The sequence below is a fragment of the Lucilia sericata genome, unplaced genomic scaffold, assembly GCF_015586225.1.
Source record: "Lucilia sericata isolate MDLA Ls3-8-SP2 unplaced genomic scaffold, ASM1558622v1 Contig001147F_arrow, whole genome shotgun sequence".
Taxonomy (NCBI): domain Eukaryota; kingdom Metazoa; phylum Arthropoda; class Insecta; order Diptera; family Calliphoridae; genus Lucilia; species Lucilia sericata.
Genome location: NW_023995118.1, coordinates 1 through 144,179, shown reverse-complemented (window position 1 = coordinate 144,179; position 144,179 = coordinate 1). Strand labels below are relative to the sequence as shown.

Here is a 144,179-nt window from a genome sequence, read left to right as displayed (position 1 = left end):
TTTAGTACTTTATATAGTTATAATACTTTATTCCTGCCAAAACAACAACAATTAACTAATATCAAATAAAAAACATAAATTTTAGGTACTTTACCTTATTCCAACTACAATATCGTCTATATTTATTAAGATATTAGTATATATCCATACATCAAATGAAAGCTTGAAATCTCTTCTGCAATTTTTCCAATATATATCAGTAACGTTAAATCGATGGATTTACGAAATAACGGAATTTTTGTCAAAAAACTCTATATAAAAAATACTTTTTGTGGAATTGGTCCGGATGGGTTCTTAAATAGAGAAGATATTGATAATATATATATTTAACTTCGAAGGTCTATAACTCCATAACTATACATTTGTTGACCAAAAGACATATATCATAAGTCATAGAATTAAAAGGCCTATAAGTGGTAAAATTTTTGTCAAAATTGGAGAGTTATACCCACCGTATATTAGTTCCGCCTACCCTTCCTCCTATATCAGTTCATCTATGTTATTCGATATACCGGGTGGAAAATGAGAGAAAATCATCGACCATAGATTCTGGTTGGACATGCGTTTTGGATAGGAATTTTTTTATCTTCGATACGTCATTTACGCTGTCTACCTGTTCACAGAAAATTTTCCAGGAGTCTCGTTTGGCTTTACGAACAATTTTCTTATATTCACCAAGTTTACTACGATACTCATCCCAGTGTACTGCGGTCTTTTTACGCCGTGCCCGGTTAAATAGTTTGCGAAGAGTTTTCCCAAGGTTCCGGATCTCCCCAGTTACCCAGGATTTTTCCTGGGCAGATCTCCGCTCTAGCAGAGGGCAGCTGTCCTCAAACGATTCAACCAGGGCACTTGTGAACGTTTCCACTTTGGCATCTATATCCTCTTTATTTCGACATTGAAAAGTGTCTTGACCTAAACGGTTCTTTAGTAAGGTCCCGAACATTGTCCAATTAGTTTTAGACTTATTCCGAAACTTTATCGGCTTCTGTGGTGGCCTTAGTATTTTGAATCTTATGTACCGATGATCAGAAAAGGAGTGCTCGTCCGAAACTCTCCAATCCTGAATTTCGTTTATAAGCTCTTCTGAACATATAGTTATATCTAATACTTCTTCTCTGATACTATTGACGAAGGTATCTTTATTACCTAAGTTCAATGTTATCAAGTCTTTAGTATTAAGGAAATCCATGAGGGCTTGTCCCCTGCGATTGGTGTTTGTACTACCCCAAGCTACATGGTGCGAGTTGGCATCACAACCTATTACAATTTTCTTATTTTTTCTTTGTGCCTCTTCAACCAGTTTCATCAGCTCCGACGTTGGTAGTAGTGTCGGAGAATCGAAAGGCAGGTAAACAGATGCAAGGAATATGTTGCCACGACCTTGCTTCAGCACCGTTGCATCCGATGTTGTTAATCCTGTTGAGAGGAGAAAACATAAGTTCTTGTGACATAAGATACATGTTCTCGGCGAGACCCTGTATCAGCGTAGAAAAGTTGGAAATTTACGTGATTTAATCCAGAAACCTTGTTGCGAATCGTCCAAGGTTCCTGGATTAAAGCTATATGTATTTTACCTGTGTTAATTTTAGCCATCAGAGCGTTGGTAGCTGTCTCGCTCCGATGGAGGTTTATTTGGATAACCTCAATCATGGTCATCCATTAAACTGTCTTCCAGCGAGTTGGTGGTCACCTCCTCGCTATTTGGATTTGACTCCTCCGGATAGCCTGAAGTGGCTATTAATGCAGTGGGTACTGTTGATGGCTCTGCGGTGTCCTTATCAGGCATAGGAATAGCAGTATTTTTAATAGACACATTCCCAATTCTGGAGAGCACTACTGTTCTGTCTTCTGGCGAGTGAGTGATTTCCTCCTCGCTTTTAGGATTTGACTCCTCAACATTGCCAGTACTTGCTAATGATGCTTTGGGTACTGTCTTAGGTGTTTTAGTGTCCTTGTCGGGGCCGGTTTTGACAGCCCTTTCAATCGGCGCCTTCCCAATTTTGGAAAGGGCAACTACACTTTCTTTCGGCGAGTTAATAGTAAATTCCTCGATTTTAGGATTTGACACCCCAACGTTATCAGTAGTGGATACTGATGCTGTGGTCTTAGGTTTTTTAGTGTTCTTTTCGAGGCTTGTTGTAACAGCCCTTCCAATCGGCACCTTCCCAATTTTGAATATGACAGCTTTAGAAGCGAAGTAAGCCCTACCTATTCTTGGCAAGACTAGCCATGGATTTCTGGTCGATACCTATTACAAATAAAGTTCCCTCAGGTTCTTCTTTCCTATAAAAGACATCCCATTTTTCCACGGCCAGCTCAGCATTTTGACCTCCAAGAATTTTTAGTATACGATCATTAGCCAGTTTACTGCCCCATCCTTTTATGTAGACAGTGGACTTTAAGAGCACCGGAAGCTCGCTCTTCTTTGTCAGTCCCAGCTTAGCGCCGTCCCAGGGAGGATGGATACTTTCCACCAAGTTCTTTAGGGTGCTAACACATTGGTGAGATGCCAATTTCATCAACATCACGCCCATTCTGAACTCGCAGCTCTCGCTCTCTATTGGTTGTTTGCCCTTTGAAGCGATTGCATGGTCCACTATCTTATTGTTGACCAGGTCTTCTATTTTACTCTCTTGGTCTATTGGAATTTTGCCTGTCGGTTTACCGGCATCGTAAACTGCATAGCAGATGTCGTCCCGGTGCCTACTTCTGGCAACTTTGGCGTAAGATGGCGGCTCTTTTCCTTTTCCTCCGTCTAGCTTCTCCTTCCTCGTTTTTTGGGGCTTCTTTTGAGATTCCCTTACCTTCGAGGTTGATTTCGCCGATGTCGAGTCTGATTTTTCCTTTGGAGTGTCGTGGGATTGACTAACTATGATTTCCTGAAGCATCTTTTTCAACTTCCTCCTCTGTGCTCCAGAAAGTCTTTTCTTAGTAATTGGTAGTTTAGCTATGCTATCACTCACCTCTTTCACCATTTGCTCTACTTCATCCTTTTTGGGATTTGCTATAATGGTATTATTATTATCATCTGAGGATTCAGAGTCGGAACCCTCACCTATATTTAAAGGCTGAGGTAGCTTAGAGCTCTCTCCGAGTACATCCTTCTCTTTCACCCCTATATTTTTGCCAGCGGCATGCCGTACACTTGACGCATTGTCCGCCACGGAGGCCAAGGTATCCACCTCCGTAGTAGTATTTTGCTCACGATTGCAGGATGACGACGACACGTGGCTCGCGAGTAGATCAACACTTGCCGCCGGTACTGGGTTATTTAGGCCCTGCACCGTAACTTTTATCTTTTTATTTTTATTTTCCATATTCCAGAAAGTTGCTCAAATAGCCAAATATTTCACAAAATCTTTCGTTTTACTGAAGAGTTGATTTTCTTGAAATAGTTTTTTACATTCAGTTACAAATTTAAAAAAAAATCAAAGATTTCACAAAATCTCATATTTCTAAAAAATCAACTTACTAGTAAAATATTTCACAAAATCTGATAATTTGATATTTTTTTAGAAAGTCAACCAAATAGTGAAATATTTCACAAAATCTTACAATGTACCGAAAAGGTTCAAAAAATCGTCTAATTTTGTCAACGATTTATTTTAAAAAGTCACACAAATAGTGAAATGTTTCTCAAAATACTGCAATTTACTGAATAGTTGATATTCTGGAAACAGTCGTTCATTCAGTTACAAATTTAAACAAATGCAATGATTTCTAAAATCTATAAAAATTTGAATTATCTTGCAAATTTTTAAAAAGTCAACTGAATAGTGAAATATTTCACAAAATCTTCTAATTTTGTCAACGATTTCTTTTAGAAAGTGACACATATAGTGAAATATTTCACAAAATTTTGCAATTTACTGAATAGCTGATATTCTAGAAACAGTCTTACATTCAGTTACAAATTTAAACAAATGCATTGATTTCCCAAAATATCTATAAAAAGAAAAAATATTTTGCAAATTTCTAAAAACTCAACTGAATAGTAAAATATTTCATAAAATCTTATAATTTTATAATGTTTTTTAGAAAGTCATTCAAAGTGTGAAATATTTCACAAAATCAACAAATGTAGAAATATCTTGCAAATTTCTAAAAATTGAAGTGAATAATGATATATATATTTCAAAAAATCATCGAATTTTGTTTTAGAAAGTCACACAAATAGTTTTCACAAAATCTTACAGCTGAACAGTTGATTTTCTAGAAACAGTCTTAGATTTAGTTACAAATTTAAAAAATGCAAACATTTCACAAAATCTATATAAAAAGTATCTTGCAAATTTTAAAAAGGTCAACTGAATAGTTAAATACTTCACAAATATAAAAATCTCTTTCATATTTTTAAAAATTCAACTGAATAATGGAATATTTCACAAAATCTTCTAATTTTGTCAACGATTTTTTCACGAAAGTCACTCAAAAGGTAAAATATTTCACAAAATCTTACAATTTACTGAAGAGTTGATTTTCTTGAAATAGTCTTTTACATTCAGTTACAAATTTGAAAAAAGCAAAGATTTCACAAAATCTCTATAAAAAGTAAAAATATTCTACAAATTTCTAAAAACTCAACTGAATATTCATATATCTCCCAAATCTTTTTACAAAATCTTCGAATTTTGTCAGCGATTTTTGTAGAAAGTTAACCAAATTGTGAAATATTTCACAAAATCTTGCAATGTACTGAACAGTTGATTTTTTGGAACAAAAGTACAAATATCCCGCAAATTTATAAAAAGTTAACTGAATAGTAAAATATTTTGCAAAATCTTCGAATTTTGTCAACGATTTGTTTTAGAAAGTCACCCAAATAGTGATATATTTCACAAAATTTTGCATTTTACTGAGATTTCGCAAAATCTCTATAAAAAGTTGAAATAATTGGCAAATTTCTAATAAGTCAACTAAATCGTAAAATATTTCACAAAAGTAGAAATATCTTGCAAATTTATTAATTGGATAGTGAAATGTTTCACAAAAGCAGAAATATCTTGCAAATTTATGAAAAGTCAACTGGATAGTGAAATATTTCACAAAAGTAGAAATATCTTGCAAATTTCTAAAAAGTCAACATTTCACAATTTTCATAGAAAAGCCACTATACATTTAGTATATAATCTATTGTACAGGATTATACAAAATGCGATCTATCTCGCTAATGTTGTGCCGTTGTAACATGCCAAAACATTGCAAATTCCTTTGCAAAAAATTGTATACCAACATGTCAAAACATTGCAAATTCTATACAAAAATGTAGAGCCGCTGCAACATGTTGAATCATTGTAAATTCCTTCGCAGTTGCACCATTCATTAAAGTTAAAATATATTTGCTTACAAAGTAGAAATATCTTGCAAATTTATGAAAAGTCAACTGGATAGTAAAATATTGCACAAAATCTTGCAATGTACTGAACAGTTGATTTTCTAGAAACAAAAGTAGAAATATCTTGCAAATTTCTAAAAAGCCAAATGAATGGTGAATTATTTCACACAAGTAGAAATATCTTGCAAATCTCTAAAAAGCCAAATGAATAGTATAGTCGGGCATGGCCGACCATATAATACCCTACACCATGAGTATATTTTAAAAATTTATATTTTTCATAACGAAACTTTTATGTTGAATTTTATCTTAATTGCAAATTATGTAAGCAATTTTTTGATAAAAAACTAATTATCTAAATGAGGCCTCATATAGAGTATAGGTCAAACATGGGCCGATCCTCATTAAATATGGGAAAAGGATATATTTCTAAATAACAGTTAGTTTTGTTGAGTTGCATTGCGATACAAATGGTTACAAGTCAATTTTAGACGTTTAAGACATTTTTTGAAGGGGGGTTTGTATGGGGGCTAGGTTCAAATAAGAGCCGATCATTACGAAAATCTACAGTGTCATTTATACTTATATAAAACTTATTTGTGCCAATTTTTAGAGAGATAGTAGTATATTTCACGTAATTATGGCAAAAAGTCCAAATCGGGAGGTACGGTTGTATGGGGGCTAGATGAAATAATAATAATCAACCAATTTCAATCCCTGTGCCAAAAAACATGCTTGGTCCAAATTTCATCAAATTATCTTGAAAATTGCGGCCTGTACCTTGCGCACAAAGTTTACATGGACAGCCAGCCAGCCGGACAGACGGACAGACGGACGGACATGCCTTAATCGACTCAAAAAATCTGAATCGATTGGTATACTTTAAGGTGGGTGTAGGACCAATATTTTTCTGTGTTACAAACATCAGCAAACAAACGTATAATACCCTCCCCACTATAGTGATGCAGGGTATAAAAACAAAGATTTCACAAAAGCTCTATAAAAAGTAAAAATATCTTGCAAATTTCTACAAACTCAACTGAATAGTAAAATATTTCACAAAATCTTATAATTTTGTCAACGATTTTTTCAAGAAAGTCACTCAAATGGTGAAATATTTCACAAAATCTTATAAGTTTGTCAACGATTTTTTCTATAAAGTCAACCAAATAGTGAAATATATCACAAAATCTTGCGATGTACTGAACCGTTGCACAGTGGTATAGGAAAAAAAAGAGGGAAATAATTCGGTAACTTCTAAAGTGTTAATCCGATTTTAATGAATTTTGGTATGCACAAAGAGGAGGTGTTGTCGAGTTTAGGTTTTGAATTTGTACCTTATAGGCCAACCAGGGGTCCGGCGGGGGGTCCTCAAATTAGGACACCTCTGCTATGTTAAATTTTTAAAACGATCCTATTTCTTCATTTGAGTTCCGATTTAAAGCAGTAAATTATCTCTTATAGTTTAGGAGATATTTGCAGTTGAAAATTAAAATTTTTAAATTTTTACCGTCCTTACTTTAGTTTTTTGATAATAGCGGGTCCAAATATTCCCGATTTTCGCCATTTTTTTTATTCGCTTAACAACAAGTTTATATATCAAGCAGTGAAAGAATTATGTAAAAATCATGGCATTTTAATTTAAAAAATTAAAAAAAGGCGATTTTTTGTCATTTTTTTGGGAAAAAAGTATCTTTTTCTTTTTAAGTTATCTAAAAAGTTTCTAAGAAGATGTATATAGAATTTATACTTTTTTGGAAAGCTGACTTTACATAAAATACGATAAATGAAACATAACCTAAAAATTTTTGATACCGAGGGGACCAGGTCCATCCAAAAAAACCCTATTTTTTATGGAAAATTCAATTTTGAGCAAAAATTCTCAAATCGCATAGTCGATATCAAGTTATAGTGACCTGTTTTATACGACCCAATATGTTCTTAATCACTTTGTAACGGGTTTCGATAACCCCGCCCCTGGTATGGATATAATAGGCAAAAAACCAAAAAATCCCATTTTTGGGATTTTTTAAAACTTTTTTGGGAATTCCGGGATTTCTAATAAGAAAATTGGAAATTTTTATTTAATTTTGGATTTTGAGTAAAAAAATCTACCTAACTGTAAAACTTCATCAAAAAATATTCATAAATAAAATTTTTATTGCAATTTGAAAAATTTGTATCTTCGCAAAAACTGAATAAAAACATTTTTTAATTTTTTTTTTAAAAATTTTTAATTTTCAAAAATTATATACAGTTTTGAAAAATAGACAAAATTACCTTTCCATTGATATATAACATGCCTACCTAATGTTTTTTAAGTGACAAATTAATTAGGGAAAACTCAACATCTTTTAGAGAATTTACCTAGTACTATTATTTTCAACATACTTTTTTAATATATGTAACAAATTTAAGAGTTAACCTTATGGATGAAAATAATAGTACTAGGTAAATTCTCTAAAAGATGTTGAGTTTTCCTTAATTAATTTGTCACTTAAAAAACATTATATTATAAATAAAAATTTCGAATTTTCTTATTAGAAATCCCGGAATTCCCAAAAAAAGTTTTAAAAAATCACAAAAATGGGATTTTTTGGTTTTTTGCCTATTATATCCATACCAGGGGCGGGGTTATCGAAACCCGTTACAAAATGATTAAGAACATATTGGGTCATATAAAACAGGTCACTATAATTTGATATCGACTATGCGATTTGAGAATTTTTGCATTTTGGATGGACCTGGTCTCCTCGGTATCAAAAATTTTTAGGTTATGTTTCATTTATCGTATTTTATGTAAAGTCAGCTTTCCAAAAAGTATAAATTCTATATACATCTTCTTAGAAACTTTTTAGATAACTTAAAAAAAAAAAGATACTTTTTTCCCAAAAAATGGCAAAAAATCGCCTTTTTTTAATTTTTTAAATTAAAATGCCTATAACTTTGGACTCAGTCATGATTTTTACATAATTCTTTCACTGCTTGATATATAAACTTGTTGTTAAGCGAATAAAAAAAAATAAAAATGGCGAAAATCGGGAATATTTGGACCCGCTATTATCAAAAAACTAAAGTAAGGACGGTAAAAATTTTAAAATTTTAATTTTCAAATGCGAATATCTCCTAAACTATAAGAGATAATTTACAGCTACGACGACATTTTTTATAGTGCTCGATGAGGAGATTCTATATACGAAATTTTTTAAATCGGAACTCAAATGAAGAAATAGGATCGTTTTAAAAATTTAACATAGCCGAGGTGTCCTAATTTGAGGACCACCCGCCGGGCCCCTGGTTCGCCTATAAGGTCCAAATTCAAAATCTAAGCTCGACAACACCTCCTCTTTGTGCATACCAAATTTCATTAAAATCGGATTAACCATTTAGAAGTTACCGAATTATTTCCCTCTTTTTTTTCCTATACCACTGTGCGTTGATTTTCTAAAAACAAAAGTAGAAACATCTTGCAAATTTCTAAAAAGTCAACTGAATAGTGAAATATTTCACAAAAGTAGAAATATCTTGCAAATTTCTAAAAAGTCAACTGAATAGTGAAATATTTCACAAAATCTTGCAGCTGAACTGTTGATTTTGTAGAAACAAAAGTAGAAATATCTTGCAAATTTCTAAAAAGTCAACTGAATAGAGACATATTTTATAAAATCTTCGAATTTTGTCAACGATTTGTTTTAGAAAGTCACCCAAGTAGTGAAATATTTCACAAAATCTTCTATTTTTGTCAACTATTTTTTCTAGAAAGTTACACAAATAGTGAAATATTTCACAAAATCTTATAAGTTTGTCAACGATTTTTTCTATAAAGTCATCCAAATAGTGAAATATATCACAAAATCTTGCGATGTACTGAACAGTTGATTTTCTAAAAACAAAAGTAGAAATATATTGTAAATTTCTTAAAAGGCAACTGAATAGTGAAATATTTCACAAAAGTAGAAAAATTTTGTAAATTTCTATAAAGTCAACTAAATAGTGAAATATTTCACAAAATCTTGCAGCTGAACTGTTGATTTTGTAGAAATATCTTGCAAATTTCTAAAATGTCAATTGAATAGACATATTTTATAAAATCTTCGAATTTTGTCAACGATTTGTTTTAGAAAGTCACCCAAATAGTGAAATATTTCACAAAATCTTCTATTTTTGTCAACGATTTTTTCTAGAAAGTCACACAAATAGTGAAACATTTCACAAAATCTTGCAGCTGAACTGTTGATTTTCTAGAAACAATCTAACAGTAACTTACAAATTTTTAAAAATGCAAAGATTTCACAAAATATCTATAAAAAGTATCTTCCAAATTTCTAGAGGGTTAACTGAATAGTGAAATATTTCACAAATATACAAATATCTTCCATATTTCTAAAAATTCAACTGAATAGTGAAATATTTCACAAAATCTGCTAAATTTGTCAACGATTTTTTCTAGAAATTCACTCAAATGGTGAAATATTTCACAAAATCTTACAATTTACTGAAGAGTTGACTTTCTTGAAATAGTCTTACATTCAGTTACAAATTTAAAAATAAGCAAAGATTTCATAAAATCTCTATAAAAAGTAAAAATATCTTGCAAAATTTCTAAAAACTCAACTAAATAGTAAAATAATTTACAAAATCTTATAATTTTATAATTTTTTTCTAGAAAGTCAATCAAATAATGAAATATTTCGCAAAATCTTGAAATGTACTGAACAGTTGATTTTCTAGTAACAAAAGTAGAAAATATCTTGCGAATTTCTAAAAAGTCAACTGAATAGCGACTTATTACACAAAATCTTCGAATTTTGTCAACGATTTGTTTTAGAAAGTCACCCAAATAGTCATATATTTCACAAGATCTTGCAATTTACTGAATAGTTTTTATTCTAGAAACAGTCTTACATTCAGTTACAAATTTTCAAAAATACAAAGATTTTTCCAAATCTGTATAAAAAGTTGAAATATCTTGCACATTTCTAATAAGTCAACTAAATAGTAAAATATTTCACAAAAGTAGAAATATCTTGCAAATTTATGAAAAGTCAACTGGATAGTGAAATATTTCACAAAATCTTGCAATGTACTGAAGAGTTGATTTTCTAGAAACAAACTTCTAAAAAGCAAAATGAATAGTGAAACATCTCAGAAAAGTAAAAATACCTTGCAGATTTCTAAACAGTCAACTGAATAGTGAAATATGTTACAAAATCTTGAAAATTACTGAGCATTTGATTTTAGGACATTTTTCTAAAAAGTTAACTGAATAGTAAAATATTTCACAAAATCTGCTAAATTTGTCAACGATTTTTTCCAGAAAGTTACTCAAATAGCGAAATATTTCACAAAATCTTTCGTTTTACTGAAGAGTTGATTTTCTTGAAATAGTTTTACATTCAGTTACAAATTTAAACAAGTTAGAGTGCTATATTCGGCTGAGCCGAATCTTAAATACCTTCCACCAGCTACTTTTATATTAATACTTTTCTAATTGATCAAATATTTGTAGAAATAAGTTTTCTCATGTCTTAAATAGAAAAATCCCAAGATTAAACAACTTAAATCTATTACAATTCCAAGATTTATTGAACATTACAAACGCCATTTTCTTTTATATTTTTATAGCGCTTAGAAATATTTAGTAATTTGCATGTATGCATGTATGCATGTGAATGATTTAGGGATTTTCAAAATACATATATATAATTTTGTTCTACACAAATTGATAATGCAACTAGTTAAACACGGTTAAAGCGCTTTTAGGGGCAGGACCTACTATGTGAGATATGACCAAATATAGACCGTTCGTAAACAATTCTTTAAGCTAAATTTCTGTACATAAAAGCTATATTTCAGTCAAATTTTGTATCTATATCGTAATTTAGTAATAAGTAATGTGTGTTTAAGTGATTTTCTGAAGGGAACATTGTATGGGACCGACCGCACCCATGTTATGAACCGATCGTGAAAAAATCTTGAAATAGAATTTTTGTATACAAAACTAATATTTGTGCCAAATTTTGCATCAATAGCTTTTTTCGGTAATGAGTAATGTGCGTTTAAGAGATTTTCGTAAAAGGACCTTGTATGGGAGCTATGACCAATTATGTATATAAAGACAAAATTTTAAAATTTATTTAAAATCATTATTTGGTAATAAATAGAGGACCTAGTATGAGAGCTATGACCAAATATGGACCGATCGTAAAACAATTTTATAGTGTAATTTATGTATATAAGGGCAATGATTTTGCTAAATGTATGGATATCAATATTTGGTAATGAGTTATGTGCGTTTAAGTGATTTTCGGAAGTGAACCTTGTATGGAACTATGACCAAGGATGGACCGATCGTTAAAAAATTTTGAAATAACATTTATGTGTACAAAAATAGTATTTATGTATAAAAATAGTATTTATTTATATCACTATTTGGTAATGAGTTATGTGTCTTTAAGTGTTTCTCTGAAAGGGACCTTGTATAGCAGCTGTGATCAATTATGGACCAATAGGAAAACAATTTCACAGTAATATTTCTCTGTATATGAGCAATACTTCTGCCAAACTTTATATGGATATCTTAATTTAGTAATGAGTTATACGCGTTTAAGTGATTTTCGGGAGGGGACCTTGTATGGGAGCTATGACCAATTATGGACCGATCGGAAAAAACTTTCACAGTAATATTTCTATGCATATGGGCAATACTTGTAGCAAATTTTATATGGATATCTTAATTTTGTAATGAGTTATGTGCGTTTAAGTGATTTTCGGGAGGGGACCTTGTGTGGGAGCTATGACCAATTATGGACCGATGGGAAAAAACTTTCACATTAATATTTCTATGTATATGAGTAATACTTGTACCAAATTTTATATGGATATCTTAATTTAGTAATGAGTTATGAGCGTTTAAGTGATTTTCGGGAGAGGACCTTGTATGGGAGCTATGACCAATTATGGACTGATGGGAAAAAACTTTCACAGTAATATTTCTATGCATATGAGTAATACTTGTACCAAATTTTATATGGATATCTTAATTTAGTAATGAGTTATGCGCATTTTTTAGTGATTTTCGGGTGGGGACCTTGTATGGGAGCTATGACCAATTTTGAACCGATCGGAAAAAACTTTCACAGCAACATTTCTAGGCATACGGGCAATACTTTTACCAAATTTTATATGGATATCTTTATTTAGTAATGAGTTATGCGCGTTTAAGTGATTTTCGGGAGGGGACCTTGTATGGGAGCTGTGACCAATTATGAACCGATCCAGAAAATTTTTTCTCTGAATGAATTCTATTGACATAACTTTTTAATCTGTAAAATTTTGTGAAGATATCTTCATTGTTACGGAACATTTTGGGTGAATTTGGTTAAACTCCATTGCTTCGTTTTATCGTGAGCGTATTTTACACAGACAGACGGACATAGCTAAATCGACTCAGAATTTGATAAGGACCCAGAATATATATACTTTGTTGGGTCTCAGATGAATATTTCTTGGTGTTACACACGGAATGACAAAGTTATATATACCCTCTATCACCACTGATGGTGGTGGAAGGTATAAAAAAGCAAAAGATTTCACAAAATCTCTATAAAGAGTAATAATATCATTCAAATTTCTGAAAAATCAACTTAATAGTAAAATATTTCACAAAATCTGATATTTTAATTTTTTTAGTGAAATATTTCACAAAATCTTACAATGTACCGAAAAGGTTCAAAAAATCGTCTAATTTTGTCAACGATTTATTTTAAAAAGTCACACAAATAGTGAAATGCTTCACAAAATCCTGCAATTTACTGAATAGTAAATTGCAGGATTTCTAGAATTCAGGTTTCTAGAATGAATTCTAGAAACAGTCTTTCATTCAGTTAAAAATTTAAACAAATGCATTGATTTCTAAAATTCTCTATAAAAATTTGAATTATCTTACAAATTTTTAAAAAGTCAACTAAATAGTGAAATATTTCACAAAATCTTCTAAATTTGTCAACGATTTCTTTTAGAAAGTGACACATATAGTGAAATATTTCACAAAATTTTGCAATTTACTGAATAGTTGATATTCTAGAAACACTCTTACATCTTATAAATTTAAAAAATACAAAGATTTCCCAAAATCTCTATAAAAAGAAAAAATATTTTGCAAATTTCTAAAAACTCAACTGAATAGTAAAATATTTCACAAAATCTTATAATTTTATAATGTTTTCTAGAAAGTAATTGAAAGTGTGAAATATTTCACAAAATCTTGCAATGCACTTAACAGTTGATTTTGTAGAAACAAATGTAGAAATATCTTGCAAATATCTAAAAATTCAACTGAATAGAGATATAACTCAAAAAATCTTTGAATTTTGTTTTAGCAAGTCACACAATTGATTTTCTAGAAACAGTCTTAGATTTAGTTACAAATTTAAAAAATGCAAAGATTTCACAAAATCTATATAAAAAGTATCTTGCAAATTTCTAAAAGGCCAACTGAATAGTGAAATACTTCACAAATATAAAAACTTTCATATATTTAAAAATTCAACTGAATAATGAAATATTTCACAAAATCTTCTAATTTTGTCAACGATTTTTTCATGAAAGTCATTAAATGGTGAAATATTTCACAAAATCTTACAATTTATTGAAGAGTTGATTTTCTTGAAATAGTCTTACATTCAGTTACAAATTTAAAAAAAAAGCAAAGATTTCACAAAATCTCTATAAAAAGTAAAAATATCCTACAACTTTCTAAAAACTCAACTCAATAGTGAAATATTTCACAAAATGTTATAAATTTTTCTAGAAAGTCAAAAAATAGTGTACAAATTTCTAAAAAGTCAACTGAATATTGAAATATTTCACAAAAGTAGAAACATCTTGCAAATTTATAAAAAGTCAGCTGAATAGTGAAATATCTCACAAAATCTTTGTTTGAATGTCAACGATTTTATCTAGAAAGTCAACCAATTAGTGAAATATTTCACAAAATCTTACAATTTATTGAACAGTTGATTTTCTAGAAACAAATTTCAGAAAGGTCAACTGAATAGTAAAATATTTTACAAAATCTTCGAATTTTGTCAACGATTTGTTTTAGAAAGTCACCCAAATAGTGATATATTTCACATGATCTTGCAATATATTTATTTATTTATTTAGATATTATTACAATTAAAATTATAATAAATCTTAAAGTTAAAGCCCTAGCAACATAGGCTATCGGCTGACTTGCAATATACTAAATAGTTTATATTCTAGAAACAATCTTACATTCAGTTACAAATTTAAGACAAGTAAGAAAGTATAGTCGGGCTTGGCCGAATATATGATACCCTACACCAGTTATGAATATTTAATGTGATTTATTTTTATAGCCACCATCCAAAAAGGGGTATATTGTTTTTGTCATTTCGTTTGTAACACATCTGGATCCTTATTAAATTCTAAGACGATCTAGCTATGTCCGTCCGTCTGTCTGTTGAAAACACGATAGAGTCCAAATGGAAGTAGCTAGCGGGCTGACATTTTGCACAGACATTTTATATTGATGCAGTTTGTTTGAATACGCCTAGCCCCCATATAAGCTCCTCTTCAGAAAACGACTTTAATGCTAATAACTGCATTAAAGAAGCATCTATAGCGATGAAATTCGACACGAACATATTTTATAGAAACTTAATATCATTGTACAATTGTATAAGGATCGGTCCATAATTGACCCTATCCCCCATATAAGGTCCCCTTCAGAAAATTACTTTAACGCTTATAACTGTCCAAAAGAAGCATCTATAGCGATTTAATTCGACGTGAACATTTCTTACAGGAACCTAAATCGCTTTGTATAATTTTATAATGATCGGTTTATAATTGACCCTATCCCCCATATAAGGTCCCCTTCAGAAAATGACTTTAACGCTCATAACTGCTTTAAAGAAGCATCTATAGCGATGAAATTCGACACGAACATATTTTATAGAAACTTAATATCATTGTACAATTGTATAAGGATCGGTCCACAATTGACCCTATCCCCCATATAAGGTCCCCTTCAGAAAATTACTTTAACGCTTATAACTGTCCGACGTGAACATATTTTACAGAAACCTAAATCGCTTTGTAAAATTTTATAAGGATCGGTTCATAATTGATCCTACCCCCCATATAAGGTCCCATTCAGAAAATGGCTTTGACGCTCATTACTGCCTAAACTAAAATCGTTCTAGAAAATTTGACGAGGATCGGTCCATAATTGACCAAAAAAAAAAAAGCAATTTATTGGCGAAAAACTTATTTTCTAAAAGAGGCTTTATATGGGGGATAGGAGCAAATGTGGACCGATCCCGATAAAATGGGCTGGATAGATTTGTATTTATATAATATTTATATAATATATATAATATTTGTCTGTGCTAAATTTCATTGCAATAACAGTGTTAATAAATGAATTGCGGGTATTCAAGTCACTTTCTGAAGGGGCTTTTGTGTGGGGGCTAGGGTCAAATGAAGTCCGATCATTTCGAAATTCGGCAAGGTTTGTATAAAACTTAGTTGAGCGAACTTTCAACGAGATACATTTATATTATACATAATTATGAGCTCAAAAGCCCTTTTCGGGGGGTTCAGTTGTATGGGGGCTAGGTGAAATAATGGACCGATCTTAACCATTTTCGTCCTTGAGTCAAAACAAACATGTATTCCAAATTTTATCAAATTATCTTGAAAATTGCGACCTGTACATTGATAACAACGTTTTCATAGACACACGGACAGTCGGACGGACGGACATCGTTAAATCGACTCAGAAAGGGTATAGTACTAATATTTTAATGCGTTACAAACATCAGCACAAACGCATAATACCCTTCCCACTATAGTAGGTTATAAAAAGCAAGGATTTCCAAAATCTCTATAAAATGTAAAAGTATCATGCAAATTTTCAAAAAGTCAACTGAATAGATACATATTTCACAAAATCTTCAAATTTTGTCAACGATTTATCTTAGAAAGTCACTCAAGTAGAGAAGTATTTCACAAAATCTTGTGATTTATTGAATAGTTGTTGTTCTAGAAACAGTCTTACATAAAGTTACAAATTTAAAAAATACAAAGATTTCTCAAAATCTCTATAAAAAGTTGAAATATCTTGCAAACTTTTAAAAGATCCACTGAATGAAATATTTCGCAAAATCTTGTAATTTTGTCAACGATTTCTTTTAGAAAGTGACATAAATAGTGAAATGTTTCACAAAATCCTGCAATTTACTGAATAGTTGATATTCTAGAAACGGTCCTTAACAAATTTAAAAAAAATTCAAAGATTTCTCAAATTCGCTATAAAAATTTGAAATATTTGCAAAATTCAAAAAAGCCAACTGATAGCGAAAAATTTCACGAAACTGAATAGCAATTTATTTCACAAAATCTTGAAAATTACTGAGCAGTTGATTTTTAGGACATTTTTCTAAAAAGTCAAATGAATAGTGAAATATTTCACAAAATCTTACAGCTTAACAGTTGATTTTCTAGAGACAGTCTAACATTCAGTTACAAATTTAAAAAAATGCAAAAATTTCACAAAATTTCTATTAAATGTATAGTGAAATGTTTCACAAATGAAGAAATATCTTTCATATTTCTAAATATTCAACTGAATAGTGAAATATTTCACAAAATCTTCTAATTTTGTCAACGATTTTTTCTAGAAAGTCCTGCAAATGGTGAAATATTTCACAAAATCATACAATTTACTGAACAATTGATTTTCTTACATTCAGTTACAAATTAAAAAAGCAAAGATTTCCAAAATCTCTATAAAATGTAAAAGTATCTTGCAAATTTCTAAAAAGTCAACTGAATAGATACATATTTCACAAAATCTTCGAATTTTGTCAACGATTTATTTTAGAAAGTCACTCAAGTAGTGAAATATTTCACAAAATCTTGTGATGTATTGAATAGTTGTTGTTCTAGAAACAGTCTTACATTCAGTTACGAATTTAAAAAAATACAAAGATTTCTCAAAATCTCTATAAAAAGTTGAAATATCTTGCAAACTTTTAAAAGATCCACTGAGTGGTGAAATATTTCGGAAAATCTTCTAATTTTGTCAACGATTTCTTTTAGAAAGTAACATAAATAGTGAAATGTTTCACAAAATCCTGCAATTTACTAAATAGTTGATATTTTAGAAACAACCCTTAACAAATTTTAAAAAAAATTCACCAAATAGTGAAATATTTCACAAAATCTTACAGTTTAACAGTTGATTTTCTAGAGACAGTCTTACATTCAGTTATAAATTTAAACAAGTAAGAAAGTATAGTCGGGCGTGGCCGACCATATGATACCCTACACCAGTTTTGAATATTAAATGTGATTTATTTTTCATAATAAAGCATTTATGTTCAATATTCCCTTGTTCCGATACATTTAAGCAATTTATGGATGAAAAACTAATTTTCTGAAAGAGGATTTATATGGGGGCTAGGGGCAAATATGGACCAAGCCCGATAAAATTTTGTGAATATATTTATATTTACATAATGTTTTATTGTGCTGAATTTCATCGCGATTTTTGTGTTTATAAGTTAATTTGGGACATTCAAGTAATTTTCTGAAGGGGACTTTGTATGGGAGCTAGGGTCAAATGGGGCCCGATCCTTATGAAATTTGGTAGAGTCATCAGGACTTCTATAAAACTTAGTTGTGTCGTATTTTATCGATATATCTATATTTAACATAATTATGAGCTCAGAAGCCCTTTTCGGGGGGTTCTGTTCTATGGGGGCTAGGTGAAATAATGGACCGATTTTAACCATTTTCAATAGACTTCGTCCTTGGGTCAAATAAAACGTGCGTGCCAAATTTCATCCAATTATCTTGAAAATTGCGACCTGTACCTTGCGCACAAAGTTTACATGGACGGACGGACGGACATAGCTTAATCGACTCAGAAAACGATTCTAAGCCGATTGGCATACTTTAAGTTGGGTCTAGGACGAATATTTTTGTATGTTACAAACATCAGCACAAATCCAATATACCCTCCTCACTAAAGTGGTGTAGGGTATAATAAGCAAAGATTTCATAAAATCTCTATAAAAAGTAAAAATATCTTACAAATTTCTAAAAACTCAACTAAATAGTAAAATAATTTACAAAATCTTATAATTTTATAATTTTTTCTAGAAAGTCAATCAAATAGTGAAATATTTTGCAAAATCTTGCAATGTACTGAACAGTTGATTTTCTAGAAACAAAAGTAGAAAATATCTTCCGTATTTCTAAAAAGTCAACTGAATAGCGACTTATTACACAAAATTTTTGAATTTTGTCAACGATTTGATTTGAAACAGTCTTACATTCAGTTACAAATTTTCAAAAATACAAAGATTTTTCAAAATCTGTATAAAAAGTTTAAATATCTTGCAAATTTCTAATAAGTCAACTAAATAGTAAAATATTTCACAAAAGTAGAAATATCTTGCAAATTTATGAAAAGTCAACTGGATAGTGAAATATTTCACAAAATCTTGCAATGTACTGAAGAGTTGATTTTCTAGAAACAAACTTCTAAAAAGCAAAATGAATAGTGAAACATCTCAGAAAAGTAAAAATACCTTGCAGATTTCTAAACAGTCAACTGAATAGTGAAATATGTTACAAAATCTTGAAAATTACTGAGCATTTGATTTTAGGACATTTTTCTAAAAAGTTAACTGAATAGTGAAATATTTCACAAAATCTGCTAAATTTGTCAACGATTTTTTCCAGAAAGTTACTCAAATAGCGAAATATTTCACAAAATCTTTCGTTTTACTGAAGAGTTGATTTTCTTGAAATAGTTTTACATTCAGTTACAAATTTAAAAATAGCAAAAGATTTCGCAAAATCTCTATAAAGAGTAATAATATCATTCAAATTTCTAAAAAATCAACTTAATAGTAAAATATTTCACAAAATCTGATAATTTTATATTTTTTAGTGAAATATTTCACAAAATCTTACAATGTACCGAAAAGGTTCAAAAAATCGTCTAATATTGTCAACGACTTATTTTAAAAAGTCACACAAATAGTGAAATGTTTCACAAAATCCTGCAATTTACTGAATAGTTGATATTCTAGAAACAATCTTACATTTAGTTACAAATTTAAAAAATGCAAAGATTTCACAAAATCTCTATAAAAAGTATCTTGCAAATTTCTAAAAGGTCAACTGAATAGTGAAATATTTCACAAATATACAAATATCGTTCATATTTCTAAAAATTTAACTGAATTTTGAAATATTTCACAAATTCTTACAATTTACTGAAGAATTGATTTTCTTGAAATAGTCTCACATTCAGTTACAAATTTAAAAAAAAAAAAGATTTCACAAAAGCTTGTGAGAACTAAAGTCGCAAGGCTCGTTTTAGTCTCACCTTGATGTGAATTTTTTTATTTCTTATTTTATTTTTATTTAAATCTATCAACATATTTGACAGTATTCAATTCTTTAATTAACTATTGCATCTTTATAATGTCCGTTTAATTAAATTATTAATAACGCCATCTATTGGACAGTATTAAATGTCAATTATAAAACTCAGCACTGCTTGTACAACTCTGTCAATACAACAGCTGCTTTTAAAACAGAGATGCCAAAATACAGATCGCAGTAGTATGTGTGTATACATGTGATCTCACGCAGGTATAAAAGGCAGACAGAAATCAAACATAACTTGAGTTTTGCGGAGGCAAGATTAAAGGTAAGAACCGAATGGGTTCAAAAAAACAAATAAATTAATATGCGTGGGTATATCAATAATTATATTTGATTGTGTAAATCCTCTAATCCAAATAGTTAAGTGTTCGTGTATCGTTAAATATTGTATTCGCGCTTAATTAAATGTAATAAATGTTTGTGACGGATCCTGGACTCGATTGAGCATACCCAAGCTTAGAGTAGGAATACGTCGTTACAATGGCGCCCGATCAGGGACATGATTAATTAATGCCGTGATAAAAGGACTTTGTGTACAAAAAAAATTTGTGTGAAAAACCCGACTACCTGAACTACAGGCTACACATGATACATCCTCCTCTGGAAGTTTCTGCCCTCCAGTTTCCCCAGCTAAGGGTCCAAAAATAATGATTAACAGTGAATCAAGTCCATTAAAAATGGAACAGCGAATAAAATCCCCTCCCAAGATGATGAAAGATGTCCAACGTTTAGATGTCATCGAAACTATCCGAAAATGGAATCTACGATACGATGGCGGAAGAGACCCTTTATCATTCATTGAACTCCTGGAAGAGAAGGCGGAGATGTACAACATAAATAAAAATTATTTACCTTGCGCTATGCCAGAAATCTTGACTGAACGAGCGTTAATGTGGTTCCGTAACAACAATAAACATTGGAACATATAGAATACATTTAAAAGTGACTTTTTCCGATTCTTTCTCCCAGCACGTTATTTTGAAAAACTGGAGGATGAAATAAAAAGACGATGCCAACGACCACGAGAACTTTTTAAGGATTACGTTCTGGCGCTACAAAATTTAATGAGGCATTCTGAGATGAATGAAATCAGAAAAAATATTTAGGAACGCACATCCGGACTACTTATATTACATTCATCGAAAAGATTTTAAAAATTTATCGGAACTATTAATTTTGGCAGATGACTTCGAAGGCATCCCCAAAAACATGAACTTACCCAACAGAAACGAACCCCACCGAATGATGACCAACCCCTCATCGGAGATATTGGACGACAGCAATCATCAAAATAATTTTATTAATTTGAGCTACAGTTATGAGGAAAATATAAGAAATAAAATTCCTGCAGATTCCTCCAAGGATTGAAATCTAAAATACCCGATATTTGAGTTTACAAATTTATGGTGCGATGACTACAGACTAAGCTCAAAAATGAAAATTGGAGACAAATTTGTGACAGAAACTATCGATACCGGAGCTACAAGCAACTACGTTAGTGAAGAAGTAAGCAGTACCATATTAGCAGATTTCCCCAAAATCCCTCAAGAAAATGAAGTAACTCTTGCCGACGGATCCAGAACCCATGTACGTGACGGAATTGAGTGTGAAGTAAAAATAGGCCGGATAATACCATCAGCAACAGAAGACATAATTATGGGATTAAATTTACTACGACTACTACAAACAACCATAACATTTGGTAATATATCACTCCATTTAGACAGCACAGCACCGAGTATTAACCACACTCCTACCAAATGCATGGTAACCCAGGAATTCAATACAAGTACGGAAGTAAGAAAGGTTTCCAACAAAAACGTGAGTACACTCAATTAATTTAATAATACAAAGACTATCAATTTCGACCGTGAGGAACAATCTAAGATTTGTAGATTTCTTGAGATGGAATTATCGAAATTCAAGGAAATACGCGAACCAATGAACGTCACCGAACACAAATTCGTAATGAAGGATGACCGACCCATAAAGATTCGATATACAACACGAAACCCTGCGATGCAGAAGATAATAGATACGGAAATAAAAAAATTATTGGAAAAAGGCTGCATCGAACCATCGACAAGTCCATATAGTTTTCCAATTACGTTAGCTAATAAGAAAAACGGAACCTGGCATCTTTGTATGGACTTTCGACAGTTAAATAACATATCTATCCTTGATGCATATCCACTACCACGAATTAATGATATTTTGGATAGATTAAGAGAAGCCAAATATACAAGCTGTCTGGATCTAGAAAGTGATATTGGCAGATACCTATGAAATCAAATAGTAAACCGCTAACTACATTTAATGTACCTGGACGAGGTTTATATCAAGCTGTCTGGATCTAGAAAGTGATATTGGCAGATACCTATGAAATCAAATAGTAAACCGCTAACTACATTTAATGTACCTGGACGAGGTTTATATCAATGGAAAGTTATGCCATTTGGGCTACACTCGGCCCCTGCTACTTTTCAACGTGCCCTCAATCAAATAATCGGCCCAGTAATGGAACCCCATGCGTTCGCGTACTTAGATGACATCATAATTACAAGTAAAACAGTAGATGAACATTTGGCTCACCTCAAAGAAGTTTTTCATCGGTAACGTCAAGCAAAATTGAAAATCAACCCCGACAAGTGCGAGTTTTTCAAGAAGGAGTTAAAATATCTGGGACATGTTATATGCAGCGAAGGGATAAAAACAGATCCTGAAAAAGTGATTGCCATAAATAATATGAAAATACCACAAAATATACGAGAAGTCAGACGTTTTTTGGGCATTGCCTCATGGTTTGTACCCGATTTTTCGAAGTTATCAGTTCCATTAACATCCCTACTAAAAAAAGGAAAACATTTTAAGTGGGGTGAAGAACAAAAACACGCCTTCGAAAATCTAAAACGTAAACTCACGGAATCACCTGTGTTAGCCTGCCGAGACTTTTACAGACGGATGCCAGTGACTATGGTCTTGGAGTAGTATTGACTCAAGAAAAATACGGAGAAGAAAAAATGATAGCCTACGCGAGTCGACATTTAAACAATGCGGAAAAAAATTACACTACGACGGAAAAAGAGTGTTTAGCAATTGTTTGGGGCATTCGAAAATGCGAATATATTTGGAAGGCTATCATTTCATCGTTATAACGGATCACCTGTCACTCAAATGGTTAAACTCAATCGAAACTCCAACAGGTCTCCTAGTTCGATGGGCGTTAGAGCTTCAATAATACCAATTTGAGTTGAAATACAGAAAAGGCACACAAAATGTAGTGGCTGACGCACCTTTAAGACATCCCGTAGAATCATGTAAACGTGTCATGTATGGGAAGGATGACATCAAATGTTCCTGGCTGAAAAGCAAGATAAAGGACGTTATGGAAAATCCTGAACATTATCCAGATTTCTCAATCGCCAACAACCAACACAATGATGAAGATTGTTATCCGTGGAAATTATGTGTTGGAAAAGATCAGAGAGAAAGAGTTCTACGCGAGAATCATGATGACCCCACTGCCGGACATTTAGGAATAAGGAAGACGACCCACCGTATTTGCAACCGATACTATTGGCCAGGGCTGTTTAGAGATGTAAGTCGCTATGTACGTTCCTGTCAATCGTGCCAACAGTATAAAATAAGCCAACGACAACCGCCAGGAGAAATGTTAACCCGAACACCAGAGGAGCCGTGGGCGACTGTATGTATGGACTTTGTTGGCCCCCTACCTCATTCAAAATACGGAAATAAGATGTTATTAGTAATCGTCGACCGTTTTTGCAAATGGACTGAATTAATCCCGCTTCGAAAAGCAACTACGGACAGTTTAATAAAAGCATTTAGAGAACGAATACTAGCTAGGTTCGGTGTACCGAAGGTTATAACCACCGACAATGGATCCCAATTTTGCAGCAAAAAGTTTAAAAATTATTTGGAAGACCTAGAAGTGAAACAACAATTAACAGCACCATATAACCCAACTAAAACCATTTTACTCAAATAATTAAATCTATATTTTATAAATTTATAACTAGTGTATCATAGTCACTAATAAAAATTTTATTGTTTATATCATCCATAGAATAAATTTTACTCTATAATTCCAAAAAGTATGGCTGACGAAAAATTCGAACGCACCCGAGATCAATTGCGACAGAGAATTTTACAAGATCGGGAGGAAATTAGAAGAACTATCCTCCTAGATGACATGACAAGCTGAACCACTGAATAGATGTGTTGTCAGACCACTGACTTTCAATATAGAAAATGCTGACAACAGAAACAGTGTTAGACGTCCTGTCGCAATTTGGTTTAATAATGATGTCGCTACCCCACCACAACGTTTTACACCACTACCACCTCGACACGCTTTTACATTCGACTTAAGCTTCGAACAAATCCAGCAAACAACTGCCGCAATCAACAATCAAATTACTGCTGACAACAGACCCACATCAAACAGTTCGAGTTCGATAACTTCTTATGACCCACGAGATGATATACCTACGCCACCAAGGAATGAAGTCCTACCCAATATTTCTCACGAAAGATACCGACCTTTAGTTGAAGATATTTCGGAAGAATCAGAAGAAAATTTCCGAATACACCGCGATCAACTGGATGAAATTAAATTATTAATAACGCCATCTATTGGACAGTAGTAAATGTCAATTATAAAACTCAGCACTGCTTGTACAACTCTTTCAATACAACAGCTGCTTTTAAAACGGAGATGCCAAAATACAGATCGCAGTAGTATGTGTGTATACATGTGATCTCACGCGGGTATAAAAGGCAGACAGAAATCAAACATAAGTTGAGTTTTGCGGAGGCAAGATTAGAGGTAAGAACCGAATGGGTTCCAAACAACAAATAAATTAAAATGCGTGGGCATATCAATAATTATATTTGATTGTATAAATCCTCTAATCCAAATAGTTAAGTGTTCGTGTATTGTTAAATATTGTATTCACGGTTAATTAAATGTAATAAATAAAGACAATTTATAACGTTTAGGAAAATATTAATTGTGTCCTCTTTTATTTATAAATGTTTGTGATGGATCCTAGACTCGATTTAGCATACCCTAGCTAAGAGTAGCAATACGTCGTTACAAGCTCTATAAAAAGTAAAAATATCTTGCAAATTTCTAAAAACTCAACAGAATAGTAAAATATTTCACAAAATCTTACAACTTTGTCAACGATTTTTTCAAGAAAGTCACTCAAATGGTGAAATATTTCACAAAATCTTCTAATCTTCTTCAACGATTTTTTCTATAAAGTCAACCAAGTAGCGAAATATATCACAAAATCTTGCGATGTACTGAACAGTTGATTTTCTAAAAACAAAAGTAGAAATATCTTGCAAATTTCTAAAAAGCCAACTGAATAGTGAAATATTTCACAAAAGTAGAAATATCTTGCAAATTTCTAAAAAACAACTGAATAGTGAAATATTTCACAAAAGTAGAAATATCTTGCAAATTTCTGAAAAGTCATCTGAATAGAGACATATTTCACAAAATCTTCGAATTTTGTCAATGATTTTTTTAGAAAGACACCCAAATTGTGATATATTTCACAAAATCTTCTATTTCTATCAACGATTTTTTCTAGAAAGTCACACAAATAGTGAGATATTTCACAAACTCTTGCAGCTGAACAGTTGATTTTCTAGAAACAGTCTTAGATTTACTTACAAATTTAAAAAATGCAAAGATTTCACAAAAAATGTCTTACATTTACTTACAAATTTTTAAAAATGCAAAGATTTCACAAAATATCTATAAAAAGTATCTTCCATATTTCTAAAAGGTCAACTGAGTAGTGAAATATTTCACAAATATACAAATATCTTTCATATTTCTAAAAATTCAACTTAATAGTGAAATATTTCACAAAATCTTCTAATTTTGTCAACGATTTTTTCAAGATGGGCACCCAAATGTTGAAATATTTCACAAAATCTTCTAAGTTTGTCAACGATTTTTCTATAAAGTCAACCAAATTGTGAAATATTTCACAAAATCTTGCAGCTGAATAGTTGATTTTCTAGAAACAGTTTTACATTTACTTACGAATTTTTAAAAATACCAAGATTTCACAAAATATCTATAAAAAGTATATTCCAAATTTCTAAAAGGTCAACTGAATAGTGAAATATTGCACAAATATCTCGGGGGAGTTTTCCCGTTTTTCCTACCGAGCGCGTCCCCGGGTGGCGGATAGGGGGTGGTGATAGACCATCTGTCCTCCCAAAGTTTTAGTTTGACTCAAGCCAAGGGAGGGCAGATTGTCCACCACCTGGGAATATTATATTCCCCGCGGACCAAAAAACTGGACAAAAACTTATGTTTTCTCCTCTCAACAAGATTATCCACATCGGATGCAACGGTGCTGAAGCAAGGTCGTGGCAACATATACTTGCATCTATTTACCTGCCTTTCGATTCTCCTATACTACCACCAACGTCGTAGCTGACGAAACTGGTCGAAGAGGCACAAGGGAAAAATAAGAAAATTGTAATAGGTTGTGATGCCAACTCCCACCATGTAGCTTGGGGTAGTACAAACACCAACCGCAGGGGACAAGCCCTTATGGATTTCCTTAATACTAAAGACTTGAGCACATCGAACTTAGGTAATAAAGCTACCTTCATCAATAGAATCAGAGAAGAAGTATTAATTATAATTATATGTTGAGAAGAGCTTATAAACGAAATTCATGTTTGGAGAGTTTCGGACGAGCACTCCTTTTCTGACCATCGGTACATAAGATTCAAAATACTACGGCCGCCACCAAAGCCGATAAAGTTTCGGAATAAGTCTAAAACTAATTGAACAATGTTCGGTTCCTTACTAAAGAACCGTTTATGTCAGAACACTTTTCAATGCCGAAATAAAGAGGACATAGACGCCAAAGTAGAAATGCTCACAAGTTCCTTGGTTGAATCGTTCGAGGACAGCTGCCCTCTGCGAGAGCGGAGATCTGCTCAGGAGAAACCCTGCGTAACCGGGGAGATCCGGTACCTTGGTAGGACTCTTCGCAAATTATTTAACCGGGCACGGTGTAAAAAGACCGCAGTATACTGGGATGAGTTTTCTGTGAACAGGTAGACAGCGTAAATGACGTATCGAAGATAAAAAATTCCTATCCAAAACTCATGTCCAACCGGAATCTATGGTCGATGATACGGGCAGGAGGCTGGAGGATATGGAGGAGACAATGAAACTCCTAATGGACTCTCATTTCCCACCCGGTATATCGAATAACATAGATGAACCGATATTGGAAGAAGGGGAGGGTAACACGGAAATTGTAATTACATCTGATATGGTTAAAGGGGCAATCAAGAGCTTCGCTCCCTATAAAGCTGCAGGGCCGGATGGTATTTTCCCGGCACTCTTACAGATGGATGCGGGACTGGTTTCCGTACATCTGTCTCAGATATTTACTGCATGCTTGAAATTCACATATACCCCCATTAAATGGCAGGATGCAAGGGTAATATTTATACCTAAACCAGGGAAACCTAGCTATTCGACACCTAAGTCTTATCGACAGATAAGTCTTACGTCATTCCTACTTAAAACCTTGGAACGGATAGTCGATAATATGATTAAAAGCAATATACCCGACAAAGACCTAAAATTTAAGCAGCATGTTTATGTAAAGGGACGATCGGTGGAAACCGCTTTAAACGAAGTTGTCCACTACATAGGGGCATCCTTTGATAGCAAACTGTATACACTGGCGGTATGTATTGACATCGAAGGCGCCTTCAATAACGTGCACACTGATACTCTTATCCAATCCCTAGACCAGTTTTATGTTGACCGGGTGCTCCGTAACTGGATCAACCACATGCTAAGGAACAGATGGATAAGCTGCGAGATGTGCGATATAACTATCAGGAAAAAGGTATTTCGCGGTATACCACAGGGTGGCATTTTGTCACCTTTACTCTGTGTTACCACTATTAATAGCCTCCTAAGGACCCTAACCGAGAAAGGACTTAGATCTGTCTGCTATACAGACGATGTCGTAATACTTTTAAAGGGAAAGGATCCAAATTACTTGTGTAGAAAAGCTGAGGAGGCTCTGAATACGGCCTTGAGCTGGGCTCAACCGAGAGGCCTCAATGTTAACCCGGCAAAAACGGAAATCTGTCTTTTCACAAGAAAGACAAAAATTTCTACGTATACTGAACCTTGCTTCCTGGGCAAGGAGATTCCGGTGACAGGCAAAGTTAAGTACTTAGGTGTAATCCTCGACCGGAAATTAAAATGGAGACACCACGTAGAGGATAGCATCAACAAGGCACATCGGTGATGGGCGATATGTAGGAGAACTATAAGCATGAAATGGGGTCTTAGTCCTACTATGACAAATTGGCTTTATAAAAGTGTAATTAGACCAATTCTGGCTTATACTTCAATAATCTGGTGGACTGCTTTACACAAAAAGTGCAATATCAAACTACTACAGGGAGTTCAGCGTACATGCTGCTTGGGTATAAGTCGTGCCATGTGTACTACTTCAACCAAGGCTCTGGAAACGTTGCTAGATATTCGACTCATTGAAACATATTTAAGATATGAGGCGGCGCTTACAGCCGAACGGCTCTTTACTTTAGACGAACTGGGCAAAAGCGGTTATAGGACACGTCATCAATGTATACTGGACACATTCGAAGGTTATACACAATCTTCGGACGTACCTGATCGTATACCAGGCACAGAATATGTCGGAAACTTTGAAACGCTGATCCCAGATAGAATGTCTCGGTCAAGCGGAACATTGGAGCAAATACCAGTAGGAATCCGTTGTTACACGGATGGCTCTAAATTGGGGGATAAAGTGGGGCTGGGGTTCTATATTGAAGACCCAGAAACAGAAATATACCACCGTTTACCAAATCATAACACAAGCTTCCAGGCAGAAATTGGATTTGAATAAATACGGCGCCCACAGCGCTTAATATATTTACCGATAGCCAGAAGGCAATTAGGGCGTTATCAGGCCCTAGAACTAAATCTAAGACCGTATTGAATTGTAAGAAAGCTTTAACTGAATACTCTCCCAGAGGTAAGGTTCACAACATATGGGTACCAGCCCACTCGGGAGTAGTCGGTAACGAAAGGACGAATGTAATAGCTTTAAAAGTAGGGAGCTCGAGGCAGTTAACCTGACAAACGCGAAACCATTCGACGCAACAAAAACTGAACTAAAAATATGGGTAAGAGAATCCCATAAGCCCTCTTGGAATAATGAAACAGTGGGTAGAACCACGAAGATCCTATGGGGTAACCCTGATGAGAGCAAGACGAAAAATCTCTCCAAAATGAGCAAGTCTGAAGTTAGTATGATGGTACGTATTCTGAGTGGACACACAGGATTACGAGCACATCTATGCAAAATTGGACGTGCGGATTCAGATGAATGTGGAGCATGTGGAGAGGACAGTTAATCTCTGGAGCACTTTCTTTGCCACTGCCAGGCATTCGTCGAAGTTAGATCCAAGTATCTTGGAAGTGATGTTATTCCGGAAATAACATTCTTGACTAACACTGATTGGAAGATTCTTAGGAATTACGTTCAGGAAACTGAGTTTATGAACACTGAAAAATAATTCATTCAGTTCCTTTTTTTCATGATAGGGAGCGCACAACAGCCCGATAGTGGCCTAGGCGAATTTCTTCGGATTTGGTGTAATATACATCCTCCTATCAACCTACCTACCTACCTGCCTACCTACCTCGCACAATTATACAAATATCTTCCATATTTCTAAAAATTCAACTGAATAGTGAAATATTTCACAAAATCTTCTAGTTGTGTCAACGATTTTTTCTAGAAAGTCACTCAAATGGTGAAATATTTCACAAAATCTTACAATTTCCAGAAGAGTTGATTTTCTTGAAATAGTCATACATTCAGTTACCAATTTAACAAAGCAGAGATTTCACAAAATCTCTATAAAAGTAAAAATATCTTGCAAATTTCTAAAAACTCAACTGAATAGTAAAAATATTTCACAAAATCTTATAATTTTATATTTTTTTCTAGCATAGATGGGCACTTTGCAGTACCAGTAAAATTGCAGTAGAAATAAGTTTTTACTGTTTACTGAAAAAATTTTCAGTATTCAGTAAAGTTTTACTGATTACTGAAAAATAATCAGTATTCAGTAAGTTTTTACTGGTTGCTGATAAAATTTTCAGTATTCAGTAAATTTTACTTATTACTGCAAAAAATTGCAATAAATTTACTGGTTATTGCAAAAAAATGCAGTATTTTACTGATAACTGAAAGTGTGCTAACACTATTCCGTACAATCTAATAATTTACTGAAAATCCTATTTCAACATATTTTTGAATATAATACATATTTATCATCACAAGTAGCTATAGTGCGATAAATTTTACTTTTTGGGATTGCAAATCTTTTCAGAAGACAATAACTTAGCTATGTACAAATTTATATAAGAGGCTAAATCGTATATAATTTTTTCGGCCAATAAAAAGTTGTTGGAAGCATTTATTATATTTTATAATATTAGATTATTAATAGAAAAGAGAGCAAAAGAGATCAATATGATAATAGTTGTATGAAAATTTTAGTTAAATATAATATTTTTTTACTAATAATGCATTTTGGTTGAAAATTTTACTGATTACTGAAAAAAATTTCAATATTCTTACTGAATTTGCATTACCAGTATTTTTTACTGTTTACTGAAATTTTTTCAGTAAAATTTTACTGAATACTGCAATTTTTTTCAGTAATCAGTAAAAATTTACTGAATACTGAAAATTTTTTCAGTAACCAGTAAAGATAAAATGAATACTGAAATTTTTTTCAGTAACCAGTAAAGATTTACTGATTACTGAGATGTGTAATGCAGTAAAATTATACTGCAGTGTGCCCATGTATGTTTTCTAGAAAGTCAACAGAATAGTGAAATATTTCACAAAATCTTCCTATGTACTGAACAGTTGATTTTCTAGAAACAGTAGAGATAGAAATATCTTGCAAATTTCTAAAAAGTCAACTTAATAGTGAAATATTTCACAAAAGTAGAAATATCTTGCAAATTTATAAAAAGTCAACTGAATAGTAAAATATTTCACAAAATCTTCGAACTTTGTCAACGATTTGTTTTAGAAAGTCACCCAAATAGTGATATATTTCAATTTACTGAAGAGTTGATTTTCTTGAAATAGTCTTACATTCAGTTACAAATTTAAAAAGCAAAAATTTCACAAAATCTCTATAAAAAGTAAGAATATCTTGCAAATTTCTAATAAGTCAACTAAATAGTGAACTATTTCACAAAATCTTGCATTTTACTGAATAGTTAATATTCTAGAAACGGTCCTTCATTCATACAAATTTAAAAAAATACAAAGATTTCTCAAAATCTCTATAAAAAGTTGAAATATCTTGCAAATTTCTAAAAAGTCAACTGAATAGTGAAATATTTCACAAAATTTTCTAAGTTTGTCAACGATTTTTTCTAGAAAGTTAACCAAATTGTGAAATATTTCACAAAATCTTGCAGCTTAACAGTTGATTTTCTAGAGACAGTCTTACATTCAGTTATAAATTTAAAAAAATGCAAAGATATCACAAAATCTCTATAAAAAGTATATTGCAAATTTCGAAAAGGTCAACTGAATAGTGAAATATTTCACAATTGTAGAAATATCATGCAAATTTCTATAAAGCCAACTGAATAGAGATATATTTCACAAAATCTTTTTAAATCTTTCTGTTTAAAAAAAGACATACGTTTGTCAACGATTTTTTCTAGAAAGTCAACCAGATAGTGAAATATTTCACAAAATCTTGCAATGTACTGAACAGTTGTTTTCTAGAAACAAAAGTAGAAATATCCTGCAAATTTATAAAAAGTCAACTGAATAGTAAAATATTTTACAAAATCTTCGAATTTTTTATATTTCACAAGATCTTGCAATTACTGAATAGTTTATACGTTTCACAAAAGCAGAAATATTTTGCAAATTTATGAAAAGTCAACTGTATAGTGAAATATTTCACAAAATCTTGCGATGTATAGAATGTACAGTTGATTTTCTAGATACAAAATTTCTAAAATGCCAAATGAATAGTGAAATATTTCAAAAAAGTAGAAATATCTTGCAAATTTCTAAAAGGTCAACTGAATAGTGAAATATTTCACAAATATACAAATATCTTTCATATTTCTAAAAATTTAACTGAATAGTGAAATATTTCACAAAATCTGCTAAATTTGTCAACGATTTTTCCTAGAAAGTCAATCAAATATTGAAATATTTCACAAAATCTTCCAAGTTTTTCGACGATTTTTTCTATAAAGTCAACCAAATAGTAAAATATATCACAAAATCTTGCGATGTACTAAACAGTTGATTTTCTAAAAGCAAAAGTAGAAATATCTTGAAAATTTCGAAAAAGCCAACTGAATAGTGAAATATTTCATAAAAGTAGAAATATCTTGCAAATTTGTAAAAAGTCAACTGAATAGTGGAATATTTCACAAAATCTTGAAATGTACTGAACAGTCGATTTTGTAGAAACAAAAGTAGAAATATCTTGCAAATTTCTAAGAAGTCAACTGAATAGAGACATATTTCATATTGTTTAGAAACTCACCCAAATAATGAAATATTTCACAAAATCTTCAATTTTTGTCAACCAATTTTTCTAGAAAGTCACACAAATAGTGAGATATTTCACAAAATCTTGCAGCTGAACAGTTGATTTTCTAGAAATCGTCTTACATTTACATACAAATTTAAAAAATGCAAAGATTTCACAAAATCTCTATAAAAAGTATCTTCCAATACTATATATAATAGTGAAATATTTCACAAAATCTTGAAATGTACTGTAAGTTGATTTTGAAGAAACAAAAGTAGAAATATCTTGCAAATTTCTAAAAAGTCAACTGAATAGAGACATATTTCATAAAATCTGCGAATTTTATCGAAGATTTGTTTTAGAAAGTCACCCAAATAGTTAAATATTTAACAAAATCTTCTATTTTTGTCAACGATTTTTTCTAGAAAGTCACACAAATAGTGAAATATTTCACAAAATCTTGCAGCTGAACAGTTGATTTTCTAAAAACAGTCTTACATTTACTTACAAATTTTTAAAAATGCAAAGATTTCACAAAATATCTATAAAAAGTATCTTTCAAATTTCTAAAAGGTCAACTGAATAGTGAAATATTTCACAAATATACTAATATCTTTCATATTTCTAAAAATTCAACTTAATAGTGAAATATTTCACAAAATCTAATTTTGTCAACGATTTTTTCTAAAAAGTCACTCAAATGGTGAAATATTTCACAAAATCTTACAATTTACTGAAGAGTTGATTTTCTTGAAATAGTCTTACATTCAGTTACAAATTTAAAAAACGATTTGTTTACAAATTCACCCACATAGTCAAATATCTCCCAAAATCTTCTAAGTTTGTCAACGATTTTTTCTAGAAAGTTAACCAAATAGTGAAATATTTCACAAATGTACTGAACCGTTGATTTTCTAGAAACAAAAGTAGAAATATCTTGCAAATTTATTAAAAGTCACTGAATAGTGAAATATTTCACAAAATCTTTGTTTGTTTGTCAACGATTTTTTCTAGAAAGCCAACCAATTAGTGAAATGTTTCACAGAACAGTTGATTTTCTAGAAACAGAAGTAGATATATCTTGTAAATTTCTAAAAAGTGAACTGAATATTAAAATATTTTATAAAATGTTCGAATTTGGTCCACGATTTGCTTTAGAAAGTCACCCAAATAGTGATATATTTCACAAGATCTGTGAAGGTGTCTACTTTTCATTAGTTTTATTCAAAATAATATTTTATTAACTTCTACTAAATTTTGCTTTGACTGTAAAAATATTCAAATTTTTGTTAGAATTTTATTTTTATGTTTTGTTTCATTGATAGCCTTGATTTTTGTTTTATGAATTATCAGAAAATATAAAATTTTTCGTCATTTGGAAAATAATTTTTAAAGGTGTTAGTTCAAAAAGTCAGAGAAAATTTAAATTATTTTCAAACTTTTGGATTGGAAAACTTTAAATATTTCTGTTCATTTTGTTCGCTAAGGTAAGGACATTGTTAAAGGATTTATTTAATGTTTAGGTGTTAAAGGCAATATGCATTTATTTTAGGATTTATCTTTCCTGAGGTATTGTTGGTAGACTGCCACCGTTTCCTAAGGAATTTACTATTTTTTTGAACCTGTTCCTCCTAATTGGTCAATTATTCATTTGGTCAATATTCTGTAGATAACAACATTCAAGATTTTGGTTCCTGGATACAATCCATATTATCTTTTTTCTGTGGTTGCCGTTGAAATCTGACTTCCCTGCAAGGGAAGTTTCAGACACATAAGTTTATACAAATAAGGTGGCCAGTTTTTTTATATAAAAGTGAAAAGATAAAGGGAAATTCGACTATCGTTTGATACGATACCCTCATTTAATTGAAGGAACTTGTTTTTGCTCCCGATTCAATAAACCGAGATATTTTTTTTAAATTTGACATCAAAAATAATTACACATAAATTTAGACAACATTTTTGTTAATTTCGATTTTATTTTTTTTAAATTTTTAAATTCTAAAATCGTAAAATTTCTTTAAACTTGTTTTTTTATCATTTATCAAATATCGTATTCATTGTTTGTAATTTTAAATTGAAATTGTTTAAATTCCTTATGGTCACCTCGGATAAATAGTGTTTTATATTTGACATCCTAAAAGTATACTATATAAAATTTTGGAACTTAATATTTAGCTTATAATTATATAAGACAAAACAATTTCACTATAATGTGGATTCTGAATTAGATAAAAATTTATAATTTCATTTAAAACATAATCAACATTCCACATTCAATACACATACATAAATCTACTAAACAAAAATTGAATATTAAGTAATCATTAAAGTCTACACTTAAGCTCATGTTATATTCCAAAATGTGGATTGTATCTTTAATGGATATAAAAGTTCTTTATAAATAAATATACAATCCACACACATACATACAGTACAAACTCTGTTTAGGTACATATTTAAAAGTTTTTAAGTTCAACACTCAACCATCTTCTGTCATCCGGCGCCGCTGACATCGTGGGACAATCTAATGTAAGTAATGTTGTATTTTTTTACCTATGTATCTAAATATAATCCACAATTTAAAAACAATCAATTAAGAATACATTAATATTTGATATGAACAATTTTTATCTGTTACTCTAATTTAAATTGCAACAAGTGTTGCCATAGTTTTTATTTGTTTTCTTTGATACCTTCATAATATAATATTAATTGTTCATAATACCTTTTTGTTGGACACCCTACATTAACATACAATTTTAATATAATTTTGATATCAAAACATATCGTTTTAAAATTTTATAATTGTTTTCCTTTAATTTTATATATAATTCATAACTTAACTTCTGGTGACCTATTCTTAATATTTCACATTTTTAACCATTTAATTTCAAACACATTAATAAATTTAAAATAATATATATTATAAAAAATTGAAATATAAAATTTTGAATCTTTTAATCATGAAAGGTGAAGTTGAGAGTATGGGGTATGTAGGATAAGGTTTTGTGTTGTTATAATTTTTTTTTTGGACTAACAACAAACTTTAATTCCGTCAGCATGGAGGGTGGGCTCAGGAAAAGTGTAGCGAACAACATCAAAAGCTACACTCTAACATTTTACCACTTCTAGTCTTCTAGTATACCTTATAGATTATATTTGTGTATGGCTACCTAATTTAAAGTCTAGGTAACGCATTCTATAAACCATTTTATTATTTTTTTTATGGGAACAAACTCACCCCACCGACGAGCACGCCCTACACCAAACCTTTAGAATCGTTACAGAGATTTTTGGCGCCCAACGTGGGGCCTCAGTTATCGCAATATTTAAGAATTTTTGTGCATTTTCATCTAGATACTGAGGACTCCGAATCTTTTGTGGGTTATAATTTATGAGGTATTCTTTTGTTATAATTTTTTTTATTTTTCTGTTTTCATTATTTGTCGCTGTGGATCTAATTGTTAATTGTACTTATGATATACAATTCCCGGTCTGTCATTTAATGGGTCTGAATTTTAATGGGTATTTGTTGGTCCGTTTACATTGGTTTTGTTTATATTACTTTTATTTTGATTTTCTTAGTTACTTTTATTTTTACCTGTATACCCCTACTTAATAACTTCACCGAGTAGTGATAATTTTTATCGTTGTTTTATACATTTTTATTGAACATAGTTGCTTTTATTGTAACTCTTTGTGGTTTATACATAGTTTTTCTTAAACCCATTTAGTTTTCTGAATTTGACCTTAAGATTTTCTCGATTCTACTTAATATTTACGTGACGTTCATTAATCTGTCAAAGACAACAGATTTTATTTTCATATTTTTATTATTGTCATTATAATATTGAAAAATGCCTCTGGTACGTAGTTCCGGAAATATACCAGCTGAGGTTGATAGAGATGCTGATAACATTTCAGTAGATCAGGGAGCTTGTGGTGACGCACAGACACCTGCTAATCCAATCAGAAGACCGGTAACTCGTATGCAAACACGTAGGGAAGCAAACCAACAAAAAACTGTCAACGAAAATATTCGTCGTATATAATTCATTACAAGAATTTAGGACTGAAATTTCGAACATGATTGCAGACAGTTTTAGAAATTTTACGCTAGCTAATCAAGGACCATTAGAACAAGACAGATTAAGTCGGACTACAGAGCGCAATGAACGCGAAAATCGAGATGATCGTAGCGGCATCTCTAGAAACCATCGGAACAACGAAAATAGGCACATGGACAGACATTTTGATCGGAACTCTGAAAGGGTTTTGAATATAATCCGAAATTGGAGAGTGCGTTTCACTGGTAATCCTTCAGAGATTACAGTGAATGAATTCATCTATAGGATTAATACACTCACTAATGCCAATCTTAGGGGGGATTTCGACCTATTGTGTGAACACGCTCATATTCTTTTCGAAGATAAGGCTTTGAAGTGGTTTTGGCGTTTCCATCGGAGTTGTGTGGACATAGACTGGGACGAATTGTGTGGTGCAATGAAACGCCAGTATAAAGACGATAAAACTGACTTTGACATTAGGGACGACATACTTCGACGAAAACAAAGACACAACGAGACTTTTGACGAATTTTATGATGCGATCATGGTTCTGTGTGATAAACTTCGAACACCATTATCAGAACATGAATTATGTGAGACGATACAACGCAATTTGAAACCGGAAGTTAGACACGAAATTCTACATTTGGAAATCACTCGTGTTGCTCATTTAAGACGTGCTGTGCGTAGGCAGGGGAAATTTATTAAAGACATGTCATTGACAAATTTGAATTGACGTGAACGTGGATTCCCAAAGACTCAGGTTTCAGAGGTCTTGGTGGATGAAAGTATTCCTGATGACAATATTTTAGAAGACGACATTGGCGAAATATGTTTGGTGAAAGGGAATAATAAATGTTGGAATTGTGACAACATTGGTCACAGTTTCATAGGCTGCCTAGAACCTAGGACTATATTTTGTTACGGTTGTGGGGAGAAGAATATTTTTAAACCGAACTGTCCCAATTGTCAAAAGCGGGGAAACGCTTTGAAGGATGTTCGTTCCAAAAAGGACGGACATCCGAAAACGAGTTATTAGATTCTATACCAATGAGTACTTTACCAGAAGGAGACAACCCACCGGCTATATCAAACATACCTAACGTGACAAACGAATTTGGAAAAGACAACATATTACCAACTATGGGGAATGATTCCAAATCTTTGATTCATCCCTTACAACGACCATATCACATACGTTTGGAGGAATACAATCGTATTAGAGCCAGAATTTTTGATGAACCTTGTACTGAACGAAAACCTAGTAGATCATCGAAAAGGATAAGGGAATTATATAAACGGAAAAATTTGCTTGGAAAACATATCATTTCTTCACTGGTAAATAAGGAAAATGATAATAGACCGTATGTTAGTTTGAAGATTCGGGATAAAAATTATTTTGCTTTGCTTGAAATAGTTGAAAGTGGCAATTACAATCGTTTTATGGGCAGTGTTAGGACTGCGGACGGTCAACGGCAGCGTAGTTTAGGAACTGTAGTTCTTGATATTGGTTATAATGGCCAAGGAAAATCAGTTGAGTTTTTATTGATTCCATCACTTACTCAAAAAGTTATTTGTGGAATGAATTTTTGGAAAACATTTGGAATCCAGATTGTCACCATGAATTCCGTGAATTAGATTGTTTCTGACGACGACCCGGACAAAATCCCATTGACTTTGTTGCAAAAACAACAATTACAGAAAATAATTGATTATTTTCCTAACTCTGACCGAGATGGTCTAGGGTGTACCACACTGTTGGAACATAATATAGATTCCGGTGACCCGATATCACCAGCGAGGGAAAAATTGTTATGTGGCGAGATAGATCGTATGTTGAAGTTAGGCGTTATCGAAGAATGTCCATCATCTCCTGGGGTTTTAATTGTTAAACCAGGAAAAGTACGTTTTTGCTTGGACAGTCAAAAGTTAAATTCCGTTACCAAAAAGGACGCATATCCCATTCCCAACATAGACGGACTAATTTCGAGACTTCCTCCAATTTATTATATTTCCAAAGTGGATCTGAAAGATGCATTTTGGCAAATTAAATTGGACGAAACCTCAAGACAAAAGACAGGTTTTACAATCCCTAATCGGCCATTGTATCATTTTACAAGAAATGGATTGTGCAATGCACCACAGACAATGTGTAGATTAATGGACCAAGTCATCCCGTATAACTTAAAGACGAACGTTTTCGTTTACCTGTACGACTTACTGATAATATCAAAAGACTTTGACGAACACTTGGGACATTTAAAGGAGGTGGCGACACAACTTTGGAAGGCTAACTTGACAATTAACGTCAAGAAAAGTAGTTTCTGTCTTCGCCAAGTTCAGTACCTTGGTTATATTGTTGGAGAAGGTTCATTGAAGGTTGATCCAGGAAAGGTAAATGCTATTTCTCAATTTCCGGTGCCTAAAAGTGTCTGACAACCCCGCCAGTTTCTCGGTATGGCGGGTTGGTATCGTCGATTTATCGATGACTATGCCACGATAACGTTTCCTATGACGGAATTCTTGTCGAAAAGGAAAATATTTGCATGGTCGTTTGATGCTCAAAAGTCCTTCGAGACCATTAAGGAGAAGTTGACTACTGCACCCATTTTGGTACATGCAAACTTTGACAAACCATTCATCATCCAATGTGATGCCAGCTCTGTTGGTGTAGGAGCAGTTTTAGCCCAAATTGACGACAAGGGAAACGAAAAGCCAATAACTTTCATGTCTCAAAAGCTTAACAAAGCTCAGAGAAATTATTCCATCACGGAACTGGAATGTTTGGCGGTATCGGGACGATTAGCCAGATGGGCACTAAAATTACAAGGGTTCGACTTTACCATAGAGCATCGATAGGGTAAAGATAACGTTGTTCCGGATGCCTTGTCACGTGCCTTTGACGATATAACTGTAGCTGAATTAGAGTTACAAACATTGCCTGCCATTGATTTAAACTCCAATGCATTTGACTCTCCTGAATACACACGGTTGAGAAACGAATTTTCGGAATCAGAATTACCCGATTTCAAAATTATCGGGAAATTTATATACAAAAGGACTCATTTTACAACAGGTAACCTTGATGAATCGGATAGTTGGAAACCTTATGTACCGGACGAACTACGTAAAGATGTTATTTTTGCATCGCATGACGTTCCGATCGCATCTCATGGTGGTATTGCTAAGACTGTTCATCGAATACGACAATTTTTCTACTGGCCTAAATTAGTGGCCGATGTTAAGGAATATGTTTTGAATTGTACATTATGTAAAACCTTTAAAGCCTCAACAACTACACTCAAACCACCTATGGGTCCATTGGTGGAAACTGTAAGGCCTCTCCATCGTTTATATATAGATCTGATAGGACCTTTCCCACGCACGAAAAATGGCAACATTGGAATCTTGATTATTTTAGATCATTTCAGTAAATTTACATTTTTAAAGCCATTGAGAAAATTTGTAACTAAGCCCATTATCGCGTACCTTAAGAACGAAATATTCACTTGCTTTGGTGTCCCAGAGATAATTATATCTGACAATGGAAGTCAATTTAGATCTTCTGAATTTAAAAGGCTCTTGGACCAATTTGGTATGGAACATCAGTTCACAACTATTCATTGTCCCTAATCGAACGCGAGCGAAACGGTCAATCGATCCATAAACGAGGCCTTGAGATCATATATTCGCAACGATCAACGCCAATGGCATACTTATTTACCAAGTGTTAATTGTGCCATCCGTAGTAGCATCCATCAGACAACAGGTCGGACTCCTTACGAACTTTTATTTGGACAGACAATGATAACTCATGGACAGGACTACAAAATTTTACGGAAATTAAAACTTTTAGAGGAAACGGACAATAAACTTGAAAGACAGGACAACTTTACATTGTTACGTGACTCAATTCGGACAAAGATTAAGGAGGCTTATGACAGAAACGTGAAGTCATATAATTTAAGATCGCGGAAACGGGAGTTTAATATCGGTCAAACGGAAATAAGCCGCAATTTTGTTCAAAGCTTATTGGCTAACAACTTTAATTCCAAATTAGCACCTACTGGTGTAAGGCGATTGTAAGAAAGCGAATTGGCAATGTGCATTATGAGCTTGAGGATGTAAATGGCGGTTATACTGCAGTTTACCATATCAAGGATATATGGATATGATTTCTTCTAAATTGTCAAATTTCAATAGTACTCGTGCCACCTTTTTCAGATGAAATTGCTTTTCATCTGCTTTGTGAGGGTGTCTACTTTTCATTAGTTTTATTTAAAATAATATTTTATTAACTTCTACTAAATTTTGTTTTGATTGTAAAAATATTCAAATTTTTATTAGAATTTTATTTTTATGTTTTGTTTCATAGATAGCCTTGATTTTTGTTTTATAAATTATCAGAAAATATAAAATTTTTCGTCATTTGGAAAATAATTTTTAAAGGTGTTAGTTCAAAAAGTCAGAGAAAATTTAAATTATTTTCATATTTTCAAACTTTTGGATTGGAAAACTTTAAATATTGGAGAATTTCTGTTCATTTTGTTCGCTAAGGTAAGGACATTGTTAAAGGATTTGGTTAATGTTTAGGTATTAAAGGCAATATGCATTTATTTTAGGATTTATCTTTCCTGAGGTATGGTTGGTAGACTGCCACCGTTTCCTAAGGAATTTACGATTTTTTTTGAACCTGTTCATCCTAATTGGTCAATTATTCATTTAGTCAATATTCTGTGGATAACAACATTCAAGATTTTGGTTCCTGGATACGATACCCTCATTTAATTGAAGGAACTTGTTTTTGCTCCCGTTTCAATAAACCGAGATATTTTTTTAAATTTGACATCAAAACATAATTACACATAAATTTAGACAACATTTTTGTTAATTTCGATTTTATTTTTTTTTAAATTTTTAAATTCTAAAATCGTAAAATTTCTTTGGATTTTATCATTAATCAAATATCGTATTCATTGTTTGAAATTTTAAATTGAAATTGTTTAAATTCCTTATGGTCACCTAGGATAAATAGTGTTTTATATTTGACATCCTAAAAGTATACTATATAAAATTTTGGAACTTAATATTTAGCTTATAATTATATAAGACAAAACAATTTCACTATAATGTGGAATCTGAATTAGATAAAAATTTATAATTTCATTTAAAACATAATCCACATTCCACATTCAATACACATACATAAATCTACTAAACAAAAATTGAATATTAAATAATAATTAAAGTCTACACTTAGGCTCATGTTATATTCCATTATGTGGATCGTATCTTGAATGGATATAAAAGTTCTTTATAATTAAATATACAATCCACACACATATATACAGTACAAACTCTGTTTAGGTATATATTTAAAAGTTTTTAAGTTCAACACGCAACCATCTTCTGTCATCCGGCGCCGCTGACATCGTGGGACAATAATCTAATGTAGTGGTGTTGTATTTTTATCTAAATATAATCCACAATTTAAAAACAATCAATTAAGAATACATTAACATTTGATATGAACAACTTTTAAATGTTACTCTAATTTAAATTGCAACAAGTGTTGTTTTCTTTGATACCTTCATCTATCTATGTATCTATGTGTCTGTGTACTATCTATATATCTATCTATCTATCTATCTACTATCTATCTTCTATCTATCTATCTATCTATCTATCTATCTATATCTATCTATCTATCTATCTATCTATCTATCTATCTATCTATCTATCTATCTATCTATCTATCTATCTATCTATCTATCTATCTATCTATCTATCTATCTATCTATCTATCTATCTATCTATCTATCTATCTATCTATCTATCTATCTATCTATCTATCTATCTATCTATCTATCTATCTATCTATCTATCTATCTATCTATCTATCTATCTATCTATCTATCTATCTATCTATCTATCTATCTATCTATCTATCTATCTATCTATCTATCTATCTATCTATCTATCTATCTATCTATCTATCTATCTATCTATCTATCTATCTATCTATCTATCTATCTATCTATCTATCTATCTATCTATCTATCTATCTATCTATCTATCTATCTATCTATCTATCTATCTATCTATCTATCTATCTATCTATCTATCTATCTATCTATCTATCTATCTATCTATCTATCTATCTATCTATCTATCTATCTATCTATCTGAACCGAATTTCTTCAAATTTTCGCAGCGTATTCCTGTATGTCTGGAATAGGTAATAGGCTACTTTTTATTTTGAAATTCCAGGTGGGCGAGTAGCCACGCCCATATTATGAAAATATTAAATCCGTATATTTGAGATCATATAACCGTTAGAGTCCTCAAATTTTGTCGGAGCAACTTTAGTGTCAATATGATTATTTAGGACAAAATGTAGGCGGAATAGCATTAGGGGGCGTGGCACCTCCCATAAAAATTAAATACAAAAATTCGTTTATCTTGGAAACTATTACAGTTAGAATCTTCTAATTTTGCACGAATAACTTTAACATCCATTTCAACATTTTGGTTAATAAATTGACGGACTACCCATGAGGGGAACTTGGCACCTCCCACATGAATTAAATATAAAATTTTGTTTATCTGAGAAACCAATAGAACTTAATTCTTAAAATTTTGCACAAATTACTTTTATATTCATCTGAAAATTTTGGAGGAAAAAGCGCGGACTTTCATCTGGAGAGCTTGAAGGCCCCACATGAATCAAATAGAAAAATTCTCGTATATCTTTAAATTTTACATGAAGAACTTTGACATTCATGTGAATATTTAGAGCATAACGGGCGGACTTTCAATGGGTGGCTTGGCACAATATACATGAATTAAATACAAAATTTCGTTTACCTTGGAAACTCTTATATTATTCAAATTTTTCGTAGATAGATAGAAATTGGTGATAGATAGAAACTGGCGAACTTGCAATAATTTGGTTGACATCTCTCATATGTAACATATTATAAATCTGGAAAACTATTGTAGTTAGAATCTTAAAAATCAGAGGGTTTTTTTATTTATACATATTGCTTTTAGGGTAGCAAAGCACACTGGGTATAGCTAGTAATATAATATTAATTGTTCATAATACCTTTTTGTTGGACACCCTACATTATACATACAACTTTAATATAATTTTGATATCAAAACATATCGTTTTAAAATTTTATAATTTTTTTCCTTTAATATTCGTTAATATTTTAAATATAATTCATAACTTAACTTATGGTGACCTATTCTTAATATTTCACATTTTTAACCATTTAATTTCAAACACATTAATAAATTTAAAATAATATATATTATAATGAATTGAAATTTTTAATCTTTTAATCATGAAAGGTGAAGTTGAGAGTATGGGGTATGTAGGATAATGTTTTGTATTGTTATAAATTTTAATTCCGTCTAAATCCACCAGCGTCTGTTCCCACATTGGGCGGCTTGGTGGTCTGCAAGCACATCATATGCAGAATCATATACTTGGCAGCAAGTATAAAATGCACACCGTTTTAATGTCCAATGTCCGACAAGAAACCGTGCCCCGCGTATCCGGTAAGGGGCTAATAATCTCCGGAGACCCTACCTCCACGGCGAAGGCGACAGGCTGTGGAGAGTCGAGTGCTACTGCCACCCAGGTTAGTCCGGCGGAGACACCTGGTCGGGCTAGTCTGAATGCTACCGGCGCCAAACCCAAAACAAAAGCGTCTGCGGATTTAGGGAAGCCTGGATCCTGCAGTCGCAAAACAATAACAACATCTGGCTCCAAAGCTGGATGCAGCAAAATAAGCAGCGAGGCACCTCTGGACGTCACACCAAGTACCTCAAAAGCAGCTCAGGTCCGTATTGGCAAAATGCCGATAAAACCCCCTGTTTCGGGGACTACTAAGGCCACCAAAGCCAAGGTAGCAACCCCAGTGCCGGTTATGCACGAGGGAACTGCGAACAAGATTTCGGGTTCTCAAACGGCATCTCCCAATGCCACCACGGCGAATAGTAAGACCCCCAGGCACGTAACACCAGCAAGAAGGGCCTTCCTACAACGGCGCTCCGCCGCCAAAATTCTAGCGCGCTTAGCTGGCAAGCCAGTTGAGTCGCTAAGTAAAGAGGACAAGTCCTCTCTAGAATGGGCTAAGGGAAAATTGGCCGTTCTGGAGAAGAGTCTCCCCCTCACGTCTAAGGACGCGCCTAAACGGCAACGTTCTGAGGAGGAGACTAATCTTCAGGGCCAGCAGCCCGGGACAAAATGTCCGAAACCGTTGCCCCCCAAGCCGCATGACAGGACCTCCGGTGAAGTGGTTGAGAACCAATTCACGCGTGCTGTCATCGACAGGGGTGACATAGATGGCGCTATGTCTCCATCCAGATGGGACATAGTGCGAAAAAAGCTGATGGGGGTGTTCTGGGAAGTTCTTAAACAGAACCCTGGTCCCCCCCCACAGTGTGAGGACGGCGGTTGGTTTCACAACAGAGTGAAGCTAATGGCCTGTTCTAACGAGCTCTCAGCTTTGCTCCTGAAGCAGGCTGTGTCGCTGATAAAGGATCAGTGGGAAGGTGCTAAGCTGGAAGTGGTCTCTGTGGACGAGATCCCACGAAGGCCTAGATCCACCGCCATAATTCCTGCGGAACCACATAAAAAGGCAGCGATACTGAAGCTTCTACAGGTTGGCAATCCGGATCTTCCAACTCAAGATTGGAAGGTCGTCAGGGTTTCTCAACCTGTAGGAAGCTCCAGAAGGATTGTTGTGATCCTGAACCAGGAGTCTTTGGCGCCGCTTCGCGAGAAACAAGCTTCGAGTCGATCTTCCTTCGTGTCTACCGAGGCGATGACAAGGGACTATTGGAACAGGATGATCCCGATCCTGACCAATCCGCTGCGGATATGTCTTGCGACGAGACTGACCTTTCGCTGAGTCAATCAACTTCTAAGTTGGTTAAGGCGGGGGAAGAGTCAGTTGACGAGGACGATCTCTTTGCCTCTGACAAGGAGGACGCCAACGTCACAGTGTTGCGTAAAGACAAAAAAGGAGATGGTGAGAGTAACCCAAATTAATCTCCACCACTCCAAAGCAGCCTCGGCTGCACTGCTCCTCCGAATGGGTGTAAGTGGGGAGGAGCTCGCCCTAGTCCAGGAACCCTGGATTCACCAAGAAAGGGTGAGTGGACTAGGCATGAAAAGCTTTAAGCTATTGTACGCAAAAGGATCTGGTAAGATTCGATCCTGTATAGTAGCCAAAAGCAGTCTCAACATCTTCATTCATTCTGATTTCAGTGATGAAGACACCGTAGCAGCCATTTGGAGACCAGTGTAGGTGCTATATTGGTTATCTCGGCGTACATGGCTCACGACCACAGCGACCAGCCACCGAACAACCTGGTCTGCAGATCCATAGAGATGGCAAACTCGAAAAGCATGCCGATCATCATGGGGGCTGATGCCAATGCCCATCACACTGTCTGGGGAAGCTCGGACATAAACGCTAGAGGTGAGTCAATCTTTAACTTCATTCTAAGCAATAATCTTGATATTTTAAATTCAGGATCCGAACCGACCTTTATTGTTTCAAACAGAAGGGAAGTTCTTGACATTACGCTGGTTAGTTCTATGCATCATGATAGGATAAGGGGATGGAGAGTCTCAAGTGACTGCTCTTTCTCTGACCATCAGTACATCGATTTTGAAATCGTAGTTGATAAAGTGGCCCCAAAGCCCTTTATAAACAGGAGACGAACAGATTGGGAAATGCAAATGAGGCTAATCTCACGTTCACTCTAGGATGTACCGATCATCGAAAACCGATCGGACATAGAAAACGCGGTTGAAACCATAAATCGAGCTTTCAAACACGCGACTTCACTGTCTTGAAAACAGAATATGCACAAAGGCAGATGCAGGCCCCCATGGTGGTCTGCGGACATTGCGAAATCTCGAAAAGAGACGCGCAGACTGTTTAACGAGGCAAAGAAAACAGGAAACTGGATTTCTTACAAGACCTCGGTTAATCGTTTCAAGAACCTGGTAAGAAATGCAAAGCGCAAATATTGGAAAACCTTCTGTAGCGGCGTGGAAGGTTCTTCTGAGACCAGTCGTCTGCGCAAAATCTTATCATCTACTCCTCCTGTCCCAAGTTTCATTCAGAAACCTTGTGGCAGTTGGACGACCAGCAGCCAAGAAACCTTAGAAGTTTTAATGACCACTCACTTTCCAGGCTGTCAATCTCCGGAAAACGGGACTGACATGCAGTTTACAGATCTCCCAGCTGATACAGGAATATCCATAAATGAAGATAAGATCAACTGGGCGATAAACAGCTTCGACCCCTACAAATCACCGGGTCCTGACGGTATAATACCTGCAGATTTGCAATACAATGCTGTCCATCTTATGCCTTGGCTAACGCGGATATATGATGCCTGTTTAAAATGGTCTTATATACCCGAACCCTGGACCAAGTGCACAGTGGTCTTCATTCCGAAAGGAGGAAAGACCTCTCACACGAAGCCAAAGGATTTTAGACCAATTAGTCTATCCTCCTTTCTTCTCAAAACTTTGGAAAGGATAATTGATCTGCATCTCAGAATACATATCAAACCTGACCATCTATCAGCATCTCAACATGCCTACATGAAGGGAAAATCTGTTGAGGCTGCATTACACTCGCTAGTTTGTCACATTGAAAAGACAATAGCGCAAGGGGAATATACACTTGTTGCCTTCTTGGACATCGAGGGGGCTTTCAACAATGTTCACCCTGGGTCGATAACAACGGCCGTAACTGGCCTGGGTATAAACCAACCAATAACAGCTTTCATCAAGAGATTACTGACTCAACGAATCATTATCTCCGAAATGGGAGCAGCAAATGTCACAAAAGTGGCAAATCGCGGTACCCCACAAGGTGGAGTTCTATCTCCACTTCTGTGGAACCTAGCGTTGAACCCACTTCTTATGGATCTTAGATCTATGGGATTTAAGGTAATAGCATATGCAGACGATGTGTCTGTAGTAGTATCTGGCAAATATCTGGATACTTTATCGCAAAGGATGGAGATTGCACTCAAGACACTCAGTACGTGGAGCAACGTCAGTGGCCTTGGTGTAAATCCATCGAAAACGGAACTTGTTCTCTTCACTAAGAAGTACAAGATACCCACCTTCACTCTCCCACGACTGAATGGGATAGAATTGAAGTTATCGGATAGTGCTAAATATCTGGGAGTAATCCTAGATTCAAAACTATCATGGCGTTTGAACACTCAATCTAGAGTATCAAAAGCGGCTGCGGCCTTATACTCGTGTAAGAGAGCAATTGGCAAATAATGGGGCATAAACCCCAAGAATACCAAATGGCTCTTCGACATGGTAGTCAAGTCCATACTATTGTACGGTGCACTTGTATGGTGGAAGTCTGTACAAAAGGACTCACACCGCAAACGTTTTGAGGGAATCCTTCGTACATCAGCTCTGTTGATAACGGGGGCTCTCCGCACCACCCCATCAAAGGCTCTCTTTGTCATGATGGGATGGCTACCTATTGATCTAATGGCCCAAGAGGTTGCCCTCAACGCGGCTATTAGACTCAATACAATTGGTAGGTGGCATATGATTCAGTCAGGTCACTCCACCATTCTCAATTGTCTAGGAGAGATTCCTGACAATATCGACTATTGCATCGCCAAACCGTCTTTTGATAGAAGCTTTTCGGTGAATATCCGACACGATCCAAATGTGATGGAAACAATCCTCCATGACGGATCGTATAAGGTTTTCACTGATGGCTCAAAATCAAACCATGGTGTAGGCGGTGGTTTTTACATAGCACATTCGGGAACGGAAGTATCATTCAAGCTTCCTGACCAATGTAGCGTCCTTCAGGCTGAACTATCAGCCATTAAACGGGCTGCAAACTGGCTCAGGTTTTATCGAATATACGGTGCTAATATTCGAATTTATACCGACAGCCAGGCAGCCCTTAAGGTTCTAAGTGGTGTCTACACGACGTCAAACTTAGTCCTAGAATGCCGGGCATCCCTTAACGAGATGGCGAAACATTCCACAATAGGACTGTATTGGATTCCAGGACATCAGCAAATTCCTGGTAATACCATCGCGGACTCTCTTGCCAAGTTAGGCTCCTCGCTTGCAAGAGAGCATACCGACCCTTTTGTCGGTATACAGCTTTCAACCTGCAAACGCTCGATACGTGAAAAACTATATGAGCTTGCGCAATGCAGATGGTCGACTGAAGCCACCTGTAGACAGGCAAGGATCATGTGGCCATCTTACGACCCACAAAGATCCCAAGCCCTTTTCTACATTCCGAGAGTTAATCTACGGAACTTAACGGCAGTGGTAACTGGCCACTGGCCTTTCGGACTCCATGCAAGAAGACTGAACTTACCCAGTAACGACTTCTGCAGGAGCTGCCAGGATGAAGAGGAAGAAGAGAGTATAACTCACTTCCTCTGTCATTGTCCTGCCCTAGCTGATCACAGAATGGGTCTGCTAGGTAGCTATTTTCTGCATGAATTAGCGGATCTATCGGAGGTCAATATCCGAAAGATAGATTCCTATATTCGTGCGACAAACTGGTTCGGTGGAAACCAGAGTGATTAGGTTGAAGTGTACTAATACGCCGACCGTTTTCTCTCGTTTCAGGTATCACAAAGGGATCAAAATACTGGACCCAAGTGTGTCCCCAGTGATGACATCGCGAGGACGACCTGCCTACCTAAACCTAATTCCGTCAGCATGGAGGGTGGGCTCAGGAAAAGTGTAGCGAACAACATCAAAAGCTACACTCTAACATTTTACCACTTCTAGTCTTCTAGTATACCTTATAGATTATATTTGTGTATGGCTACCTAATTTAAAGTCTAGGTAACGCATTCTATAAACCATTTTATTATTTTTTTATGGGAACAAACTCACCCCACCGACGAGCACGGCCGTATTACAGGTAGCACCTTTCCCATACCAACTACACCAAACCTTTAGAATCGTCACAGATCTTTGCAATTTACTGAATAGTTTATATTCTAGAAACAATCTTACATTCAGTTACAAATTAAAAAAAACAAAGATTTCTCAAAATCTCTATAAAAAGTTGAAATATCTTACAAATTTCTAATAAGTCAATTGAATAGTAAAATGTTTCACAAAAGTAGAAATATCTTGCAAATTTCTAAAATGCCAAATGAATAGTGAAATATTTCACAAACGTAGAAATATCTTGCAAAGTTCTAAAAAGTCAACTGAATAAAAATATATTTCACAAAATCTTCGAATTTTGTCAACTAGTCCTACATTTAGTTACAAATTTAAAAAAATGCAAAGATTTCACAAAATCTCTATAAAAAGTATCTTGCAAATTTCTAAAAGGTCAACTGAATAGTGAAATATTTCACAAATATGAAAATATCTTTCATATTTCTAAAAAATTAACTGAATAAAGAAATATTTCACAAAACCTGCTAAATATGTCAACGATTTTTTCTAGAAAGTCAATCAAATACTGAAGAGTTGATTTTCTTCAAATAGTCTTACATTCACTTACAAATTAAAAAAAAACAAAGATAAAATTTTTTAAGTTTGTCAATGATTTTTTCTATAAAGTCAACGAAATAGTGAAATATTTCACAAAATCTTGCAGCTGAATAGTTGATTTTCTAGAAACAGTCTTACATTTACTTACAAATTTTTAAAAATACCAAAATTTCACAAAATATCTATAAAAAGTATCTTCTAAATTTCTAAAAAGTCAACTGAATAGTGAAATATTGCACAAATAAACATATTTCTTCCATATTTCTAAAAATTCAACTGAATACTGAAATATTTCCTAAAATCTGCTAAATTTGTCAACGATTTTTTCTAGAAAGTCACACAAATAGTGAAATATTTCACAAAATCTTACAATTTACTGAAGAGTTGATTTTCTTGAAATAGTCTTACCTTCAGTTACAAATTTAAAAAAGTAAAGATTTTACAAAATCTCTATAAAAAGTAAAAATATCTTGCAAATTTCTAAAAACTCAACTGAATAGTAAAATATTTGACAAAATCTTATAATTTTATATTTTTTTCTAGAAAGTCAACGGAATAGTGAAATATTTCACAAAATCTTGCTATGTACTGAACAGTTGATTTTCTAGAATCAAAAGTAGAAATGTCTTGTAAATTTCTAAAAAGTCAGCTTAATATTGAAATATTTCACAAAAGTAGAAATATCTTGCAAATTTATAAAAAGTCAACTGAATGGTAAAATATTTCACAAAATCTTCGAACTTTGTCAACGATTTGTTTTAGTCAATTGGATAGTGAAATGTTTCACAAAACCAGAAATATCTTGCAAATTTATGAAAAGTCAACTGGATAGTGAAATATTTCACAAAATCTTGCTATGTACTGAACAGTTGATTTTCTAGAAACAAATTTCTTAAATGCAAAATGAATAGTAAAATATTTCACAAAGGTAGAAATATCTTGCAAATACAGTTGATTTCCTAGAGGCAGTCTTACATTCAGTTACAAATTTAAAAAAAAAATTCAAATATATCACAAAATCTCTATAAAAAATATATTGCAAATTTCTAAAAGGTAACTGAATAGTCAAATATTTCACAAATGTAGAAAAATCATTCAAATTTCTAAAAAGCCGACTGAATAGAGATATATTTCACAAAATCTTTTTATACCCTCCACCACCATCAGTGGTGATAGAGGGTATATATAACTTTGTCATTCCGTGTGTAACACTAAGAAATATTCATCTGAGACCCAACAAAGTATATATATTCTTGGACCTTATGAAATTCTGAGTCGATTTAGCTATGTCCGTCCGTCCGTCTGTCTGTATAAAACATTCTCACGTTAACACGAAGCAACAAAAATTAACGCAATTCACCCAAAATATTTATTATTGTCCTAGGCAGTTTGGTATTGAAAATGAGCAAAATCGGTTCACACCGGGAAAAGTTATGAATCAAAATTTGAAACAACCTCGAAAAAAATAAGCATTTTTTACACATTCTGATGTAATTTTCTCGAAAACTATGAAATATAATTCCATGAAAATCAGACTCCTGCTGAAAATTCCCAGAATCGGTCCACAATTTCATATACCTCTCATACAAAAGTACATATTCCCGGAAAATGGGTTTTTTGTTAATAACTTCCGTCAAAATGTCGAAATCTTTACAAAATTTTACAAATTAAAATCTTATGTCAAGAGAATTCATTCAGAGAAAAAATTTTCTGGATCGGTCCATAATTGGACATAGCTCCCATACAAGGTCCCCTGCCGAAAATAACTTAAACTCAAATAATTCATTTCTAAATCAAGTTATCTATATAAAATTTGGTACAAGTATTGCCCTCACATACAGAAGTATTACTGTGAAATTTTTTTTCCATCGGTCCATAATTGGTCATAGCTCTCATACAAGGTCCCCTCACTTAAACGCACATAACTCATTACTAAATTAAGATATCCACATAAAATTTGGTACAGGTATTGCTCACATATACAGAAATATTACTGTGAAATTTCCGATCGGTCCATAATTGGTCATAGCTCCCATACAAGGTCCCATCCAGAAAATCACTTAAACGCGCAGAACTCATTACTAAATTAAGATATCCATATAAAATTTGGTACAAGTATTGCTCATATGCACAGAAATATTACTGTAAAATTTTTTTCCATCGGTCCATCCTTGGTCATAGCTCCCATGCAAGGTTCCCTCCCGAAAATCACATAAACGCACATAACTCATTACAAAATATTGATATCCATACATTTAGCACAAATATTGCTCTTATATACATAAATTACACTATAAAATTGTTTTACGATCGGTCCACACTTGGTCATAGCTCTCATACTAGGCCCCCTCCAGAAAATTACTTAAATGTACAATATTTATTACCAAATAATGATATAGATACAGAATTTTGAAATTTTGTTTATATATACACAATTGGGCATAGCTCCCATACAAGGTCCTCTTTCGAAAATCTCTTAAATGCACGTTACTCATTACCTAATAAAGCTATTGATACAAAAAATCTATTTCAAGATTTTTGCACGATCGGTTCATAACACACATTACTTATTACTAAATTACGATATAGATACAAAATTTTACTGAAATATAGCTTTCATGTCCAGAAGTTTTGCTTAAAGAATTTTTTACGATCGGTCTATAATTGGTCATATCTCCCATACTAGGTTGTGTAGAACAAAATTATATATATGTATTTTGAAAATCCTTAAATCTTCCACACACATCCATACATGCAAATTAATAAAAATCGCCAAGCGTTGGTAATGTTCAATAAATCTTGGAATTGTAATAGATTTGAGCTGTTTGAATCTAGGGATTTTTCTATTTAAGATATGAGAAAACTTATTTCCACAAATATTTGATCAATTAGAAAAGTATTAATATAAAAGTAGCTGGTGGAGGGTACTTAAGATTCGGCTCAGCCGAATATAGCACTCTAACTTGGTAAATCTTAGCTTTTTAAAAAAAACATACGTTTGTCAACGATTTTTTCTAGAAAGTCAACCAAACAGAGAAATATTTCACAAAATCTTGCTATGTACTGAACAGTTGATTTTCTAGAAACAAAAATAGAAATATCTTATATTTCACAAAATCTTCTAATTTTGTCCACGATTTCTGTTAGAAAGTCTCACAAATAGTGAAATATTTTGCAAAATATTGCAGCTGAACTGTTGATTTTATTGAAACAGTATTACAGTCAACTAGTCCTACATTTAGTTACAAATTTAAAAAAATGCAAAGATTTCACAAAATCTCTATAAAAAGTATCTTGCAAATTTCTAAAAGGTCAACTGAATAGTGAAATATTTCACAAATATGAAAATATCTTTCATATTTCTAAAAAATTAACTGAATAAAGAAATATTTCACAAAACCTGCTAAATATGTCAACGATTTTTTCTAGAAAGTCAATCAAATACTGAAGAGTTGATTTTCTTCAAATAGTCTTACATTCACTTACAAATTAAAAAAAAACAAAGATAAAATTTTTTAAGTTTGTCAATGATTTTTTCTATAAAGTCAACGAAATAGTGAAATATTTCACAAAATCTTGCAGCTGAATAGTTGATTTTCTAGAAACAGTCTTACATTTACTTACAAATTTTTAAAAATACCAAAATTTCACAAAATATCTATAAAAAGTATCTTCTAAATTTCTAAAAAGTCAACTGAATAGTGAAATATTGCACAAATAAACATATTTCTTCCATATTTCTAAAAATTCAACTGAATACTGAAATATTTCCTAAAATCTGCTAAATTTGTCAACGATTTTTTCTAGAAAGTCACACAAATAGTGAAATATTTCACAAAATCTTACAATTTACTGAAGAGTTGATTTTCTTGAAATAGTCTTACCTTCAGTTACAAATTTAAAAAAGTAAAGATTTTACAAAATCTCTATAAAAAGTAAAAATATCTTGCAAATTTCTAAAAACTCAACTGAATAGTAAAATATTTGACAAAATCTTATAATTTTATATTTTTTTCTAGAAAGTCAACGGAATAGTGAAATATTTCACAAAATCTTGCTATGTACTGAACAGTTGATTTTCTAGAATCAAAAGTAGAAATGTCTTGTAAATTTCTAAAAAGTCAGCTTAATATTGAAATATTTCACAAAAGTAGAAATATCTTGCAAATTTATAAAAAGTCAACTGAATGGTAAAATATTTCACAAAATCTTCGAACTTTGTCAACGATTTGTTTTAGTCAATTGGATAGTGAAATGTTTCACAAAACCAGAAATATCTTGCAAATTTATGAAAAGTCAACTGGATAGTGAAATATTTCACAAAATCTTGCTATGTACTGAACAGTTGATTTTCTAGAAACAAATTTCTTAAATGCAAAATGAATAGTAAAATATTTCACAAAGGTAGAAATATCTTGCAAATACAGTTGATTTCCTAGAGGCAGTCTTACATTCAGTTACAAATTTAAAAAAAAAATTCAAATATATCACAAAATCTCTATAAAAAATATATTGCAAATTTCTAAAAGGTAACTGAATAGTCAAATATTTCACAAATGTAGAAAAATCATTCAAATTTCTAAAAAGCCGACTGAATAGAGATATATTTCACAAAATCTTTTTATACCCTCCACCACCATCAGTGGTGATAGAGGGTATATATAACTTTGTCATTCCGTGTGTAACACTAAGAAATATTCATCTGAGACCCAACAAAGTATATATATTCTTGGACCTTATGAAATTCTGAGTCGATTTAGCTATGTCCGTCCGTCCGTCTGTCTGTATAAAACATTCTCACGTTAACACGAAGCAACAAAAATTAACGCAATTCACCCAAAATATTTATTATTGTCCTAGGCAGTTTGGTATTGAAAATGAGCAAAATCGGTTCACACCGGGAAAAGTTATGAATCAAAATTTGAAACAACCTCGAAAAAAATAAGCATTTTTTACACATTCTGATGTAATTTTCTCGAAAACTATGAAATATAATTCCATGAAAATCAGACTCCTGCTGAAAATTCCCAGAATCGGTCCACAATTTCATATACCTCTCATACAAAAGTACATATTCCCGGAAAATGGGTTTTTTGTTAATAACTTCCGTCAAAATGTCGAAATCTTTACAAAATTTTACAAATTAAAATCTTATGTCAAGAGAATTCATTCAGAGAAAAAATTTTCTGGATCGGTCCATAATTGGACATAGCTCCCATACAAGGTCCCCTGCCGAAAATAACTTAAACTCAAATAATTCATTTCTAAATCAAGTTATCTATATAAAATTTGGTACAAGTATTGCCCTCACATACAGAAGTATTACTGTGAAATTTTTTTTCCATCGGTCCATAATTGGTCATAGCTCTCATACAAGGTCCCCTCACTTAAACGCACATAACTCATTACTAAATTAAGATATCCACATAAAATTTGGTACAGGTATTGCTCACATATACAGAAATATTACTGTGAAATTTCCGATCGGTCCATAATTGGTCATAGCTCCCATACAAGGTCCCATCCAGAAAATCACTTAAACGCGCAGAACTCATTACTAAATTAAGATATCCATATAAAATTTGGTACAAGTATTGCTCATATGCACAGAAATATTACTGTAAAATTTTTTTCCATCGGTCCATCCTTGGTCATAGCTCCCATGCAAGGTTCCCTCCCGAAAATCACATAAACGCACATAACTCATTACAAAATATTGATATCCATACATTTAGCACAAATATTGCTCTTATATACATAAATTACACTATAAAATTGTTTTACGATCGGTCCACACTTGGTCATAGCTCTCATACTAGGCCCCCTCCAGAAAATTACTTAAATGTACAATATTTATTACCAAATAATGATATAGATACAGAATTTTGAAATTTTGTTTATATATACACAATTGGGCATAGCTCCCATACAAGGTCCTCTTTCGAAAATCTCTTAAATGCACGTTACTCATTACCTAATAAAGCTATTGATACAAAAAATCTATTTCAAGATTTTTGCACGATCGGTTCATAACACACATTACTTATTACTAAATTACGATATAGATACAAAATTTTACTGAAATATAGCTTTCATGTCCAGAAGTTTTGCTTAAAGAATTTTTTACGATCGGTCTATAATTGGTCATATCTCCCATACTAGGTTGTGTAGAACAAAATTATATATATGTATTTTGAAAATCCTTAAATCTTCCACACACATCCATACATGCAAATTAATAAAAATCGCCAAGCGTTGGTAATGTTCAATAAATCTTGGAATTGTAATAGATTTGAGCTGTTTGAATCTAGGGATTTTTCTATTTAAGATATGAGAAAACTTATTTCCACAAATATTTGATCAATTAGAAAAGTATTAATATAAAAGTAGCTGGTGGAGGGTACTTAAGATTCGGCTCAGCCGAATATAGCACTCTAACTTGGTAAATCTTAGCTTTTTAAAAAAAACATACGTTTGTCAACGATTTTTTCTAGAAAGTCAACCAAACAGAGAAATATTTCACAAAATCTTGCTATGTACTGAACAGTTGATTTTCTAGAAACAAAAATAGAAATATCTTATATTTCACAAAATCTTCTAATTTTGTCCACGATTTCTGTTAGAAAGTCTCACAAATAGTGAAATATTTTGCAAAATATTGCAGCTGAACTGTTGATTTTATTGAAACAGTATTACATTCAGTTAAAAATTAAAAAAATGTAAAAATTTCACAATATCTATATAAAATGTATAGTGAAATATTTCACAAATGAAGAAATATCTTCCATTTTTCTAAAAATTCAACTGAATAGTGAAATATTTCACAAAATCTTCTAATTTTGTCAAAGATTTTTTCCAGAAAGTCACTCAAATGGTGATATATTTCACAAAATCTTACAAGTTACTTAATAGTTGATATTCTAGAAACAGTCTTTCATTCAGTTACAAATTTAACAAGTTAGAGTGCTATATTCGGCTGAGCCGAATCTTAAATACCCTCCACCAGCAACTTTTGTATTAATACATTTCTAATTAATAAAATATTTGTAGAAATAAGTTTTCTCATGTCTTAAATAGAAAAATCCCAAGATTTAAACAGCTTAAATCTACTACAATTCCAAGATTTATTGAACATTAGAAACGCCACTTTCATTTAAATTTTTATAGCGCCCTAAGATATGCTTTAGCGATATCTCGTATTTGCATGTATGCATGTGTGTGAAAGATTTAAGGATTTTAAAAATACATACATATATATAATTTTGTTCTACACAAATTGATAATGCAAATAGTTAAATACGGTTAAAGCAGGACCTAGTATGAGAGATATGACCAAATATAGACCGATCGTGAAAAATTTTTGAAATAACATTAAGTGCTTTTTTCATTACAAAATAGTATTTATGAACAAAAATAGTATTTATTTATATCATTATTTGGTAATGAGTTATGTGCCTTTAAGTGTTTTTCTGAAAGGGACCTTGTATGGGAGCCATGATCAATTATAGATCGATAGGAAAACAATTTCACAGTAATATTTCTCTGTATATGAGCAATATGTCTGCCAAACTTTATATGAATATCTTAATTTAGTAATGAGTTATGTGCGTTTAAGTGATTTTCGGGAGGGGACCTTGTATGGGAGATATGACCAGTTATGGACCGATCGGAAAAAAATTATCTGTAATATTTTTGTGCATATGAGTAATATTTGTACCATATGGGTATCTTAATTAAGTAATGAGTTATGCGCGTTTAAGTGATTTTCGGGAGGGGACCTTGTATGGGAGCTATGACCAATTATGGACCGATAGGAAAAAACTTTCACAGTAATATTTCTATGCATATGGGCAATACTTGTATAAAATTTTATATGGATATCTTAATTTAGTAATGAGTTATGCGCGTTTAAGTGATTTTCGGGAGGGGACCTTGTATGGGAGCTATGTCCAATTATGGACTGATCCATAAAATTTTTCCTCTGAAAGAATTCTATTGACATAAGATTTTAATTTGTTAAATTTTGTAAAGATATCGACATTGTGGCAGAAGTTATTAACAAAGAACCCATTTTCCGGGAATATGTACTTTTGTATGGGAGGTATATGAAATTGTGGACCGATTCTGGCAATTTTCAGCAGGATCAAGATCTTGTGCAATGTATGGTGATTTCCATGGAATTATCTTGCATAGTTTTCGAGAAAATTACATCAGAATGTGTAAAAAATGCTTATTTTTTTCCGAGGTTGTTTTAAATTTTGATTCATAACATTTGCAATACCAAACAACTTAGGAAAATGAAGAACATTTTGGGTGAATTTGGTTAAGCTCTATTGCTTCGTTTTATTGTGAGCGTGTTTTACACAGACAGACGGACATAGCTAAATCGACTCAGAATTTGATAAGGACCCAGAATATATATACTTTGTTGGGTCTCAGATGAATATTTTTTGGTGTTACACACAAAATGACAAAGTTATATATACCCTCTATCACCACTGAATATTTTCACAAAATCTTATCAAATGTACAGTGAAATATTTCACAAATGTAGAAATATCTTCCATTTTTCTAAAAATTCAACTGAATAGTAAAATATTTCACAAAATCTTCTAATTTTGTCAACGATTTATTTTAGAAGTCAACTAAATAGTGAATTATTTCACAAAATCTTGCAGCTGGACAGTTGATTTTCTAGAGGCAGTCTTACATTCAGTTACAAATTCAAAAAAAAAAAAATTCATATGTATATATCACAAAGTCTCTATAAAAAGTATATTGCAAATTTCTAAAAGGTCAACTGAATAGTGAAATATTCCACAAATGTAGAAATATCATTCAAATTTCTAAAAAGCCAACTGAATAGAGATTTATTTCGCAAAATCTTTTTAAATCATTGCTTTTTAAAAAAGGACATACGTTTGTCAACGATTTTTTCTAGAAAGTCAACCAAATGGAGAAATATTTCACAAAATCTTGCTATGTACTGAACAGTTGATTTTCTAGAAACAAAAGTAGAAATATCTTATATTTCACAAAATCTTCTAATTTTGTCAACGATTTCTGTTAGAAAGTCTCACAAATAGTGAAAAATTTTGCAAAATATTGCAGCTGAACAGTTGATTTTCTAGAAACAGTATAACATTCAGTTAAAAATTTAAAAAAATTTCAAAAAATCTATATAAAATGTATAGTGAAATATTTCACAAATGTAGAAATGGTAGACATGGGAGATCATGTTTCTAAAACTTCAACTTAATAGTGAAATATTTCAAAAAATCTAATTTTGTCAACGATTTTTCTAAAAAGTCACTCAAATGGTGAAATATTTCACAAAATTTTTCATGTTACTGAATAGTTGATATTCTAGAAACAGTCTTTCATTCAGTTACAAATTTAAACAAAAAATTCACAGATTTCTCACATTCTCTATAAAAATTTGAAATATCTTGCAAATTTCTAAAAAGTCAACTGAATAGTGAAATATTTCACAAAATCTTGAAAATTACTGAGCAGTTAATTTTTAGGACATTTTTCTAAAAAGTCAAATGAAAAGTGAAATATTCCACAAAATATTCTAAATAGTGAAATATTTCACAAAATCTTTTAATTTTGTCAACGATTTTTCCTAGAAAATCACTCAAATGGTGAAATATTTCACAAAATCATACAATTTACTGAAGAGTTGATTTTCTTGAAATAGTCTTATATACAGTTAAAAATTTAAAAAAAGCAAAGATTTCCAAAATCTCTGTAAAATGTAAAAGTATATTGGAAATTTCTAAAAAGTCAACTGAATAGAGACATATTTCACAAAATCTTCGAATTTTGTCAACAATAGTGAAATATTTCACAAAATCTTGCGATTTACTGAACAGTTGTTACTCTAAGACCAGTGTTACATTCAGTTACGAATTTAAAGAAATACAAAGATTACTCAAAATCTCTATAAAAAGTTGAAATATCTTGGAAACTTCTAAAAGTCAACTCAATAGAGAACTATTTCTCAAAATCTTGAACATTACTGAGCAGTCGGTTTTAGGACATTTTCTACGATTTTTTCCAGAAAGTGACTCAATAGTGTTATATATCAAAAAATCTTACAATTTACTGAAGAGTTGATTTTCTAGAAATATTCTTACATTCAGTTACACATTTAAAAAAACAAAGATTTCACAAAATCTCTATAAAAAGTAAAAATATCTTGCAAATTTCTAAAAGCTCAACTGAATAGTAAAATATTTCACAAAATCTTATAATTTTACATTTTTTCTAGAAATTCAACCGAATAGTGAAATATTTCACAAAATCTTGCTATGTACTGAACAGTTGATTTTCTAGAAACAAAAGTAGAAATATCCTGCAAATTTCTAAAAAGTCAACTGAATAGTGAAATATTTTAAAAAATCTTCGAATTTTGTCAACGATTTGTTTTAGAAAGTCACCCAAATAGTGACATATTTCACAAAATCTTGCAATTTACTGAATAGTTGTATTCTAGAAACACTCTTACATTCAGTTACAAATTTAAAAAAATTTCAAAGATTTCTCAAAATCTCCATAAAACGTTGAAATATCTTGCAAGTTATCTTGCAAAAGTCAACTGAATAGTGAAATATTTCACAAAATCTTGAACATTTGACATTAATCTACGATTTTTCTAGAAAGTCACACAAATACTGAACTATTTCACAAAATATTGCAATGTACTGAAAAGATTCACAAAATCGTCTAATTTTTCCACGATTTATTTTACATAAATAGTGAAATGTTTCGATTAATTTTACATAAATAGTGAAATGATTCACAAAATCCTGCAATTTACTGAAAAGCTGATATTCTAGAAACAGTCTTTCATTCAGTTGTAGATTTGAGCAAATGCAAAGAATTCTCAAATTCTTTATAAAAATTTAAAATATCTTGCAAATTTATAAAAACTCAACTGAAGTAAAAATTTCACAAAATCTTATAATTTAATAATATTTTCTAGAAAGTCAATCAAATAGTAGAAATATCTTGTAAATTTCTAAAAAGCCTATTGAAATTTCACAAAATTTTCTAATTTTGTCTTTTAGAAAGTCACATAAATAGTGAAATATTTCACAAAATCCTGCAATTTACTGAATAGTTGATATTCTAGAAACGGTCCTTCGTTAAGTTACAAATTTAAAAAAGCAAAGATTTCTCAAATTCTTTATAAAAATTTGATATATCTTGCAAATTTCTAAAAAGTTAACTGAATAGAGAAATATTTCACAAAATCTTGCAGCTGAACAGTTGATTTTCTAGAGGCAGTCTTACATTCAGTTACAAATTTAAAAAATTCAAATATATCACAAAACCTCTATAAAAAGTATATTGCAAATTTCTAAAATAGACATATTTCACAAAATCTTCTAATTTCGTCAACGATTTCTGTTTGAAAGTTTCACAAATAGTGAAATATTTCACAATATCTTGCAGCTGAACAGTTGATTTTCTAGAAACAGTATTACATTCAGTTAAAAATGTAAAAAAATGCAAAAATTTCACAAAATCTATATGAAATGTATAGTGAAATATTTCACAAATGTAGAAATATCTTCCATGTTTCTAAAAATTCAACTGAATAGTGAAATATTCCACAAAATCTTCTAATTTTGTTAACGGTTTTTTCTAGAAAGTCACTCAAATGCTGACATATTTCACAAAATCTTACAAGTTACTGAATAGTTGATATTCTAGAAACAGTATTTCATTCAGTTACAAATTTAAACAACAAATTCAAAGATTTCTCACATTTTCTATAAAAATTTGAAACATCTTGCAAATTTCTAAAAAGTCAACTGAATAGTGAAATATTTCACAAAATCTTGAAAATTACTGAGCAGTTCATTTTTAGGACATTTTTCTAAAAAGTCAAATAAAATGTGAAATATTGCACAAAATCTTCTAAATAGTGATATATTTCACAAAATCTTCTAATTTTGTCAACGAGTTTTTCTAGAAAGTCTCTCAAATGGTGAAATATTTCACAAAATCATACAATTTACTGAAGACAGCAAATTTCTAAAAAGTCAACTGAAAAGAGACATATTTCACAAAATCTTCGAATTTTGTCAACGATTTATTTTAGAATGTCAACCAAGTAGTGAAATATTTCACAAAATCTTGCGATTTACTGAATAGTTGTTATTCTAGAAACAGTGTTACACACAGTTACGAATTTAAAAAATACAAAGATTTCTCAAAATCTCTATAAAATATTGAAATATCTTGCAAACTTCTAAAAAGTCAACTGCATAGTGCACTATTTCGCAAAATCTTGAACATTACTGAGCAGTCGGTTTTAGGACATTTTCTACGATTTTTTCTAGAAAGTGACTCAATAGTGTTATATTTTACAAAAGCTTACAATTTACTGAAGAGTTGATTTTATAGAAATAAAGGATTTCACAAAATTTTTATAAAATGTAGAAATATCTTTTAAATTTCTAAAAACTCAACTGAATAGTAAAATATTTCACAAATAGTGAAATATTTTACAAAATCCTTCAATTTACTAAAAATTTGATATTCTAGAAACAGATTTTGCAAAATTTAAAAAAAAGCAACGTTTTCTCAAATTCTCTATAAAATTTTGAATATCTTGCAAATTTGTAAAAAGTCAACTGAATAGTAAAATATTTCACAAAATCTTGAAAATTACTGAGCAGTTGATTTTAGACCATTTTCTAAAAAGTCAAATGAATAGTGAAATATTTCACAAAATCTTCTAATTTGTCAAAGATTTTTCCTAGAAAATCAACCAAATAGTGAAATATTTCACAAAATCTTGCAGCTGAACAGTTGATTTTCTTCAGTTACAAATTTAAACAAATGTAAAGATATCACAAACTCGCTATAAAAAGTATACTGCAAATTTCTAAAAGGTCAACTGAATTCACAAAATCTTCTAATTTTGTAAACGATTTCTGTTATAAAGTCACACAAATAGTGAAATAGTTCACAAAATCATGCAATTTACTGAATAGTTGTTATTCTAGAAACAGTCTTACATTCAGTTACAAATTTAAAAATATAAAAAGATTTCTCAAAATCTCTATGAAATATCTTGCAAACTTCTAAAAACCATACTGAGTAGTGAAATATTTCCCAAAATCTTGAACATTATCGACTGCTCGATTTTTAGGAGATTTTCTACGATTTTTTTCTAGAAAGTGACTTAAATGGTGAAATATTTCACAAAATCTTACAATTTACGGAAGAGTTGATTTTCTAGAAATAGTCTTACATTCAGTTACAAATTTAAAAAAATTCAATGATTTCACAAAAATTTCTAAAAACTTAACTGAATAGTGAAAATTTCACAAAATTAGAAATATCTCAGAATTTATGAAAAGTCAACTGGATAGTGAAATCTTTTACAAAATCTTCTCAGTTTGTAAACTTTTTTTCTAGAAGGTCAACCAAATAGTGAAATATTTCACAAAATGTTGCAATATACTGAACAGTTGATTATATACAATTAAAGGTAGAAATAACTTGTAAATTTCTAAAAAGCCAACTTAATAGAGACATACTTCACAAAATCCTCTAACTTTGTCAACGATTTCTTTTATAAAGTAACATAAATAGTGAAATATTTCCTGCAATGTATTGAATAGTTGCTCTTCTAGAAACAGTCTTTAAGAAATTTAAAAATTGCAAAGATTTCTCAAATTCGTTATAAAAATTTGAAATATTTGCAAAATTCTAAAAAGCCAAGCGAAATCTTGAAAATTACTGAGCGGTTGATTTTTAGGACATTTTTCTAAAAAGTCAAATGAAGTGAAATATTTCACAAAATCTTCTAATTTTTCAAAGTTTTTTCCTAGAATACCACCAAATAGTGAAATATTTCACAAAATCTTGCAGCTTAACAGTTGATTTTCTAGAGACAGTCTTACATTCAGTTACAAATTTAAAAAAAGTAGTGAAATATTTCACAAAATCTTGTGATTTACTGAAAAGTTGTTATTCTAGAAACAGTCTTACATTCAGTTATGAATTTAAAACAAGTAAGAGTGTTATATTCGGCTGTGCCGAATCTCATATACCCACCATCAAACCGTATGCCGTAAAAGGGTGATATTTGGAATATGGCTTAAGTCAATTATGGGCCGAGCTCTTTTGAACTATTATGAACCGATACTCATAAAATTTTGTACATAGATTATGTATAGAACTTTTTTATACAAAATTTCAGCGCTATACTCGTATTTTAAATAAGGAACACTCGTATTTTATTAACCAAAACTCTTTCCTGAAGGGAACCTTTTGTGAATTACCGACACATTCCGCATGAAATTCGGAGCGAATTTCATAACCGTATTTCATAACTCATATTTTTAAGCCAGAAATGATCGTTTAAGTAATTTTCTGAAGGGGACCTTATATGGGCGGTAGGGTAAATTATGGACCGATCCTCTCTAAATTTGGTGGAGAGATTTTGGCACGCATTAAACTTATATGCGTCAATTTTCGTCACATTCATATTTTTAAGCCAGTAATGAGCATTGTAGCTATTTGCAGAGGGGGACCTTATATGGGGGAAGAGTCATTTATGGGCCGATCCAAAGGAATTGGTACGGAGGTTTTGGCTCGTAAGAAACTTACGTGTGTAGCATTTTATCGCTTTACTCGTATTTTTAAGACAGTAATGAGCGTTTAAGCTATTTCCTGAAGTGGACCCAATAGGGGGAGTAGGGCCAATTATGGACCTATCCACATAAAAGTTATTAAAAAGATTTTGGCTCGCGTGGAACTTAATTGTGTAAAATTTTATTGCTATATTCGTATTTTTTAGCCAGTAATGAGCGTTAAAGTCGTTTTCAGAAGGGATCTTATATGGGGGATAGGGTCATTTATGGGCCGAAATTTAAAAAAAATCGTAGACCGTAAGAAAATCGAATCGTACTTATACCGAATATCATCGCTATACTCGCATTTTTGGACCAGTAATGAGTGTTAAAGTAATTTTCTAAAGGGGACCTTATATGGGGGTAGGGTCAATTATGGACCGATCCTCAAAAAATTTTGTAGAAAGATTTTGGCTCACATGAAACTTATTTATGTCGAATTTCCTCGCTATACTTGCATTTTGGGGCCAGTTATGAGTGTTAAAGTCATTTTCAGAAGGGTGCCTTATATGGGGGTAGGGTCATTTATGGGCCGATCCTAAAAAATTGGTTAAAAGGTTTTGGTTCGTAAGAAACTTACTTATAATGAATTTCATCGCTATAGTCGAATTTTAGGCCAGTAATGAGTGTTAAAGTCATTTTCTGAAGGGGACCTTATGTGGGGGGGTAGGGTCATTTATGGGCCGATCCTAAAAAAAATTGGTAGAGAGATTTTGGTTCGTAAGAAACATACTTATACCGAATTTCATCGCTATACTTGCATTTTGGGACCAGTAATGAGTGTTAAAGTAATTTTCAGAAGGGGACCTTATATGGGGGGTAGGGTAATTTATGGGCCGATCCTCAAAAAATTTGGTAGAAAGATTTTGGCTCATATGAAACTTATTTATGTCGAATTTCATCACTATACTTGTACTTCTAAATCAGTTATGCCCGTTAAAGCTGTTTTTTGGAGGTCCACTTGTATGGTGGCTATCCGAAAAAGTGGACCGATATTACCCATTTTCAATACCAAACAAACCTTAACAATAGAGAATATTTATGCGAAATTTCAACTGTCTAGCTCCTCTCGTGTGGTCCCTATCGTGATTTCAACAGACAGACGGATAGACGGACGGACATGACTAGATCATCTTAGAATTTAATTAGGACCCGGAATATATATACTTTTATGGGTCTATGCCCAATATTTCGATGTGTTACAAACGGAATGACAAAATCAATATACCCCCCATCCTTTTTGACGGTGGGTATAAAAATACAAAGATTTCTCAACATCTCTATAAAAATATTTTGCAAACTTCTAAAAAAGCCACTGATTAGTGAAATATTTCGCAAAATCTTGAACATTACTGGGCAGTCGATTTTTAGGACATTTTCTACGATTTTTTCTAGAAAGTGACTCAATAGTATTATTAGTTGTTATGAAATATCTTGCAAACTTCTAAAAAGTATACTGAGTAGTGAAATATTTCGCAAAATCTTGCTCGATTTTTAGGACATTTTCTACGATTATTTTTTTGAAAGTGACTTAAATGGTGAAATATTTCACAAAATCTTACAATTTACTGAAGAGTTGATTTTCTAGAAATAGTCTTACATTTAGTTACAAATTTAAAATATCTTCCATGTTTCTGAAAATTCAACTGAATAGAGACATATTTCATAAAATCTTCGAATTTTGTCAACGATTTATTTTAGAAAGTCACCCAAGTAGTGAAATATTTCACAAAATCTTGCGATTTACTGAATAGTTCTTATTCTAGAAACTGTGTTACATTCAGTTACGAATTTAAAAGAATACAAATATTTCTCAAAATCTCTATAAAATGTTGAAATATCTTGCAAACTTCTAAAAAGTCAACTGAATAGTGCACTATTTCGCATAATCTTGAACATTACTGAGCAGTCGGTTTTAGGACATTTTTTACGATTTTTTCTAGAAAGTGACTCAATAGTGTTATATTTCACAAAATCTTACAATTTACTGAAGAGTTGATTTTCTAGAAATAGAAGATTTCACAAAATTTTTATAAAAAGTAGAAATATCTTTCAAATTTCTAAAAACTCAACTGAATCCTGATTTTTACTGAATATTTGATATTCTAGAAACAGACTTCATTCAGTTGCAAAATTTAAAAAGATGTAACTTTTTATCAAGTTCTCTATAAAAATTTGAATATCTTGCAAATTTGTAAAAAGTCAACTGAATAGTAAAATATTTCACAAAACCTTGAAAATTACTGAGCAGTTGATTTTAGATAATTTTCTAAAAAGTCAAATGAATAGTGAAATATTTCACAAAATCTTCTAATTTGTCAAAGATTTTTCCTAGAAAATCAACCAAATAGTGAAATATTTCACAAAATCTTGCAGCTAAACAGTTGATTTTCTAGAAACAATCTTACATTCAGTTACAAATTTTAAAAAATGCAAAAATTTCACAAAGTCTATATGAATTGTATGGTGAAATATTTCACAAATGTAGAAATATCTTTCATATTTCTAAAAATTCAACTGAATAGTTAAATATTTCACAAAATCTTCTAAGTTTGTCAACGATTTTTTCTAGAAAGTCACTCAAATGGTGACATATTCACAAAATCTTGCGATTTACTGAATAGTTGTTATTCTAGAAACAGTCTTACATTCAGTTACGAATTAAAAAAATACAAGGATTTCTCAAAATCTCTATAAAAAGTTGAAATGTCTCGCAAGCTCCTAAAAAGTAAGTTAAATATTTCGCAAAATCTTGTACATTACTGAGCAGTTGATTTTAGGACATTTTCTACAATTTTTTCTAGAAAGTGACTCAATATATTTCACAAAATCTTACAATTTACTGAAGAGTTGATTTTCTAGAAATATTCTTATACCCCATTTACATGTAAATGTAAATATGTGCAGATACACGAAATCTAGTACTTATGAGATTTCGAGCCAAATCTAGTTGTTTTTAACTAGATTTCCCATACAAAACAAAATCTACTTCGTGACTAGATTTCGTTAAAATCTACTCAAAATCTAATAGTTTTTAGTGATGCAACTCTGTTTTTTCCTAAATAATACTAAAAAATACGACGCTTCACAAGAAAAACGAGAAAAACAAAACAAACCAAAAAAATTAAATGTCAACAAAATTTTAATAAATTGAAAAACATGATTGAGAAGTTTATTTAAAATAGAAGGTAATATTATTTTTAAATATCTAATTTTTTATTATAAATAAAATGTTAATAAATATCCCAATTTTTCTTATTATTTTCAATATCAGACACAATTTCAAATGCCAAAAATGGTAAGTGTGAACGGTCTAGATTTTTTAAAAGATTTTAAATGAAATCTACTAGATTTCACAATAATATTTCACAAATAGTAAAACATTTCACAAAAACTTGCTATGCACTGCACAGTTGATTTTCTAGAAACAAAAGTAGAAATATCTTCTAAATTTCTAAAATGCCAACTGAAATTTCACAAAATCTTCTAATTTTGACAACGATTTCTTTTAGAAAGTCATATAAATAGTGAAATATTTCACAAAGTCCTGCAATTTACTGAATTGTTGATATTCTAGAAACAGTCCTTCATTCAGATACAAATTTATAAAATGCAAAGATTTCTCAAATTCTTTATAAAAATTTGATATATTTTGCAAATTTCTAAAAAGTCAACTGAATAGTGAAATATTTCACAAAATCTTGCAGCTGAACAGTTGATTTTCTACAAACAGTATTACATTCAGTTAAAAATTTAAAAAAAAAAGACAAAATTTTCACAAAATCTATATAAAATGTATAGTAAAATATTTCACAAATGGAAATATATTTCAACTGAATAGTAAAATATTTCACAAAATCTTCTAACTTTGTCATCGATTTTTTCTAGAAAGTCACTCAAATGGTGAAATATTTCACAAAATCATACAATTTACTGAAGAGTTGATGTTTATGAAATAGTCTTACATTCAGTTACAAATTAAAAAAGCAAAGATTTCCAAAATCTCTATAAAATGTAAAAGTATCTTTCAAATTTCTAAAAAGTCAACTGAATAGATACATATTTGATAGAATCTTCGAATTTTGTCAACGATTTATTTTAGAAAGTCACTCACGTAGTGAAATATTCCACAAAATCTTCTAAATAGTGAAATATTTCACAAAATCTTGCAGCTAAACAGTTGATTTTCTAGATACAGTCTTACATTCAGTTACAAATTCAAAAAAATGCAAAAATTTCACAAAATTTATATAAATGTATAGTGAAATATTTCACAAATGTAGAAATAGGGAGTAGTGTAATATTTCATCAAAATTTATGAGAGTCAACTGGATAGTGAAATCTTTTACAAAATCTTCTAAGTTTCACAAAATCTTCTATTTTGTCAAAGATTTTTCCTAGAATATCACCAAATAGTGAAATATTTCACAAAATCTAGCAGTTTAACATTTGATTTTCTTACATTCAGTTACAAATTTAAAAAATGCAAAGATATCACAAAATCGCTATAAAAAGTATATTGCAAATTTCTAAAAAGTCAACTGAATAGAGACATATTTCACAAAATCTTCTAATTTCGTCAACGATTTATGTTATAAAGTCACACAAATAGTGAAATATTTCACAAACTCCTGCAATTTACTGAATAATTTATATTCTAGAAACAGTCCCAGCAAAAACTGGGTAATGGCTTTCAATTGTAACTACTTACCTAACAATATACTTTTCAAATGACTACTACATATCGTCTGGATTACATAGAAGTAGTCTAATAAGGTCTTACTAATAATGTATTATATAAATACTTTCTAAATCATTAGTCATCTTGCCAGTGAAGATATAGAAGCTGTATACGGTTTTTCAGGCGATTTTCAATGACTACTTTTTCAAATTACTTGTAATCGTTTGTGGTAAGTACTTGTCTCCAATGACATCACCGTGTTAAAATAATGACTTAAAATGTTATTGTGTAAGTAAATTTTGGCATTTTAACCGCTTACATGGTAATGAAAGTTTTTACGTATTTCATTCAGTTACAAATTTAAAAAAATTCAAAGATTTCTCAAATTCTTTTTTTTCTAGAAAGTCAACCAAATAGTGAAATATTTCTAAAAATCTTGCAGCTGAACAATTGATTTTCTAGAAACAGTATTACATGCCGTTACAAATTTAAAAAATGCAAAATGTTCACAAAATCTCTATAAAATATATAGTGAAATATTTCACAAATGTAGAAATATCTTTCATATTTATAAAAATTCAACTGAATAGTATAATATTTCCCAAAATCTTCTAATTTTGTCAACAATTTTTTCTAGAAAGTCACTCAAATGGTCAAGATCACAATTTACTACAATGTACTGAAGAGTTGATATTCTTGAAATAGTCTTACATTCAGTTACAAATTTAAAAAAGGTAAAGATTTCACAAAATCTCTATAAAATGTAAAAATATCTTGCAAATTTCTAAAAAGTCAACTTAATAGAGACATATTTCACAAAATCTTCTAATTTTGTCAACGACTTATTTTAGAAAGTCACCCAAATAGTGAAATATTTCCCAAAATCTTGCAATTTACTGAAATTTCACAAAATTTCTAAAAGTTCAACTGAGTAGTAAAATATTTCACAAAAGTGGAAATATCTTGCAAATTTATGAAAAGTCAAATGAATTGTCAAATATTTCACAATTTCTTGCCATGCACTGAACAGTTGATTTTCCAGAAACAGAAGTAGAAATATCTTGTAAATTTCTAAAAAGCTAACTGAATAGAAATATATTTCACAAAATCTTCTAATTCTGTCAACGGTTTCTTTTAGAAAGTCACATAAATAGTGAAATATTTCACAAAATCCTGCAATTTACTGAACAGTTGATTTTCTAGAAATAGTCTTACATTCAGTTACAAATTTAAACAAGTTAGAGTGCTATATTCGGCTATGCCGAATCTTAAATACCCTCCACCAGCAAGCTTCTTTTTATTGAAACCCACCTAACTATCTAATTTTTAGATAACTTGCCAAAATTTTTGTCGAACTAATTTTGATTAGGTCCAGAAAAATGTATATTAATACGCCAGTTCGAAAACATTTTAATAGAATGATTTATCTATACACAGAACATACTCATGTCGAATTTTATCCGGATATAATAATTTAATAACGAATTAAGTATTATTAAGTGATTTTCAGAAGTTAACCTTATATGGGAGCTAAGACAACTTATGAACCGGTCCGCAAAAAATTCCATATAATGATTTATATACATATATAGAAAATACACATTTATGTCAAATTTTATATCTATGTATAAAATGTGCGTTTAAGTGATTCATATGTGCACAAATCATATTTTATCAAGATATCTTTATTTGATTTATTTTTTGATGTGGTCCTATTACCAAATATGGACCGATACAAAAAAAAATTGGTAGAACGTTTTATATGCCTATCCAGAATAAATTTCGTAGAGTGATTTATATAAAGACATAACATATTTGTGACGAAGTTTTTCAAGATAACTTTATTTGACAATGAAATTTGTGTGTTGAATTTTGTCAAGATAGCTTTACTTGACATTGAAATATGTGCTTTTAAGTGATTTTCGGAAGTTAGCCTTATATGGGAGCTATGACCAATAAGGGACCGATCGGTAAGAAAAATAGTGCAATGATTTGAATGCACACAAAACATATTTCTGCCGAATTTTATCCCGATAGCTTTAGAATTCAATGAAATATATGCGTTTAAGTGATTTTCGGAAGTGGACCTTATATGGGAGCTATGACCAATTATGGGCCTATCCGGAAATAAATTCGTAAAGTGATTCATGATTAGGTAAAACATACTTGTTTCGAATTTTATCAATATAGCTTTACTTGACATTGAAATATGTGCTTTTAAGTGATTTTCGGAAGTGGGCCTTATATGGGATCTATGACCAATTATGGACCGATCCGTAAAAAATTTTGTAGAATGATTTGTATGTATACAAAACAGATTTGTGTCGAATTTTATCCCGATAGCTTTATAATTCAATGAAATATATGCGTTTAAGTGATTTTCGGAAGTCGACCTTATATGGGAGCTATGACCAATTATGGGCCTATCCGGAAAAAATTTTGTAGAATGATTTGTATGTATACAAAACATATCCTACTCGTATTTGATCACAATAGCTTTATTCATCAATGAAATATGTGCGTTTAGGTGATTTTCGGAAGTGGACCTTATATGGGAGCTATGACCAATTGTGGACCGACTGAGGTCTACGTTGACAGTATGATTTCTGTTCATATTATTTTTACATGTACAAAATTTTGTGTTGATACCAATATATTTGAGGGAGTTATTAACGATAAACTAATTTCCGGGAATATATACCTTTGTATGGGGCTATGGGAAATATTGGATCGAGTGTAAAGATTTTCAACATAATTGATCACTGCCCTAAAAAAATAATGTGTGACAAAATTCATCGAAATATCTTTGGTAGTTTCTGAAAAAACTTCAAAAGAATTATGAAAAAAACGTAATTTTTTCGAGGTAGTCTGAAATTTTTACTCATTACTTTTTATGTTGTGAACCGATTTTGCTGATTGTCAATACCAAACTGCTTAGGATAATAATAAATATTTTGGGTGAATTTGGTTGAATTCCTTTGCTTAATTTACACAGACAGACAGACGGACATAGCTAAATCGACTCAGAATTTGATAAGGACCCAGAATATATATACTTTGTTGGGTCTTAGATGAATATTTCTTGGTGTTACACACGGAACGACAAACTTATATATACCCACTATCACCACTGATGGTGGTGGAGGGTATAAAAATGCAAAGATTTCTCAAATTCTTTATAAAAATTTGATATATCTTGCAAAATTCTAAGTCAAACAAATGGTGAAATATTTCACAAAATCTTGCAGCTGAACAGTTGATTTTCTAGAAACACTCTTACTATCAGCTACAAATTTAAGAAAATGCAAAGAAATCACAAAATCTCTATAAAAAGTATACTGCAATTGCAAAGATATCATAAAATTTCTATAAAAAGTATATTGAAAATTTCTAAAAGGTCAACTGAATAGTGAAATATTTCACAAGGTAAAAATATCTTCCAAATTTCTAAAAAGCCAACTGAATAGAGACATATTCCTCAAAATCTTCTAATTTTTTCAACGATTTTTGTTAGTAAGTCACGCAGATAGTGAAATATTTTACAAAATCTTGCAGGTGAACAGTTGATTTTTTAGAAACAGTATTACATTCAGTTCCAAATTTAAAAAAAATGTATAATTGTATAAAGAGATTTTAAAAGGCCGGACGTTTTTATTTTTTACTCCGTGTTTTTGTCTTTTTAAACTAAATAAAAATTCGTTTTACACGTCATACGTAGTATCATATTAAACTACAAAAAAATCTCTACAAAATAGTATAATTATCTCCGTAAATCAAGAACGTTTTTTTTAAACAATTTAATAGAATATATTGTAGAATTACTTGTTACAAATAAGTTCAAAAGGAATAGTTAAAAAGAAAAAAAACTCAAAACTCAAATAATAATAAATAAACAAGTGAAAACAAACAAAAAGCGCAAACACACAATCTATACACTAAGCTTAATAAGTGGATAAGAAAAGAAAATAAACAAAACAAAAACAATGGAAAGTAATGCAAATAAAAGAGAAAACTCATCTCCTCTTGATAATGATGCAAAATGTTCACGCCTTTGCCTCTCTCCTACTCGTCTTATGCATTTACTCGATAAACGTTTTGACAAACAATATCAACAGATAACTACCAAACTAGAATCCTCAATTAAAGATGCAGAAAATAGAATCATATCTCAAGTGAATGAGAAATTAAGAGAAATTGAAAACAAAATTAATAACACTGAAAATAGACTCTTAAATGAGATAGATAATCGTATTGTCGATATAATGAGTGAAATGCATATTGTAAATGAGAGAGTTACTGAACTCGAAACAGTGTATTCAGAAATTAAATTGCTTAAAACTGAAATAAATACACTTAAATCTCAAATGCAAAAACAAGAAAATTTAACAGTTTCCTGTGATCTTCGCATTAATGGTATACCATTCAGAAATGATGAGAATCTTAATGGCATCTTTGATAACATATGTTATGCCTTGAATATATCTACTCCAGCCTATAAATCAATCTTCCGTCTGCAAAATAAAAATAATAAGGAACAAAACTCACCAGATGCGGTTATACTCGTTAAATTATTTTCACCCTTATTGTTTTCCTTATATATCAATGATCTGCCGTTGCAACTGTTACACTGCTGCATTCACATGTATGCGGATGATGTTCAATTATATCTAAGCTGCCAAAAGAACCTTATAAGTGAATGCATTTCAAAACTTAATCAGGATTTAGAAATTATATCTAAATGGGCATCTGCTAATTCACTACAACTTAATCCAAAAAAATCTAAGTGTATCATTATGTCAAAAAAATCACAAAGCACACATATTGATGCGATCCTTAATGATAATTCGATCACCTTAGGAAGTAAACAAATTGGTATAGTTCAATCAGCTAAGAACTTGGGCATAACCTTTAACAAGGAACTAAAATGGAACTCACATATAAATGTAGTCACTGGTTGCGTGTTTACAATGCTGAGAACATTATATCCCACTCAACACTTAACCCCAACACATATTCGTGAACTTCTTGCTAAAAGCTATGTAATACCAAAATTCTTATACGGTTGTGAAATTTTTGCGTATAGCGATACTGTAAGCGCTAGTAGGATAAATGTTGCGTATAATGCTGTTCTCCGTTATGTGTACTGCCTAAAAAGATATGAAGGTACGTCTACTTACTCTAAATCACTATACGGTGTTAATATAAGTGACCTGATGAATATCAGATCTCTGAGTCTATTGCATAAAGTCATTTACACTAAGGAACCAATCTATCTGTTCAATCGTCTTAGATTTGCAAGATCGAACCGAGGACTGAAACTGATCTTACCAAGGCATCGTTCTTTAATCTCAGATTGGCAGTTCTTAATAAGCTCTACTCGTCTTTGGAACTCTCTACCCTCTAATATCCAAGCCATTCGCAATGCAATGCTATTTAAACGTAAATTGATAGAGTTTTTTAGTTAAACTTTTTTCTTCATTCATACTAACTATTATTACACTTTATATTTATGCCTCTTGTACCTAACCTAATAATACTAATAATTTTATTTTATTTTTGTTGTCTTAAATAATTATTTACCTTATATATGTTTTGTATTATTAATATTATTATTGTAAACATTTACACCATATGGTCATTAACTTTGTAATATCACATACTGTAATTTATAAGATTCTATATCTTGTTGTATGTGACATCGAAAATAAATAAATAAATAAATAAATAATGAAATATTTCACAAATGTAGAAATATCTTTCATATTTCTAAAAATTCAACTGAATACTTCACAATATCTTCTAATTTTGTCAACGATTCTTTGTAGAAAGTCACTCAAATTGTGACATATTTCACAAAATCTTACAATTTACTGAATAGTTGATTTTCTAGTTACAAATTTAAAAACAGAATCAAAGATTTCTCACATTCTCTATAAAAATTTGAAATATCTTGCAAATTTCTAAAAAGTCAACGGAATAGTGAAATATTTCACAAAATCTTGCAAATTACTGAGCAGTTGATTTTTAGGACATTTTTCTAAAATGTCAAATGAATAGTGAAATATTCCACAAAATCTTCTAAATAGTGAAATATTTCACAAAATCTTGCAGCTTAACAGTTGATTTTCTAGAAACAGTCTTACATTCAGTTACAAATGTAAAAAAATGCAAATACTTCACAAAATTTCTATTAAATGTAAAGTGAAATATTTCACAAATGTAGAAATATCTTTCATATTTGTAAAAATTCAACTGATAGTAAAATATTTCACAAAATCTTCTAATTTCGTCAACGATTTTTTCTATAAAGTCACTCAAATGGTGAAATATTTCACAAAATCATACAATTTACTGAAGAGTTGATGTTCTTGAAATAGTCTTACATTTAGTTACAAATTAAAAAAAGCAAAGATTTCCAAAATCTCTATAAAATGTAAAAGTATCTTTCAAATTTCTAAAAAGTCAACTGAATAGATACATATTTGACAAAATCTTCGAATTTTGTCAACGATTTATTTTAGAAAGTAACATAAATAGTGAAATATTTCACAAAATCTTGGGATTTACTGAATAGTAATTATTCTAGAAATAGTCACAAAATAAGTACTGAACAGTTGAATCTCTAGAAACAAAAGTAGAAATATCTTCGAAATTTCTAATAAGCCATATTTCACAAAAACCCTCTAATTTTGTCAGCGATTCATTTTAGAAAGTCACACAAATAGTGAAATATTTTACAAAATCCTGCAATTTACAGAATATTCGATTTTCTAGAAACGGTCAGTTACAAATTTAAAAAAATGCAAACATTTCACAAAATTTTTATTAAATGTATAGTGAAATATTTCACAAATGTAGAAATAACTTTCATATTTCTAAAAATTCAACTGAATAGTGAAATATTTCACAAAATCGTCTAATTTTGTCAACGATTTTTTCTAGAAAGTCACTCAAATGGTGAAATATTTCACAAAATCATACAATTTACTGAAATGGTGAAACATTTCTCAAAATCATACAATTTACTGAAGAGTTGATATTCCTGAAATAGTCTTACATTCAGTTACAAATTAAAAAAAACGCAAAGATTTCCAAAATCTTTATAAAATGTAAAAGTATCTTGCAAATTTCTAAAAAGTCAACTAAATAGAGATATATTTCACAAAATTTTCTAATCTTGTCAACGATTTCTTTTAGAAAGTAACATAAATAGTGAAATGTTGCACAAAATCCTGCAAATTACTGAATAGCTGATATTCTGGAAACAGTCCTTAACAAATTAAAAAAAAATGCAAAGATTTCTCAAATTCGCTATAAAAATTTGAAATATTTGCAAAATTCTAAAAAGCCGACTGATAGCGAAATATTTCACAAAGTCTTGAAAATTACTGAGCAGTTGATTTTTAGGACATTTTTCTAGAAAGTCAATTAAATAGCGAAATATTTCACAAAATCGTGAAAATTACTGAGCAGTTGATTTTTAGGATATTTTTCTAAAATATCAAACAAGTTAGAGTGCTATATTCGGCTATGCCGAATCTTAAATACCCTCCACCAGCAAACTACTTTTTATTAAAACCCATCTAACTATCTAATTTTTAGATAACTTGCCAAAATTTTTGTCGAACTAATTTTGATTAGGTCCAGAAAAATGTATATTAATACGCCAGTTCGAAAACATTTTAATAGAATGACATATCTATACACAGAATATGGGAGTTGTGACCAATTATGGACTGATCAGGAAACAATTTCGTATAATGATTTATATGCAGAAAAAGATCAGGTCTAATTTTACTCCAATAGCTTTATTAATCAATGAAATATGTGCGTTTAGGTGACTTTAGGAAGTGGACTTTATATGCAATTAAGGGCCTATCCGGAAAAATTTCGCAGAGTGATTCATATGTGCACAAATCATATTTTATCAAGATATCTTTATTTGATAATTAAATATGTGCGTTTAAGGGATTTTTTTAAGTGGACCTATTACCGAATATGGACCGATCCAGAAAAAATTTGGTACAATGTTTTCGTAGAGTGATTTATGTTAAGACAAAACCTATTTGTGTCGAATTTTCTTAAATTAACTTTATTTGACAATGAAATATGCGTGTTTAAGTGACTCTCAGAAGTGGACCTTATATAGAAGCTATGACCAATAATGGACCGATCCGAGAAAAAAGTGGTAGAATGATTCATGTGTACACAAAACTTATTCAAATCGAATTTTACCCCTATAGCTTTAGAATTCAATGAAATATATGCGTGTAAGTGATTTTCGGAAGTGGACCTTATATGGGAACTATGACCAATTATGGGCCTATTCGGGAAACATTTCGCAGAGTGATTCATATTTGGACAAAACATGTTTGTGTCGAATTTTATCAAGATAGCTTTATTTGATAATGAAATATGTGCTTTTAAGTGATTTTCGTAAGTGGACCTTATATGGGAGTTATGACCAATAATGGACCGACAGGTAAAAAATTTATAAAATGATTTGTACGTACACAAAACATATTCAAGTCGAATATTATCCCAATAGCTTTAGAATTCAATGAAATATATGCGTTTAAGTGATTTTCGGAAGTGGGCTTTATATGGGAGCTATGACCAATAATGGACCGATCCGTAAAAAATTTGGTAGAATGATTTGTATGTACACAAAACATATTCAACTCGAATTTTATCACAATAGCTTTATTCATCAATGAAATATGTACGTTTAGGTGATTTTCGGAATAGGACCTTATATGGGAGCTATGAGCAATTGTGGACCGACTAAGATCTACGTTGACAGTATGATTTCTGTTCATATTATGTTTACATGTACAAAATTTCGTGTTGATACCGATATATTTGTGGGAGTTATTAACGATAAACTAATTTCCGGGAATATATACCTCTGTATGGGGGCTATAGGAAATATTGGATCGATTGTAAAGATTTTGAATATAATTGATCACTACTCTGAAAAAATAATGTATGACAAAATTCATCGAAATATCTTTGGTAGTTTCTGAGAAAACTTCAAAAGAATTATGAAAAAAACGTAATTTTTTTCGAGGTAGTCTGAAATTTTTACTCATAACTTTTCACGTTGTGAACCGATTTCGCTGATTTTCAATACCAAACTGCTTAGGATAATAATAAATATTTTGGGTGAATTTGATTTATTTCCTTTGCTTAGTTTTAACGTGAGCGTGTTTTACACAGACAGACGGACAGACGGACATAGCTAAATCGACTCAGAATTTGATAAGGACCCAGAATATATATACTTTGTTGGGCCTTAGATGAATATTTCTTGGTGTTACACACGGAACGACAAACTTATATATACCCTCTATCACCACTGATGGTGGTGGAGGGTATAAAAAGACTTTTCAAAATCTCTGTGAAACATCTTGCAAAGTTCTAAAAAGTCAACTAATAGTGAAATATTTCGCAACATCTTGAACATTATAGACTGCTCGATCTTTAGGACATCTTCTATGTTTTTTTTTCTAGAAAGTGACTTAAATAGTGAAATATTTCACAAAATCTTACAATTTACTGAAGAGTTGATTTTCTAGAAATAGTCTTACATACAGTTACAAATTTAAAAAAAAAATGCAAAGATTTCAAAAAATTTCCTAATACAGAACTGAATAGTGAAATATTTCACAAAATTATAAATATCTTGAAAATTTATGAAAAGTCAACCGAATACTAGTGAAACCTTTTACAAGATCTTCTAAGTTTCTAAACGTTTTTTCTAGAAAGTTAACCAAATAGTGAAATATTTCACAAAATCTTGCAATGTACTGAACAGTTCATTTGCTACAAACAAAAGTAGAAATAATTTGTAAATTTCTAAAACGCCAACTGAATAGAGACATATTTCACAAAATCTTCTAATTTTGTCAACGATTTATTTTAGAAAGTAACATAAATAGTGAAATGCTTCACAAAATCTTACAATTTACTGAATAGTTGATATTCTAGAAACAGTCCTTAACAAATTTAAAAAAATTCAAAGATTTCTCAAATTCGCTAAAAAATTTGAAATATTTGCAAAATTCTAAAATGCCAACTGAATAGTGAAATATTTGACAAAATCTTCTAATTTGTTAAAGTTTTTTCCTAGAATATCACCAAATAGTGAAATATTTCACAAAATCTTGCAGCTTAACAGTTGATTTTCTAGAGACAGACTTACATTCAGTTACAAATATAAAAAATGCAAAGATATCACAAAATCTCTATAAAAAGTATATTGCAAATTTCTAAAAGGACAACTGAATAGTGAAATATTTCACAAATGTAGAAATATCATGCAAATTTCTAAAAAGCCAACTGAATAGAGATATATTTCACAAAATCTTTTTAAATCTTTGCTTTTAAAAAAAGACATACGTTTGTCAACGATTTTTTCTAGAAAGTTAGCCAAATAGTGAAATATTTCACAAAATCTTGATTTTCTAGAAAAAAAAGTAGAAATATCTTCCAAATTTCCCAAAAGCCAACTGAATAGAGACATATTTCACAAAATCTTCTAATTTTGTCAACGATTTCTATTAGAAAGTCTCACAAATAGTGAAATATTTCACAAAATCTATATAAAATGTATAGTGAACATTTCACAAATGTAGAAATAACTTTCATGTTTCTAAAAATTCATCTGAAAAGTGAAATGATTCACAAAATCTTCTAATTTTGTCAACGATTTTTTCTAGAAAGTCACTCAAATAGTGAAATGTTTCACAAAATCCTGCAATTTACTGAATAGTTGATATTCTAGAAACAGACTTTCATTCAGCTACAAATTTAAAAAAAAAATCAGAGATTTCTCACATTCTCTATAAAAATTTGAAATATCTTGCAAATTTCTAAAACTTGAAACAGTCTTTTATTCAGTTACAAATTTAAAAAATGCTAAATTTTCACAAAATCTGTATAAAATGTATAGTGAAATATTTCACAAATGTAGAAATATCATTCATATTTCTAAAAATTCAACTGAAAAGTGAAATGATTCACAAAATCTTCTAATGTTGTCAACGATTTATTATAGAAAGTCACCCAAATAGTGAAATATTTCACAAAATCTTGCAATTTACTGAATAGTTGTTATTCTAGAAACAGTCTTAAATTAAGTTACAAATTTCGCAAAATCTTGAACACTATAGACTGCTCGATTTTTAGGACATTTTCTACGATTTTTTTCTAGAAAGCGACTTAAATAGTGAAATATTTCACAAAATCTTACAATTTACTGAAGAGTTGATTTTCTAGAAAAAGTCTTACATTCAGTTACAAATTAAAAAAAAAATGCAAAGATTTCACAAAATTTCAAAAAATTAGAAATATCTTCAAAATTTATGAAAAGTCAACTGGATAGTGAAATCTTTTACAAAATCTTCTAAGTTTGTAAACTTTTTTTCTAGAAAGTCAACCAAATAGTGAAATATTTCACAAAATGTTGCAATGTACTGAACAGTTGATTTTCTACAAACAAAGGTAGAAATAACTTGTAAATTTCTAAAAAGCCAAATGAGTAGAGACATATTTCACAAAATCTTCTAATTTTGTCAACGATTCCTTTTAGAAAGTAACATAAATAGTGAAATATTTCACAAAATGTTGCAATGTACTGATGAACAGTTGATTTTCTACAAACAAAATAACTTGTAAATTTCTAAAAAGGCAACTGAATAGAGACATATATCACAAAATGTTCTAATTTTGTCAACGATTTCTTTTAGAAAGTAACATAAATAGTGAAATATTTCACAAAATCCTGCAACTTACTGAATAGTTGATCTTCTAGAAACAGTCATTAACAAATTTAAAAATTGCAACGATTTCTCAAATTCGCTATAAAAATTTGAAATATTTGCAAAATTCTAAAAAGCCAACTGAATAGCGAAATATTTCACAAAATCTTGAAAATTACTGAGCAGTTGATTTTAGGACATTTTTTTAAAAAGTCAAATGAATAGTGAAATATTTCACAAATGTAGAAATATCATGCAAATTTCTAAAAAGCCAACTGAATAGAGATATATTTCACAAAATCTTTTTAAATCTTTGCTTTTTAAAAAAAGACAATGATTTTTTCTAGAAAGTCAACCAAATTGTTTTTGGAGTAACGGAAACATGGCTTAAGCCATATATTTCCATGAAGGGTGTATCTATTCCAGGTTATACATTATATAGGAATGATCGTCCTATATGCGCAGGCAGAGGTGGTGGTGTCGGCATTTATGTAGCCGATAAATTAAGAAAGAGGGTAATTTTCAGATCGACTGAGTATAATGTTTGCGAGTCCATTTTTGTGGAAGTTTATACAGGGAATACAAAAGTCCTTGTTGGAGTGGTATACTTACCTAATGATAACTTTAACAATTTAAATGCTTTTGAGGAATTGCATGGTGAACTTTATGGTTATAAAGATGTAGTGATTATGGGTGATTTTAACTTGTTAGAGCGTTTTGTAGGCGTAATGGACTCTCCATTCACCATAACATGATGCCTACACATTTAAATATTGGTCGTCGTTCATCGTCTTTAATAGATTTTTTTATGATTAGCTCTGAAACCATTGTAAATTTTACTGGTCAGTTTCAATGTCCATTTTTGAATTCTGCACATGCCTTCATTTTTATTTCAATTCCCTTGAAATGCATTGTGAATGAAGAACACTTCGAGTTTAGAGACTTTAACAGTATTGATATGGTTGGGTTAGTTTGTTTTTCCAATTCATTTGATTTTTCATCAATTTATCAGACGAATGATGTTGATTGTCAGATCAAATTGTTAGACACTTTCCTTGAGTCTGCATTTTCATTTGTTCCCATTGTTAGTCATCGTCATCATCGTAGTTTTGAGTCTTGGATGGGTTCTAGAGAAATTGTACATGCTGTGTCTTTAAGAGATATTGCATACAAAGGTTTTCTTGAAACCCATACGGAGAATAATTGGAGAACCTATTGCAAATATCGAAACAAAGCAAAGAACATTATTCGTAAGTTCAAGAGGCGCGAAGGTGTTGAAAAATTCAAAAGATGTGATAATGCTAATTTATGGAAAATTTTAAGAAACGCTGGGTGCCTTCAACGCGAATCAGCATTCTTTGATATTGACGCTAATGAGGTAAATAATTATTTTGTTTATAGCTCAGGTGTTGTTGCAGACGAATTTGATTTTAATTATATTGATAATGGTCCATGTTTCTCATTCAATAATGTTTCCATGTTGGAACTTTTGGACGCTTTTAATAAGTTGAAATCAAATGCTGTGGGTCCTGATGGAATTCCATTAAGGTTTGTAAAATTAATATTTCCAAGCATAAGTGAACACATTTTACATATAGTTAATACTATATTAACCACTTCCGTTTATCCATCTTCTTGGAAACTCTCAAGGGTTGTCCCAATACCCAAATCTGGTCATGGATTGTCTATGGGAAATTTGAGGCCTATGAGTATACTTCCAGCTATTTCTAAGATTGTTGAATACCTGCTAAAAACTGAAATGTTAAAACACCTAGAGCGGGAAAATTTAATTTGTGAAGGTCAATATGCTTATAGGAAGGGATATTCGACTTCTTCTCTATTAGTTGAAATGACTGATGCAATTAGAAGGAATTTAGATCAGGGTCGGGTTAACTTGTCACTCGATCTCTCTAAAGCTTTTGACAGAATTGATCATTGTATTCTTGTATCAAAACTTCGAAATGAATTTAAATTTTCAAGATCGGCTTGTAGACTTTTATATTCTTATTTGAATGGTCGCTCACAATACGTTGATGTTGGAGGCAACTTTAGTGATATTCGTGGTATCACTCAAGGTGTGCCACAAGGCTCAGTTATAGGGCCTCTCTTATTTATTTTATACTTGAATGATTTGATTATTGATCTCAAAAATTTTCATCTATGTAGTCCCTTCATTTTTGCTGATGATGTCCAATTGCTTTTTAGCAACGATAGGCAATTTATGGATGTTTTGACAGCTGTTACGAATTTTTGTCTTAAAAATTTATTAACGTGGATGTTTAATAATAACCTTAGTATCAATTGGAAGAAAACAAAGTACATGACTTTTGGAAGTCCCCATGAGTATGTTGTAGATATATATGTTGATTCTAGGAGATTGGAAATTGTGGATGATTTGAAATGTTTGGGAGTAATTATCGATGAGAAACTAAATTTTGATAAACATATTGATGCCGTTGCTCCGAGAATTATTTTTACCTTGCGCCGATTATTTAATGCGGATATTTACTTACCAATGCGTATTCGACGTACTGTTGCTCGGGCGCTTTTAACATCGCTGTTGAATTATTGTATTGAAGTGACATCTGATACTAACAATACATATTTTTCAAGATTGGAAAAAATTCTCAACGTGATTATCCGTTTTGTCTTTAATGTGGGGATAAGAGAACATATCACCCCATATGTTGTGAGGTTCTTGGGATGCTCATTTCGTAAATTTGTAAATTTTAGGCTATTGATATTTTTGTATAGACTTATTACTACCTCAATACCACCCAGTCTACGTGATAATTTTTGCTTTTCAAGGTCTTGCAGAAATGTACAAATTATTCTACCTCGTATTTCAACTCCTATTTTTGAACGATCATTCCTAGTAAGAGTATCTCGTCTTTGGAATAAATTGCCTAGACATTTAAGAAATTTTTCATATTCAAGAAACGTTTTTAAGAAAAAACTTTTTTTGTATATTTGTGAAAATACTGAGAATGAATAAATCCCTCTTACATAATTGCTGTTATATTTTTTGTTGTATTTTTTCATTTATTATTTTTTTGAACAATATTTGCTTTACAATGATGTTACAATATAACGTATGTTGTAAACTGAACAAATATCACATTCCTTTTGAATTTACTTTAACGGAATTATCGTTAACAAGGACCATACCAATTTTTGTGAGTCTTACATATTCAAATATCTTTTATGCTACTTTTTGGCTGGGGGACATAGTTTATAGTTTTTACTTGTAATTATAAATAACTCGTTAAAATCGGTAATATTTACTATTATTATTAATATGTATTTATTAATATTAATATTATTGGCCAAATGTGGCTTTAAAATATTACAATAAATGAAATGAAAATGAAATAGTGAAATATTTCACAAAATCTTGCAATGTACTGAACAGTTGATTTTCTAGAAACAAAAGTAGAAATATCTTCCAAATTTCTCAAAAGCCAACTGAATAGAGACATATTTCACAAAATCTTCTAATTTTGTCAACGATTTCTGTTAGAAAGTCTCACAAATAGTGAAATATTTTACAAAATGCAGTTAAAAATTTCAAAAAAATACAAAAATTTCACAAAAGCTATATAAAATGTATAGTGAAATATTTCACAAATGTAGAAATATCTTTCTTCCAAATTTCTCAAAAGCCAACTGAATAGAGACATATTTCACAAAATCTTCTAATTTTGTCAACGACTTATTTTAGAAAGTCACCCAAATAGTGAAATATTTCCCAAAATCTTGCAGCTCATGCAGTTAAAAATTTCAAAAAAAAAAAAAACAAGTTAGAGTGCTATATTCGGCTATGCCGAATCTTAAATATCCTCCACCAGCAAGCTACTTTTTATTGAAACCCACCTAACTATCTAATTTTTAGATAACTTGCCAAAATTTTTGTCGAACTAATTTTGATTAGGTCCAGAAAAATGTATATTAATACGCCAGTTCGAAAACATTTTAATAGAATGATTTATCTATACACAGAACATACTCATGTCGAATTTTATCCGGATATAATAATTTAATAACGAATTAAGTATTATCAAGTGATTTTCAGAAGTTAACCTTATATGGGAGCTAAGACAACTTATGAACCGGTCCGCAAAAAATTCCATATAATGATTTATATACATATATAGAAAATACACATTTATGTCAAATTTTATATCTATGTATAAAATGTGCGTTTAAGTGATTCATATGTGCACAAATCATATTTTATCAAGATATCTTTATTTGATAATGAAATATGTGGGTTTAAGGGATTTTTTGAAGTGGTCCTATTACCAAATATGGACCGATCCTGAAAAAAATTGGTAGAATGTTTTATATGCCTATCCAGAATAAATTTCGTAGAGTGATTTATATAAAGACATAACATATTTGTGACGAATTTTTTCAAGACAACTTTATTTGACAATGAAATTTGTGTGTTTAAGTAACTCTCAGAAGTGGACCTTATATGAAAGCTATGACCAATATGTACACAAAACTTATTCAAGTCAAATTTTACCCCTATAGCTTTAGAATTTAATGAAATATATGCGTTTAAGTGATTTTCGTAAGTGGACCTTATATGGGAGCTATGACCAATTATGGACCGATCGGTAAGAAAAATAGTGCAATGATTTGAATGCACACAAAACATATTTCTGCCGAATTTTATCCCGATAGCTTTAGAATTCAATGGAATATATGCGTTTAAGTGATTTTCGGAAGTGGACCTTATATGGGAGCTATGACCAATTATGGGCCTATCCGGAAATAAATTCCTAAAGTGATTCATGATTAGGTAAAACATATTTCTTTCGAATTTTATCAATATAGCTTTACTTAGCATTGAAATATGTGCTTTTAAGTGATTTTCGGAAGTTAGCCTTATATGGGAGCTATGACCAATAAGGGACCGATCGGTAAGAAAAATAGTGCAATGATTTAAATGCACACAAGACATATTTCTGCCGAATTTTATCCCGATAGCTTTAGAATTCAATGAAATATATGCGTTTAAGTGATTTTCGGAAGTGGACCTTATATGGGAGCTATGACCAATTATGGGCCTATCCGGAAATAAATTCGTAAAGTGATTCATGATTAGGTAAAACATATTTGTTTCGAATTTTATCAATATAGCTTTACTTAGCATTGAAATATGTGCTTTTAAGTGATTTTCGGAAGTGGGCCTTATATGGGATCTATGACCAATTATGGACCGATCCGTAAAAAATTTTGTAGAATGATTTGTATGTATACAAAACAGATTTGTGTCGAATTTTATCCCGATAGCTTTATAATTCAATGAAATATATGCGTTTAAGTGATTTTCGGAAGTCGACCTTATATGGGAGCTATGACCAATTATGGGCCTATCCGGAAAAAATTTTGTAGAATGATTTGTATGTATACAAAACATATTCTACTCGTATTTGATCACAATAGCTTTATTCATCAATGAAATATGTGCGTTTAGGTGATTTTCGGAAGTGGACCTTATATGGGAGCTATGACCAATTGTGGACCTACTGAGGTCTACGTTGACAGTATAATTTCTGTTCATATTATTTTTACATGTGGAAAATTTTGTGTTGATACCAATATATTTGAGGGAGTTATTAACGATAAACTAATTTCCGGGAATATATACCTTTGTATGGGGGCTATGGGAAATATTGGACCAATTGTAAAGATTTTCAACATAATTGATCACTGCCCTAAAAAAATAATGTGTGACAAAATTCATCGAAATATCTTTGGTAGTTTCTGAAAAAACTTCAAAAGAATTATGAAAAAAACGTAATTTTTTTCGAGGTAGTCTGAAATTTTTACTCATTACTTTTTATGTTGTGAACCGATTTTGCTGATTTTCAATACCAAACTGCATAGGATAATAGTAAATATTTTGGGTGAATTTGGTTGATTTCCTTTGCTTAATTTTAACGTGAGCGTGTTTTACACAGACAGACAGACAGACGGACATAGCTAAATCGACTCAGAATTTGATAAGGACCCAGAATATATATACTTTGTTGGGTCTTAGATGAATATTTCTTGGTGTTACACACGGAACGACAAACTTATATATTCCCTCTATCACCACTGATGGTGGTGGAGGGTATAAAAAAATGCAAAAATTTCACTAAATCTATATAAAATGTATAGTGAAATATTTCACAAATGTGGAAATATCTTTCATGTTTCTAAAAATTCAACTGAAAAGTGAAATGATTCACAAAATCTTCTAATTTTTTTTAGAAAGTCACTCAAATGGTGACATATTTCACAAAATCTTATAATTTACTCAATAGTTGATATTCTAGAAACAGAATTTCATTCAGGTACAAATTTAAAAAAAAAAAAAAAAAAAATCAAAGATTTCTCACATTCTCTATAAAAATTTTAAATATCTTGCAAATTTCTAAAATTTGAAACAGTCGTTTATTCAGTTACAAATTTAAAAATTGAAAATTTTCACAACATCTATATAAAATGTATAATGAAATATTTCACAAATGTAGAAATATCTTTCATATTTCTAGAAATTCAACTGAATAGTAAAATATTTCACAAAATTCTAATTTTGTCAACGATTTATTTCAGAAAGTCACCCAAATAGTGAAATATTTCAAAAAATCTTGCAATTTACTGAATAGTTGTTATTCTAGAAACAGTTACAAATTTAAAAATATAAAAAGATTTCTCAAAATCACTATGAAATATCTTGCAAACTTCTAAAAAGTCAACTAATAGTGAAATATTTCGCAAAATCTTGAACATTATCGACTGCTCGATTTTTAGGACATTTTCTACGATTTTTTTCTACAAAGTGACTTAAATGGTGAAATATTTCACAAAATCTTACAATTTACTGAAGAGTTGATTTTTTAGAAATAGTCTTACTTCAGTTACAAATTAAAAAAAAAGTAAAGAATTCACAAAATTTCTAAAAACTTAACTGAATAGTGAAATATTTCACAAAATTAGAAAAATTTATGAAAAGTCAACTGGATAATTAAATCTTTCACAAAATCTTCTAAGTTTGTAAACCTTTTTTCTAGAAAGACAACCAAATAGTGAAATATTTCACAAAATGTTGCAATGTACTGATGAACAGTTTATTTTCTACTAACAAAAATAGAAATAACTTGTAAATTTCTAAAAAGGCAACTGAATAGAGACATATTTCACAAAATTTTCTAATTTTGTCAACGATTTCTTTTAGAAAGTAACATAAATAGTGAAATATTTCACAAAATCCTGCAATTTACTGAATAGTTGATCTTCTAGAAACAGTCTTTAACAAATTTAAAAATTGCAAAGATTTCTCAAATTCGCTATAAAAATTTGAAATATTTGCAAATTACTGAGCAGTTGATTTTTAGGACATTTTTCTAAAAAGTCAAATGAATAGTGAAATATATCACAAAATCTTCTAATTTGTCAAAGATTTTTCCTAGAAAATCAACCAAATAGTGAAAAAATCTTACAATTTACTGAATAGTTGATTTTCTAGAATAGTCTATAGATACCCTACACCAGTTATGAATATTATATGTGATTTATTTTTCATAATAAAGCATTTATCTTCTATTACCTTGTTCCGATACATTTAAGCAATTTGTGGATGAAAAACTAATTTTCTGAAAGAGGCTTCATATGGGGGCTAGGGGCAAATGTGGACCAAGCCTGATAAAATTTTGTGAATATATTTATATGTACATAATATTTCATTGTGCTGAATTTCATCGCGATATTTGTGTTTATAAGTCAATTTTGGACATGCATGTAATTGTTCCGATACATTTAAGCAATTTATGGATGAAAAACTAATTTTCTGAAACAGCCTTTATATGGGAGCTAGGGGCAAATATGGACCAAATTTGCCCCTAGCAAATTTGTGAATATATTTATATTTACATAATACTTTATTGTGCTGAATTTCATTGCGATATTTGTGTTTATGAGTTAATTTTGGACATTCAAGTAATTTCCTGAAGGGGACTTTGTATGGGAGCTAGGGTCAAATGAGTTCCGATCTCTGTGAAATTTGGCAAGGTCATCAAGGCTCGTATAAAACTTAGTTGTGCCGCTTTTTATCAATATACAGGTATTTGCCCTTTTCGGGGTGTTCTGTCGTATGGGGGCTAGGTGAAATAATGGACCGATTTTAACCATTTTCAATAGGCGTCCTTGGGCCAAAAAAAGAGAGTGTGACAAATTTTATTCAATTATCTTGAAAATTGCGACCAGTATCTTGCGCACAAGGTTTACATGGACAGCCAGCCAGACGGACGGCCAGACGGACATAGCTTAGTCGACACAGAAAACGATTCTAAGACGATTGGACGAATATTGGACGAATATTTTTGTATGTTACAAACATCAGCACAAACCCAATATACCCTCCACGCTAAAGTGGTGTAGGGTATAAAAATGCAAAGATTTCACAAAATTTCAATAAAAATTTGTAAAAACTCAACTGAATAGTGAAATATTTCACAAAATTTATGAAAAGTCAACTGGATAGTGAAATCTTTTACAAAATCTTCTAAGTTTGTAAACGTTTTTTCTAGAAAGTCAACCAAATAGTGAAATATTTCACAAAATCTTGCAATGTACTGAACAGTTGATTTTCTACAAACAAAAGTAGAAATAACTTGTAAATTTCTAAAACGCCACAAAAATCAGCGATTCATTTTAGAAAGTAACATAAATGGTGACATATTTCACAAAATCTTGCGATTTACTGAATAGTTGTTATTCTAGAAACAGACTTTCATTCAGTTACGAATTAAAAAAAATACAAAGATTTCTCAAAATCTCTATAAAAAGTTGAAATATCTCGCAAGCTTCTAAAAAGTAAGTTAAATATTTCGCAAAATCTTGAACATTACTGAGCAGTTGATTTTAGGACATTTTCTACGATTTTTTCTAGAAAGTGACTCAATATATTTCACAAAATCTTACAATTTACTGAAGAGTTGATTTTCTAGAAATATTCTTATACCCCATTTACATGTAAATGTAAATATGTGCACATACACGAAATCTAGTACTTATGAGATTTCGAGCCAAATCTAGTTGTTTTTAACTAGATTTCCCATACAAAACAAAATCTACTTCGTGACTAGATTTCGTTAAAATCTACTCAAAATCTAATAGTTTTTAGTGATGCAACTCTGTTTTTTCCTAAATAATACTAAAAAATACGACGCTTCACAAGAAAAACGAGAAAAACAAAACAAACCAAAAAAATTAAATGTCAATAAAATTTTAATAAATTGAAAAACATGAATGAGAAGTTTATTTAAAATAGAAGGTAATATTATTTTTAAATATCTAATTTTTTATTATAAATAAAATGTTAATAAATATCCCAATTTTTCTTATTATTTTCCATATCAGACACAATTTCAAGAAATATTAAAAAAAATGAAATCTTCCTAAATGCCAAAAATGGTAAGTGTGAACGGTCTAGATTTTTAAAAAGATTTTAAATGAAATCTACTAGATTTCACAATAATATTTCACAAATAGTAAAACATTTCACAAAAACTTGCTATGCGCTGCACAGTTGATTTTCTAGAAACAAAAGTAGAAATATCTTCTAAATTTCTAAAATGCCAACTGAAATTTCACAAAATCTTCTAATTTTGACAACGATTTCTTTTAGAAAGTCATATAAATAGTGAAATATTTCACAAAGTCCTGCAATTTACTGAATTGTTGATATTCTAGAAACAGTCCTTCATTCAGATACAAATTTATAAAATGCAAAGATTTCTCAAATTCGTTATAAAAATTTGATATATTTTGCAAATTTCTAAAAAGTCAACTGAATAGTGAAATATTTCACAAAATCTTGCAGCTGAACAGTTGATTTTCTACAAACAGTATTACATTCAGTTAAAAATTTCAAAAAAAAAGACAAAATTTTCACAAAATCTATATAAAATGTATAGTAAAATATTTCACAAATGTAGAAATATCTTTCATATTTCTAAAAATTCAACTGAATAGTAAAATATTTCACAAAATCTTCTAACTTTGTCATCGATTTTTTCTAGAAAGTCACTCAAATGGTGAAATATTTCACAAAATCATACAATTTACTGAAGAGTTGATGTTTATGAAATAGTCTTACATTCAGTTACAAATTAAAAAAGCAAAGATTTCCAAAATCTCTATAAAATGTAAAAGTATCTTTCAAATTTCTAAAAAGTCAACTGAATAGATACATATTTGACAGAATCTTCGAATTTTGTCAACGATTTATTTTAGAAAGTCACTCACGTAGTGAAATATTCCACAAAATCTTCTAAATATTGAAATATTTCACAAAATTTTGCATATTTCACAAATATTGATCACAAAATCAATATAAAATGTATAGTGAATTATTTCACAAATGTAGAAATATCTTTCATATTTTTAAAAATTCAACTGAATAGTTAAATATTTCACAAAAATCTTCTAATTTTGTCAACGATTTTTACTAGAAAGTCACTCAAATGGTGACATATTTCACAAAATCTTGCGATTTACTGAATAGTTGTTATTCTAGAAACAGTCTTATATTCAGTTACATACATATTTCACAAAATCTTGCGATTTACTGTATAGTTGTTATTCTAGAAACAGTCTTACATTCAGTTACGAATTTAAAAAAATACAAAGATTTCTCAAAACCTCTATAAAAAGTTGAAATATCTCACAAGCTTCTAAAAAGTCAACTGAATAGTGAAATATTTCGCAAAATCTCGAACATTACTGAGCAGTCGATTTTAGAACATTTTCTACGATTTTTTCTAGAAAGTGACTCAATATATTTCACAAAATCTTACAATTTACTGAAGAGTTGATTTTCTAGAAATAGTCTTACATGCAAATTTAAAAAAAAATTGCAAAGATTTCACAAAATCTCTATAAAGAGTATCTAGCAAATTTCTAAAAGGTCAACTGAATAGTAAGATATATTACAAATGTAGCAATATCTTTCATATTTCTAAAAAGTCAACTGAATAGTGTAATTTCACAAAATCGTCTATTTTTGTCAACGATTTTTTCTAGAAAGTCACCCAAATGGAGAAATAAAATTTTTAAAAAGTCAACTGAATAGTCAAATATTTTACAAAATTTTGCCATGCACTGAATAGTTGATTTTCTAGAAATAAAAGTAGAGATATCTCGCGAATTTCGAAAAAGGCAACTGGATAGCGACATATTACCAAAATCTTTGAATTTTGTCAACGATTTTTTTCTAGAAAATCACCCAAATAGTGAAATATTTCACAAAATCTTACAATTTACTGAAGAGTTGATTTTGTAGAAATAGCCTTACATTCAGTTACAAATTTAAAAAAAATGCAAAGATTTCACAAAAGTTCTATAAAAATTTCTAAAAGCTTAACTGAGTAGTAAAATATTTCACAAAGGTAGAAATATCTTGCAAATTTATGAAAAGTAAATGAATAGTCAAATATTTCACAAAATCTTGCCATGCACAGTAGCACAGTTGATTTTCTAGAAACAAAAGAAGAAATATTTTGTAAATTTCTAAAAAGCCAACTGAATAGAGACATATTTCACAAAATCTTCTAATTTTGTCAACGATTTATGTTAGAAGTCTCACAAATAGTGAAATATTTCACAAAATATTGCAGCTGATTTTGATTTTATATAAATAGTATTACATTCAGTTAAAAATTTAAAAATATATATGCAAAATTTCACAAAATCTATGTAAAATGTATAGTGAAATATTTCACAAATGTTGAAATATTATCCTTCATTTTGTCAACGATATTTTCTAGAAAGTCACTCAAGCGGTGACATATTTCACAAAATCTTACAATTTCCTAGAATATCACCAAATAGTGAAATATTTCACAAAATCTTGCAGCTTAAGAGTTGATAATCTAGAGACAGTCTTACATTCAGTTACAAATTTAAAAAATGCAAAGATATCACAAAATATCTATAAAAAGTATATTGCAAATTTCTAAAAGGTCAACTGAAACGTGAAATATTTCACAACGTAAAAATATCTTCCAAATTTCTAAAAAGCAAACTGAATAGACACATATTTCACAAAATCTTCTAATTTTGTCAACGATTTCTGTATAAAGTCACACAAATAGTGAAATATTTCACAAAATCCTGCAATTTACTGAATAGTTGATTTTCTAATAACAGTCCTTAACAAATTTAAAAATATTTAAAAATTTCTCAAATTCGCTAAAAAATTTGAAATATTTGCAAAATTCTAAAAAGCCAACTGAATAGCGAAATATATCACAAAATCTTGAAAATTACTGAGCAATTGATTTTTAGGACATTTTTCTAAAAAGAATAGTGAAATATTTCACAAAATCTTCTAATTTACCGAAGGTTTTTCCTAGAATATCACCAAATAGTGAAATATTTCACAAAATCTTGCAGCTGAACAGTTGATTTTCTAGAGACAGTCTTACATTTAGTTACAAATTTAATAAAATGCAAAGATATCACAAAATCTCTATAAAAAGTATATTTCAAATTTCTAAAAGGTCAACTGAATAGTGAAATATTTCACAATGTAAAAATATCTTCCAAATTTCTAATAACCCAACTGAATAGAGACATAGTTCACAAAATCTTCTAACTTTGTCAACGATTTCGGTATAAAGTTACACAAATAGTGTAACGTTTTACAAAATCCTGCAATTTACTGAATAGTTGATATTCTAGAAACAGTCCTTAACAAATTTAAAAAAAGCAAAGATATCTCAAATTCGCTAAAAAATTGATTTTTAGGAAATTTTTCTAAAAAGTCAAATGAATAGTGAAATATTTCACAAAATCTTCTAATTTGTCAAAGGTTTTTCCTAGAATATCACCAAATAGTGAAATATTTCACAAAATCTTGCAGCTAACAGTTGATTTTTTAGAGACAGTCTTACATTCAGTTACATATTTAAAAAAATGCAATGATATCACAAAATCTCTATAAAAAGTATATTGCAAATTTCTAAAAAGTCAACTGAATAGTGAAATATTTCACAAAAGTAGAAATATCATGCAAATTTCTAAAAAGCCAACTGAATAGAGATATGTTTCACAAAATCTTTTAAAATCTTTGCTTTTTAAAAAAAGACAATGATTTTTTCTAGAAAGTCAACCAAATAGTGAAATATTTCACAAAATCTTGCAATGTACTGAACAGTTGATTTTCTAGAAACAAAAGTAGAAATATCTTCCAAATTTCTCAAAAGTCAACTAAATAGAGACATATTTCACAAAATCTTCTAATTTTGTCAACGATTTCTGTTAGAAAGTCTCACAAATAGTGAAATATTTCACAAAATCATCTCATTCTGTTAAAAATTTAAAAAAAAAAATGCAAAAATTTCACAAAATCTATATAAAATGTACAGTGTAATATTTCACAAATGTAGAAATATCTTTCATGTTTCTAAAAATTCAACGATTTTTTCTAGAAAGTCACTCAAATGGTGGATATTTTAGAAACAGTATTTCATTCAGTTACAAATTTAAAAAATGCAAAATTTTTACAAAATCTATATAAAATGTATAGTGAAATATTTTACAAATGTAGAAATATCTTTCATATATCTAAAAATTCAACTGAATAGTAAAATATTTCACAAAATCTTCTAATTTTGTCAAATATTTCACAAAATCTGGCAATTTACTGAATATTTGTTATTCTAGAAACAGTCTTACATTCAATTACAAATTTAAAAAATAAAAAGATTTCTCAAAATCTCTATGAAAATCTTGCAAACTTCTAAAAAGACAACTAATAGTGAAATATTTCGCAAAATCTTGAACATTATCGACAGCTCGATTTTTAGGACATTTTCTAAAAACTCAACTGAATAGTGAAATATTTCACAAAATTAGAAATATCTTCAAAATTTATGAAAAGTCAACTGGATAGTAGTGAAATCTTTTACAAAATCTTCTAAGTTTGTAAACGTTTTTTCTAGAAAGTCAACCAAATAGTGAAATATTTCAAAAAATCTTCCAATATACTGAACAGTTGATTTTCTGCAAACAAACGTAGAAAAACTTGTAAATTTCTAAAACGCCAACTGAATAGAGACATATTTCACAAAATCTTCTAATGTTGTCAACGATTTCTTTTAGAAAGTAACATAAATAGTGAAATATTTCACAAAATCCTGCAATTTACTGAATAGTTGATATTCTAGAAACAGTCCTTAACAAATTTAAAAAAAAAATGTAAAGATGGTTCAAATTCGCTATTAGAAGAATAGTGAAATATTTCACAAAAGTAGAAATATCATGCAAATTTCTAAAAAGCCAACTGAATAGAGATATGTTTCACAAAATCTTTTAAAATCTTTGCTTTTTAAAAAAAGACAATGATTTTTTCTAGAAAGTCAACCAAATAGTGAAATATTTCACAAAATCTTGCAATGTACTGAACAGTTGATTTTCTAGAAACAAAAGTAGAAATATCTTCCAAATTTCTCAAAAGTCAACTGAATAGAGACATATTTCACAAAATCTTCTAATTTTGTCAACGATTTCTGTTAGAAAGTCTCACAAATAGTGAAATATTTCACAAAATCATCTCATTCTGTTAAAAATTTAAAAAAAAATGCAAAAATTTCACAAAATCTATATAAAATGTACAGTGTAATATTTCACAAATGTAGAAATATCTTTCATGTTTCTAAAAATTCAACGATTTTTTCTAGAAAGTCACTCAAATGGTGGATATTTTAGAAACAGTATTTCATTCAGTTACAAATTTAAAAAATGCAAAATTTTTACAAAATCTATATAAAATGTATAGTGAAATATTTCACAAATGTAGAAATATCTTTCATATATCTAAAAATTCAACTGAATAGTAAAATATTTCACAAAATCTTCTAATTTTGTCAAATATTTCACAAAATCTGGCAATTTACTGAATATTTGTTATTCTAGAAACAGTCTTACATTCAATTACAAATTTAAAAAATAAAAAGATTTCTCAAAATCTCTATGAAAATCTTGCAAACTTCTAAAAAGACAACTAATAGTGAAATATTTCGCAAAATCTTGAACATTATCGACAGCTCGATTTTTAGGACATTTTCTAAAAACTCAACTGAATAGTGAAATATTTCACAAAATTAGAAATATCTTCAAAATTTATGAAAAGTCAACTGGATAGTAGTGAAATCTTTTACAAAATCTTCTAAGTTTGTAAACGTTTTTTCTAGAAAGTCAACCAAATAGTGAAATATTTCAAAAAATCTTCCAATATACTGAACAGTTGATTTTCTGCAAACAAACGTAGAAAAACTTGTAAATTTCTAAAACGCCAACTGAATAGAGACATATTTCACAAAATCTTCTAATGTTGTCAACGATTTCTTTTAGAAAGTAACATAAATAGTGAAATATTTCACAAAATCCTGCAATTTACTGAATAGTTGATATTCTAGAAACAGTCCTTAACAAATTTAAAAAAAAAATGTAAAGATGGTTCAAATTCGCTATAAAAATTTGAAATATTTGCAAAATTCTAAAAAGCCAACTGATAGCGAAATATTTCACAAAATCTTGAATATTACTGAGCAGTTGATTTTTAGGACATTTTTCTAAAAAGTCAAATGAATAGTGAAATATTTGACAAAATCTTCTAATTTGTCAAAGATTTTTTCCTAGAATATCACCAAATAGTGAAATAATTCACAAAATCTTGCAGCTTAACAGTTGATTTTCTAGAGACAGTCTTACATTCAGTTACAAATTTAAAAAAATGCAATGATATCACAAAATCTCTATAAAAAGTATATTGCAAATTTCTAGAAGGTCAACTGAATAGTGAAATATTTCACGAATGTAGAAATATCATGCAAATTTCTAAAAAGCCAACTGAATAGATTTATATTTCACAAAATCTTTTTAAATCTTTGTTTTTTAAAAAAAGACATACGTTTGTGAACGATTTTTTCTAGAAAGTCAACCAAATAGTGAAATATTGCACAAAATCTTGCAATGTACTGAACAGTTGATTTTCTAGAAACAAAAGTAGAAATATCTACCAAATTTCTCAAAAGCCAACTGAATAGAGACATATTTCACAAAATCTTCTAATTTTGTCAACGATTTCTGTTAGAAAGTCTCACAAATAGTGAAATATTTTACAAAATCCTGCAGATCATTCAGTTAAAAATTTAAAAAAAATGCAAAAATTTCACAAAATCTATATAAAATGTACTGTGAAATATTTCACAAATGTAGAAATATCTTTCATGTTTCTAAAAATTCAACTGAAAAGTGAAATGATTCACAAAATCTTCTGATTTTGTCAACGATTTTTTCTTGAAAGTCACTCAAATGGTGACATATTTCACAAAATCTTACAATTTACTGAATAGTTGATATTCTAGAAACAGACTTTCATTCAGGTACAAATTTAAAAAAAAGTTCAAAGATTTCTCACATTTTCTATAAAAATTTTAAATATCTTGCAAATTTCTAAAATTTGAAACAGTCTTTCATTCAGTTACAAATTTAAAAAATGCAAAATTTTCACAAAATCTATATAAAATGTACATATAGTGAAATATTTCACAAATGTAGAAATATCTTTCATATTTCAACGGAATAGTAAATTCAACGGAATAGTAAAATATTTCACAAAATCTTCTAATTTTGTCAACGATTTATTTTAGAAAGTCACCCAAATAGTGAAATATTTCACAAAACCTTGCAATTTATTGAATAATTGTTATTCTAGAAATAGTATTACATTCAGTTACAAATTTAAAAAAATAAAAGGATTTCTCAAAATCTCTATGAAATATCTTGCAAACTTCAACTGGATAGTGAAATCTTTTACAAAATCTTCTAGGGTAGGTAGGTCAATAGGAGGATGTATACTACATTAAATCCGAAGAAATACACCTAGGCCACTATCGGGCCTGTTGTGCGCTCCTTATCATGAAAAAAAAAAAACTGAAATAATTATTTTTCAGTGTTCAGAAACTCAGTTTCATGAACGTAATTCCTAAGAATCTTCCAATCAGTGTTAGTCAGGAATGCTATTTCCGGAATAACTTCACTTTCAAGATACTTGGATCTAACTTCGACGAATGCCTGGCAGTGGCAAATAAAGTGCTCCAGAGTTTCACTGTCCTCTCCACATGCTCTACATTCGTCTGAATCCGCACGTCCAATTTTGCATAGATGTGCTCGTAATCCTGTGTGTCCACTCAGAATACGTACCATCATACTAACTTCAGACTTGCTCATTTTGAGGAGATTTTTCGTCTTGCTCTCATCAGGGTCACCCCATAGGATCTTCGTGGTTCTACCTACTGTTTCATTATTCCAAGAGGCCTTATGGGATTCTCTCACCAATATTTTTAGTTCAGCTTTTGTTGCGTCGAATGGTTTTGCGTTTGTCAGGTTAACTGCCTCGAGCTCCCTTCCCTTTAAAGCTATTACATTCGCCCTTTCGTTGCCGACTACTCCCGAGTGGCCTGGTACCCATATGATGTGAACCTTACCTCTGGGAGAGTATTCAGTTAAAGCTTTCTTACAATCCAATACGGTCTTAGATTTAGTTCTATCGCTGATATCGCCCTAATTGCCTTCTGGCTGTCGGTAAATATATTAAGCGCTGTGGGCGCCATATTTATTCTAATCCAATTTACGCATTCCGATATTGCTCGTACTTTGTCCCCCAATTTAGAGCCATCCGTGTAACAACGGATTCCTAATGGTATTTGCTCTAATGTTCTGCTTGACCAAGACATTCTATCTGGGATCAGCGTTTCAAAGTTTCCGACATATTCTGTGTCTGGTATACGGTCAGGCACGTCCGATGATTGTGTATAACCTTCCATGTGTCCAGTATACATTGATGACGTGTCCTATAACCGCTTTTGGCCAGTTCGCCTAAAATAAAGAGCCGTTCGGCTGTAAGCGCCGCCTCATATCTTAAATATGTTTCAATGGGTGGAATATCTAGCAACGCACAGTGGTATAGGAAAAAAAAAAGAGGGAAATAATTCGGTAACTTCTAAACGGTTAATCCGATTTTAATGAAATTTGGTATGCACAAAGAGGAGGTGTTGCCGAGTTTAGGTTTTGAATTTGGACCTTATAGGCCAACCAGGGGTCCGGCGGGGGGTCCTCAAATTAGGACACCTCGGCTATGTTAAATTTTTAAAACGATCCTATTTCTTCATTTGAGTTTCGATTTAAAAAAAAATTCGTATATAGAATCTGCTCATCGAGCACTATAAAAAATGTCGTCGTAGCAGTAAATTATCTCTTATAGTTTAGGAGATATTCGCATTTGAAAATTAAAATTTTAAAATTTTTACCGTCCTTACTTTAGTTTTTTTGATAATAGCGGGTCCAAATATTCCCGATTTTCGCCATTTTTTTTTATTCGCTTAACAACAAGTTTATATATCAAGCAGTGAAAGAATTATGTAAAAATCATGACTGAGTCCAAAGTTATAGGCATTTTAATTAAAAAAATAAAAAAAGGCGATTTTTTGTAATTTTTTTGGGAAAAAAGTATCTTTTTCTTTTTAAGTTATCTAAAAAGTTTCTAAGAAGATGTATATAGAATTTATACTTTTTGGAAAGCTGACTTTACATTAAGTACGATAAATGAAACAAAACTTAAAATTTTTGATACCGAGGGGACCAGGTCCATCCAAAAAAACCCTATATTTTATGGAAAATTAAATTTTGAGCAAAAATTCTCAAATCGCATAGTCGATATCAAATTATAGTGACCTGTTTTATATGACCCAATATTTTCTTAATCATTCTGTAACGGGTTTCGATAACCCCGCCCCTGGTATGGATATAATAGGCAAAAAACAAAAAATCCCATTTTTGGGATTTTTTAAACTTTTTTGGGAATTCCGGGATTTCTAATAAGAAAATTTGAAATTTTTATTTAATTTTGGATTTTGAGTAAAAAAATCTACCTAACTGTAAAATTTCATCAAAAAATATTTATAAATAAAATTTTTATTGCAATTTGAAATAATTTTATCTTCGCAAAAACTGAATAAAAAACATTTTTTAATTTTTTTAAAAAAAAGTATTTCGCAAATTTTTTAATTTTCAAAAATTATACACAGTTTTGAAAAATATACAAAATTACCTTTCCATTGATATATAACATGCCTACCTAATGTTTTTTAAGTGGCAAATTAATTAGGGAAAACTCAACATCTTTTAGAAAATTTACATAGCACTATTATTTTCATCCATAAGGTTAACTCTTAAATTTGTTACATATATGGATGAAAATCGGGAATATTTGGACCCGCTATTATCAAAAAAACTAAAGTAAGGACGGTAAAAATTTTAAAATTTTAATTTTCAAATGCGAATATCTCCTAAACTATAAGAGATAATTTACTGCTACGACGACATTTTTTATAGTGCTCGAAACTCAAATGAAGAAATAGGATCGTTTTAAAAATTTAACATAGCCGAGGTGTCCTAATTTGAGGACCCCCCGCCGGGCCCCTGGTTGGCCTATAAGCTCCAAATTCAAAACCTAATCTCGACAACACCTCCTCTTTGTGCATACCAAATTTCATTAAAATCGGATTAACCGTTTAGAAGTTACCGAATTATTTCCCTCTTTTTTTTCCTATACCACTGTGCAACGTTTCCAGAGCCTTGGTTGAAGTAGTACACATGGCACCACTTATACCCAAGCAGCATGTACGCTGAACTCCCTGTAGTAGTTTGATATTGCACTTTTTGTCTAAAGCAGTCCACCAGATTATTGAAGCATAAGCTAGAATTGGTCTAATTACACTTTTAAAAAAGCCAATTTGTCATAGTAGGACTAAGACCCCATTTCATGCCTATAGTTCTCCTACATATCGTAAATTTTATTAATGTTTTGTAGGCGGAACTACACTCTATATACTTTTGGTTTCTACAATGGATTATTTGACATATCACAGGGTAATCTTGCAAGTAATCCTAAGTAGTCTAGATTGTTATGGATTCCTTTAGATATTCTCAGACTGATTTGATTTTTCTTCAAATTCTTAATCTTACCCTAGAATATACTCCGTTCAGATTCAGCCATATTTCCATAATCAGTAAAAGTGTAGAATCAGAACCTTTTTAGATTTCTTTAGCACACAATCATAGAATCAGTAAATATTGAAAAATTTTATTAATTGCTAAGGAGTTAGTGAAGAGGTCCTTAGTAGTGAACTTAATGTCCGATAATATTACTAGCTCAACACTGCCATCTAAAACTGCTGGTATTTTACTATGTACTACGACACACACGTTTACGACTTTCTTTGTATAATATAAAGTACATTATACAGTGTGACAAGTGTTAAGGGAATTTGTAAATAATTTACTATTTATGTGTGTTATTTATATTCCAAATAGGGGGAGTTGGTAAACAACATTAGATTGCACAATACTTATTGTATTCAAAATCGAAAAAAAAACTGTAAGGTTTAAAGCTTTAATAACACGAACTTAAATAGTATTCAGTTTCTAAAGAAACGGATTTAGAACTCCGAAAATACATCGCTATTTCCCAGAACTATATTTGCAATATTCGTACAATATGCTTTTATAAACATGTTTCTTCTTATAGCATTTCTAGGAGTAGGCTCTGTTTCTCTACAGACTATGACTATTCTAAAGTTTATATTGGAAAACATTCTTTTCGATTTCCGAGAAAAATTCTAGAATTCTATTTGCATGATTTGGACAATATCATGTCACTCGCTTGATCCAGTTTTTATAATTTCTAAGAGTAGGATTTGTCTCTATAAAGATATAATGGTTCTAAAAACACTTCTCGATTAGTTACGGATAAGGACAAAGCTTGGAAACATAAAGATAATGATTCTCTATGGATAGGCATAAAGCATAGGTTACTTGGTTCCAAGTTGATCCCTATGTAAGAATACCTTTAAGAGAAGAAAAGAATAGAGATAATGGAAAGGGAATTAGAAGAGACTGAAGAAAAGGAGAGATGAAACGACAGCCATATCACTGAACATAGAGACGTAGTGTAAATATTACGTCCAGACTAGTGAGAATTTGAAGTTCGCATCCATGTTTACTAGTTAAAAATATGTTCGGTTTTGAGCTATTTCCAAGGCCGACACCCCTATGTGGTGTCTGCATTTTAATTTCCGGTCGAGGATTACACCTAAGTACTTAACTTTGTCTGTCACTGGTATCTTCTTGCCCAGGAAGCAAGGTTCAGTATACGTAGAAATTTTTGTCTTTCTTGCGAAAAGACAGATTTCCGTTTTTGCCGGGTTAAAATTGAGGCCTCTCGGTTGAGCCCAGCTCAAGGCCGTATTCAGAGCCACCTCAGCTCTTCTAAACAAGTAATTTGGATCCTTTCCCTTAAAAAGTATTACGACATCGTCTGCATAGCAGACAGGTCTAAGTCCTTTATCAGTTAGGGTCCTTAGGAGGCTATTAATCTTGGTAACCCAGAGTAAAGGTGACAAAATGCCACCATGTGGTATACCGCGAAATACTTTTTTCCTGATAGTTATATCGTACATCTCGCAGCTTATCCATCTGTTCCTTAGCATGTGGTGATCCAGTTACGGAGCACCCGGTCAACATAAAACTGGTCTAGGGATTGGATAAGAGTATCAGTGTGCACGTTATTGAAGGCGCCTTCGATGTCAATGCATACCGCCAGTGTATACAGTTTGCTATCAAAGGATGTACCTATGTAGTGGACATCTTCGTTTAAAGCGGTTTCCACCGATTGTCCCTTTACAAAAGCATGCTGCTTAAATTTTAGGTCTTTGTCGGGTATACTGCTTTTCACCATACTATCAACTATCCGCTCCAAAGTTTTAAGTAGGAAGGACGTAAGACTTATCGGTCGATAAGACTTAGGTGTCGAATAGCTAGGTTTCCCTGGTTTAGGTATAAATATTACCTTTGCATCCTGCCATTTAATGGGGGTATATGTGAATTTCAAGCATGCAGTGAATATCTGAGACAGATGTACGGAAACCAGTCCCTCCTCCATCTGTAAGTTAGTTAGTTAGTTAGTTAGTTTGAAAGGAGGATGTATATACATCAAATCCGAAGAAATACACCTAGGCCTCTATCGGGCCTGTTGTGTGCTCCTTAACCAGTGCCTCAGGTGGGAAATGAACCCACCACCTCCGGTCTACCAGACTAGAACACTAACCACTAACCAACCGGAGGCCACCATCTGTAAGAGTGCCGGGAAAATGCCATCCGGCCCTGCAGCTTTATAGGGAGCGAAGCTCTTGATTGCCCCTTTAACCATATCAGATGTAATTACAATTTCCGTGTTAGCCTCCCCGGCTTAAATATATTATAGGTATAACCCTCCGATCATGAAAAAATTTATACCACATATAAAGCTTTCAATTCTATGACTTGTGATATATGTCTTTTGGTCAACAAATGTATAGTTTTGGAGTTATAGACCATCAAAGTTAAATTTATATATATTCAATATCTTCTCTAATTATGAACCGATCCTGACAATTTTCAAATATAATATGACCGCATTTATTAACCCTTTGAAAACAAATTCCAAAAAAGTATTTTTTATATAGAGTTTTTTGATGAAAGTGCCGTTATTTCATAAATCCATCGATATAATGGTACCGATAAATATCGAGAAAATTGTAGAAGCTTTCTTTTGATGTATAGATATGTGCTAATATCTTAATAAATGGGGATGATATTTAAGTTTAAAAATAGTAAAGAGAGACTGTGACAAAAAAAATTCTTAAATTATTTAAAAAAGTGAAAAATTATTTTAAAAAAATCGCGCGATTTCTTCTCAAAGGGTTAATAAATGCGGTCATATTATATATCGATATATATATTGTCAGGATCGGTTCATAATTAGAGAAGATATTGAATATATATAAATTTAACTTTGATGGTCTATAACTCCAAAACTATACATTTGTTGACCAAAAGACATATATCACAAGTCATAGAATTGAAAGCTTTATATGTGGTATAAATTTTTTCATGATCGGAGAGTTATACCTATAATATATTTAAGCCAAAAAAATTGTTCGGGTCCGGCGCTACATACCCATTTCCGAATATTTACCCAGAAAAATCGCAATTTACTCAATATACATAAATCGGTACCTTCTTATGAATGAATTTTTGATATAACAGAACTTTTATTAACAAAGGTTAATATAAAAAGCACAGTTTGTATTAATCATTCTCAATAGGCTAATAAATTAGCTTCTATTATATATCGTTGGAAAGGTATTTTGATGAAATTTTCAATACTTTATGTATATTTAGTTTAGTACTTTATATAGTTATAATACTTTATTCCTGCCAAAACAACAACAATTAACTAATATCAAATAAAAAACATAAATTTTAGGTACTTTACCTTATTCCAACTACAATATCGTCTATATTTATTAAGATATTAGTATATATCCATACATCAAATGAAAGCTTCAAATCTCTTCTGCAATTTTTCCAATATATATCAGTAACGTTAAATCGATGGATTTACGAAATAACGGAATTTTTGTCGAAAAACTCTATATAAAAAATACTTTTTGTGGAATTGGTCCGGATGGGTTCTTAAATAGAGAAGATATTGATAATATATATATTTAACTTCGAAGGTCTATAACTCCATAACTATACATTTGTTGACCAAAAGACATATATCATAAATCATAGAATTAAAAGGCCTATAAGTGGTAAAATTTTTGTCAAAATTGGAGAGTTATACCCACCGTATATTAGTTCCGCCTACCCTTCCTCCTATATCAGTTCATCTATGTTATTCGATATACCGGCTGGAAAATGAGAGTCCATTAGGAGTTTCATTGTCTCCTCCATATACTGCCCGTATCATCGACCATAGATTCTGGTTGGACATGCGTTTTGGATAGGAATTTTTTTTATCTTCGATACGTCATTTACGCTGTCTACCTGTTCACAGAAAATTTTCCAGGAGTCTCGTTTGGCTTTACGAATAATTTTATTATATTCACCAAGTTTACTACGATACTCATCCCAGTGTACTGCGGTCTTTTTACGCCGTGCCCGGTTAAATAGTTTGCGAAGAGTCCTACCAAGGTACCGGATCTCCCCGGTTACGCAGGGTTTCTCGTGGGCAGATCTCCGCTCTCGCAGAGGGCAGCTGTCCTCGAACGATTCAACCAAGGAACTTGTGAGCATTTCTACTTTGGCGTCTATGTCCTCTTTATTTCGACGTTGAAAAGTGTTCTGACCTAAACGGTTCTTTAGTAAGGAACCGAACATTGTCCAATTAGTTTTAGACTTATTCCGAAACTTTATCGGCTTTGGTGGCGGCCGTAATATTTTGAAACTTATGTACCGATGGTCAGAAAAGGAGTGCTCGTCCGAAACTCTCCAATCCTGAATTTCGTTTATAAGCTCTTCTGAACATATAGTTATATCTAATACTTCTTCTCTGATTCTATTGACGAAGGTAGCTTTATTACCTAAGTTCGATGTGATCAAGTCTTTAGTATTAAGGAAATCCATAAGGGCTTGTCCCCTGCGATTGGTGTTTGTACTACCCCAAGCTACATGATGGGAGTTGGCATCACAACCTATTACAATTTTCTTATTTTGCCTTTATGCCTCTTCGACCAGTTTCATCAGCTCCGACGTTGGTGGTAGTGTCGGAGAATCGAAAGGCAGGTAAACAGATGCAAGGTATATGTTGCCACGACCTTGCTTCAGTACCGTTGCATCCGATGTGGATAATCCTGTTGAGAGGAGAAAACTTAAGTTCTTGTGACATAAGATACATGTTCTCGGTCGAGACCCTGTATCAGCGTAGAAAAGTTGGAAATTTACGTGATTTAATCCAGAAAACTTGTTGCGAATCGTCCAAGGTTCCTGGATTAAAGCTATATGTATCTTACCTGTGTTAATTTCAGCCTTCAGAGGTTGAGGTTTATTTGGATAACCTCAATCATTGTCATCCATTTAAACTGTCTTCCAGCAAGCTAGTGATCACATACCCGCTCGTTGGATTTGACTCCTCCGGGTAACCTGAAGTGGCTATTGATGCAGTGGGTACCATTGATGGCACTGCGGTGTCCTACTGATCCTGTGGTCTTAGGTATTTTAATGTCCTTTTCGAGGCTTGTTTTAACAGCCCTTCCAATCGGCACCTTCCCAATTTTGAATATGACAGCTTTAGAGGCGAAGTAAGCCCTACCTTTATTCTTGGCAAGACTAGCCATAGATTTCTGGTCGTTGCCTATTACAAATAAAGTTCCCTCAGGTTATTCTTTCTTGTAAAAGACGTCCCATTTTTCCACGGCCAGCTCAGCATTTTGACCACCAAGAATTTCCAGTATACGTTCATTAGCCAGTTTACTGCCCCATCCTTTTATGTAAACAGTGGACTTTAAGAGCACCGGAAGCTCGCTCTTCTTTACCAGTCCTAGCTTAGCGCCGTCCCAGGGAGGAGGGATACTTTCCACCAAATTCTTTAGGGTGCTCACACATTGGTGAGATGCCAACCTCATCAACATCACGCCCATTCTGAACTCGCAGCTCTCACCAGATCTTCTACCTTACTCTGTTGGTCTATTGGAATTTTGCCTGTCGGATTACCGGCATCGTAAACTGCATAACAGAGATCGTCCCGGTGTCTTCTTTTGGCAACTGTGGCGTAAGATGGCGGCTCTTTTCCTTTTCCACTGTCAAGCCTATCTTTCCTTGTTTTCGGGGTTTCTTTTGAGATACCCTTACCTTCGAGGTTGATTTCGCCGACGTGGTCGTCTTCGGGATATCTATCTTGGCGTTGTCACCCTTACTCTCAGGATTCTGACTTGAGGTTCCTTTGAGTGAAGTATGGCTTGACTTCGACTGTGTATTAGAAGACGGGGAGCTCTTTTTCTTCTTAGGTTTATTCTCAGTTGTCAACTCTTCGGGAGACCTGATCCTCTTCGCATCAGATCTTGTGAGAGAGTCCGATTTTTCCTTTGGAGTGTCGTTGGATTGACTAACTATGATTTCCTCCTCTGTGCTCCAGATAGTCTTTTCTTAGTAATAGGTAGTTTAGCTATGCTATCACTCACCTCTTTCACCATTTGCCCTCCTTCATCCTTTTTGGGATTTGCTATAATGGTGTTGTTATTATCTTCTGAAGTTTCAGAGTCGGAACCCTCACCTATATTTAAAGGCTGAGGTAGCTTAGAGCTCTCTCAGAGTACATCCTTCTCTTTCACCCCTAAATTTTTGCTAATGGCATGCTGTACACTTGACACATTGTCCGCCACGGAGGCCAAGGTACCCACCTCCGTAGTAGTATTTTGCTCACTATTGCAGGATGACGACGACACGTGACTCACGAGTGGATCAACAATTGCCGCCGGTACTGGATTATTTAGGCCCTGCACCGTGACTTTCATCTTTCTATTTTTATTTTCCATGTTGTTTTTTCCAGTTTTTGGTCCGCGGGGAATATAATATTCCCAGGTGGTGGACAATCTGCCCTCCCTCAGCTTGATTCAAACTAAAACTGGGGGAGGACAGATGGTCAATCACCACCCCCTATCCACCACTCGGGGACGCGCTCGGTAGGAAAAACGGGAAAACTCCCCTGAGTACAAAATCTTCTAAGCTTTTTTTCTAGAAAGTCAATCATATATTGAAATATATGATTTTTTTGACAGTTGATTTTCTACAAACAAAATAACTTCTAAATTTCTAAAAAGCCAACTGAATAGAGACATATTTCACAAAATCTTCTAATTTTGTCAACGATTTCTTTTAGAAAGTAACATAGGTTAGGTTGATAGGAGGATGTATACTACATCAAATCCGAAGAAATACACCTAGGCCACTATCGGGCCTGTTGTGCGCTCCAATTCATGAAAAAAAAAGAATGTTAAGAATGGTTAAGAATGTTATTTCCGGAATAACATCACTTCCAAGATACTTGGATCTAACTTCGACGAATGCCTGACAGTGGCAAAGAAAGTGCTCCAGAGTTTCACTGCCCTCTCCACATGCTCTACATTCGTCCAATTTTGTATAGATGTGCACGTAATCCTGTGTGTCCACTCAGAATACGTACCATCATACTAAACTCAGACTTGCTCATTTCAGGAGATTTTTCGTCTTGATCTCATCAGCTGTTGTTTTTTTACGGAGCACCCGGTCAACATAAAACTGGTGTAGGGATTGGATAAGGGTATCAGTGTGCACGTTATTGAAAGCGCCTTCGATGTCAATGCATACCCCTTTAACCATATCAGATGTAATAACTATTTCCGTGTTACCTTCCCCTTCCATCAATATCGGTTCATCTATATTATTCGATATACCGGGTGGGAAATGAGAGTCCATTAGGAGTTTCATTGTCTCCTCCATATCCTCCAGCCTCCTGCCAGTGTCATCGATCATAGATATCGGTTGGACATGAGTTTTGGATAAGAATTTTTTTATCTTCGATACGTCATTTACGCTATCTACCTGTTTAGCTATGCTATCACTCACCTCTTTCACCATTTGCCCTCCTTCATCCTTTTTGGGATTTGCTATAATGGTGTTGTTATTATCTTCTGAAGTTTCAGAGTCGGAACCCTCACCTATATTTAAAGGCTGAGGTAGCTTAGAGCTCTCTCAGAGTACATCCTTCTCTTTCACCCCTAAATTTTTGCTAATGGCATGCTGTACACTTGACACATTGTCCGCCACGGAGGCCAAGGTACCCACCTCCGTAGTAGTATTTTGCTCACTATTGCAGGATGACGACGACACGTGACTCACGAGTGGATCAACAATTGCCGCCGGTACTGGATTATTTAGGCCCTGCACCGTGACTTTCATCTTTTTATTTTTATTTTCCATGTTGTTTTTTCCAGTTTTTGGTCCGCGGGGAATATAATATTCCCAGGTGGTGGACAATCTGCCCTCCCTCAGCTTGATTCAAACTAAAACTGGGGGAGGACAGATGGTCAATCACCACCCCCTATCCACCACCCGGGGACGCGCTCGGTAGGAAAAACGGGAAAACTCCCCCGAGTACAAAATCTTCTAAGCTTTTTTTCTAGAAAGTCAATCATATATTGAAATATATGATTTTTTTGACAGTTGATTTTCTACAAACAAAATAACTTCTAAATTTCTAAAAAGCCAACTGAATAGAGACATATTTCACAAAATCTTCTAATTTTGTCAACGATTTCTTTTATAAAGTAACATAGGTTAGGTTGATAGGAGGATGTATACTACATCAAATCCGAAGAAATACACCTAGGCCACTATCGGGCCTGTTGTGCGCTCCAATTCATGAAAAAAAAAGAATGTTAAGAATGGTTAAGAATGTTATTTCCGGAATAACATCACTTCCAAGATACTTGGATCTAACTTCGACGAATGCCTGACAGTGGCAAAGAAAGTGCTCCAGAGTTTCACTGCCCTCTCCACATGCTCTACATTCGTCCAATTTTGTATAGATGTGCACGTAATCCTGTGTGTCCACTCAGAATACGTACCATCATACTAAACTCAGACTTGCTCATTTCAGGAGATTTTTCGTCTTGATCTCATCAGCTGTTGTTTTTTTACGGAGCACCCGGTCAACATAAAACTGGTATAGGGATTGGATAAGGGTATCAGTGTGCACGTTATTGAAAGCGCCTTCGATGTCAATGCATACCCCTTTAACCATATCAGATGTAATAACTATTTCCGTGTTACCTTCCCCTTCCATCAATATCGGTTCATCTATGTTATTCGATATACCGGGTGGGAAATGAGAGTCCATTAGGAGTTTCATTGTCTCCTCCATATCCTCCAGCCTCCTGCCAGTGTCATCGATCATAGATATCGGTTGGACATGAGTTTTGGATAAGAATTTTTTTATCTTCGATACGTCATTTACGCTATCTACCTGTTCACAGAAAAGTTTCCAGGAGTCTCGTTTGGCTTTTCAAACGATTTTCTTATATTCACCAAGTTTATTACGATACTCATCCCAGTATACTGCGGTCTTTTTACGCCGTGTCCGGTTAAATAGTTTGCGAAGAGTCTTCCCAAGGTTCCGGATTTCTCGAGTTACCCAGGGTTTCTCCTGGGCAGATCTCCGCTCTCGCAGAGGGCAGCTGTCCTCGAACGATTCAACCAGGGCACTTGCGAACGTTTTCACTTTGGCATCTATATGCTTTTTATTTCGACATTGAAAAGTGTCCTGACCTAAACGGTCCTTTAGTAAGGTCCCGAACATTGTCCAATTAGTTTTAGACTTATTCCGAAACTTTATCGGCTTTGGTGGTGGTCTTAGTATTTTGAATCTTATGTACCGATGGTCAGAAAAGGAGTGCTCGTCCGAAACTCTCCAATCCTGAATTTCGTTTATAAGCTCTTCTGAACATATAGTTATATCTAATACTTCTTCTCTGATTCTATTGACGAAGGTAGCTTTATTAGCTAAGTTCAATGTTATCAAGTCTTTAGTATTAAGGAAATCCATGTCCCCTGCGATTGGTGTTTGTACTACCCCAAGCTACATGGTGGGAGTTGGCATCACAATCTATTAAAATTTTCTTATTTTTCCTCTTCAACCAGTTTCATCAGCTCCGACGTTGGTGGTAGTGTCGGAGAATCGAGGGGCAGGTAAACAGATGCAAGGAATATGTTGCCACGACCTTGCTTCAGCACCGTTGCATCCGATGTTGATAATCCTGTTGAGAGGAGAAAACATAAGTTCTTGTGACATAAGATACATGTTCTCGGGCGAGATCCTGTATCAGCGTAGAAAAGTTGGAAATTTACGCGAATTAATCCAGAAACCTTGTTGCGAATCGTCCAAGGTTCCTGGATTAAAGCTATATGTATTTTACCTGTGTTAATTTTAGCCATCAGAGCGTTTATAGCTGTCTCGCTTCGATGGATGGAGGCAAATTGGGGATCACCTCCTCGCTCTTTGGATTTGTTGATGGCACTGCGGTGTCCTTATCAGGCATAGGAATAGCAGTATTTTTAATCAGAACATTCCCAATTCTGGAGAGCACTGCTGTTCTGTCTTCTGGCGGGTGAGTGATTTCCTCCTCGCTTTTAGGATTTGACTCCTCAACATTGCCAGTACTTGCTAATGATGCTTTGGGTACTGTCTTAGGTGTTTTAGTGTCCTTGTCGGGGCCGGTTTTGACAGCCCTTTCAATCGGCGCCTTCCCAATTTTGGAAAGGGCAACTACACTTTCTTCTGGCGAGTTAATGGTAAATTCGTCGATTTTAGGATTTGACTCCTCAACGTTATAAGTAGTGGATACTGATGCTGTGGTCTTAGGTATTTTAATGTCCTTTTTGAGGCTTGTTTTAACAGCCCTTCCAATCGGCACCTTCTCAATTTTGAATATGACAGCTTTAGAGGCGAAGTAAGCCCTACCTTTTTTCTCGACAATACTATCCATGGATTTCTGGTCGATACCTATTACAAATAAAGTTCTCTCAGGTTCTTCTTTCCTGTAAAAAACATTCCATTTTTCCACGGCCAGCTCAGCATTTTGACCTCCAAGAATTTCCAGTATACGTTCATTAGCCAGTTTACTGCCCCATCCTTTTATGTAGACAGTGGACTTTAAGAGAACCGGAAGCTCGCTCTTCTTTGCCAGTCCCAGCCTAGCGCCGTCCCAGGATGGTGAGATGCCAATTTAGGCCCTGCACCGTAACTTTTGTCTTTTTATTTTCCATATTTGTTTTTCCAGCTTTTGGTCCGCGGGGAATATAATATTCCCAGGTGGTGGACAATCTGCCCTCCCTCAGCTTAAGTGAAAATAAAGCTGGGAGAGTACAGATGGTCCATCACCACCCCCTATCCGCCACCCGGGGACGCGCTCGGTAGGAAAAACTGGAAAACTCCACCAAGAGAAAGTAACATAAATAGTGAAATATTTTACAAAATCCTGCAATTTACTGAATAGTTGATCTTCTAGAAACAGTCGCTATAAAAATTTGTAATATTTGCAAATTACTGAGCAGTTGATTTTGAGGACATTTTGCTAAAAATTCAAATGAATAGTGAAATATATCACAAAATCTTCTCATTTGTCAAACATTTTTCCTAGAAAGTCAACCAAATAGTGAAATATTTCACAAAATCTTGCAGCTGAAGATTTGATTTTCTAGAGACAATCTTACATGCAGTTACAAAAACTCAACGCAAAATCTTGAACATTATCGACGGCTCGATTTTTAGGACATTTTCTACGATTTTTTTCTAGAACGTGACTTAAATAGTGAAATATTTCACAAAATCTTACAATTTACTGGAGAGTTGATTTTCTAGAAATAGTCTTACATTCAGTTACAAATTTAAAAAAAATGCAAAGATTTCACAAAATTTCTATAAAAATTTGTAAAAACTCAACTGAATAGTGAAATATTTCACAAAATTAGAAATATCTTAAAAATTTATGAAACCTCAACTGGATAGTAGTGAAATCTTTTACAAAATCTTCTTAGTTTGTAAACGTTTTTTCTACAAAGTCAACCAAATAGTGAAATATTCACAAAATCTTGCAATGTACTGAACAGTTCATTTTCTACAAACAAAAGTAGAAATAACTTGTAAATTTCTACACCAGTTATGAATATTAAATGTGATTTATTTTTCATAATAAATATGGGGGCTAGGGACAAATATGGACCAAGTCCGATAAAATTTTGTGAATATTTATATTATTTATATTTACATAATATTTTATTGTGCTGAATTTCATCGCGATATTTGGGACATTCAAGTAATTTTCTGATGGGGACTTTGTATGGGAGGTAGGGTCAAATGAGGCCCGCTCTTTATGCAATTTGGCAGGGTCATCAAGACTTCTATAAAACTTAGTTGTGCCGTATTTTATCGATATATCTGTATATTTAACATAATTATGAGCTCAGAAGCCCTTTTCGGGGGGTTCTGTTCTATGGGGGCTAGGTGAAATAATGGACCGATTTTAACCGTGCGTGCCAAATTTCATCCAATTATCTTGAAAATTGCGACCTGTAGCTTGCGCACAAGGTTTACATGGACAGCCAGCCAGACGGACGGACGGACGGACATAGCTTAATCGACTCAGAAAACGATTCTAAGCCTATTGGTATACCTTAAGTTGGGTCTAGGACGAATATTTTTGTATGTTACAAACATCATCACAAATCCAATATACCCTCCCCACTAAAGTGGTGTAGGGTATAAAAAATGCAAAGATATCACAAAATCTCTATAAAAAATATATTGCAAATATCTAAAAAGCCAACTGAATAGAGATATATTTCACAAAATCTTTTTAAATCTTTGCTTTTTAAAAAAAGACACGTTTGTCGACGATTTTTTTTAGAAAGTCAACCAAATATTGAATGATTTCACAAAATCTGAACAGTTGATTTTCTACAAACAAAAGTTGAAATATCTTCCAAATTTATCAAAAGCCAACTTAATAGAGACATATTTCACAAAATCTTCTAATTTTGTCAACGATTTCTGTTAGAAAGCCTCACAAATAGTGAAATATTTCATAAAATCTTGCAGCTCATTCAGTTAAAAATTAAAAAAAAAATGCAAAAATTTCACAAAATCTATATAAAATGTACACTAAAATATTTCACAAATGTTTCTAAAAATTCAAAATCTTCTGATTTTGTCAACGATTTTTTCTAGAAAGTCACTCAAATGGTGACATATTTTACAAAACCTTACAACTTACTGAATAGTTGATATTCTAGAAACAGACTTTCATTCAGGTACAAATTTAAAAAAAAATCAAAGATTTCTCACATTCTCTATAAAAATTTGAAATATCTTGCAAAAGTCTAAAATTTGAAACAGTCTTTCATTTAGTTAAAAATTTAAGAAATGCAAAATTTTCACAAAATCTATATAAAATGTATAGTGAAATATTTCACAAATGTATTGGTTAAGAAGTTGTCCCAACTTGTGGGCAAAGAAAATTTCCACGTAGTCTCTCTACGCAAAGGAAACATTCAGGAAACAAAAATACAGACTTATTCAGAAAAGTCTTTTAGGACAATAGTTTTAATTCTGAGAAAAGAAATTATTACACGTATCAACTAAAAAGTGCAAAGGGTTTGACAGTAGTTATCAAAGGTATAGACAGCTCTGTACCAACTCATGACATTAAAAATGCGCTAGAGTCTGAAGGTTATGAAGTGAAGTCCATTCACAATAAATTCCTCAACCAATGTTTAGAGTTGAAATTACTTTTAACTCTTCACAATTGAAGAAAAAGGGTGATACTCATCCAATATACAGTTAAATATATCTTCTTAATCGCACATGCATTAAAAGAGGGTGTACCCGCACCCGAAACAAATTCTTAAAGCTCTATTGAGAATCTAATTCAAACCATGAACAGTTTCATGGCAAACATGCAAAATATGATTCAGCAATTAATGCAGAATCAAAGCATGCTCATGCAGATCCTGCTAAATAAAAAATGAATTCGATAAGAATTTGTTTTTGACGTACTACTCTTCTCTGAAACACACTTTACCCTAAAGAATTGTTTCAGAATTAATGGATACTATACTTACGATACAAAACATCCAAGTGGCAGAGCCTGTCGTGGAACAGCTATTTTAGCGAGAAAAATATTAGACATTTCCCAATGCCAGAACACAAAAAGGACCATATCCAGGCCACCTCTATAAATATAACTGATAGTAGAGTTACAATATCTTCAATATATTGTCCTCCTAGGTATAATGTTAATCGAGAGCAGTTTCTCGAATACTTTAAAACTCTTGGCCCAAGATTCATAGCAGCTGGTGATTATAATGCAAAACATACATTTTGGGACTCTCGCCTCATTACTCCTAAAGGCAGACAATTGCTAGAAGCAATATCGCATAACAGACTAGATGCCATATCTAGTGGCCAACCTACCTATTGGCCTACAGACCTCAATAAGATTCCCGATCTAATTGCCTTTGCTGTAATCAAAAATATAAAACGAGAATTTATTTCAGTGATCCTTTCACTGAACCTCGTCAGACCACTCGCCTACATTTTTAACGTTATTAGAAACCCCAAATAAATTTGAAAACTATTGTTCTTGTTTCCCTAACAAGAAGACGAACTGGTTAAAGTATAAAATGTATGTTAGCTCACACTTGCCACAAAACATTTCATTGAAAAATGACCATGAAATACAATCCGCTGTCGATATAAAGTACTGCTCAAAAATATAGCGCATATTGTGTTAGGTTTGTATTCTTTTTATGTTATTACAATTAATTAAGTTAGAAAAACATGATTGATGGCAAATTCAAGAACGAAGTTTATGTAAAAAGTATCAAAATTCGGCGTAAGACGGCAAGGTAATAGAGCTTTTTATACAAAACTAACCATAAAAAACTGTTTCAAAATTATAGCGCACTCTTTGAAATAAGTTGAAACAATATTGAAAAATGTTAATTAATTTTGAAAAATTGCAACTTATTATTATGAAAGGACAGTTGTCTATGCTTCTAAGTCCTATTAAATTTGAAGTGAAAAATATTAAGCAGTTGTTTTTGGCTATTTTTGCTGAAATGTGTCTTGTAGTACTAGTAAATTACTTTATGTCAAAATATGCCCCTAATTGGTCAATAGTCCAATTTTTTTTAATGAGAATTATATCTAGTGGAGATAACTTTGAAATGAAATTTTAAAATTTTTTTCCCAGGTAAACAACAGTCTGACCCTCTAACATGGGTCACTTTTTGGCAGATTTAAGATTGTGATGATACAAATTGTAATAATTTTACAATTCACCATAAAACCTTAAAAAACTTGCTTCTAATTTTTAATAATTATCTATGGAATAATAACACATCATTATTGTGATCTGAATATGCTTAATTCTACGCAAGCTAAACCTCACATATATAACTATCTTTTTTTAAGGATATGAAAATACTAGGATCACTAAATTTTAACTTTTTGTAGAAAATATGACCATATTATTGATCCTATTTAAACATAGGCCTAGTTCAAATATTAAAAACGCTCAGTGCTATCGCGCGAAATTTAGAAATTTTGGGTCTATTAAGGAAATATTCTCAAATAACATTGACTAAATTGTTATCAAATGTTTATAAATTATATTATGTTTGACTGATTAACGATTCATGTCTTCAGAATTTAAAATAGTTGCATAAATTGATTGTAAAATGCAAAAAAAAATAATTTGGTAAAAAAAACCCTAAATGTTCGCTACACTTAGGCAACTCAATACCAACTGGGACCAAATGGGTCTTAAAATATAGGGGCAGAAGTATTTTATCATCCTGAGATCCAATATTGATAAACATTTCATATAAGAATATATTATTGCCAATTTAAATTAAAATGCGCTATAATTTTGAATCATTAATTAAGGACTTGTTCCGTAAAATATTTTCTAGCGCAGTTATTTTGCTATTTTAAAATAAATTTCAATATTGTTTTAATAAACTGGACTATATGCTTTAATTTACCGCAAAAAAAAATGTTTTATCTAAAGTTTTTTTAATGGTATAAAAAGAGAAAATAATAAACAGAAAGTGCGCTATATTTTTGAGCAGTACTTTATTTACGGATATCTTTCAAGATGATGTCAAAGTGTCTACACACCCAGTCACCTTGGGAGAATACAAAAATTCGAAATGTCCTAGAAACATTGAATCTCTTATTAAAGAAAAGAGAACTCTCAGACGTCAATAGCAACAATCGCGATCTCCAAACATAAAGGTTAAACTTAATCAGTGCCAAAGAAGTCTTAAAAACTAATAAGGAATCTAATCTGAGAAACTATCTCAAAAACTTAGACCCTACTAAGAAAACAGAATATAGTCTCTGGAAAGTAGTTAAGAATATGCAATACCCTATTGCATATGATTCACCCATACGCCTCCAGAATGGTGAATGGGCAAGAAATACGTCAGAAAAAATTGAAGCATTCGCCAATCACTTGGAGAATGTTTTTACTCGAAATGATACTGATTCTTCTATTAGTGTTAACATTATAAATAATGTGGTTCCACGCCCAATAAAATTCCGGTTCTCTACCGTGAAGACGACAATCAAAGGTCTAAAAGCAGGAAAATCACCTGGTATAGATAAAAATACTACCACAATGATATGTAACCTGCCCAATTCAGCACTAAGAATTATTTTGTTCATCTTTAACTCGATGCTACGTATTGGATATTTCCCTTCCTCATGGAAAGTATTCGAGATTGTTATGATACCAAAACCGAGGAAAGACGTCACTCAAGTGACATCATACCGTCCCATTAGCCTGTTATCTATATAATCAAAACTTTTTGAAAAGTTATTGCTGGAAAGCCTCATAGTACACCTTAACCATAATTGCATTATTCCTGACCATCAGTTTGGTGACAGAAGAAAGCACAGCACTATCGAACAAGTAGATCGAATAACTACTCTTATTCGGAAGGCCTTCGAAAGCAAGCAATATTGCTCAGCATTATTCATAGATATTTCTCAAGCTTTCGATAAAGTCTGGCACGATGGACTAATACACAAAATTATCACATTACTACCTGCGAATGTTCACAAACTGCTTAAAAACTACATATATTAAAGATCTTTTCAAACAGATCAAAAGATGTGATCTCTTCACGTCGAAAAATATATGCTGGAGTACCCCAGGGGAGTATTCTAGGTCCGTTCCTATATATTTTATATACTGCAGATATGCCAACGAGCGCACTGACTCACACATCTACATTTGCGGACGATACCGCTTTTGTAAGTATACATGAAAACCCTTCAATAGCTTCTGAACAACTCCAGTCTCACATCGGCGAATTGGAAAAGTGGCTGGACAATTGGAAAATAAAAGTCAATGCAACAAAATGTACTCACGTTACATTTACTTTAAGACGGGAAAATTGTCCTCCAGTACAGATAAACAATATAAAAATTCCTGAACAAAGCCATGTGAGATATCTTGGTATCCACCTTGATCGCCGCTTAACATGGACTCACCACATTGAAGTCAAGATTACACAGATAAAGTCAGCTCAAATGTACTGGCTAATTGGACCACGGTCTGCTCTAGACTTGGAGTACAAAGTGCTTTTGTACAAAACAATTATAAAACCGATATTGCTATACGGCATTCAACTCCTCCTCATCTAATGTTGAAAAATTACAAAGAAAGCAGTCAGCACTATTAAGTTCAATAACAGGTGCCCCGTGGTACATTCGCAATAGTAATATTCATAGGGATCTCAATGTCCCCGTAATACGCGAGGAGATCAAACTCTCATGTTAAAGCTACATGTCGAAACTAATGGATCATCCAAATCCCCTTGCCAGGGAGTTGCTGTCATTTGAGGGTCATAGACCACTGAGAAGAACGGAAACATTGGATTTTGCCAGATAATCAAATTATCGAGAACTTTTGTTGAAATTGCAGCGGCAATAACAACGTTAGTTATAGTTTAGGTTATGATTTTAATACTTATTGTAAATTTATAAGAAAGATTTAATAAAGAATAAATAAAACGAATAAAAAACAAATGTAGAAATATCTTTCATATTTCTAAAAATTCAACTGAATAGTAAAACATTTCACAAAATCTTCTAATTTTGTCAACGATTTATTTTAGAAAGTCACAGTTGTTATTCTAGAAAGAGTCTTACATTCAGTTACAAATTTAAAAAAGTGAAAAGATTTCTCAAAATCTCTAAAATATGAATCTTGCAAACTTCTAAAAAGTCAACTAATAGTGAAATATTTCGCAAAATCTTGAACATTATCGACTGCTTGATATTTAGGACGATTTTTTTCTAGAAAGTGACTTAAATGGTGAAATATTTCACAAAATCTTACAATAGTGAAATATTTCACAAAATGTTGCAATGTACTGAACAGTTGATTTTCTACAAACAAAAGTAGAAATAATTTGTAAAAAGCCAAATGAATAGAGACATATTTCACAAAATCTTCTAATTTTGTCAACAATTTCTTTTAGAATGTAACATAAATAATGAAATATTTCACAAAATCCTGCAATTTACTGAATAGTTGATCTTCTAGAAACAGTCCTTAACAAATTTAAAAATTGCAAAGATTTCTCAAATTTGCTATAAAAATTACTGAGCAGTAGATTTTTAGGACATTTTTCTAAAAAGTCAAATGAATATTTCACACAAAATCTTCTAATTTGTCAAAGATTTTTCCTAGAAAGTCAACCAAATAGTGAGATATTTCACAAAATCTTGCAGCTGAACAGTTTATTTTCTAGAGACATTCTTACATTCATTTACAAAAAGCCAACTGAATAGTGAAATATTTCGCAAAATCTTGAACATTTTCGACTGCTCGATTTTTAGGACATTTTCTACGATTTTTTGTAGAAAGTGACCTAAATAGTGAAATATTTCACAAAATCTTACAATTTACTGAAATAGTCTTACATTCAGTTACAAATTTAAAAAAAATGTAACGATTTCACAAAATTTCTAAAAACTCAACTGAATAGTGAAATATTTCACAAAATTAGAAATATCTTGAAAATTTATGAAAAGTCAACTGGATATTGAAATCTTTTACAAAATCTTCTAAGTTTGTCATCGTGTACTCAACATTTGATTTTCTACAAACAAACATAAATAGTGAAATGTTTCCAAAAATCCTGCAATTTACGGAATAGTTGATATTCTAGAAACAGTCCTTAACAAATTTAAAAAATGCAAAGATTTCTCAAATTCGCTGTAAAAATTTTAAATATTTGCAAAATTCTAAAAAGCCAACTGATAGCGAAATATTTCACAAAATCTTGAAAATTACTGTGCAGTTGATTTTTAGGAAATTTTCTAAAAAGTCAAATGAATAGTCAAATATTTCACAAAATCTTCTAATTTGTCAAAGATTTTTCCTAGAATATCACCAAATAGTGAAATATTTCACAAAATCTTACAGCTTGTAGTGGTGTGGTTTGTCAGCTGTTTGTTTAAATAAACAAACAGACAACATAAAGAACAACAAAAAGGGACAGAGTGACCATATTGCCAGCGGCGCTGGTATGCCCGCGTATTGCGCGGCTAAAGCTCGCCGGGTGGGGTGGTTCTTGCCGGCAATCTGGACCACAAACACACACTAACACAAAAACTCATACCAGCATTTAGGGTATTTACTAAAAAAGGGCTGAAAGTAGTCCTGCATCTCCCTACGGTCATACCTATACACAACATGGCCCTCCCTCTCGAGGATTCATCCTCGCCTTAACGTCATCTTCGTCGACGTCCCGAGTGTTCCCTGCAAACGATGACTTCCCCTACTTACCGCCGCTTTTCAAAAAATTTAACCACTCATATTAATGATAAAACCTTTTAACATTTCATTAAAACGTTATAAACATAATTTTATTAATTACTAGAATATTTAGTTTAAGGTAAGATTTAAGATTTTTATCAGCAATATTCAACAATTTGAGTTTAAAGGAGAAATTTTATTTACAAATTTTGATTTTCTTTTCTTTTTCCGTTTTAGCAAATTTCCATTACAATATCTTGATTTCAAAACAATTATTTAGCTTTAAGTACAATATCAAATCATTAAATTGTTAAGTTTTAATATTAAGTTTTGTATTTTATTTAGATTTAAGTTTTAACTTTTTAATGCAATATTTAGTTTTAAGTTCAAGTTTTAATTTTTTTTTTCCAAAACAACTTTTAGATTTTCAAGTTTTAACTTTTAGTTTTGACAAATTTGTTAAATTCTTTTAGCTTTTAGGGTTATCAAATCTTTCTTTAGTTTTTAGGTTTTTGTAGATTTTTAAGTTTTATAAATTAGCGTATAAATTTAGCTTTTAAGTTAAAAATAGGCTTTAGATTTGAAATAGCTTTTAAGCAGATATAAGAATTTAGCTCGTAAGTTTTTGCATTTAACTAAAATTTAGATTTTAGCTTCTATATTCGTAATGATTTTCTCCTCTTTCTTTTCAGGTCCTACGGCAACGATGTTGGCAGGTGTAGCTATGTGGTTTCTGTCGTCCGTATTGTGTCCAGGTTCGGGTAATTCACGTACGTATCAAATATTAAACCTCTTTTAAATAATTTGTGATATTATATTTTCCTTTTTTTTATATATCTATATAAAAATGAGCATCTGCTGCAAAATTGCCGCGAATCCTTGGGAAAAAAACGAGTCAACCAAATGATGAAATATTTCACAAAATCTTGCCATGCACTGAACAGTTGATTTTCTAGAAACAAAGGTAAGAATATCTTTCAAATTTCTAAAAGGCTAACTGAATAGAGACATATTTCACAACATCTTTTAATTCTGTCAACGATTTCTTTTAGAAAGGCACATAAATAGTGAAATATTTCAGAAAATCCTGCAATTTACTGAATAGTTGATATTCTAGAAATAGTCTTATATTCAGTTACAAATTTAAAAAATGCAAAGATTTCTCAAATTATTTATAAAAATTTGATATATCTGGCAAAATTCTAAAAAGTCAACCAAATGATGAAATATTTCACAAAACCTTGCCATGCACTGAACAGTTGATTTTCTACAAACAAAGGTAAGAATATCTTGCAAACTTCTAAAAAGCTAACTGAATAGAGACATATTTCACAAAATCTTCTAATTTGTCAAAGATTTTTCCTTTTACAAAATCCCTATAAAATGTATAGTGAAAAGTTTCACAAATGTAGAAATATCTTTTATATTTCTAAAAATTCAACTGATAGTAAAATATTTCACAAAATCTTCTAATTTTGTCAACGATTTATGTTATAAAGTCACACAAATAGTGAAATATTTCACAAAATCCTACAATTTACTGAAGAGTTGATATTCTTGAAATGGTCTTACATTCAGTTACAAATTTAAAGAATGCAAAATTTTCATAAAACATCTATAAAAAGTAAAAATATCTTGCAAATTTCTAAAAAGTCTACTTAATAGAGACATATTTCAAAAAATATTCGAATTTTGTCAACGACTTATTTTATAAAGTCACACAAATAGTGAAATATTTCCCAAAATCTTGAAATTTACTGAATTCAAAAAAAATTCAAAATGCTCAACTGAGTAGTAAAATATTTCACAAAAGTAGAAATATCTTACAAATTTATGAAAAATCAAATGAATAGTCGAATATTTCACAAAATCCTTCCATGCACTCAACAGTTGATTTTCTAGAAACAAAAGTAGAAATATCTTGTAAATTTCTAAAAAGCTAACTAAATAGAGACATATTTCACAAAACCTTCTAATTCTGTCAACGATTTCTTTTAGAAATTCACATAAATAGTGAAATATTTCACAAAATCATGCAATTTACTGAATAGTTGATATTCTAGAAATAGTCTTACATTCAGTTACAAATTTAAAAAATACAAAGATTTCTCAAATTCTTTATAAAAATTTGATATATCGTGCTAAATTCTAAAAGGTCAACCAAATAGTGATATATTTCACAAAATCTTGCCATGCACTAAACATTTGATTTTCTAGAAACAAAAGTAGGAATTTCTTGCAAATTTCTAAAATGTCAACTGAGTAGTAAATATTTCACAAAATCTTGAAAATTACTGAGCAAAATTCTAAAAAGTCAACCAAATTGTGAAATATTTCACAAAATCTTTGCCATGCACTGAACAGTTGATTTTCTAGAAACAAAGGTAAGAATATCTTGCAAATTTCTAAAAAGCTAACTGAATAGAGACATATTTCACAAAGTCGTTTAATTCTGTCAACGATTTCTTTTAGAAAGGCACATAAATAGTGAAATATTTCACAAAATCCTGCAATTTACTGAATAGTTGATATTCTAGAAATAGTCTTAAATTCAGTTACAAATTTAAAAAATATAAAGATTTCTCAAATTCTGTATAAAAATTTGATATATCTTGCAAAATTGTAAAAAGTCAACCAAATGCTAAAATAATCACATAAATAGTGAAATATTTCACAAAATCCTGCAATTTACTGAATAGTTGATATTCTAGAAATAGTCTTACATTCAGTTACAAATTTAAAAAATGCAAATATTTCTCAAATTGTTTATAAAAATTTGATATATCTTGCAAAATTCTAAAAGGTCAACTAAACATTTGATTTTCTAGAAACACAAGTAGGAATATCTTGCAAATTTCTAAAAAGTCATCTGAGTAGTAGATATTTCACAAAATCTTGAAAATTACTGAGCAGTTAATTTTTATGACTTTTCTAAAAAGTCAAATGAATAGTGAAATATTCCACAAAATCTTCTAAATAGTGAAATATTTCACAAAATCTTGCAGCTGAACAGTTGATTTTCTAGAAACAGTCTTACATTCAGTTACAAATTTAAAAAAATACACAAATCTCTAAAAAGCTAACTGAATAGAGACATATTTCACAAAATCTTTTAATTCTGTGAACGATTTCTTTTAGAAAGGCACATAAATAGTGAAATATTTCACAAAATCCTGCAATTTACTGAATAGTTGATATTCTAGAAATAGTCTTACATTCAGTTACAAATTTAAAAAATATAAAGATTTCTCAAATTCTGTATAAAAATTTGATATATCTTGCAAAATTGTAAAAAGTCAACCAAATGCTAAAATATATCACATAAATAGTGAAATATTTCACAAAATCCTGCAATTTACTGAATAGTTGATATTCTAGAAATGTCTTACATTCAGTTACAAATTTAAAAAATGCAAATATTTCTCAAATTCTTTATAAAAATTTGCTATATCTTGCAAAATTCTAAAAGGTCAACCAAATGGTGATATATTTCACAAAATCTTTCCATGCACTAAACATTTGATTTTCTAGAAACACAAGTAGGAATATCTTGCAAATTTCTAAAAATTCATCTGAGTAGTAGATATTTCACAAAATCTTGAAAATTACTGAGCAGTTAATTTTTATGACTTTTCTAAAAAGTCAAATGAATAGTGAAATATTCCACAAAATCTTCTAAATAGTGAAATATTTCACAAAATCTGTAAATATTTCACAAAATCTTGAAAATTACTGAGCAGTTAATTTTTATGACTTTTTCTAAAAAGTCAAATTAATAGTGAAATATTCCACAAAATTTTCTAAATAGTGAAATATTTCACAAAATCTTTTAGAAAGGCACATAAATAGTGAAATATTTCACAAAATCCTGCAATTTACTGAATAGTTGATATTCTAGAAATAGTCTTACATTCAGTTACAAATTTAAAAATATAAAGATTTCTCAAATTCTGTATAAAAATTTGATATATCTTGCAAAATTGTAAAAAGTCAACCAAATGCTAAAATATATCACATAAATAGTGAAATATTTCACAAAATCCTGCAATTAACTGAATAGTTGATATTCTAGAAATAGTCTTACATTCAGTTACAAATTTAAAAAATGCAAATATTTCTCAAATTCTTTATAAAAATTTGATATATCTTGCAAAATTCTAAAAGGTCAACTAAACATTTGATTTTCTAGAAACACAAGTAGGAATATCTTGCAAATTTCTAAAAAGTCATCTGAGTAGTAGATATTTCACAAAATCTTGAAAATTACTGAGCAGTTAATTTTTATGACTTTTCTAAAAAGTCAAATGAATAGTGAAATATTCCACAAAATCTTCTAAATAGTGAAATATTTCACAAAATCTTGCAGCTGAACAGTTGATTTTCTAGAAACAGTCTTACATTCAGTTACAAATTTAAAAAAATACACAAATCTCTAAAAAGCTAACTGAATAGAGACATATTTCACAAAATCTTTTAATTCTGTGAACGATTTCTTTTAGAAAGGCACATAAATAGTGAAATATTTCACAAAATCCTGCAATTTACTGAATATTTGATATTCTAGAAATAGTCTTACATTCAGTTACAAATTTAAAAAATATAAAGATTTCTCAAATTCTGTATAAAAATTTGATATATCTTGCAAAATTGTAAAAAGTCAACCAAATGCTAAAATATATCACATAAATAGTGAAATATTTCACAAAATCCTGCAATTTACTGAATAGATGATATTCTAGAAATAGTCTTACATTCAGTTACAAATTTAAAAAATGCAAATATTTCTCAAATTCTTTATAAAAATTTGATATATCTTGCAAAATTCTAAAAGGTCAACTAAACATCTGATTTTCTAGAAACACAAGTAGGAATATCTTGCAAATTTCTAAAAAGTCATCTGAGTAGTAGATATTTCACAAAATCTTGAAAATTACTGAGCAGTTAATTTTTATGACTTTTCTAAAAAGTCAAATGAATAGTGAAATATTCCACAAAATCTTCTAAATAGTGAAATATTTCACAAAATCTTGCAGCTGAACAGTTGATTTTCTAGAAACAGTCTTACATTCAGTTACAAATTTAAAAAAATGCACAAATCTCTAAAAAGCTAACTGAATAGAGACATATTTCACAAAATCTTTTAATTCTGTGAACGATTTCTTTTAGAAAGGCACATAAATAGTGAAATATTTCACAAAATCCTGCAATTTACTGAATAGTTGATATTCTAGAAATAGTCTTACATTCAGTTACAAATTTAAAAAATATAAAGATTTCTCAAATTCTGTATAAAAATTTGATATATCTTGCAAAATTGTAAAAAGTCAACCAAATGCTAAAATATATCACATAAATAGTGAAATATTTCACAAAATCCTGCAATTTACTGAATAGATGATATTCTAGAAATAGTCTTACATTCAGTTACAAATTTAAAAAATGCAAATATTTCTCAAATTCTTTATAAAAATTTGATATATCTTGCAAAATTCTAAAAGGTCAACTAAACATTTGATTTTCTAGAAACACAAGTAGGAATATCTTGCAAATTTCTAAAAAGTCATCTGAGTAGTAGATATTTCACAAAATCTTGAAAATTACTGAGCAGTTAATTTTTATGACTTTTCTAAAAAGTCAAATGAATAGTGAAATATTCCACAAAATCTTCTAAATAGTGAAATATTTCACAAAATCTGTAAATATTTCACAAAATCTTGAAAATTACTGAGCAGTTAATTTTTATGACTTTTTCTAAAAAGTCAAATTAATAGTGAAATATTCCACAAAATTTTCTAAATAGTGAAATATTTCACAAAATCTTTTAGAAAGGCACATAAATAGTGAAATATTTCACAAAATCCTGCAATTTACTGAATAGTTGATATTCTAGAAATAGTCTTACATTCAGTTACAAATTTAAAAAATATAAAGATTTCTCAAATTCTGTATAAAAATTTGATATATCTTGCAAAATTGTAAAAAGTCAACCAAATGCTAAAATATATCACATAAATAGTGAAATATTTCACAAAATCCTGCAATTAACTGAATAGTTGATATTCTAGAAATAGTCTTACATTCAGTTACAAATTTAAAAAATGCAAATATTTCTCAAATTCTTTATAAAAATTTGATATATCTTGCAAAATTCTAAAAGGTCAACTAAACATTTGATTTTCTAGAAACACAAGTAGGAATATCTTGCAAATTTCTAAAAAGTCATCTGAGTAGTAGATATTTCACAAAATCTTGAAAATTACTGAGCAGTTAATTTTTATGACTTTTCTAAAAAGTCAAATGAATAGTGAAATATTCCACAAAATCTTCTAAATAGTGAAATATTTCACAAAATCTTGCAGCTGAACAGTTGATTTTCTAGAAACAGTCTTACATTCAGTTACAAATTTAAAAAAATGCACAAATCTCTAAAAAGCTAACTGAATAGAGACATATTTCACAAAATCTTTTAATTCTGTGAACGATTTCTTTTAGAAAGGCACATAAATAGTGAAATATTTCACAAAATCCTGCAATTTACTGAATAGTTGATATTCTAGAAATAGTCTTACATTCAGTTACAAATTTAAAAAATATAAAGATTTCTCAAATTCTGTATAAAAATTTGATATATCTTGCAAAATTGTAAAAAGTCAACCAAATGCTAAAATATATCACATAAATAGTGAAATATTTCACAAAATCCTGCAATTTACTGAATAGATGATATTCTAGAAATAGTCTTACATTCAGTTACAAATTTAAAAAATGCAAATATTTCTCAAATTCTTTATAAAAATTTGATATATCTTGCAAAATTCTAAAAGGTCAACTAAACATCTGATTTTCTAGAAACACAAGTAGGAATATCTTGCAAATTTCTAAAAAGTCATCTGAGTAGTAGATATTTCACAAAATCTTGAAAATTACTGAGCAGTTAATTTTTATGACTTTTCTAAAAAGTCAAATGAATAGTGAAATATTCCACAAAATCTTCTAAATAGTGAAATATTTCACAAAATCTTGCAGCTGAACAGTTGATTTTCTAGAAACAGTCTTACATTCAGTTACAAATTTAAAAAAATGCACAAATCTCTAAAAAGCTAACTGAATAGAGACATATTTCACAAAATCTTTTAATTCTGTGAACGATTTCTTTTAGAAAGGCACATAAATAGTGAAATATTTCACAAAATCCTGCAATTTACTGAATAGTTGATATTCTAGAAATAGTCTTACATTCAGTTACAAATTTAAAAAATATAAAGATTTCTCAAATTCTGTATAAAAATTTGATATATCTTGCAAAATTGTAAAAAGTCAACCAAATGCTAAAATATATCACATAAATAGTGAAATATTTCACAAAATCCTGCAATTTACTGAATAGATGATATTCTAGAAATAGTCTTACATTCAGTTACAAATTTAAAAAATGCAAATATTTCTCAAATTCTTTATAAAAATTTGATATATCTTGCAAAATTCTAAAAGGTCAACTAAACATTTGATTTTCTAGAAACACAAGTAGGAATATCTTGCAAATTTCTAAAAAGTCATCTGAGTAGTAGATATTTCACAAAATCTTGAAAATTACTGAGCAGTTAATTTTTATGACTTTTCTAAATAGTGAAATATTTCACAAAATCTTGCAGCTGAACAGTTGATTTTCTAGAAACAGTCTTACATTCAGTTACAAATTTAAAAAAATGCACAAATCTCTAAAAAGCTAACTGAATAGAGACATATTTCACAAAATCTTTTAACTCTGTGAACGATTTCTTTTAGAAAGGCACATAAATAGTGAAATATTTCACAAAATCCTGCAATTTACTGAATAGTTGATATTCTAGAAATAGTCTTACATTCAGTTTCAAATTTAAAAAATACAAAGATTTCTCAAATTCTTTATAAAAATTTGATATATCTTGCCAAATTGTAAAAGGTCAACCAAATGGTGAAATATTTCACAAAATCCTGCAATTTACTGAATAGTTGATATTCTAGAAATAGTCTTACATTCTGTTACAAATTTAAAAAATGCAAAGATTTCTCAAATTCTTTATAAAAATTTGATATATCTTGCAAAATTCTAAAAAGTCAACCAAATGATGAAATATTTCACAAAATCTTGCCATGCACTGAACAGTTGATTTTCTACAAACAAAGGTAAGAATATCTTGCAAATTTCTAAAAAGCAAATTTTTCTATTCAGGACTATTTCACAAAATCTTTTAATTCTGTCAACGATTTCTTTTAGAAAGTCACATAAATAGTGAAATATTTCACAAAATCCTGCAATTTACTGAATAGTTGATATTCTAGAAACAGTCTTACATTCAGTTACAAATTTAAAAAATACAAAGATTTCTCAAATTCTTTATAAAAAATTATAAAAATATCTTGCAAAATTGTAAAAAGTCAACCAAATGCTGAAATATATCACATAAGTAGTGAAATATTTCACAAAATCCAGCAATTTACTGAATAGTTGATATTCTAGAAATACTCTTACATTCAGTTACAAATTTAAAAAATGCAAATATTTCTCAAATTCTTTATAAAAATTTGATATATCTTGTAAAATTCTAAAAGGTCAACCAAATGGTGAAATATTTCACAAAATCTTGCCATGCACTAAACATTTGAATTTCTGGAAACAAAAGTAGGAATATCCTGCAAATTTCTAAAAAGTCAACTGTAAATATTTCACAAAATCTTGAAAATTACTGAGCAGTTAATTTTTATGACTTTTCTAAAAAGTCAAATTAATAGTGAAATATTCCACAAAATCTTCTAAATAGTGAAATATTTAACAAAATCTTTTAGAAAGGCACATAAATAGTGAAATATTTCACAAAATCTTGCAATTTACTGAATAGTTCATATTCTAGAAATAGTCTTACATTCAGTTACAAATTTAAAAAATATAAAGATTTCTCAAATTCTGAATAAAAATTTGATATATCTTGCAAAATTGTAAAAAGTCAACCAAATGCTAAAATATATCACATAAATAGTGAAATATTTCACAAAATCCTGCAATTTACTGAATAGTTGATATTTTAGAAATAGTCTTACATTCAGTTACAAATTTAAAAAATGCAAATATTTCTCAAATTCTTTATAAAAATTTGATATATCTTGCAAATTCTAAAAGGTCAACCAAATGGTGATATATTTCACAAAATCTTGTCATGCACTAAACATTTGATTTTCTAGAAACACAAGTAGGAATATCTTGCAAATTTCTAAAAAGTCATCTGAGTAGTAGATATTTCACAAAATCTTGAAAATTACTGAGCAGTTAATTTTTATGACTTTTCTAAAAAGTCAAATGAATAGTGAAATATTCCACAAAATCTTGTAAATAGTGAAATATTTCACAAAATCTGTAAATATTTCACAAAATCTTGAAAATTACTGAGCAGTTAATTTTTATGACTTTTTCTAAAAAGTCAAATTAATAGTGAAATATTCCACAAAATTTTCTAAATAGTGAAATATTTCACAAAATCTTTTAGAAAGGCACATAAATAGTGAAATATTTCACAAAATCCTGCAATTTACTGAATAGTTGATATTCTAGAAATAGTCTTACATTCAGTTACAAATTTAAAAAATATAAAGATTTCTCAAATTCTGTATAAAAATTTGATATATCTTGCAAAATTGTAAAAAGTCAACCAAATGCTAAAATATATCACATAAATAGTGAAATATTTCACAAAATCCTGCAATTTACTGAATAGATGATATTCTAGAAATAGTCTTACATTCAGTTACAAATTTAAAAAATGCAAATATTTCTCAAATTCTTTATAAAAATTTGATATATCTTGCAAAATTCTAAAAGGTCAACTAAACATCTGATTTTCTAGAAACACAAGTAGGAATATCTTGCAAATTTCTAAAAAGTCATCTGAGTAGTAGATATTTCACAAAATCTTGAAAATTACTGAGCAGTTAATTTTTATGACTTTTCTAAAAAGTCAAATGAATAGTGAAATATTCCACAAAATCTTCTAAATAGTGAAATATTTCACAAAATCTTGCAGCTGAACAGTTGATTTTCTAGAAACAGTCTTACATTCAGTTACAAATTTAAAAAAATGCACAAATCTCTAAAAAGCTAACTGAATAGAGACATATTTCACAAAATCTTTTAATTCTGTGAACGATTTCTTTTAGAAAGGCACATAAATAGTGAAATATTTCACAAAATCCTGCAATTTACTGAATAGTTGATATTCTAGAAATAGTCTTACATTCAGTTACAAATTTAAAAAATATAAAGATTTCTCAAATTCTGTATAAAAATTTGATATATCTTGCAAAATTGTAAAAAGTCAACCAAATGCTAAAATATATCACATAAATAGTGAAATATTTCACAAAATCCTGCAATTTACTGAATAGATGATATTCTAGAAATAGTCTTACATTCAGTTACAAATTTAAAAAATGCAAATATTTCTCAAATTCTTTATAAAAATTTGATATATCTTGCAAAATTCTAAAAGGTCAACTAAACATTTGATTTTCTAGAAACACAAGTAGGAATATCTTGCAAATTTCTAAAAAGTCATCTGAGTAGTAGATATTTCACAAAATCTTGAAAATTACTGAGCAGTTAATTTTTATGACTTTTCTAAAAAGTCAAATGAATAGTGAAATATTCCACAAAATCTTCTAAATAGTGAAATATTTCACAAAATCTGTAAATATTTCACAAAATCTTGAAAATTACTGAGCAGTTAATTTTTATGACTTTTTCTAAAAAGTCAAATTAATAGTGAAATATTCCACAAAATTTTCTAAATAGTGAAATATTTCACAAAATCTTTTAGAAAGGCACATAAATAGTGAAATATTTCACAAAATCCTGCAATTTACTGAATAGTTGATATTCTAGAAATAGTCTTACATTCAGTTACAAATTTAAAAAATATAAAGATTTCTCAAATTCTGTATAAAAATTTGATATATCTTGCAAAATTGTAAAAAGTCAACCAAATGCGAAAATATATCACATAAATAGTGAAATATTTCACAAAATCCTGCAATTAACTGAATAGTTGATATTCTAGAAATAGTCTTACATTCAGTTACAAATTTAAAAAATGCAAATATTTCTCAAATTCTTTATAAAAATTTGATATATCTTGCAAAATTCTAAAAGGTCAACTAAACATTTGATTTTCTAGAAACACAAGTAGGAATATCTTGCAAATTTCTAAAAAGTCATCTGAGTAGTAGATATTTCACAAAATCTTGAAAATTACTGAGCAGTTAATTTTTATGACTTTTCTAAAAAGTCAAATGAATAGTGAAATATTCCACAAAATCTTCTAAATAGTGAAATATTTCACAAAATCTTGCAGCTGAACAGTTGATTTTCTAGAAACAGTCTTACATTCAGTTACAAATTTAAAAAAATGCACAAATCTCTAAAAAGCTAACTGAATAGAGACATATTTCACAAAATCTTTTAATTCTGTGAACGATTTCTTTTAGAAAGGCACATAAATAGTGAAATATTTCACAAAATCCTGCAATTTACTGAATAGTTGATATTCTAGAAATAGTCTTACATTCAGTTACAAATTTAAAAAATATAAAGATTTCTCAAATTCTGTATAAAAATTTGATATATCTTGCAAAATTGTAAAAAGTCAACCAAATGCTAAAATATATCACATAAATAGTGAAATATTTCACAAAATCCTGCAATTTACTGAATAGATGATATTCTAGAAATAGTCTTACATTCAGTTACAAATTTAAAAAATGCAAATATTTCTCAAATTCTTTATAAAAATTTGATATATCTTGCAAAATTCTAAAAGGTCAACTAAACATCTGATTTTCTAGAAACACAAGTAGGAATATCTTGCAAATTTCTAAAAAGTCATCTGAGTAGTAGATATTTCACAAAATCTTGAAAATTACTGAGCAGTTAATTTTTATGACTTTTCTAAAAAGTCAAATGAATAGTGAAATATTCCACAAAATCTTCTAAATAGTGAAATATTTCACAAAATCTTGCAGCTGAACAGTTGATTTTCTAGAAACAGTCTTACATTCAGTTACAAATTTAAAAAAATGCACAAATCTCTAAAAAGCTAACTGAATAGAGACATATTTCACAAAATCTTTTAATTCTGTGAACGATTTCTTTTAGAAAGGCACATAAATAGTGAAATATTTCACAAAATCCTGCAATTTACTGAATAGTTGATATTCTAGAAATAGTCTTACATTCAGTTACAAATTTAAAAAATATAAAGATTTCTCAAATTCTGTATAAAAATTTGATATATCTTGCAAAATTGTAAAAAGTCAACCAAATGCTAAAATATATCACATAAATAGTGAAATATTTCACAAAATCCTGCAATTTACTGAATAGATGATATTCTAGAAATAGTCTTACATTCAGTTACAAATTTAAAAAATGCAAATATTTCTCAAATTCTTTATAAAAATTTGATATATCTTGCAAAATTCTAAAAGGTCAACTAAACATTTGATTTTCTAGAAACACAAGTAGGAATATCTTGCAAATTTCTAAAAAGTCATCTGAGTAGTAGATATTTCACAAAATCTTGAAAATTACTGAGCAGTTAATTTTTATGACTTGTCTAAATAGTGAAATATTTCACAAAATCTTGCAGCTGAACAGTTGATTTTCTAGAAACAGTCTTACATTCAGTTACAAATTTAAAAAAATGCACAAATCTCTAAAAAGCTAACTGAATAGAGACATATTTCACAAAATCTTTTAACTCTGTGAACGATTTCTTTTAGAAAGGCACATAAATAGTGAAATATTTCACAAAATCCTGCAATTTACTGAATAGTTGATATTCTAGAAATAGTCTTACATTCAGTTTCAAATTTAAAAAATACAAAGATTTCTCAAATTCTTTATAAAAATTTGATATATCTTGCTAAATTGTAAAAGGTCAACCAAATGGTGAAATATTTCACAAAATCCTGCAATTTACTGAATAGTTGATATTCTAGAAATAGTCTTACATTCTGTTACAAATTTAAAAAATGCAAAGATTTCTCAAATTCTTTATAAAAATTTGATATATCTTGCAAAATTCTAAAAAGTCAACCAAATGATGAAATATTTCACAAAATCTTGCCATGCACTGAACAGTTGATTTTCTACAAACAAAGGTAAGAATATCTTGCAAATTTCTAAAAAGCAAATTTTTCTATTCAGGACTATTTCACAAAATCTTTTAATTCTGTCAACGATTTCTTTTAGAAAGTCACATAAATAGTGAAATATTTCACAAAATCCTGCAATTTACTGAATAGTTGATATTCTAGAAACAGTCTTACATTCAGTTACAAATTTAAAAAATACAAAGATTTCTCAAATTCTTTATAAAAAATTATAAAAATATCTTGCAAAATTGTAAAAAGTCAACCAAATGCTGAAATATATCACATAAGTAGTGAAATATTTCACAAAATCCAGCAATTTACTGAATAGTTGATATTCTAGAAATACTCTTACATTCAGTTACAAATTTAAAAAATGCAAATATTTCTCAAATTCTTTATAAAAATTTGATATATCTTGCAAAATTCTAAAAGGTCAACCAAATGGTGAAATATTTCACAAAATCTTGCCATGCACTAAACATTTGAATTTCTGGAAACAAAAGTAGGAATATCCTGCAAATTTCTAAAAAGTCAACTGTAAATATTTCACAAAATCTTGAAAATTACTGAGCACTTAATTTTTATGACTTTTCTAAAAAGTCAAATTAATAGTGAAATATTCCACAAAATCTTCTAAATAGTGAAATATTTAACAAAATCTTTTAGAAAGGCACATAAATAGTGAAATATTTCACAAAATCTTGCAATTTACTGAATAGTTCATATTCTAGAAATAGTCTTACATTCAGTTACAAATTTAAAAAATATAAAGATTTCTCAAATTCTGAATAAAAATTTGATATATCTTGCAAAATTGTAAAAAGTCAACCAAATGCTAAAATATATCACATAAATAGTGAAATATTTCACAAAATCCTGCAATTTACTGAATAGTTGATATTTTAGAAATAGTCTTACATTCAGTTACAAATTTAAAAAATGCAAATATTTCTCAAATTCTTTATAAAAATTTGATATATCTTGCAAAATTCTAAAAGGTCAACCAAATGGTGATATATTTCACAAAATCTTGTCATGCACTAAACATTTGATTTTCTAGAAACACAAGTAGGAATATCTTGCAAATTTCTAAAAAGTCATCTGAGTAGTAGATATTTCACAAAATCTTGAAAATTACTGAGCAGTTAATTTTTATGACTTTTCTAAAAAGTCAAATGAATAGTGAAATATTCCACAAAATCTTGTAAATAGTGAAATATTTCACAAAATCTGTAAATATTTCACAAAATCTTGAAAATTACTGAGCAGTTAATTTTTATGACTTTTTCTAAAAAGTCAAATTAATAGTGAAATATTCCACAAAATCTTCTAAATAGTGAAATATTTCACAAAATCTTTTAGAAAGGCACATAAATAGTGAAATATTTCACAAAATCCTGCAATTTACTGAATAGTTGATATTCTAGAAATAGTCTTACATTCAGTTACAAATTTAAAAAATATAAAGATTTCTCAAATTCTGTATAAAAATTTGATATATCTTGCAAAATTGTAAAAAGTCAACCAAATGCTAAATATATCACATAAATAGTGAAATATTTCACAAAATCCTGCAATTTACTGAATAGTTGATATTCTAGAAACAGTCTTACATTCAGTTACAAATTTAAAAAATGCAAATATTTCTCAAATTCTTTATAAAAATTTGATATATCTTGCAAAATTCTAAAAGGTCAACCAAATGGTGATATATTTCACAAAATCTTGCCATGCACTAAACATTTGATTTTCTAGAAACACAAGTAGGAATATCATATCCACAAAATCTTGTAAATAGTGAAATATTTCACAAAATCTGTAAATATTTCACAAAATCTTGAAAATTACTGAGCAGTTAATTTTTATGACTTTTCTAAAAAGTCAAATGAATAGTGAAATATTCCACAAAATCTTCTAAATAGCGAAATATTTCACAAAATCTTGCAGCTGAACAGTTGATTTTCTAGAAACAGTCTTACATTCAGTTACAAATTTAAAAAAATGCACAAATCTCTAAAAAGCTAACTGAATAGAGACATATTTCACAAAATCTTTTAATTCTGTGAACGATTTCTTTTAGAAAGGCACATAAATAGTGAAATATTTCACAAAATCCTGCAATTTACTGAATAGTTGGTGTTCTAGAAATAGTCTTACATTCAGTTACAAATTTAAATCTCAAATTCTTTATAAAAATTTGATATATCTTGCCAAATTGTAAAAATTCAACCAAATGGTGAAATATTTCACGTAAATAGTGAAATATTTCACAAAATCCTGCAATTTACTGAATAGTTGATATTCTAGAAATAGTCTTACATTCTGTTACAAATTTAAAAAATGCAAAGATTTCTCAAATTCTTTATAAAAATTTGATATATCAGTTAACAACCTAAATGTTATTAACCTTTTTTTATTTTAACTACACGATTCGTTTTTATTATTTGCAATCTATTCAAAATAAATTGTTTCAAATTTTGAAACTCCGTTTTTGCTGACACCATGTCTGCAATAAATAAAAGTAAAACTGAAATAAAATTGATGACTCTTGCTTTTTATAACTCTTGCTTAAGCTTTAAGTTAAGTTTATTTAAAATTATATTCATTCGTTCTTTGATTGTAAACTAAACAGTTGGGAAATGAAAAGAATAAAATTTAAAATTAAAAGAAAACAATAAAATAAATTAACTGGCGCCCGAGCAAAAAGGATACCTTTTAACTAGCACTGTGTTACATGTTCCAAACACGACCTCAAGAAGCTCATCTGGACACATTTACAACAAGTACAAGTTATTCCAGCCCGACCTAAAGAAGCTCACCGCTGGACACATCACCGTTGGATTTATCAAGACAGCGATTACTACAATTGGTACAGCGGAGGACCACTAGTAGTTGAAAGACAAAAAGGAACAACCCAAAACTGTCGGTAGTAAGATGTGGGGTATCATCATATTAATGTAAGTTAGCATTTAATACAGAAATTAAGTTATAGAAAATAAGAAAGTGGAAAAAGTGAATTAATTAAGAAAATTTAATACAAGTAAATTATTAGAAAAGTGGAAAAAAGAAAAATTAAAATTATCAATAATATTGTGAAATAAGAAGTGAATAACTAGAATTAAATTAAGGAAAATTAAAAGTAATTAAATCAAAGAAAAGAAGTGAAGATAAAATTGATCAACAATTTTACAAGTAATAAATAATAAACTGAAAATAACTAGAATAACTAGAATTAAATTAAGGAAAATTAAAAGTAATTGAATCATAGGAAAGAAGTGAAGGTTAAATTGATCAACAATATTACAAGTAAAATAATTTTGAATACAAAAAATTTTTTTTAAAGTTTTAAGAAATTCTCTGTTACTAACAAAATCTCATAACCCTAATCATGGCAAATCCATCTAACCTAATAAGACCAATGGATCAGATATAGTAATAGAAGAAAGACATAGGAACAACATAGGTGAATTAGATAAGATTCCTGATATTGTCCGATGTTTGAGAGAATTTTCAGGTAATCCTGCTGAGTTTAATTCTTGGAGGAAAAGCGTAGAAAGGGTCCTGGAAATTTATGATAATTTTAAAAGAACTGCAAAATATTTCGGAATATTAAGCGTTATCCGCAACAAAATTATAGGTAATGCAGACGCAGCCCTAGAATCATATAATACTCCTCTTAATTGGAAGAGTATCGTTAAGTGCTTAACACTTCACTATGGGGATAAGCGTGATTTAGGTACTCTAGAATATCAGATGACTTCATTGATTCAAGGCAAAAACTCTATACAAGGTTTTTATCAGGAAGTTTATACCCATCTGTCCTTAATATTAAATAAAATAGGATGTATGGAGATAGGCAAGGAATCAGCTATGTTACTGACACAGACATATCGCGATAAAGCCTTAGATACCTTTATAAGAGGTCTCAATGGAAAATTACCCAAATTATTAGGAATCCGCGAACCATCAGATTTACCACAAGCATTGCACTTATGCTTAAAATTAGAAAACCAAAACTTTAGAGCAGAATACGCCTATAATCACAATAATATTAAACCACAAAGACAATTTCAACCACCTCAACCAAAACGAAATGTTAATTTAAATAAAGCACCATTTTATCCTGAACTTACCCTACAACGGCCTAGTAACGCAAGGCAATGGGACACATTTCAATATCAGAATAATCAAAGGTCATATCGACAACCCTTTTTTAACCCACATTCCCAGTTACACAATCAGCCCAGACAACAATTCCAACCACAAGCTCCATACTTTCAACAAAATTTCAAACCATCAAGACCTACAGCTTCAAAGCCACAAAGACCCGAACCAATGGACATTGATCATTCTATTCAGTCCAAAAACATTAATTACCAAAATAGACCCCGTCAAACAAATCAATTTCATGGCAAAAGGCCTATACCCTCATCACTAAACACCCCAATGCCACATAATAAATTGCAAAGAAATTTTCACATTGCAGTCAATGAAGAACTTCCTTCTAATGATATGTCATATAACCAAAATGACAATTCCAATAGTTACGAAAATAATTACCGACAAGCGATTCAAGACGAAAATCTTCAAGATTACATACAAGATTATTACCAACAAGAAATCGAACAGGGAAATACCCACACCGAAGATTTATCAGATATCCATTTTTTAGATTAGCGCATTCTTCACTTCCATATTTTAAATGTAAAACAGAGAATGGCCAAATATTAAAAATATTAATTGATACTGGCTCTAATAAAAATTATATCCAGCCTTCTCTAGTAACCAATTCTAAATGAAAACCCCTTTTTTGCGAATTCTATATCCGGCAACATACAAATTACACACCACACTTTCGTAAATATCTTCAACATACCAAATCATAAAATAAAATTTTATATCTTGCCGTCGTTGAAATCTTTTCATGGCATTCTTAGTCATGACAGCTTAGAAGAACTTAATGCAGTAATCCATGTAAAAGAACAATACATGTTAATAGATAATGTTAAAAAAATTAAAATTTATCAGCATATTTCCCAATCAATCAATAAGGTTGAACTAAGAACCGACCATTTGAACAAAACCCAAATAGCAAAGCTAGAAGAAGCAATTCACATGTATCCGAATTTATTTACAGAACCTAACCATAAATTAACCTACACTTCTCGAGTGCAGGGAGAAATTAGAACAACTACTGATACACCAGTCTTTTCAAAAACATATCCCTACCCTATGGCACTAAAAAGTGAAATAGAGAAACAAGTACTTGAGCTTTTAAATGATGGAATAATTCGACCATCAAAGTCCCCATATAATGCACCTGTTTGCATCGTTCCAAAAAAATGGATGCATCAGGAGAGAAAAAATATAGAATGGTAATAGATTACAGGAAATTGAACTCAATTACTGTGCCAGACCGTTATCCGATTCCGGAGATAAATGAGGTATTATCAAACCTAGGGGAAAACAAATATTTTTCCGTTATAGATCTAAAAAGTGGTTTTCATCAGATCCCACTTAAGGAAAGTGATATTGAGAAAACTGCATTTTCCATTAATAATGGAAAATTTGAATTTGTACGTCTTCCTTTCGGATTGAAGAATTCTCCTTCAATTTTCCAATGCACTTTAGATGATGTTTTGAGGGAACACATAGGGAAAATTTGTTATGTCTATATAGATGACATAATTATATTTGGCAAGAATGAAACTGATCATTTTCAAAATTTACATAAAGTCTTCCGAACAATAGAATCTGCAAACTTCAAAGTTCAACTCGATAAATGTGAATTTGCAAAACAACAAATAGAATTTTTAGGATTTATTGTAGACATTAATGGTATTAAAACCAACCCCGATAAAGTAAGGGCAATAGTTAATATATCTCCACCCAAAACATTGAAAGATTTAAGAAGTTTCCTTGGTATGTCAGGTTATTATCGTCGTTTTATACGAGATTATGCGAAACTAGCTAAACCCCTGACATCCCTTTTAAGAGGGGAGGATGGACGCGTTTCTAAAAACGCATCCAAAAATAAAAGAATATTCTTGGATCAAGATGCAATAGACTCATTTCAAAAAATAAAAAATTCAATGACCTCAGAGGATATTATTCTCTCACATCCAAACTTTGAAAAAGACTTTGACTTAACAACCGACGCTTCCGAATATGCAATTGGAGCAGTCTTATCACAAGATCGCAAACCAATAACATTTCTTTCAAGAACATTAAATAAGACAGAAGAACATTACGCAACGAATGAAAAAGAGATGTTGGCGATAATTTGGGCACTCACCACATTAAGAAACTATCTGTATGGGTCAAGAAAAATAAATATTTTCACAGACCACCAACCGCTGACTTTCGCTCTTAGCAGCAAAAATACAAACAGCAAAATGAAAAGATGGAAAGCTATCCTAGAGGAATACAATTACGAATTAAAATACCAACCAGGCAAGACCAATGTAGTCGCTGATGCATTATCCAGACCCCCACAAATAAATTCCATGACGGCGACTCAACATAGCTCTGAAAGTTCGTCGCATAACTTAATACCCGCTATAGAATGTCCCATAAATGCTTTTAAGAATCAACTCTTTATATTAGTAGACGACCAGGAAAAATACGAATTTAAAATCCCTTTTCCAACATATCACAGGCATGTTATAAAACAACCCCATTATTCGAAAGAAGATTTAATAACTGTATTAAAGAAGTATTTGAACCCAAGTGTGATTAATGGACTTTTCACAAGTGAACCAATTATGGGAATTATACAAGAATTTTATCCTGAACATTTCAAAAACTTTAAGGTCAGATTTACCCAAAGCATAGTACAAGATATAACAAATGAAAGTGAACAAGAAGAAATAATAATATCGGAACATAAAAGGGCACATCGGAATGGAAAAGAGAACAGAGAACAAATTAGACAAAAATATTATTTTCCCAAAATGGCGGAAAAAACCAATAGAATAGTGAAAACCTGTAAAATTTGTAAGGAACAAAAATATGATCGTCATCCAAATAAACCTAGTTTTGAAGTCACACCAATTCCAAAGAAACCAGGAGAGATAATTCATGTTGACATCTACTCGACCGAGAAAAATCTGGTCCTTACAGCTATTGACAAATTTTCGAAATATGCGCAGGCAAAAATTTTGAAATCACGAGCAATAGAGGATATAAAAGAACCTCTTAGGGAATTAATTTTGGCATTTGGTGTCCCTAATTCAATAGTAATAGATAATGAAAAATCCCTAAATTCTGCTACAATAAAATTTCTGCTTCATGATCAATTTGGAATAAATATTTACACTACACCCCCATACTGCAGTACTGTTAATGGACAAGTAGAAAGATTTCATTCCACACTTTCGGAAATCATGAGATGTTTAAAACCGGAAAAACTTCACACCTCATTTCATGACTTACTTACAAAGTCAATTTATGAATACAACTCCTCAATTCACTCTGTTACTAGAAAAAAACCAATAGAAATATTTTTTGGTAGGAAGTGTAGAAATCAAAAGGAAATAGAAGATGAGCGAAAAGAAATTAGTAATAGATTAAAAGAAAGACAAGAACAAGACTTAGAAAAACATAACAAGGATAGAGATAAAATTAAAAATTATTCAGTAGGTGAAAAGATTTATGTTAAGGTAAACAAAAGGTTAGGATCGAAACTGTCTCCTCGGTACAGAGAGGAAATAGTGAAAGAAGATAGAAATACTACGATTTTAACTAATTCAGGAAAGATAGTTCATAAAAGTAATATTAAAAGGTAAATTGTTCTACAAAATCTTCAAGATTACATACAAGATTATTACCAACAAGAAATCGAACAGGGAAATACCCACACCGAAGATTTATCAGATATCCATTTTTTAGATTAGCGCATTCTTCACTTCCATATTTTAAATGTAAAACAGAGAATGACCAAATATTAAAAATATTAATTGATACTGGCTCTAATAAAAATTATATCCAGCCTTCTCTAGTAACCAAACCAATTCTAAATGAAAACCCCTTTTTTGCGAATTCTATATCTGGCAACATACAAATTACACACCACACTTTCGTAAATATCTTCAACATACCAAATCATAAAATAAAATTTTATATCTTGCCGTCGTTGAAATCTTTTCATGGCATTCTTAGTCATGACAGCTTAGAAGAACTTAATGCAGTAATCCATGTAAAAGAACAATACATGTTAATAGATAATGTTAAAAAAATTAAAATTTATCAGCATATTTCCCAATCAATCAATAAGGTTGAACTAAGAACCGACCATTTGAACAAAACCCAAATAGCAAAGCTAGAAGAAGCAATTCACATGTATCCGAATTTATTTACAGAACCTAACCATAAATTAACCTACACTTCTCGAGTGCAGGGAGAAATTAGAACAACTACTGATACACCAGTCTTTTCAAAAACATATCCCTACCCTATGGCACTAAAAAGTGAAATAGAGAAACAAGTACTTGAGCTTTTAAATGATGGAATAATTCGACCATCAAAGTCCCCATATAATGCACCTGTTTGGATCGTTCCAAAAAAATGGATGCATCAGGAGAGAAAAAATATAGAATGGTAATAGATTACAGGAAATTGAACTCAATTACTGTGCCAGACCGTTATCCGATTCCGGAGATAAATGAGGTATTATCAAACCTAGGGGAAAACAAATATTTTTCCGTTATAGATCTAAAAAGTGGTTTTCATCAGATCCCACTTAAGGAAAGTGATATTGAGAAAACTGCATTTTCCATTAATAATGGAAAATTTGAATTTGTACGTCTTCCTTTCGGATTGAAGAATTCTCCTTCAATTTTCCAATGCACTTTAGATGATGTTTTGAGGGAACACATAGGGAAAATTTGTTATGTCTATATAGATGACATAATTATATTTGGCAAGAATGAAACTGATCATTTTCAAAATTTACATAAAGTCTTCCGAACAATAGAATCTGCAAACTTCAAAGTTCAACTCGATAAATGTGAATTTGCAAAACAACAAATAGAATTTTTAGGATTTATTGTAGACATTAATGGTATTAAAACCAACCCCGATAAAGTAAGGGCAATAGTTAATATATCTCCACCCAAAACATTGAAAGATTTAAGAAGTTTCCTTGGTATGTCAGGTTATTATCGTCGTTTTATACGAGATTATGCGAAACTAGCTAAACCCCTGACATCCCTTTTAAGAGGGGAGGATGGACGCGTTTCTAAAAACGCATCCAAAAATAAAAGAATATTCTTGGATCAAGATGCAATAGACTCATTTCAAAAAATAAAAAATTCAATGACCTCGGAGGATATTATTCTCTCACATCCAAACTTTGAAAAAGACTTTGACTTAACAACCGACGCTTCCGAATATGCAATTGGAGCAGTCTTATCACAAGATCGCAAACCAATAACATTTCTTTCAAGAACATTAAATAAGACAGAAGAACATTACGCAACGAATGAAAAAGAGATGTTGGCGATAATTTGGGCACTCACCACATTAAGAAACTATCTGTATGGGTCAAGAAAATAAATATTTTCACAGACCACCAACCGCTGACTTTCGCTCTTAGCAGCAAAAATACAAACAGCAAAATGAAAAGATGGAAAGCTATCCTAGAGGAATACAATTACGAATTAAAATACCAACCAGGCAAGACCAATGTAGTCGCTGATGCATTATCCAGACCCCCACAAATAAATTCCATGACGGCGACTCAACATAGCTCTGAAAGTTCGTCGCATAACTTAATACCCGCTATAGAATGTCCCATAAATGCTTTTAAGAATCAACTCTTTATATTAGTAGACGACCAGGAAAAATACGAATTTAAAATCCCTTTTCCAACATATCACAGGCATGTTATAAAACAACCCCATTATTCGAAAGAAGATTTAATAACTGTATTAAAGAAGTATTTGAACCCAAGTGTGATTAATGGACTTTTCACAAGTGAACCAATTATGGGAATTATACAAGAATTTTATCCTGAACATTTCAAAAACTTTAAGGTCAGATTACCCAAAGCATAGTACAAGATATAACAAATGAAAGTGAACAAGAAGAAATAATAATATCGGAACATAAAAGGGCACATCGGAATGGAAAAGAGAACAGAGAACAAATTAGACAAAAATATTATTTTCCCAAAATGGCGGAAAAAACCAATAGAATAGTGAAAACCTGTAAAATTTGTAAGGAACAAAAATATGATCGTCATCCAAATAAACCTAGTTTTGAAGTCACACCAATTCCAAAGAAACCAGGAGAGATAATTCATGTTGACATCTACTCGACCGAGAAAAATCTGGTCCTTACAGCTATTGACAAATTTTCGAAATATGCGCAGGCAAAAATTTTGAAATCACGAGCAATAGAGGATATAAAAGAACCTCTTAGGGAATTAATTTTGGCATTTGGTGTCCCTAA

General features: G+C 30.9%; 1 protein-coding gene across 1 annotated transcript; it reads left to right on the top strand.

The window, feature by feature from the left end:
- Nucleotides 1-73,446: 73,446 nt before the first annotated feature.
- On the top strand, nt 73,447-144,171 carry LOC119610276 (the record flags this gene model as incomplete). Its single annotated transcript, XM_037965421.1, is given in 10 exon segments — nt 73,447-73,743; nt 82,238-82,773; nt 137,342-138,270; nt 138,357-138,519; nt 138,521-139,068; nt 139,071-141,510; nt 141,594-142,291; nt 142,294-143,271; nt 143,274-143,768; nt 143,771-144,171. Coding segments are annotated over 10 exon segments (7,485 nt in total), but the record flags the coding sequence as incomplete, so codon positions are not given.
- Between the last annotated feature and the right edge of the window lie 8 nt (nt 144,172-144,179).